This window comes from Sciurus carolinensis, chromosome Y (assembly GCF_902686445.1).
Source record: "Sciurus carolinensis chromosome Y, mSciCar1.2, whole genome shotgun sequence".
Lineage (NCBI taxonomy): Eukaryota > Metazoa > Chordata > Mammalia > Rodentia > Sciuridae > Sciurus > Sciurus carolinensis.
The window spans coordinates 3,776,417-3,920,595 of NC_062233.1; the positions used below are offsets into that span (position 1 = coordinate 3,776,417).

General features: G+C 35.9%; 1 pseudogene; it reads left to right on the forward strand.

Annotated features, from left to right (window-relative positions):
* Positions 1-22,113: 22,113 nt before the first annotated feature.
* On the forward strand, positions 22,114-114,372 carry LOC124973016 (BCL-6 corepressor-like; annotated as a pseudogene).
* The last annotated feature ends 29,807 nt before the right edge of the window (positions 114,373-144,179 follow it).

The following is a 144,179-nucleotide window of genomic DNA, read 5'->3' on the forward strand; positions in this document are numbered from 1 at the left end:
GGTTTTCCTTTTCCTTCTCAAAACTCCTTTAAACAGACAGATTCTCAGTCGAGTTCTACAAGACCTTCAATGAAGAACTCATTCCAATATTTCTCAAAGTGTTCCAGGAAATAGAAAAGGAGGGTACCCTACCAAACTCATTCTCTGAAGCTAATATCACCCTCATACCCAAACCAGGAAAAGACACATCAAGGAAAGAAAATTTTAGACCAATATCCTTGCTGAATGTAGATGCAAAGATCCTTAACAAAATATTGGCAAACCTTATCCAAAAACATATTAAGAAAATTGTGCACCATGATCAAGTGGGGCTCATCCCTGGAATGCAAGAATGGTTTAACATCTGTAAATCAATAAACGTGATCCACCTTGTCAATAGACTTAAGGATAAGAATCATATCGTTATTTCAATTGACACAGAAAAAGCGTTGGACAAAATACAACACCCCTTCATGCTCAAAACACTAGAAAAAATAGGGATAGTAGGAACATACCTGAACATTGTAATGGTTATTTATGCTAAGCCCATGGCCACCATCATTCCTACTGGAGAAAAACTGAAAGCATTCCCTTTAAAAATGGGAACAAGACAGGGATGTCCTCTTTCACCACTTCTATTCCACATTGTCCATGAAACTCTAGCCAGAGCAATTAGACAGACTAACGAAATTACATGGATACAAACAGGAAAAGAGGAACTTAAACTGTCACTATTTGCTGATGACATGATTCTATATTTAGAGGATCCAAAAAACTCCTCCAGAAAACTTCTAGACTTCATCAATGAATTCAGCAAAATAGTAGGCTATAAAATCAACACGCATAAATCTAAAGCATTTTTATATGCAAGCAATGAAACATCTGAAAGGGAAATGAGGAAAACAACTCCATTTGCAATAGCCTCAAAAAAAAAAAAAAAAAAAAAAAAGAATACTTGGAAATCGATCTAACCAAAGAGGTAAAAGATCTCTACAGTGAAAACTACAAAACATTGAAGAAAGAAATGGAGGAAGAACTTAGAAGATGGAAAGATCTCCCATGTTCTTGGATAGGCAGATATAATATTGTCAAAATGGTCATACTACCAAAAGGGCTATACACATCGATATCAAAGATATCAACAAGTTTCTAGAGACATATGAATTACCTAAACTGAACGAGGAGGACATACACAACTTAAATAAACCAATTTCAAGCAATGAAATAGAAGAAGTCATCAAAAGCATACCAACAAAGAAAAGTCCAGGACCAGATGTGTTCTCAACCAAGTTCTACAAAACCTTTAAGGAAGAGCTCATTCCAATACTCCTCAAAGTATTCCAAGAAATAGAAGAGGAGGGAACCCTCCCAAACACGTTCTATGAAGCCAATATCACTCTGATACCTAAACCAGACAGAGACACAATGAGGAAAGAAAATTTCAGACCAATATCATTAATGAACATCGACACAAAAATTCTGAACAAAATTTTAGCAAATTCCATACAAATATATATTAAAAAGATAGTGCACCACGATCAATTGGGTTTTATCCCAGGGACGCAAGGTTGGTTCAACATTCGGAAATCAATAAATGTCATTCACCATATCAACAGACTTAAAGTTAAGAATAACATGATTATTTCAATAGATGCAGAAAAAGCATTTGATAAAATACAGCACCCCTTCATGCTCAAAACACTAGAAAAAATAGGGATAGTGGGAACATTCCTTAACATTATAAAGGCCATCTACCCTAAGCCCATGGCCAATATCATTCTAAATGGTGAAAAACTGAAAGCGTTCCCCCTAAAAACTGGAACTAGGCAGGGATGCCCTCTTTCACCACTTCTATTCAATATCGTCCTTGAGAATCTAGCCAGAGCAATTAGACAAAGCAAAGAAATTAAAGGGATACGAATAGGAAAAGAAGAACTCAAACTATCCCTGTTCGCTGATGACATGATTATATATTTAGAGGAACCTGGAAATTCCACCAGAAAACTTTTAGAACTCATAAGTGAATTCAGTAAAGTAGCAGGTTACAAGATCAATGCTCATAAATCCAATGCATTTTTATACATAAGTGATGAATCTTCAGAAAGAGAAATTAGGAAAACTACCCCATTCACAATAGCATCGAAAAAAATAAAATACTTGGGAATCAATCTCACAAAAGAGGTGAAGGACCTCTACAATGATAACTACAGAACACTAAAGAAAGAAATTCAAGAAAACCTTAGAAGATGGAAAGATCTCCCATGTTCCTGGATAGGCAGAATTAATATTGTCAAAATGGCCATACTACCTAAAGTGCTATACAGATTCAATGCAATTCCAATTAAAATCCCAATGATGTACCTTGCAGAAATAGAGCAAGCAATTATGAAATTCATCTGGGAGAATAAAAAACCTAGAATAGCTAAAGCAATCCTCAGTAGCAAGAGCGAAGCAGGGGTATTGCAATACCAGATCTTCAACTGTACTACAAAGCAATGGTAAGAAAAATGGCATGGTATTGGTACCAAAATAGACAGGTAGATCAGTGGTACAGAATAGAGGACACAGACACAAACCCAAATAAATACAATTTTCTCATACTAGACAAAGGGGCCAAAAATATGCAATGGAGAAAAGATAGCCTCTTCAACAAATGGTGCTGGGAAAACTGGAAAACCATATGCAACAGAATGAAACTAAACCCATATCTCTCAACGTGCACGAAACTCAACTCAAAATGGATTAAGGACCTTGGAATCAGACCAGAGACCCTGCATCTTATAGAAGAAAAAGTAGGTCCAGATCTTCAATTTGTTGGCTTAGGATCAGACTTCCTTAACAGGACTCCCATAGCACAAGAAATAAAAGCAAGAATCAACAACTGGGATAGATTCAAACTAAAAAGCTTTCTCTCAGCAAAGGAAACTATCAGCAATGTGAAGAGAGAGCCTACAGAGTGGGAGAATATCTTTGCCAACCATACTTCAGATAGAGCGCTAATTTTCAGAATCTATAAAGAACTCAAAAAACTCTACACCAAGAATACAAATAATCCAATCAACAAATGGGCTAAGGAAATGAACAGACACTTCACAGAAGAAGATGTACAAGCAATCAACAGATATATGAAAAAATGTTCAACATCCCTAGTAATAAGGGAAATGCAAATCAAAACTACCCTAAGATTTCATCTCACCCCAATTAGAATGGCGATTATCAAGAACACAAGCAACAATAGGTGTTGGTGAGGATGTGGTGAAAAGGGAACACTCATACATTGCTGGTGGAGTTGCAAATTAGTGCAGCCTCTCTGGAAAGCAGTGTGGAGATTCCTCAGAAAGCTTGGAATGGAAACACCATTTGACCCAGCTATTCCACTCCTCGGCTTATACCCAAAGGACTTAAAATCAGCATATTACAGAGATACAGCCTCATAAATGTTCATTGCTGCTCAATTCACCATAGCCAGATTGTGGAACCAACCTAGATGCCCTTCAGTTGATGAATGGATAAAGAAACTGTGGCATATATATACAATGGAATATTACTCCGCAATGAAGAATGATAAAACTATGGCATTTGCAGGCAAATGGATGAAATTGGAGAATATCATGCTAAGTGAGATAAGCCAATCTCAAAAAACTAAAGGACGAATGATCTCGCTGATAAGCAGATGAGGACATATATTGGGGGGTGGGAAGGGTTAGCATTAGGTTTAGGGTTAGGTTTAGGGTTAGGGATAAGGAGTGTGGTAAGAATGAAGGAAAGAAGGACTGTATAGAGGGAGAAGAGTGGTGGGAGGGGTGGGGGGAAGGGAAAAAAATAATGAATCAAACATCATTGCCCTATGTAAACGTATGACTACACAAATGGTATACCTTGACTCCATGTACAAATAGAGAAACAACATGTATCCCATTTGTATACAATAATAATAAAAAAATAATAAAAAAAAGGAAAAAAAATAAAATAAAAATTTGACATACAATATTTGAAAAAAAAAAAAAAAAGCTTGATGCTTATGGGAAAAAGGGAGAATCCCGTGTAAAGTACAGGGTGTTTAGATATAAGAAGAAATTCATAGAGAAAGGGGGAGGGCTTGAAACCAGCACCCTTTAAACAAGTATTTGAAGAATAGTGTGTGCTAGAACACTTACCTTTTCTTTTTTTCTTGTTTTTGTCTTTCTTATTACTCCCCCAAGAAGATTAAGGAAGAAGTAGGATTATTTCTATCCAAGGAAGTAAAATTAAGAAACAACTCATCCCAAAAATGGGTAATAAGTGATCAGGAGAGATGGTTTTCATTACTGCGGCCATATGACACTTCTGGCAGTAGAAATGGTGGCTGTGCAGGCTGAAATCAATGTTTATATCTTGTTGGATTCTGGTTGCAACACAATTGCATGTGTTGAGGGCATTCAAATATTTGGAAATAACTTGCTTTTGAATCTTTCATCCATTCAGAGCTTGAAATCTTTGCTTCTCGTGTATTTGGGGCACAGTTTCATAGGGAGGAGGGCAAGAGGTGGCATTCATATATTTTCCTGCTTTATTCTAAGGCTGTTCTTTGATCTTAAGATGCACTTCTGTGGTCTTCAGACACAGATTGCCTGAGCCATGTAGGAATAAGAATCAGTGTTTTCATACTCCGGGATAGGTTTATGGGCGTAATTCCATTGTTCTTTGTTCTTTAAGAATCTATTGCCAGTAGATGATAGTTTGGTTAACTAGGCAGTGTCCTTCAGTGTAGTGAGCAGCAAAGGTGTTTGGTATTCACTATATGCCCTTTTCAGGATCAGTCCAACTCAACACCTGAAATGTAAGTGTAATCACTGTAGTCCAGACTGGGAATAGTGTGTCTGGGAAGTGAGAAAGGGCTGTTTTTCAGCAGTGATGAGAGTAAACTCACACAGTTAAGGGTTGCCTACCATATACTGAGACTGGAAGAACCAGATTCTTCTTATATGCTGTTGCTAACATTGTGATCTTAACTTACTCCTGCTAATGTCATAGCTTGGCAACTCCTCTTGTTCTCTCTTATTTTAATTTTTCTGTGAAGACATCAGAGATAGCCTTACCAGTTTGGTATTCTATAAAAATAAAATTTAAAAGATAACAACATAAAAGGAATTGTGAGTACATGAGCAATGAAACTAAAGTAATCTTAAGGTACAAGGAAGAATAAGTCATAAAATATTTCATATTTTTACCTGAAAAGATGGATACACATTAATCAATTTCCCACCTTGTAAGCCTTTACACAATTCTGGGATTCTTTTCAATCTGAAGTATGCAACCAGGGAATGTAGGACAATCTCTCACTTCAAAGGTGGTGTTGGGGTATCTATTATAGATCTGTTTTGTCAGACATAAAACCTTTCTTGCTGAAGAAATTGGAGGAAGAGATCATGGAGAAGGTGATAAATGCCTATTAGTACTCAGCCTGTGGTGTCATATTGAACAAAGTACAGGAAAAGCTGTTGGGGCTTTGGAGGTTTCTTCTCTCTTAAGTCTTCAAAGGTAAAGGGAATTGTATAAAAGTAGGAAAATGAGCCTACTGGGAATTTCTGGAAGCCAGAATCATCCTTAAAATTGAGAACCAAAAATATAAGCCTACCTTTTCTTGTTTTGTGTGCACTCTCACAGCATTCAAGAGCTTGATAATTTGAGAAACTGAAAGTATATGGTTTATGGACTAGTTTCCCCTACCCCTCTTCTAGTGTTACTGGGGAAAATGTGAACACATAAAATAAGGTGGTGATGTAAACTTTACTGGTCCCTCAGAGGATTCATGGTATTATTCAAGTAAAGGAAGGTCTTCTCAGAACAGCGGGGTCAATGAAAATCCAGACCAAATCTGATGTAGATCAAGAACCTGAGGCTTGCCTCAGGCCAATGTGTGTAAGTAAGAATTGAATAGAGCAAAGGGTCCTCGATTTGGTGGTATAAGTAGACCCATTTTAAGTAAATTTGTAGGGAGAAAGAATCAAATGTGCAGGGAAACAGCATTCAGTCATGAGCTGTAGACTGATATGTGTATGATTTGGGGTGACAAACCTGGATTGATCTAAAGTTCATAGAGTGTAGACATTCATATCATTCTTTGCAGAACTTGACATGTGTGCATGGATTACAAATTAAACATTTTGTACCTTTGATATAAAGGTCACTCATTTTCAAATTATTTATTCTTTTTTTTTCTTCACAAAATGTGTCATGGTAATTGGAAGTAAACAGAGTATAAAATCTGAAAGGACCTATTTAATTATATATTTTAGGCATACTAAGAATAAGAGGTTTGACTGATTAATATTACTGAATCAGATTGCTGGGTTCAGGTATCCATGCAGAATTATAAATGTTAATATTAATATTCAACTACAGAGACATTAAGTATGGCTTTATTTTGAGTAAGCATAGAATTCTGTTTAGTTAGAAATGAGGCAGGATTTTGTAAGATGTTTCTAGAGACAAAAGACCATTTAAAGTTGTGTAGAGGGTCACTTGGAAGCACTAAAAGCATCTATATGCATATATCCACTGCTAGTTTATAAAGTGAATGATAAAAAAACACCATGCCAGAGAAAGATTTTCCTACTGTCAAGAAAGCATGGCTACATTCATACTCATTCACTGTAAAATAATACATCTTTTGTCAGAAAAAATCAGTATGGAAAACTAGCTAAAGATGACTGACCCTCAAGTATCGGGATTATTTCTGGGTATAAATTCTTACATTTTGATACCTATATATGATACCTATTAAAGACATTTCTGAGCAATTACAAGTTCTTCATAAGTGAAATATTTTCCCACTCTGATCTCGAGGTGTGAAGGTTGAATTGCTTGTGGTCTTATTGGCTCACATGAAAGAATGAGAAGTATAGTCTCTGGCAGAAATATTCGAAGATGTCTTTTCATTTTGGTTTGCTTTAGTTTTCTTTTTTTTTTTTTTCTCTTTTTCTTGTAGACTATAAGGAAACAGATAGGGGGGAGCAATATATGCCTTATTTTCCCCAAAGGAGGTTATTTCTGATTTGGATTATTAACCTTGGTGCATGTTTGCCTTTGTTGGGGCACAACTCCAGGATTCCACTTTTACTAGGAATACCTTCCTGGGGCAGACTGTGCTCCAAGCATAGTAGGCCAAAGCACCACCTGAACCTTGGGACCACCCAGTTATTCACCCAGCAGCTCCAACAGTACCATCCTGGTATTTTCACCAGGTGTAGCACAGGGTATTATTTCACCATTTCCCCTACAGTTTGAGCCCTGAAGCCCTTTTGTTAAAATCTAGGCTCACATGCTTGTTTTGAGGGCTGCATAATGACTAGCAAGCGGTGTTTTGGGTAAGAAAAGCCTTTCTTGCATTTGACGCCCTGCTTCCTGATGAAGTAGTTCCTGCCTTTGGTGGAGAGAACTAATGGCCTCCTGTGTTTCTTGGGTCACCTAAGCTCTCTTTTTCTGCTGGCTTCTATAACTTCTCAAAGGATTTTGGTGGTTGACTTCATGGTGCTTCTCAGAAAGGTATATCTGACTTTTTGTTGAGTTAAGTATTTGTTGAAGGTCCCAGTAACAAGAGTGTTTTTGTTAGTTAAATTTTGGGGTTGTGCCTCACCAGTCAGTGCCTCCACTGCAGTCATCTGCTGGAAGCTAAGTGAGATATAAAGCTTCTTGGAGGAACATTCTGACAGAGAAAAAAGGAAAGAAAAATAACTTGTGATCTAAAGTCAATAGGCAATGATTTTTAGTGATTCCTGCCAAGGTACAATCTACTGGTACCTTGAACAAAAATGGTTTCTTTGTTGCTGGGCTGGAAGGCCCATATAGAGCAGAGTTTGAAGAAGGGCTAGAAAACTGGTCAGTGACCAAAACTGGAAAACTAAAAAAAAAAAAATAAGATTGCTGTGGTAAAGACTGACCTGGAGCCACTGCTTGGTCTCTCTTGTGTGTTGGTTGATCAGCCAGCAGAATCCAGAAGCCACTACAACCATCTGTCCCTTGGTGTGATTGAGGATCTTTGTAGGACCATTTGTATGACAGAGTCTTTCTCACTTCTCAAATTTAGATTCCCAGAGGAATGACTGGTCTTAGGCCAGGGAGCTAGCAGAGGGAGCCAAGGTCATGTTTCCATACCAAGCCACAGTGAACAATACTGGAGAATGCAACAGTTACAGGAGTTTATGCCAGTCAGATGTAGTTAATTTACAGTACATAGGAAAAACTAGAAATTGCATATTGGTAGGGAGGAATGGTATGCACTAACTTTTACCACCCCAAGCTTCATATAGGAATTTTGGAAAAGAATGGATATTCCCAGCTTGCCCCATGAATTTTTTTTTTTTTTAATGGGGGCATGTGAGTAGAATGTAGCATTCTTCAAGTCACTCCTGGGTAGCCTGTGCTCCTTCTATACTCCAACATTTCTTTATTTTTTCCATTGTTTTGTAAGCCCTGTGATGGAAAAAGTCATATTTTCCAAGGGACTTTCCTTTTTGATGACATTTTTTATTATATGTAAAAGTTAGGGTGGCCAAGACTTGTTCCTGTACCAGAATTTGGGAGTTCTGAGAGTAGCTAACTCTCTGCCCCCAACTTGTTCTTTATAGGAGGAAGGGGGATTGGAACCATTTTGGTAGCTTGATCTCACCTGGGAGGCCACTTTCACAGTAGGGGAAAAATGGAATTGAGAGGAAATTTGTGAGACTTCAACATGGAGCAAGTCTACTCCATATTAGAGAAACTGGGTTCATAATTCTTTGTGAAGGTAGTCACTAAGACTTATTCAATTGTATATCTTTCTGAGAGTTTACCCAGTATTTAAGTAGGAGGACTGAGTCCTCCAAACTTTTTCAAGGATATAGTCTATGAAAATAGAGATTCAAAATGGAACATTTAGACCAGCAATTGGCTTTTCTTTGCATTACCAGGTCTGTTTGACAAAATAATAATAAAAAAAAGAAATAAAAAGGCTAAATGTTGAACATTTTTTCCTTGTAATTATTGGACATTTATAATTCTTTAAGAGTTGTCTGCCCATTTCATTTGCCAGTTTATTAAATGAAATATCTGTTGTTTTGCTATTGTATGCTTTTATTTTTTAAATTATGTCTTGACTTTGATATTTATTAGAAAAAGTTGTTGGCAGTGATTTTTTTCTTTTCTGTAAGTTATTTCTTCATTCTGTTTTTCCACTGCTGTGAAGAAGTTGCGTAATTTGCTGCTATCCTATTATTGATTCTTGCTCTTATTTTATGATCTCTAAGAGTCCTTTAGGAATTGTGCCTACACCCTGATGTTGATGTTTCTTCCTTGTCTCCAGCACTTTCAAAGTTTCACAATTTAGATTAATTTTTGATCCAGTTTGAATTAACTTCTTGATACCATGATAAATATTAATCTGGCTTCACTTTTGTATATTTAGATATCCAGGTTTCCCAGGACCATTTATTAAAACAGCTCTTTTCTCCAGTTTATATTTTTTGCACCTTTGTCAAGAGTTTGATGATGATATATGTATGGTTTTGTCTACATATTCTGTGTACTGTTTCTTTGGTCCATGTGTCTGTTTTTAGGCCAGTACCATGACATATTTTTTAACTATAGCTCTGTAGTACAATTTAAGATTGAGTATTCCGATGCCTGTAAATTTGCTCTTTCTTTGCTCAGAATTTTTTGACCATTCTGTGTCTTTCCTGGTGTCATTTGAATTCTAATTTTTTTTCTAGTTCTGTAAAGAATGTCATTGCTTTTTGTTGGTGAATTACATTGAATTGTAGATTCCTTTTGGTAATAGGGCCATTTTAACAATAGTAATTCTGTCTATTCTTGGTCTTTCCATCTGCCAGTATTTTCTTTAATGTGTTGTAAAATTTTTGTTGTAAATAACTTTCTCTTCCTTGGTTAAGTTTATTACTAGGTATTTTATTTTCTGAGCTATTGTGAGTGAAATCTTTTTTTCCTTTAATTTCTTTCTCAGAGGATTCATTATTAATGCATATCTTTCCTATGTACATTCCTATGTGAATCTTCATTTCATGTACATCAACAAGATTGGGTTCCTACTTAGATAACACATACTCAAAAAAAAAAAAGAATAACATATACTCCATATTTGTATAAATATGTCAAAATTAACTCTACTGTCATGTTACTAAAAAAGAACAAAAAATAGACACATGGGAAAATATAAAAATAGAACAACTAGGGATTTTTGTATATTTATCTTGTATCCTATTCCCTGAATTTGTTATGTCTTTTTTTTTTTATTGTAAACAAATGGGATACATGTTGTTTCTCTGTTTGTACATAGAGTAAAGGCATACCATTTGTGTAATCATAAATTTACATAGGGTGATGTTGGTTGATTCATTCTGTTATTTTTCACCTTCCCCCGACCCCTCCCATCCCTCTTTTCCCTCTATACAGTCCTTCCTTCCTCCATTCTTGCCCCCCTCCCTAACCCTCACTCTAACCCTAAAACTAACCCCTCCCACGCCCCATTATGTATTATCATCCACTTATCAGCGAGATCATTCTTCCTTTGGTTTTTTGAGATTGGCTTATCTCACTTAGCATGATATTCTCCAATTTCATCCATTTGCCTGCAAATGCCATAATTTTATCACTCTTTATGGCTGAGTAATATTCCATTGTATATATATGCCACAGTTTCTTTATCCATTCATCAACTGAAGGGCATCTAGGTTGGTTCCACAATCTGGCTATGGTGAATTGAGCAGCAATGAACATTGATGTGGCTGTATCTCTGTATATGCTGATTTTAAGTCCTTTGGGTATAGGCCAAGGAGTGGGATAGCTGGGTCAAATGGGAGTTCCATTCCAAGTTTTCTAATGAATCTCCATACTGCCTTCCAGAGTGGCTGTACAAATTTGCAACCCCACCAGCAATGTATGAGTGTACCTTTTTCCCCACATCCTCGCCAACACCAGTTGTTGCTTGTGTTCTTGATAATCGCCATTCTGATTGGGGTGAGATGGAATCTTAGGGAGGTTTTGATTTGCATTTCTCTTATTACTAGAGATGTTGAACATTTTTCCATATGTTTGTTGATTGTTTGTAGCTCTTCTTCTGTGAAGTGTCTGTTCATTTCCTTAGACCATTTGTCGATTGGGTTATTTGTAGTCTTGGTGTTGAATTTTTTGAGTTCTTTATAGATTCTGGAGATTAGTCTCTATCTGAAGTATGATTGGCAAAGATTTTCTCCCACTCTGTAGGCTCTTTCTTCGCATTGCTAATAGTTTCCTTTGCTGAGAGAAAGCTTTTTAGTTTGAATCTATCCCAGTTGTTGATTCTTGCTTTTATTTCTTGTGCTATGGGAGTCCTGTTGAGGAACTCTGGTCCTAAGCCAACATGTTGAAGATCTGGACCTACTTTTTCTTCTATAAGATGCAGGGTCTCTGGTCTGATTCCGAGGTCCTTAATCCATTTTGAGTTGAGTTTCGTGCACGGTGAGAGATATGGGTTTAGTTTCATTCTGTTGCATAAGGATTTCCAATTTTCCCAGCACCATTTGTTGAAGAGGCTATCTTTTCTCCATTGTATATTTTTGGCACCTTTGTCTAGTATGAGAAAATTGTATTTATTTGGGTTTGTGTCTGTGTCCTCTATTCTGTACCACTGATCTACCTGTCTATTTTGGTACCAATACCAGGCCGTTTTTGTTACTATTGCTTTGTAGTACAGTTGAAGTTCTGGTATTGCAATACCCCCTGCTTCATTTTTCCTGCGAAGGATTGCTTTAGCAATTCTGGGTTTCTTATTCTTTCAGATGAATTTCATGATTGCTTGTTCTATTTCTGTAAGGTACATCGTTGGGATTTTAATTGGAATTGCATTGAATCTGTATAGCACTTTTGGTAGTATGGCCATTTTGACAATATTAATTCTGCCTATCCAGGAACATGGGAGATCTTTCCATCTTCTAAGGTGTTCTTTAATTTCTTTCTTTAGTGTTCTGTAGTTCTCATTGTAGAGGTCTTTCACCTCTTTTGTGAGATTGATTCCCAAGTATTTTATTTTTTTTGATGCTATTGTGAATGGGGTAGTTTTCCTAATTTCTCTTTCTGAAGATTCATCACTTAATGTATAAAAATGCATTAGATTTATGAGCATTGATCTTATATCCCGCTACTTTACTAAATTCACTTATGAATTCTAAGAGTTTTCTGGTGGAATTTCCTGGTTCCTCTAAGTATATAATCATATCATCAGAAAATAGGGATAGTTTGAGTTCTTCTTTTCCTATTTGTATCCCTTTAATTTCTTTGGTCTGTCTAATTGCTCTGGCTAGAGTTTCAAGGACCATATTGAATAGGAGTGGTGAGAGAGGGCATTCCTGCCTTGTTCCAGTTTTTAGGGGGAACGCTTTTAGTTTTTCACCATTAAGAATGATATTGGCCATGGGCTTAGCATAGATGACCTTTAGAATGTTAAGGAACGTTCCCACTATCCCTATTTTTTCTAGTGTTTTGAGCATGAAGGAGTGCTGTATTTTATCAAATGCTTCTTCTGCATCTATTGAAATAATCATGTGATTCTTGACTTTAAGTCTGTTGATATGGTGATTTACATTTATTGATTTCCTGATGTTGAACCAACCTTGCATCCCTGGGATGAAACTCACTTGATCATGATGCACTATCTTTTTAATATGTTTTTGTATGCGATTTGCTAAAATTTTGTTTAGAATTTTTGTGTTGATGTTCATTAAGGATATTGGTCTGAAATTTTCTTTCCTCGATGTGTCTCTGTCTGGTTTAGGTATCAGGGTGATATTGGCTTCGTAGAATGAGTTTGGGAGAGTTCCCTCCTCTTATTTTCATAGAATACTTTGATAGGCTTTTGATGACTTCTTCTATTTCATTACTTGAAATTGGTCTATTTAATTTGTGTATGTCCTCCTCGTTTAGTTTAGGCAATTCATACGTCTCTAGAAACTTGTTGATATCTTCGAAATTTTCTATTTTGTTGGAGTATAGATTTTCAAAATAGCTTCTAATTATGTTTTGTATTTCAATCGTGTCTGTTGTGATATTTCCTTGTTCATTCCGAATTTTGGTGATTTGGGTTTTCTCTCATCTTCTCTTTGTTAGTGTGGCTAAAGGTTTATCAATTTTGTTTATTTGTTTGAAGAACCAACTATTTATTTTGTCAATTTTTTGTATTGTTTCTTTTGTTTCAATTTTGTTGATTTCAGCTCTGAGTTTAACTCTTTCCTGTCTTCTTCTACCTTTGGTATTGGTCTGCTCTTCTTTTTCTAGGACTTTGAGCTGTAGTGTTAGGTCATTTATTTGTTGAGTTTCACTTCTTTTATTGAATGCGCTCCATGAAATAAATTTCCTCTAAGTACTGCTTTCATAGTGTCCCAGAGATTTTGATATGATGTTTCTTTGTTCTCATTTACCTCTAAGGAATTTTTAATTTCCTTCCTAATATCTTCTGTTATCCATTCATCATATAATAGCATATTGTTTAATCTCCAGGTGTTGGGGTAATTTCTGTTTTTTACTCTTTCATTTATTTCTAGTTTCAATCCATTATGATCTGATAAAATACAAGGAAGTGTCTCTATCTTCCTGTATTTGCTAACATTAGCTTTGTGGCATAATATATGGTCTATTTTAGAGAAGGATCCATGTGCTGCTGAGAAGAAAGTGTATTCACTCTTGGTTGGATGGTATATTCTATAAATGTCTGTTAAGTCTAAATTATTGATTGTGTTATTGAGATCTATGGTTTCTTTGTTCAATTTTTGTTTGGAAGATCTGTCCAGTGGTGAGAGAGGCGTGTTAAAATCACCTAGTATTATTGTATTATGGTCTATTTGGTTTCTGAGATTGAGAAGGATTTGTTTGACAAACATGGTGAGCCACTGTTTGGGGCATAGATATTTATGATTGTTATGTCTTGCTCATTTATGCTTCCCTTAAGCAGTATGAAATGTCCTTCTTTATCCCTTCTGACTAATTTTGGCTTGAAGTCCACATTATCTGAAATGAGGATGGATACCCCAGCTTTTTTGCTGGGTCCGTGTGCATGGTAAGTTTTTTCCCATATTTTCACCTTTCGTCTTTGGGTATCTCTTTCTAAGAGATGAGTCTCTTGCAGGCAATATATTGTTGGATCTTTCTTTTTTATCCAATCTGCCAGTCTATGTCTTTTGATTGATGAATTCAGGCCATTCATATTCAGGGTCATTATTGAGATATGATTTTTATTCCCAGTCATTTGACTCATTTTATTAATTTATTTGTTTATTTTTGACACGACTTGGTTCCTCTTTATTTGAGAGTTCCTTTAGGATAGCTCCTCCCTTTGCTGATTTGCTTCTTTGTTTTTCATCTCTTCTTCATGGAATATTTTGCTGAGAATGTTCTCTAATGCTGGCTTTCTTTTTGTATATTCATTTAGCTTTTGTTTATCACGGAAGGATTTTATTTCGTCGTCAAATCTGAAGGTAAGTTTTGCTGGGTATAAGATTCTTGGTTGGCATCCATTTTCTTTTAGGGCTTGAAAAATGTTATTCCAGGCCCTTCTAGCTTTTAGGGTCTGGATTGAAAAATCTGCTGATATCCGTATTGGTTTTTCCCTGAATGTAATTTGATTCTTTTCTCTCACGGCCTTTAAGATTCTGTCTTTATTTTGTATGTTAGGAATTTTCATTATAATGTGCCTTGGTGTGGGTCTGTTGTAATTTTGTGTATTTGGAGTCCAATAAGCCTCTTGAACTTGATTTTCCATTTCGTTCTTCAGATTTGGGAAATTTTCTGAAATTATCTCATTGAATAGGTTGTTCATTCCTTTGGTTTGTTTCTCTACGCCTTCCTAATTCCCAATAATTCTCAAATTTGGCCTTTTCATGATATCCCATAGTTCTTGGAGATTCTGTACATGATTTCTTACCATCTTCTCTGTTTGTTCGACTTTGTTTTCGAGGTTAAATATTTTGTCTTCAATGTCTGAGGTTCTGTCTTCCAGGTGTTCTATCCTATTGGTTGTGCTTTCTATGGAGTTCTTAATTTGGTTTATTGTTTCCTTCATTTCAAGGATTTCTGTTTGGTTTTTTTTTCAGTACCTCTAACTCTTTATTGAAATGATCTCTTGCTTCCTGTATTTGCTCTTTTAACTGTCGATTGGTGCGTTCATTTGAAAGACCCTCCGTCCCCCTGTCCAAGGAAGATCACGCGAAGACACTGGCTGCAATAGCAAGAGGCTGTTTATTGATACACAGGCACCTGCGGGTGCTCAGCAAAACCTCAGCCGGAGCTTTGGTAAACTGGCACACCGGGCTTTGGGGTACAGGGTTTTTATAGGGTGAAGGGGCAGGTTTCGCGCGCGGTAAGCAACAGGTTTCTTATTGGCTATTTTGAATCCAGCACATAGGTCACCTAGGTTGTTTCCTGCTTATCAGTTCCTGTTTCAACTCGATATTCTGTACTTTCCCAACCGTCCTGTTCTTTCTCAGTTCCCGTTTATCAGTGTAACGGCCTCCAGGCAGGGCGTGCTGTTGAGAGCAGGGTGGTATCTGTGCTGCTAACTGTCTCAAGAACTAACAGGACTGCTGGGCCCCCATGCCCACCAAGGTTGCCAAGAGATATTTGTCCGAGGTATGTGCGGTTGCCTGGAGACCTTATCCGTCAAGGACGGGAGCGGGGCTTAGCCCCGACTCAGGGTTCAAGACATGGAGCTGGGGCCTTTCATTCCCCCCTTTTTCTTTATCATGGATAGAATCCTATATCCATTTGTCCATCCTGCCTCGGTTATCAGTTTGCTTAATCATTTGGTACTGTTGAGTAAGGACCATAGTCTGGATTGTTTAAAGGGAATAATACAGACTTCTCCCAGCAGGGAGAAGGGGGCCATGGCTAATATTCTAAAAGTTCCAAGAAGTGAGCGCACCCTACATCTTTTATAGGTTAAAGTTTCTTTTGTTCTTCAGTTTTTTTTTTCCCTTTAGCTTTTTTCTCCTTCCTGCCTACGTGACTAGGCCTGGTTTTGCATTAAGTGAGAAACCATGGGCAGGGGGGCGCCAAGGTGATTCAGGCAGGTAAGGACCCAGGGGGCATTAATTAGCATCTCCTTGCTTGCAGTCCTTGATAAAGGCAGGTAAATTTGGTAATCAATGGGCTCTGGAGATCCTTGACATTCCATTCTTTCAGAGGCAGTCTCCAACTTCCAAAGGCAGATGGCTTCATGGCTTCATTTCCTCAAATTGACCCAATTTTTTATTTCTACACTAAATATCTGTCCTTAATTCTGGCTTTATTCCCCCCTTTAGCTATAGGAACTCCCAACTGCTTTAAGGAAAAGGGGGCGCCGATCGTTCTGGCTGCTTCGAAGCTGAAAGGGGTCAGCGAGGGGCAAGCAGTTTGGAGTTTCTTTTTTAAAAATCGGGTCAATCGAGGGGTCCAAGGTAGAAGTCTGGTTGGGGAATAGCAGGTTGTAAAGTCATCTGGGGGTGGGTGCTTCTATGATAGGAGAACAAAAAGACATGAGTACTCAAATGAGATTAGTACAAAGTAAATGTTGCAGCATCTGGAACATGCCACTGAGTATCATGAAAATGACAGAAGTTAATCTCTTACCAGGAGGTGGAAGAATTGAGAAATTGTTCCCATTAACTAGGCCTAGCAAAGGCTGGAGAGGACAAGGCCTTTATTTGGGAACTTTGACATTGTCCAGGTTATCAGGAATGTAAACACAACATTTAACTCTTAATGTTATAGATGTTCCAAAAATATAGTTAAGCTACTTAATGTTATTTGATTTTTGTAAAATATCCCTTTATTGGTATAACCTGTGTTTAGTAGAGATCTCTATACTTCTGTTACTTAGGGATAGATAATCATACGAGCAAACATAGATTAAGTCTACCTGTGTAGCTTAGGAAGGTCTGCAGGCCTTAAACTGACTAAAAACTTCTGACTCTGGCAGTTTCTCTTGATAGTTTTCAGGCACATTTGCTGAAGAATCTTTCTTTCATTTGTAGCTTCCAGTTTTATTCTAGTGGGCTAATACAAGTGTACATCTTAAGTTACATTTAACTATTATTTCTTTTAAATGCCCAAGAATGGTTATATTTTGGTTTTAACTGTTTTGCTGGGTGTCCAAGATCAAGTTGGTCAAATTGACCTGGTTCCTGTCTTGTTAAAGAGTCAGCTGAGTTCCCACAGGGACCACTTGTAGAGAACTTAAGGGCAGCTTCTTAGCTCCATCAGTGCCATTGGTTAGGCAGGGTCTCCTTGATGAGGTGAATTCCTTTGGAAGCATTAAGGGATGTCTCCCTTTTTCCATGACTCTCCTCTGCAGCAGATGCACTGAGCGATTTTTTTCATCCTCTAGTCTCAACAATCTCCTTGATCAGGAGGTTGTGTGACCCAGAGTTGCAGCGCTCCTTAGAGAAGTCCTCTTGTTTGTGGGTTCAGGCTGACTGAGGGCAAAAGTTCCAAATACTGGTCTATCTTGCCTTCTGTATTTAATTCCAATTTTTAAGTTTGATCTTAATTATCCAGCAAGCCAGTTTCACCAGTTATAAAGTAAGAGTACTGGGCTTTAACTTTAATGTCCATAACTTTACAATTATTTACCCTTTTATTTAACTGGAGTCTGCATTAGTACTGGAAGTTACCACTATCTGTTCTGGTATCTGTTACCACTATCTGTTAGGTGATGGCTTATTATTACAAGTTACCTAGGTTGCCTGTTCTTGAAGCAGCTACTTCTGCAAAACATTAACAGGTAACAGTTTTACAAAATGAAATTAGCAAGAGTAAAAATACATTCTGCTTGTATAATAGCTATCTTGAATTTTGACTGAGAACCACATTATATTCCCTATTTGAGATTATAGTAATTTTACAACAAAAACCAATCTTTTGAATATAACTTTAAATAAGCTGAAGTTTGACTTATTTTGGAGTCACTCTAACATGCAGTAAGGTGGGAGACAGAGCCTTACCTCAGGTAAGGCGTGACTCTTTACAGATCTTAAGTGTTCTAATCCTACAACTAATTTTTGCCCCTTTTGCCATGACCAGCATGACCAAATTTTTAAGTTCAGTGAGGGTCAAAGGAGTATTAGAAAATAAAGGTTTATAAACACAGATTTCTAAAGAGTTATGTTAGCAACATTTATACATGTTTTATTATTAAGTTAAAGACTATGTAAGCATTATTCTTTGTTTTCAGGAGAGTTACAGAGACTAGACCATCTACATAACTTTTTCTCACAACTGCAAAGTGCAATGTTAGGAACTCTGTGTAGCTCTCAAAGAAGTCCACTGTCCAAAGTTACTGTAAGGTGGGCAGGAACTAGAGAAGGGAACTGATGAAACACTGGTTATCTAGCAAAATAATTTCTTTTTGCCCAAGAGCTGTGTGCTTGATATTAATGTAAGATCTGATAGGACTCCTGTACAGAGCCTCCCCAGGGAGGTTACTGCCACAGCAGTTAGGCATCTTGTGCTCCTACACAGGAACACTTCCAGGCACCAGGCATGCTACAGTCATGAAGTCAGGGACCCCAATCTCAGTCATTGTTGTCCCATTTTTGCTATAATGCATTATACTTTTTCTTAAATGTTATTTTAAGAAGTTTATATATATTGATTTCTGAGTCCATACAAACATTAGTTAACACAGTCTAACATTATATCCAAAACAGGAATCAATCAAAGAAAGGCTGAGAGAGCTTTTAACTTTTCTTTTGTGTAGCAAAATGCTTGTACCTTCTACAATATGAACCTTTAAACAAATCAGGTTGTTACTAACTTTTAGATATATATTTACATTTAAATTTTTATTTCAGTGAAATAAGTAACCAATTTTACATATACCTTACTGATAATATGTCCCATAATAGAACATGAAATGATAGAAATAAATCCTCAATAAAATTTACTCTTTATAAGTTTAAGATTACCATTACAGACAAGTTTAATCTGGAGAATAGCAGCTTGATAAATTCCCTGCTTTAAAAACTTGTATACCTGGAAAATATGAACACATTTAATATACAACTAGTGACATTTTACAATTACCTTGACACTTTTATCTTACCAAATTTAGTTTTTAAAGAAAAATGTAGAGTCTGTAACATAGTACAATACTCTAACAGTTGTTTAACCATAATTGTATAAACCTCAATTTTTAAGACTAATTGTTCTAAAGAATAAAACTTGATAGACATAAAGTTAAGAGTAAATTAGTGTTTCTAAGAAATCCTTGTCATTTTACCATGTTATTTTTACCATATAGATTAAACTTTGGTTTATATCAGAACATTAGTATTTCACCTTAGGAAAAACCTTAAATAACTTTAACTGTTTCACATACATACAACCAACTTAGTTACACGCAAACCTGTTGAAACTTGCCCTTTACATACACACACACTTTCTTAGCACTTACTTAGACCCTCATGTATTTCATCACACAAGCACTTTCTTACCCAGAAACATTTCCTTTTCCCTTTTACTAAATATATTTCCATACCCAGAACCTTTTATTTTCTCTTTTCTATCTATTGACCCCTTTTTGTTCACATTCTGAAACGAGTCTTATGAAATTTCTGAATTTAGATAAAGTGCTCTATTTTAACAAGATTAAATATTTTGTTGTTTATAGTACTCTAATTGAAACACAGTTGAAACTTTTGGGACCCTTTGTATATAGAATTGCACTTGTTAGGACATAACTCTTAGTAACTTTGTTTTTAGTTTAGTGATGACACAAAGCAAGTTTAAACCCTTTTATTTACTAACCTAACCTATGAAAACACCAATAATGTTTAAGTATGTTACCCCATGGAATTTAAGGAGTTAAGAGTACTTGATGTTATTTAACAATTAGCATTTTAACTTTGCAAATTAATCAGATGTCTCTACAAACATATTTGAGTAATCCCATACATGTTAACTCTAATTCACTTATTCTGTAAAAACCAAGAAAGCAGACAAGTGTCCTGAACAGTATTTGCTGTCTCTTTCCTGTTGAGGAAAAGTCCTAGGAACAATTGATATTAGACATTTTATTAACTTCAATATTTTATTTGCTTGACCACCTAGAGACTTGTGAGTTATTTTCAAAGACATTTTACTTTCATTAGTTTACCCAATTTGAATTGAACCTTTAAATCATGTGAATTAAAAGTATTTGGATCCATTTTTAAATTTTAATTTTAAGAGCGCTCAGTTTTGATACAGACAAAACATGACACCAGACAGCACGACATATAAATAACACAAAATTAAAAGGCCTTGTAACTTTATAGGTGAATCTCCATTGCAATGTAACAGATGTTCAAGAACTCTAGTTGAATAAAATAGAACTGATCAAAAAAATCATGAGCTCAAAAAAAAATAGAATTAAAAAAACAAGAGTCCTGGAAAAATGATACAGCCATTAATTACTTCAGTAAAGCACCATAAAATTCACTTTTGCTGGAGTTTAGGTAAGGCTTTTTTTTACCTTTTTTTCCTTGGGTTTGAGACCGGTCTGCTACTGAGCCTTTAGGCTTCTTTTATTTACATTTTAATGTAAGCCTTGACTGAGATCTGGAAGGATCTAACAGGTTTTAATAGTAACTTTGTGCCTAAGGCACTTTAACCATCTCATCAGGACAGGTTGGACGTCAAAGAAAATTATGAGACCTTATATTCTATTACTTTTGAGAATAAAACTACTATGCTAAGTTCCTCACTGAGATATGCCATTGGTTATTGAGTTGCCTATGGCTGCCTATCCAGGATTTATTTTCCCCTTTGTGACAAACAGGTTAAATCTTGCTTCATAGGTAAGCTGAGGACAGGAGCTTGAAGTAAGGCCCCTTCCTGGGGCAGAATACTGTTTTATGGCGGCTATTTCCTGTAGTTGAACCTGTTGATGACATAATTAAGCTTTATTTATTTATTTATTTATTTTGAGATCTTTTAATTCCTATTAGCTAAGAAGTTTAGGAGTTCTGCAATGGCCTTTTGATATTCCTCCTGGTTGGAGGCACATAAAGGATGTACTTTACTTACTGGAGAACAATCACAGAATGTTTTATCTCTGAATTTTGTTAATTCCTTAGCTAAGGTTTGTCCAGAACACGTGAGGACCATTTAAATCCTGAGGCAATACTGTCTAGGTTAGTTAAGATACAGTATCTGGTTCCTCAAAGGCAAACAAATTGCCATTCAGAGTCTAGCATAGACAGGAAAAGTTATCTTTTAAATCTAACTTAGCAAACCAAGCAGCAGTTGGAATCCAAGATAAAAGTGTATGAATTAAGAACTACAGGGTGGGGGAAATTACTGCTTCATTATTCTAAGGTCTTGGACTAGGCAATTTGCTTTTTAACTCCTAAAATGGGCAAATTGCATGGACTATTGCAAGGCATTACTGCTTTCCTCCTGCCACTATAAACTCCTACTTATGAAAAGCGATGACAAAAGTAAAAAGTGTGCCTTTTACCTATCTTCTTGCCCTGTAGACTAAAGGAATCTCCGGAGGGTGAGGGGACACCTATTGGTTGTTAGGCGTATAACGCCCTTTGCTTGGAGGGTCTCACGGGAGGGGTTTTTAAATGCCTCCCTCTTGCAGCTTAAAGAGAACACTGTGAGCACATTTAAGCACAGGAACAGTAATGGGGAGACTTTAGTGTCTAGACTAGTGAAGGCTAACTGTGCGAACAAAGGGAACCCGGGCATTTTCATATCATCCCAGGCCTTCATCCCACAGCTTGAATTCCTAATGTCTGACCGGCAAGGGAAGGGGAGCATCCAGGAGGGAGTGGATTTGCGGGAGTGTTGTGCACTGTATGGCCCATACTGAGGCAAAGGTGATTGGCGCTTTCCCTCAGTGCCATTGTCTACCGATCACCCTGGATACCCTTCAGGGCTGTTGGGAGGGGGGCGTGGGAGAGAGAAGCTTACTTACCTTGGCGTAAATCTCTCCCTGGCATCTCCACCAAGATGAAAGACCCTCCTTTGGGCCAGCCTACATTGAAGGTTGGCCATTCAGAGGTGCAGAGGGTTACCAACTTCTTCTTTCTGACCTCGACTGACAAGTTGCTGGCACGGTTTTGGACGTTTTGCCAATGGTCGAGGGTGAGACTCAGGGGGGTTACCATGGATTGCCCCATTTCAGTCTCGCTAGCGGAAAGGAAGTTAAGGAACAGGCACAAGAGAACAAAGACAAGACAACAGATCACAAATCACAAACGCTGCGCGTCTTCGGCACAAACCGAAAGTACCAAACCGAAAGTACCAAGTGGTGTCGGAGAGCGTAAGTCCCTCCGGCCAAAAAACAAATCCCGAAGAATCGGGTACTAGGTCCCCTGGGACGTCTCCCAGGGTGGCAGGGGAGAAGTCTGAGTTCGTCAACTCCTTCTTGGGCTGCCCAAAGTACAAAGTGACCACGCGTGATCATACTAATGCTGCGCTCAAGAGACATGGAAACAGACATGCAGAGATTCAAGAAATATGACAACACGACAAGGAGCTCGAGCTGGCAAACTTACCTCCCAGTAGTTCTTCCAGAAGTTCCTCGGGCAGGGATTCAGGGCAGCAAGAACACAAGTCTCGGTGGGACCTCCAGATGAAAGACCCTCTGTCCCCCTGTCCAAGGAAGATCACGCGAAGACACTGGCTGCAATAGCAAGAGGCTGTTTATTGATACACAGGCGCCTGCGGGTGCTCAGCAAAACCTCAGCCGGAGCTTTGGTAAACTGGCACACCGGGCTTTGGGGTACAGGATTTTTATAGGGTGAAGGGGCAGGTTTCGCGCGCGGTAAGCAACAGGTTTCTTATTGGCTATTTTGAATCCAGCACATAGGTCACCTAGGTTGTTTCCTGCTTATCAGTTCCTGTTTTGACTCGATATTCTGTACTTTCCCAACCGTCCTGTTCTTTCTCAGTTCCCGTTTATCAGTGTAACGGCCTCCAGGCAGGGCGTGCTGTTGAGAGCAGGGTGGTATCTGTGCTGCTAACTGTCTCAAGAACAAACAGGACTGCTGGGCCCCCGTGCCCACCAAGGTTGCCAAGAGATATTTGTCCGAGGTATGTGCGGTTGCCTGGAGACCTTATCCGTCAAGGACGGGAGCGGGGCTTAGCCCCGACTCAGGGTTCAAGGCATGGAGCTGGGGTCTTTCACATTCAATGCCTGTATTTGCTCTTTCATTTCATTGTTTGCTTCCCTTATCATGGTAATTATGTACATTCTGAACTCCCTTTCTGACTTTTCTTCTGCCATGCTGTCATTGGATTTTATTGATGTAACATCCAGACTAGTATGAGGCATTTTCTTCCCTTGTTTTCTCATTTCGTTCAGGTATCAGTGGACTGCTGAGATGTTCCAGATTTCCTCTATTGACTTATAATGTCCCTGAAGATTGCTAGCATATCCCCTCTTATCCTTCAGTAGCCTGAAGTCTTAGAGGAAGTTGATACTTCGGTGTTCCCCTAGGTAGCTGCCTCTCTAGGGGTGGTGACCCTCAGGTGGGGTATATTCCCTACTAGTGGGCAGAGGTGCCTCCACTTGTTGACCAATGGTCATCCAAAGGGGAACTTGGCTGTGGGCTGAGGCAAGGCCTGTTTGGGCCTGTGTCTCTGGTTTTACCGTCCTTGTGGGAAAACCTCACCCAATGGGGAAGACTCACCCGATGGGGAGGTCTCGCTATGCGACCCCTCCTCTGAGCAGCCACTTGGAGCCTCGTACATATGCTCCAAGCCCCAGTGACCCGCCACTTTCCTCTTCCCCCAGGCAGCCACCCGGTGTTCTGTGTGGGCGCTTGGAGACCAAGCAACTCACTGTGAACCTCCACCTCCTCAGGACAGCCCCCCACCCCCGTTGTTCAGGCAGTTGCTGAGTCCAAATAGCTCATCACCCATCTCTTCCTCTGGCAGCCGCCGAAGCCCCAGCAGACTGCTCTGAAACCAAGCGTTGTGCTGCCCGGCCTCCTCTGCAACGTTCCCCGCTGTCCGTGTTTACCGCTCCAGCGAGTTGAGGCGGTCTTGCCGATCTACTCTACTTCACAAAGTTCCCTGCGTTCCGGGGCTACCGCCCCATCCAGGACGCCTCCCCAATGGGAGAAACTCACCCGGCGGCTTTGAGTTGGTCCCAAGTCCCTCACTATCCTCTTTTGAATCTTGAGTCCTGGAGCAACATGAAATGCAGCCGCCCTCTAGTCCGCCATCTTGAAAAAAAGCTGTTATAAGTCTTTTGATGAAGACTTTTTTTGTCTTCTAAGGATAGAAGTCTATCATCTGAAACGAGGAATAATTTTAATTTTCCCTTTGCTATTTGTATTCATATTACTTCAGTCCCTTGGCTAAAATTTTAAGTACTATATTGAATAATGGTGAGAGTTACTAACCTTTGCTTGTTTCATATTTTACAGAAAATGCTTTCAGTTAGTCTCCTTCAGTATGATGTTGATGTTGTGTTCATCAGTTATAGCATTTATGATGTAGAATAGATTCCTTCTATTCCTAGAAGGGGTAAATACAAAATCAGAAAGAAGATAAATGATAAAAGATAGAAGAAAAAAGTAAATTGAATCCACAAACTTAAAAATATATGAAATTATATAAAAGTTATAATAGAAAACAATGGAAAAATCAAAATAAACAAACACACACACACACACACACACACACACACAAATACAAATAAAATGAAAACCTAAATCAAAATGTATAGAAAAAAATTCTTCCTGTTGAAGTAGTTAAAGTGGAGAGATTTCTTTCAGGGACTTGCAGTTTGGAATCAGGAAAGGGGACACATCAACATTCAATCCTATGTGGGTATGTCCTTTGAATGTCTCTGTGGACAGAGGCTGTGACCTGATTGTTTGGGGTCCTTCATATTTAACTTTTCTACCTGTATATCAGTTTGCTATTTCAAAAATGTGTAAATCACAATGTCAACACAGTCCTCATCCTTTCCAGTTCTGGGATTACTAGGTAATCTGGAAACCCACAGTGAGTCTCAATCCACCAAAAGAAGTGTGTTCTGTGATTGATCTATGCCACAGTCTCTTTTCCTGGATCCAAATTGAGTCTTTAGTACTGGGCTCATAAAGAAAAAATATGTGAAGGGAAACTGTGGACTCTGGGCATGAGGGTCATTGCTGTGCCCATGGGAATCTGTTTTGGAGAGGAATTCTGCTGTAGGCACCAAACTGCTCTGGACTAAGTCATAGCACTTCCTATCCAGTTCTCTAACCTCCCACATCTTGTGTTCAGCTGGACTTGCTGAAAAAATTGACAAATTGACAAATTGTCAATTTTATGTTTCAGTACATATTGATTATCTCCCCTGGGGACATTAAAAAGACCTGTAGATCAGCAGACTGCCAATCCCATTGGCCAGTTTTCAGCTAGTTGTCTTCATAGACTAGATATATATCCAGAATTGGAGAAATCTATTTTTAACTTTTTCAGCAACATTGAGGACTTTTAAATAGCATCTGTACCATCATATACTCTTTTTCTGTGTGTGTACTGGAAATTATGATTTGTTTCATTAAAAATTTTTGTACCTTTTTGACAATAGGGTCCCATGAACCCTTCCCTTTTTGAAAGTGCCTTCTTTAACATTTTCAGTAGCAAGAAATACACATATCTTAAATAATAACAAACGTGAATGACTAGCTGAGTAAAAGGAATTGGTTTACATCTGAATAATACCTATTATATGAGATAAGGCTTGCTTTATGGCATAGTATAGGATTGATTTCCAAAATATGGAGAAAAAAATGTGTATTTCTATTTTTTTGCATGAATCTAGGATGCAGAATTTATTGGATGTTAATTAAAATTGAAACATTAATTTTGTTATTCATATTTTCTACTTTTGCTAATACTTTTTCTTAGCATGTCTTAATTGAGGTATTTTGAATTTGTCTAATTTCAGGATAATATAACAAATTTTTTTATAGTTCAGTGAACTTTTGGTTTACATATTTGAAACAGTTATCAATTACATACATGTTCAAAAATTTTTTTACAGTAGAATGCATTTATACATTTTGATAAATCATACATAAATGAAGTATAATCTCTCATTTTTCTGATTGTACATATTGCAGAATCACACTGGTCAAGCAGTCATATATGTATATGAGGTATTATTGTCTGTTTCACTCTACTATCCTTTCTACCTCAAATCCCTTTCTACTCCCTCACTCCCCTCTACACACTTAGCAATACATAATATGTAACACTTTTTAAAATTTCCTTGCCAATACCTGTTATTTTCTGTGTTCTTTCTTTTGGAAAGTGATCATCTTACCTATGTGAATTGATATTTGATTGTGTGTATATGCATGTGTGTGTGTGTATAACTGAGTTTTATTCTCTTAACTTTGTTAGTGTACATTACACAATTTTGAATGAACTGAGGTTGGGTTTTCCTTATTATTTGGGTTTTGTTTGCCCCCAGATGTCAAGAAGCTTATTAGCCTATTTGAGGTCCAAAGCTTAGATTTGGTGGGTATACAGTGTATGTGTAAAACGGGTCTACAACATGTAACTGATTTAAAGAATAGAAACATTTATGACCAGAAATTACACAGTTTCTATGTGGATTTAAAACTAGTCTTCTAAGAATTTTCCCTTGTTTCCAAAAGGTCTTATAGTCCCTGCCACTTCTTAAGTAGAAACATTTACTTTTCCTCTGGACATTGATGCACAGATTCAGTGGGAGGTGGTAGCAAATTGTGGCAGCCAACCAGCCCTCATGGAGTATTTGGTGTCCAGAAAGGACCCTGAGCTTGAAGACAGTTCTCTAATGAAGGATGGGACTAGAGAATCCTACTTGACTGGATCAGTTTAATATCCCTCTAATCTACCTAGAGGCAGGATTTGGCATATTCTTGGAAGGAAAATGCTTCAACAGTCTCATTGTGGTTTTGGTTTGCATCTTCTTCATGCTTGTGATTTTTTAACAACTTTTCATTTCCTTGACAGTTATTTACATATCTCTAAAGAATACATTTTTATTTCCTTTGGCCATTTTTGAATTGGGTTGTTTGGTTGTTGAGTTTTTAGAACTTCTTTGTATATTATGAGAATTTACTCATTATAAATATTAGTAAGTATGGTTTTAATTATCTCCCATTCTGTAGGTTGTTATTTATTTGTGTTTTAGTGTATAAAAGTTTCATATCATTGTAATGTTTATTGATTTTAAATGAACAAAAGTATAAAATTTTTTATTGTACAGTGTGATGTTTTGATATATATGTATTGTGAAATTCTTGAGCTATTTGATATATTTCACCATCTCCTCTGGTAAACATTTTTTTGGTGAAATTCTTTAATATTTATTGGTGGCAGTTTTTAAATGACAGTTTCTGACTGGTATGGTTTCATACCAGGATTTTTTTTTTTTTTAGTGTAAGAATGTGATATACACTGAATTGAGACTATACTCTGATTTTTTACTTTTCTGTTGCTAGAGTGAGAAGTACAGTACTCTCTAGTATTATAAGCTCTAGGATTCAGTTCCTATTCAGTTTGAATACATGTACTTTGTGCAGTACTGTGTTTCTTCTGACTTATAGGATATGAATAGTAAGTGATTTTGAATTATATTTTCAATTACCAATGGATTCTTTGGGATATACACCTATCATTAGTCAAAGAGCATCTGTATTTACTAAGTTGTAACATATTTCCAGAAATGATTAATCTTCTATGACTGAAACTTTGTAACATTTGGCCAATATCTCCTACTTACTTTCCCCTTCTTGAAGTTCTCCAGTTTTTAGTAAACAGCATTCCACTCTTAGCTTCTATAAGTTCAACTTGTTTAGATTCCACAAAAAAGTGTAACCATTCATTGCCTTTCTGTACCTCACTTATTTCTCTAATATTATATTCTCCATGTTTACCTACGTCACCTCAAAAGACAGTGTTTCTTCATTTTTTAGGACTGAGCAATATTTATTTATATTTATCTCATTTACTCTATGCAGTCATTCATTAATGGTTACTTAGGCTTAGGTGAATTTCATGCCCTGCATATTGTTAATACTTATGTTTGATATAACACAGTAAAATATATGTATCTTTCCTTCCTGATTATATTTTTGGGATATATTCTAAGAAATGACTGTGCTTTATCATATGGTAGTTGCATTTTTAATTCTTTTGAGGGGTATCCTACTTTTTTCCCATAATGTCTGTACTTATTAACTCTCATATCAGTAGTGTGTAGTGTTCCCTTTCTTCACGTCTTTACCAGATTTTTTACATTTTTGTTTTGTTTTCTTAATAGGATTCTTACCAAGGTGAAGTGACATGTGTTCTTTTGATTTGCATTTCTCTGATTAGTGATTTTGAGCATTTTCACATACCTGTTTGCCATTGTGCATCTGTCTTCCATTGAGAAATGTCTGTTTAGGATTTACACATTTAAGTAAAGTTTTTAATCTGTTGTCTTTACATTGATTTAATTATATATATTTTAACTCAAAAATCAGATGCATGACTTCTGAATATATTCTCACACTTCAAGCCCTTTAAATTTGTTTGTTTCCTTCACTGTGCAGAGACCTGTAGTTCATGTAATAAAATTTGACTGTTTTTTAAAGTTTTATATATATATATATATATATATATATATATATATATTTTTTTTTTTTTTTCAGTGCTGGGGATTGAACCCAGGGCCTATGCTTACAAGGCAAGCACTCTACCAACTGAGCTATCTCCCCAGCCCTTATATTATTTTTAATTGACACATAATACTTATACATCTTAATACTTAGCATCATAATACTTATACTTGGGGTACATTTGGATATTTCAACAGTTGTATATATTGTACAATGGTCAAGTATATTCATTGCTTCAGTCATTTATCAATTCCTGGTAGTGAAAACATTAGAAATATCTCTTCAAATTATTTGGAAATTTGCAGGATTTTTGAATACAGTTATACTTCGCTGTAGTCTTAATAGCTGTTGGGGTTCGCGGACCCCAACCTAGCCTGGCACTGAGCTGGGGCGGCCTGGTTTGCAACATTTCAGGGACTTCAATATGGCGCCTGGCACTGAGCCGGGGCGGCCTGGTTTGCAACAAACAGCTGACACTGCTTAAGGAAGTTGACCTGATTGGACGAGGTGACTCGTACTCGCTGCGTGCTCTCTTCATGCCCCTAGTGTATTCTATATAGTAATCATGCTCTCCCCACATGCTCTGTAACCTGACTGGCTCTCCCCACATGCTCTGTAACCTGATTGGCTCATGATTCATATATAATGACCGTGACTTCCTTGTTAGAGGAAGAACAGAAAAACAAAGAATGAAGAAGAAAAGAAGAACAATAAAGAGCTCTGACAAAGAACCAGTGTGTCGTGTCTCTCTCTGCGGGCAGAGGGAACGCGATAAGTGGTGCCGAAACCTGGGAATCAACAAACCAGCAGCAACTACCTAGGTAAGTTTTAGAGATTAATGTTAACCAGTTTGTCTATTGTAAATAATAAAATAGGAGTAATAAAGGTAGCCTTAAAGTTCGCGGTAAAGCGACTATCAGGACACACGGAAGGTGGTCCCGGGACACGCGGAATGTGGTCCGGTTAAAGATCGCGGTAAAGCGACTATCAGGACTCACGGAAGTTGGTCCGGGGACACGCGGAAAGCGGTCCGGTTAAAGTGAAAGTGGCACATTAAAAGTATTAAAGTGAAAGTAGCACGCAAAAGGCGGCTACACCCTGGACTAAGTGAAAAGCGGTCCACATTAAAAGTATTAAAGTGAAAGTGGCACTCGAAAGGGGGCAAATTAATCATGGGTTCTGAGGTGTCTAGAGTTCGCATGGAAGGACTATTAAAGGCTTTATTAAAGGCTAATGGAGCACCTTTAAAGGTTTCCTCAGCTAGGAAGTTTTTAAAAACTGTAGAAGATAAAGCCCCTCGGTTTTTAAATGAGGGCTTGTTGAATCAAGAGAAACTATCACAAGAGACAGAAAAAGGCCCCCCTCCTGATCCCTTCCACGCAGCTCCATGGCCACCTAGGGAAGGAATACCCGTGTCCTTGAAGCAGTCCTCCCCCTAGGCAGAGAGCTCAGCAGCTCCATTCCTCAAAAGTAGTAAGAAATAATGTTTTGTGATTTTCTGCATTCAAACCTAACCTGATTTCTCAACCAGGAAGAAAAAGGGTTAAAAGGTCCTGGGTGATCCTCCCTCCACCTTGCCTGGCCTTGCTGAAGCCTGCATTGGAATGTAAACTGCAACAGTCTCAGCGGGAAAGGGGGGTAACCTGAAGATAAGAGAAAGAAAACAAAAGGGTGTCTGTTTTAAACTTCTGGGTTGCTACACAGAACTAACTCATTTTCCAGGATTCTTGTTTTGTTTTGTTTTTCTTTAATGCTGTATTTTTGAGCTCATAATTTTCATCCTGCATACCTAGGTTAATGATTTTTTTTTTGATCAGTTTTATTTTTTATTCAACTAAAGTTTTTGAACATCTGTTACATTGCAATGGAGATTCACCTATAAAGTTACAAGGCCTTTGATTTTGTGTTATTTCTATGTCGTGCTGTCTGGTGTCATGTTTTGTCTGTGTCAAAACTGAGCGCTCCTAAAATTAAAATTTAAAAATGGATCCAAATACTTTTATTCACGTGATTTAAAAGGGTTCAATTTAAATTGAGTAAACTAATAAAAGTGAAATGTCTTTAAAAATAACTTACAAGTCTCTAGGTGGTCAAACTAATGGAATGTTGATGTTAAACAATGTCTAATATCAATTGTTTCTAGGACTTTTCTTCAACAGGAAAGAGACAGCAAATACTGTTCAGGACACCTGCCTGCTTTCTTGGTTTTTACAGAATAAGTGAATTAGAGTTAACATATATGGGATTACTCAAATGTGTTTGTAGAGACATCTGATTAATTTGCAAAGTTAAAATGCTAATTGTTAAATAACATCAAGTACTCTTAACTCCTTAAATTCCATGGAGTATCATACTTAAACATTATTGGTGTTTTCATAGGTTGGTAAATAAAAAGGGTTTAAACTTGCTTTGTGTCATCACTAAACTAAACACAAGGTTACTAAGAGTTATGTCTTAACAAGTACAATTCTATATACAAAGGGTCCCAAAAGTTTCAACTGTGTTTCAATTAGAGTACTATAAACAACAAAATATTTAATCTTATTAAAATAGAGCACTTTATCTAAATTCAGAAATTTCATAAGAGTTGTTTCAGAATGTGAACAAAAAGGGGTCAACAGAAAGGAAAGAGAAAATAAAAGGGTCTGGGTATGGAAATATATTTAGTAAAAGGGAAAAGAAAATGTTTCTGGGTAAGAAAGTGCTTGTGTGATGAAATACATGAGGGTCTAAGTAAGTGCTAAGAAAGTCTATGTAAGTAAAGGGCAAGTTTCAACATGTTTGTGTGAAACTAAGTTGGTTGTATGTATGTGAAACAGCCAAAGCTATTTAAGGTTTTTCCTAAGGTGAAATACTAATGTTCTGATATAAACCAAAGTTTAATCTACATGGTAAAATGACATGGTAAAATGACAAGGATTTCTTAGAAACACTAATTTACTCTTAACTTTGTGTCTATTAAGTTTTATTCTTTAGAACAATTAGTCTTAAAAATTGGGGTTTATACAATTATGGTTAAACAACTGTTAAGAGTATTGTACTATGTTACAGAGTCTAAATTTTTCTTTAAAAACTAAATTTGGTAAGATTAAAGTGTCAAGGTAATTGTGAAATGGTCACTCCTTGTATATTAAATGTATTCATATTTTCCAAGTATACAAGTTTTAAAGCAGGGTATTTATCAAGCTGCTATTCTCCAAACTTCTCTCTCAATGTTGGAATGCTTCTAGGTTCTCACGAGCAGTCTTAATGCCTATTCCTACCTTCCTACCAGTCCCAGTCTCTGTTATAGATACAGAACTACCAGTACTATTATTAAGAAACAAAAGAGATTTTGGCATCACCACAGCAATAATCACTGCAGTGGCACTCTCTGCAACAGCCATGACTGCAGCAGCGGTTTCATTAGCTACATCAATACCCACAGCAAAAGAACTCAATAACCTAGCTGAAAATACAGCCACTGCCCTGCAAACTCAAGAGACTCTAAATGGTCATTTAAAGCTGGAATTCTGCTGGTTAACCAACGGGTGGACCTACTGCAAGAACAAGTGGACATTTTACAAGAACTTTTGGGACTTGGGTGTATTTACTCTCTAAGAGCAGTTTGTGTTACCCCTATCACTTTTTATAATGATAGCCATGCAGCTATGTTGTCTAGAAATCTTTCTCACTATCTTACTTGTACTTGGTCATATGGGTTTGACAATTTAACCTCTCAACTAAGAGCTGAAATTATGAGAATCAATACCACCAGGGTAAATGTGGCACCTATATCTGAAATGGTCAAATGGTTCTCTACTGCTCTAGGTTTTGTAAAACAATGGGCAGTCCTTAGCTCCCTAGGACTAATATTTTAGGTGTTTTATATCTCATTTGCTTAATTTATCAATTACGAGCCACCCAACAGAGAGATCAAATCATCCTTCAACAAGTCATGACAGCCTTAGAGGCTGACAGTTCCCCTCAAGTATGGCTGAGTATGCTGGACTGGTAGTCAAAGACGGGTAATGTAGGAGGTGGCCATGTACCAATCTAAGACAGAAGCTGTAGCATGCTCTACAGTCTTTGATGACGGGTAAGGACATGTGCTGGACCCCTCAACCTAAGACAGGCACGGTCTCAAGCCTTTTCTTTTAATAAAAGAAAGGGGGAGCTGTCGGGGTTCGCGGACCCCAACCTAGCCTGGCACTGAGCTGGGGCGGCCTGGTTTGCAACATTTCAGGGACTTCAATATGGCGCCTGGCACTGAGCCGGGGCGGCCTGGTTTGCAACAAACAGCTGACACTGCTTAAGGAAGTTGACCTGATTGGACGAGGTGACTCGTACTCGCTGCGTGCTCTCTTCATGCCCCTAGTGTATTCTATATAGTAATCATGCTCTCCCCACATGCTCTGTAACCTGATTGGCTCTCCCCACATGCTCTGTAACCTGATTGGCTCATGATTCATATATAATGACCGTGACTTCCTTGTTAGAAGAAGAACAGAAAAACAAAGAATGAAGAAGAAAAGAAGAACAATAAAGAGCTCTAACGAAGAACCAGTGTGTCGTGTCTCTCTCTGCAGGCAGAGGGAACGCGATAAATAGCAGAAAGTATTTCTTTTGTTATTTTGTGCATGTTGATTACTCAATCTCTATCTTCTTCTCTTTGCCTTCACTAACCTCTGATAACCACTGTTCTACTGAGCACTTTTAAAAGAACATCTTTTGGGCTTCCATAAATTAGAGACATGTATGTTTATTTTTCTGTGACTAGATTATTTAATTTCACTTAATACTCTGTATGTTTCTGCACATGACATAATATCATTCCTTTGGTGAATGAAATGATATTTCATTATGTAGTTTCTTGGAATGGCCTGATTTAGTGTATGAGGACTGGTCCCAAGATGCTGAGAGACCACAGAAGAGAAAGACAAATTAAGAAATGCCCAGAATACAATTTAAGTGACAGAAACATTGTTCTGGACAGCAGCAAAACCATTTAGATTACTATGATCTGGGTCAGAAGTAGGGGCATTTAAGTTTTTCAGGAAAAAAAATGATTCCTCCAATCTAGAGGATACGTAGTGTATCTGAAGCTTATAAGGAAAAGTCAATTACATTCTGATGCCAAGGCCCAGATTCTGATTTCATCTCTCAATGTTTTTGTCTCTTTGTGGTTTACTGGGAAACTCTGTAGGAGGGACCAACTGGTGTTACTCAGGGGCAATAACAGCAGATAAACTCAAGAAGGATACAGTCAGATGAAACTGAATCTATACAATATGTATATATCACACTTTTTAAATCTGTTTGTCATTTGAGGAAAACTAAGGTTGATTCCATTCTTAGCAATTGTGAACAGAGTTGCAGTAAAAATGGTTTGCCTTTTCTACTTGAACTATCATTTAGATACAGTTTTAATATGGGTCACAGAGGTGTTTTATTATGGCAGCTATAATATGTACTTTTTAAAGTCTGTTGTATTCTGGAAAGATTTGTAATATATGGATTAAGTGAGGATTGATTTCATGATATGGCTATGTCCTTTTAAACAGAAAAAAAAAATCCTGTAAATGGGTTTGTGTTTCAAAAACCATACTGAAACTAAGTGGAAGGAACCCCTGACCATAAAGTTGTGGGTGACTGATGGCTTCTGTTGATGTGATATCTTAAGTGTTAATAATCAGTAATCAATTATGCTTTTATTTGTATCATGTTAAAGAGCTTATAAACAGGATAATAAGTAGGCTTAAGGGTAAAGTCTTTGGTACAGGATGTGGTCCCCATCTTTTGGAAGTACACTCATTTAGATTGCTTCTCCAAATGTCACTGTCCCCTAGTTATTACCAAGATATGGGTGCCAAATGCATAATATACCTTCTGTCTCAGTGCTCCCAGCTAGCTAACTTTTTGGCTTCCAGAGCTTATATGTCCAGGGAAACATTAAACATGCTGCTGCCTCTTGAGACACTTAGAAGACAAATTCAAAGATTACCCATAATTTTACTCCCCCTATATTGATTTAGAAATGGGGCAGACTAAATTTTCTTTCGTTTCTCTCCCTCCCCAAATTGTTTCCTGTTCAGTTAAATAACGTATTTTTTTCTCCCAGGAAAAACAAACCAAACATCCCAACTCAATGCCAAAAGACTTGGAGCATACCCTGTATGCTTTTGAGGCTGGTACTGAGAATATTAGACTTGTGTCTCCATTTCCAGCAAAGAATTTTTGCAAAGAAGGTGACATTTCCAGAGTTAATAAATGACTTAATAACCATTCGGTCTCAAAGTATAAATGTCTGTCTGTGAGCTTGTAGAATTCAAATACCAGAAATGTGAAGAAAAACATATGACACTGCCTTTAGAAAGAGTTTGGATTAGGGGGAAAAAGAGACCCTGTGGATACTTTCTTTTTAATTCATCTTCAGCTATTTCTTTCAGATGTTAGGGTTATATCATGTTGAAGTAGTTGCTGGTTCTTTTCTGTTTGTTTTCTACAAAAGCGGATGCAAGTAAAGTTCATCAGATCCTTGATCTGGAACTGCTGACCATGCTGGCCTGAACTAGGATGGGCCCTGGGTTTCATAAAACATCATGTATTCTGTACTGGATTCAGAAGAGGATCAGGAAATTTCTACAAGTACTCCCAATGTTTTTATGTCTTCTTGAGAAGTAATCCAGCCACACAGTTCAAACCAAATATCCCTGAAACAATGGAGTCTCATCTTCCACCAACTCTGGAGAACTCCAAGATGACTCCAGTGCTATATATAGCCTACTACTTGGAATACAAAAAGATTCAGTGGTTGCAGAGGAAACCCTAAGCTTAGACAGGCCTTATACTGGCAAATGTACTCCTCTTATCATCACTATTACTAGTTACCCACAGCTGCATTGAGTAAATCCTTACATAGAGGAGGTTACTTCAATCACCCACACTTTCTCCAGCCTACCAAGTAAGTGTTCACAGAACATGTGCAATGCCTTCTTACATCAGCAGTCCTTCGGTTTGGCTCAGCCACTTTATTCTTCAATTTGTTTTGATGGAGAGAACTCCATTTACCTTTTGCTACCTCACTGGGTCAGTCCCTGCATCCCATCATCCTTAAATTTGTCCAAGAAGCCCTCAACATTTTAAGCACCTTAAGCATCTGCTCACTCAAAAGTCTCCCAGGGAAAATGGACATCAATCCTGAGAACTCCAGCACTTCCCATGCCTATCTCAAAATGCATTAACAGTTAACAGCATAAGGTGCCCTCTGTCAAGACAGGCTCTTGTGGCCCAATAGGGGAGACAATTCTTATGTTGTCACTTCTCCCCTCAGCCTTTACCTTCTGTCTGCTTTTCCACCTAACCCACTTTAGCCACCCACTGTGAATTTCACAAGCAAGACGCAAAACTCTCCACCTCTCCCTTGGTCATCTGTTGAATTCATTAAAGAGTCAGCAGCAAGTTCCCCATGCCCAGCCTCTCCCATAGCAAGAATTCTTAAATATGTGGAAGAGCAGGGACAAGACCATCCTGTACCTGGGAATTCCTAGAAAACAATGGTCCAAGAGATTAAAAAAAAAAAAAAAAAAAGATGGTTGCCTCCTCCCTCCTTTATTGAAGCAAATAAGCAAATATTTCCCAAAGATATCACAGATAAGCCACTAGTATTGTCTTCTAAACAAGATATAGATATAGATTCTTCCCCTGCTGTCAACATAGGAAAGAACTCATGTGGTCTAGATTCACAAAATGACAAAAAGTTACTTAGTGCCATTTTGTGAAATTCTGCAGGAAGTGTTATTTCCTCCAGAAATATCTGAGCTACCTATAGATCTTAAATTGATTATACTTGTCCCTCAAACTTGATGGTGCCTGGGCCAAGACTGAATGAAGGAAACCATATTAAAAACATGTCACTGAAAAACAAGGTGATGGAGTGGGTGATTCCCAAGCAGCCGAGTTCATCATGTCCCTGCATGGGTAACACAGATACTGATATTACCAATATTTCATGGTCATTGTTTAGTATAGGATGCTCACCTTCTATGTTAGTTCCTGCTAATGCTATGGTTTCCACACTATCTGTTATTCAGCAGGTGAACCAGACTTTTAATCATGCATACAAACACACAGGCAGGACAAGCAGTACCAGTGTCAAAGCCAGGAACCCAGAACCACGTTTCAAAGCAAATAAGTTTCAAAGCTCAAAATTTCCATCTCCAGAGGAAATATTCAGGTCCTTACCAGTTCTCCATTGCAGGAGTTTCCTCCATTACTCACAGAACATGTGATAATTGATATAAATCCATTCAGTTCACCACTCTCCCATCTACCAATTTTTTTCATCCCATGACAGTTTGTTTCCTGGGAAACTTGCTCCAAAGTCTGGACTGGGTATAGTTTAACCAGAGAATGTGACTTACCACATTGTCCTAGGTTTGGGTATGGTACCTACTATGTTGATATTACATTCACCCACAGAGATCGCTAAAGAGGAGAAACCAAACAGGGGGTCCCAGTCACAGTTGTTTGAGAGATCCATCTGTGAAGACACAATGTTAAATCAGTTTTCTGAGATGTTAGAAGCTAACATTATTAAGTTACAATGAGCAGTGTCTACCAAGAACCAGAGCCTGAATCTCAACTGCAATCAAGAAAAAAATGTTGTCAAAAGCTATGAGTCTATTCATGTACAACTTCTAAAAAAATCAAATGCTAAAACCATGGTAAATGTGTTCAAACCTGACTTCAAAGCTGATAATGCTGACCAAAGCTTTGTGCGTGACTAACAACCAAATAATCTGGTCTTACAGCAACACCACAGTTTTATCATTCTGAGAGAGGAGATGGGACTCATTGATGACTTCCTTGATACTGATTCTTTCAGTTTCCAGGGCAACCAGTCTAACAGGGAGAGTATTTCAGCATGAACAGAGAGAACAAAGTGGGCCCACACTCAACTATATTCCTGGAGCCAACTCTGGGATGTTATGACCCTGTTATAACTTTAGTTAAAACCCAAGATGATACCAAATGATGTTGTTTGGGCAGTGCCTTTCAGAGTTGAAACACCACCCCAACCTATACCAAAGGTGGAGCTGATGTGGCAGAATCAAACAGTAAAGTTCTGAAACCAAAACTATCTAAGCTGGAAAAGAGAGTTAAAAATTCAGCGGGTTATGCGGAGGACAGATACAGGTATATCACTACTGAACTGTATGCAGATTCTAGTCAACTCAGGAACAGTGATCATTTCAAGAGAGTTCCCCATCTTTAATATACAAAGAGAATTAGGGAGTATGATAGGGCAGGGCACAATACATTTTTTATTTTTAAATTTTATTTGTTCTAATTAGTTGTACATGACAGCAGAATGCATGTATGCCTTTTGATAGATCATACGTAAATGGAGGGTCATCTCTCATTTTTCTGATTGTACATGTTGCAGGATCACATGGTCATGCAGTCATACTTGTACAAGAGGTCATCATGTCTGTTTCCTACTCCCATACTCCTTCCCCTCCCTTCACTCCCCTCTTCCTAACCTAAAGTAGCCCTATTCTTCCCTATCCTCCACCTCACTTATTGTGAAATAGCACCTGCATATCAGAGAAAACATTTGATCTTTGGTTTTTTGTGTTTGGCTTATTTCACTTATGATATTCTCCATTTCCATCCATTTACCAGCAAATGCCAGAATTTCATTCTTCTTTAAAACTGAATAACATTCTATCATATGTGTGTGTGTCTGTGTGTTTGTGTGTTTCATATTTTTTTTATCCATTCATCTGTTGAAGGGCATCTAGGTTGGTTCCATAATATAGCTATTGCAAATTGAACTGCTATGAATTATGATGTGGATGTGTCACGGTAGTGTGTTGATTTTAAGTCCTTTGGGTATAAACTGAGGAGTAGAATAGCTGAGTCAAGTGGTTCCATTGCAGGTTTTCTAAGGAATCTCCATACTGCTTTCCAGAGTGGTTGCAATAATCTGTAGTCCCACAAGCAATGTGTGAGTGTACCTTTTCCTCACATCCTCAGCAATATTTATTATTGCTTTTATTCTTGATAATTTCCATTCTGATTGGAGTGAGATGAAAATCTTAGTTTTAATTTACATTTTTTTAATTGCTAGAGATGTTAACATTTTTTCATTTATTTGTTGATTGATTATATATATTCTTCTGTCAAATATCTGTTCAGTTCCTTAGCCCATTTATCGATTGAGTTATTTGTTAGTAATAAAAACAGCATAGTATTGGTACCAAAACAAACATGTAGACCACAGTGGTACAGAATAGAAGAGACAGAGACAAACTCACATAAATACAGGTATTTCTTAGCGCTTTAAAGGGTCAAAAACATTCACTGGAGAAAAGATAGCTTATTCAGCAAATGGTGCTGGGAAAAATGGAAAAATTACATGTATCAAAATGAAATTAAACCCTTATCTCTCACCCTGCACAAAGCTCAACTCACTGTGAATCAAAGACCTAGGCACTAGAACAAAGACCCTGCAACTACTGGTCCAAATCATTACCATGTTGGATTAGGACCTGACTTCCTTAACAAGACCCCTAAAGCTCAAGAAGTTATATCAATAATCAATAAATGGGATGGATTCAAACTAAAAAGCTTCTTCTCAGCAAAAGAAAAAATAATTAAAGTGAAGAGAGATCCTACAAATTTGGAGAAAATCCTTACCCCATGCACCTCAAATAAAGCATTAATCTCTAGGATATCTAATGAATTCAGAAAGCACCAAAAAAAAAAGTCCACATATTACCAATCAATAAATGGGCTAAGGTACTGAACAGATACTTCACAGAAAATATATAGTTGATCAACAAATATATGATAACAGAAATTACATAATAGTCACAGTTTTTCCAGTTTCTCTGCCAGTAAGATAACAAAATGCTTAGAAGTGCTGTTTAAAAATTACCTTATTTTATTACTTAGTGGGATGTTTTAACTTGCGTGTCTGTGGAATTCATGCAATTTCTTACATGCATACACAAACACATCCCCTATCAGTTGCAAAATGAAATCTAGTATGTATTAGCTAGTTAATCCTGACAGATTTTTGAATAGGAATGTCCTACTATGTTTTACGTAAATTTAAAAGATGAGTAAGGTTGATTTATTTTTGGGATGTTAGGAAAAATACATTGGTTCATACTTATAAAAACAAGATGAAGTTATTAAAACATTTGCTGAGGGTTTTCTTTAATTACACAATGAAATGATTATGAGAGAACAAACTTTATTTCTGCCTACTGCTTACTATGATCTCAGTTCTTTAAATTGTCTTTTTCAATGATTATTACTAGAACATTACATAAACTTTTGAATTTCATTCTCAGATTTCAAAAGGAAATTTTATAACCTATGTTTATTCTGTCCAATCTGTGAAATGATTGATCACAATTCTTTCAGATGTTCTTTTGTTTTTTCTATCAAAAGATATCTTCAGTATTGGAAAAAAATCATAGGGGTGAGATATAGGTTCATTACAATTTTAGGAAGGAACTAGAAATTTTGTAGTAGGGCAAGAGTTAAGTAGAAAATCTTTTTGAACAAGAGGCATTGGATGGGGTCATATACAGATATAAAAATATAACCAATAGCCATGCTCCCAATGAACTACTCCTTCTAGCCACACCCCACCTGACTCCAGTTACCACTCAGTTAATCCCAACAGATTGATTCACTGACTGGATTAAGGCTCTCACAACCCAATCATTTCCTCCTCTGAACTTTCTTGAATGTCTCACATGTGAGCTTTTGAGGGACACCTTATAGCTAAACCATACCACAAAGCAAGGTGGTTCTATTTGGATGGCACCCATTCAGGCTAGACTGCACTCTGATAGTGACCTGAAAGACTCTCAGCATCACTCAAGTCACCTGTTTTCAAATATACATTTTTCATGCTAGATAGGATACAGGAGTTTGAAAGCACAATGTTGTGAAGTTTCATTTTGAAAAGTTCTTCCATTTTCACCCTATATCTAATTACATACTATTCCAGGGTCTTCAGGAAATACCCAAGAGGTCAAGTCACATGTTTATATTTAATAAATATTGATGACAAGATCTAAGTTGGTCTAAGAATCTTAACAGTCTTTGGTAAGTAATTTGTCCGCCTTCTTCCTTTGATGATGTCCACGTACACTACAGTTAACAGGTACATAGTCACAAAGTGGTGGTGTTTCTTCTTCTGTTAATAGGGTCACTGAATAATCTGAGTAAAATTCTGGAGCCTCCTCATCATTTGCCAACACAACTGTATCAGTTGTTATTTTGTCTGAGTTTACCTACGTACAGAACAAAGATTTGGGCAGCCTACATCTTTTTTCCTGCCTAAGACCAAACTTTATAATGGATTGTACTATGATAGAAGGCTTACCTGGGCTATGTGTTTGGGTCATGTATGTCTGCATATACTTGAAGGGGATATGATTGCTGATTCCCAGACTCAACTCCCTTGTTTCATCTATTGCATCATTGTTGTGAGAAAGTGAAGTATTTGGGGAGATACTAATATTTCTCTGAAGGAATAGATGCCACACTATCTGACATGCCTTGGACACTCTGGAAAGACAAAAGTGTCCCTTATCTGTATTTGAGTGTATATCTGAAGGCAGAAGATTACTTCTAGCCATTAACAGGACTGACTGCAACTAAATGCTGGGAATGACCTTACAAGAAAGTTGAAGAGAGGATGAGTAGACTGATACAAATTGGGAGTAATATTTGAAGGAAGTTGTGGAGATGGGAGAAGGAATTATCCTATGAGTCATATACTTATCATTTTATCTAATTGACTTCTGTAACTCAGGTTGGAGACCTTTACTTTAGAATTATTCTGTATACCTGAGTCGTGGAAACTGGTCTCTATGAAGATCACAAAGGTCCCCCTTTAAGGCAACTTATTTTTTTCAGCAGGTGGGAACATCTGGGACTGCATTTCTTCTGTAGATAATAGGTTGTTTGCTGAAAAATGTGGCATATATTATTGACATAAGCCAGTCAGGGCCAGAGTGGCCTCAGGCTAATTGACCTTCAAAAAGAAATATGTGTAGGTCATTATATTAGGCCTTGTTTTTTAGAACCCTCCTTTTATTATAGGTTCCTGCGGTTCAGGTGTCTGACAGCTGTTATTACCCACTCAAGTACTGGAGTTGCTAAATTGTTGCAGAACACTTAGGTTTTTTTTGTTTGTTTGTTTTTTGTTTTTTTTTCTTCCTGCTGAGAGAGGATGGTGTGTGGGAAAAAGAGACCCAAAGGCCTTGTTCCCTGTCAGGATGGGTGATGGGCAATTAGTGTACTTTATCATCAGAGTGATTCAGAGTTCCATGGTGGCATTGATGGGCTACTGGATTAATAGAACAGGGATCATGTTAACCCAGTATTTAGCAAGTAGAAACCACTTTTTGAAATAGCACAGAAATTATCAGTAGGTACTTTATTCATCCTTTTAAAACCATGAAAACACTAACTCTTTACAGTTTAAGATAGAGTCAAACGTGGCATTGATTAATGAGAGAAGATGATATAACATTTAAGAAACATGAGCCAAATTGTTTCATAATGATACTAGTATCACCCATGAACTGTTATGACATCTAATGCAATCTTATTTGAGTAAAACAACATTTTCATTAGGGTTCTTATTGAATGAGAGAGATCTCATTAAATGAAGAGGTCTAAATCTATATCATTAGGGCTCTCATGATAAAGTTAGTTAGGACTACTATATGCCACGTTGTGTTTGAGACCTGTGAGGGTTAAATTTGGGAACTAGATAATTAACAGATTAAGTTATTCTATGTAGGAGTTTAAGAAGACATTTAGGTATGTAAGATAAGGCTCAAAGTTACTCAGGATTTTTAAATTTCTAACTTTGGAAGATTCTTTTGTGATAGTCATTGGCAGATGCTTCTGCAAAATAACCTCTTGGTTTTACTTGCTTTTGATAGGATTGACCGACATATTCATCTCAAATTACACTGAAGAGAACCAGTGACTTTTAAATATACTGTATTCCTCTGAATTTGTTATTCTTTCCTTCCAATTGTTTAGGACCAAGTAAATAACTTTTGAGAATGTGTGAGAAACCTCTTGTCTCTTTTATCCTTCTTTTACCAGTCATGCCATCTGCCAGGATGCATCAGGACCTTGGTGACTACAAGTAGCTTACCTTGAAAAAATTAGGGACATTTCCCTTGTCATTGACCCTTTGCTTTGCAGATAGTACACTGATTGTTTTCCTCTTCTTTAGGGTTCTTCTGATCCCCTAAGAGGGAGGTTGGTTGATTCATCAGTTAAAGACCCTTAGAGGGGGTTGCATCATCCCCTGCATTCCAATTGACCTTACTGGCAAGGTATAAAATATTAGCTGCCTATCATATTGACCTTCTTGGCTTTGGTATCCATATCTTGGTTTTAAATATGTACTTGACAAGCTTCTCTAATCTTTAAGTGTTTTGACAGTTTTTAGCTTTAATGTCTATCATTTTGTAGTTTCCCTTTTTATATAATTGGGATCAGTGTTAGTACTGAGAGTCAACATCATGTCCTATCTGTCCTGGAGGTGATGGCTTTTTATATTAAATTAACACAGGTTGCCCTGGTAAAGTAGTACTCCTGCAAAACAATAACAGGCAACAGTTATAAAGTTTTATGAGAAAAATGTAAAATGAAACAATATATAAGAGCAAAACAGAGTTTGTATAAAAAGTTTTGAAATAAGAAAAATAACTTCTATAATAATTCTAACATTATTTAAATTTTTATATGCTCTTTTTAGGTGTGCATGCTGTAGAGTGTATTTTCACATATATGTGTGTTTGTGTATATATTTTTTTATGTGAAGTTTCACTACTCATATATGAACATAGAAATGCTATGTTTGATTGACTCCAGTATTTCCTATATTTTTGACATTTATTTAGCCTCTACAAAATTCCATAAAATTGTCACCTCAGTTACATATAAAAGCTCTCACATGTTTTTCTTTATTTAAAAAATTATTTTAGTGCCAGGCCTATAATGCCAGGCCTCAAGAGACTGAGTCAGGAAGATCTGAAATTAAAGGCCAACCTCAGCAACTTAGCAAGACCCTAAGCAACTTGGCATGATCTCATCTAAAAAGAAAGAATTGAAAAAAACTAGGGATGTAGCTCATTGGTAGAGCACCCCTATTCAATCAGTAGTACCAAAGAAGATTTTTATATTATTTAAATGTGTTTTATGATTTTATGAGTGACATACCTTCATATACACAATAATATATACATATATATGACTGTGTATAAATATATATACACACACACACTTTACATTTTAAATAGCTCTTACAACTGGAGACTCTGATTATACTTAATTTGTGAAGATGTCACTGACAATTAGCATCACATTTAAGCACATAATTCTTACCCTAAATCTAACAACTGTAGCTTATCATTTTTCTTTCATTAAATTGATAGAGAATTTTTTTTCTCAATTAAAGTGTGCATTTACAGGTTTTCTTTGTTTTATGCAAAGTGCCAGTGTTACTATCTTTTCACTGTGTGTAAAGTAAGGCTTTAAGAAAAGTAAACATGTGAAATAAAGTAAAGTAAAGCTTGTGTGAAAAAAACAGTTTGATAACTGAGACGGCAGCTGAGTAACCAACTTGCAGATAGTGGATACAGTTTGTAATCACTGGGCAAAGGGATAATTCACATCTACTCCTGCTAGTCAGAATGGTATGATGTGAAATTTTATCTTACTACTAATAATTGCTTGCATAATTAAAATTTATGAATTGCTTTCATCTGAAATGTTCCAGGTTATATTTTTGGACTTTAAATTGACTTATAGTAATAGACTTGAAAGAAAACTTCAGTTAAAGGAGATGGTTATTTGCACTCCTCACTTTCTGCTTTATTTGCTAAATGATTTTTAGTTGTGCTGTTTTCTTTGGAAGGGTCTGTTTCTGAGTTTTTATTCCCTGTATGTGAAATATTTTATTCCCTGTATGTGAGGACACTAGTCTTCAAACAAGAATAATCTGCCAGTGACATATTACATTGGCCATGCAAGTCTTACCTGCTTCTCAAATTCTGCTTTTTTATGGGAACCTTTTCACCTTTCTATGTATTTATCCCTATAGGTAAGCATAGTGGTTGAAACAAGCAAGGTTTCTTGGACACCCCAGTGGACAAAGATATTTCTATGGAGAACTGCTTCCTGGAGAGGCCACAGTGGGTGAGATAACAGACCAGGTGGATGCAGATCTACTGCAGAATCCCACCCTCCTGCTGAATAGGAAGTATACAATTTCAGATGACAGCACCCATACTGAGACAACTGTGAAAGAGCTGCCAGAAGTCCTTTTGCTGAAATTCAAGCAAAGAAGGGTCTCTAAAGGTGAGTTTGGCTACTTTCACAGAATGCTCAGGTGTCTCTGCATAGGCCAGGATGCACAGACAGGAGAAGGGGTTGTGGAGCAGTGTAAATGAAAATATGTAGGGAAACCCAGAGAATAGTAGTGGGCATTGCCATGCCAAACTGCCTCAGTGATTTTCCAACCCTGGGTCTCTTCCCTCCACTCAAAGGCAGAGATTTGCATGCCTGGCACAGAGATGACCAAGACAGGTAGATGACCTGCTCCTGTAGACAGTGACAACAACCTCTAACTCCCTGCATCTATTAGTTTGCTCCCAAAGTGATTTTGTTGTTACTTCCCATTAGAAAACTAACTTTCTAGCTTCTGAGGGAAATGACAATCCTCAAAGCACTTGGAAGTCCCCTATTCTAGTGATATGGCCAATCTGAATGTGTGCATCAAATCAACAGAGCTCATCTTAGAAAACACCACCACTTGCTGCACCTTCCTACAATGGGAGCAACTGGTATTAACAGCAGAGAGCAGTTGTGGCCACCAAAGCAGGAAGGAAGTAACCCAGGAGATTCAGCCTGAAATCACAACCCAGGTGAATGGCACCAGAGAAAAGAAAACTTGCAGGAAAATGGTAGAGGTTAAAGACATCAGAGGCTGGTCAGAAGAGTTCCTGAAATCTGGTGACAATAAATAAGGTATAATGGACCACCTATTTTCTGCCAGCCACATTTCTGAAATGTTCAGAAAGAGTCGTCTATTTGTCCTGGCTCTTTAAGAAACTGGCCACTAGATTTGGGAAAGTTACCCAATTGTCTGTTAGAATGTTGAATAACTCAAATATCAATGTTTGGAAATATTTTTATTAACATACTATTAATTATTATAGCAAGTTATATTGATCAATGTTAAAGTGTTTTTCTTTTCTTGCTAGCTTCCATTGTGTAATGTTTACTTCTTCTTTACCTCCCTCCAGTATACCTGTCTCCTTCACTGTTTAGGTTTACCTGTGTTATCTGACTCTTTACCTACTCAATGCCTTTTATCCAAGAAGGCAAATGAGAAGAGGCAGGAAAAGTCAATCTGCAGATGGCCACATGTCAAACAATAGAAATATAAAGAAAGTTCTTATGACCTGTGCATGCATAAAGAAGAGAACTGCCAATCTGCCTCTCTGTTGCTGAAATACTCTGAAAACAGTGAGAAGTCATGTGGAAAGAGACTGCACAAAACCAAGCACTTGATACCTCATGGTTCTAGGCAAGGGTTTTCCCTCCCAGAGGACTACTGCATAGAGAATAGTAACAACAAGGTATCTTAACCATTATTAAGCATATGTAGACATTGCCCCCTCCTGCTTATTCTCAAGGATCAAACTTTTTTCTTTTTTTAGACCATCTCCAAAATGTAACTCTACTATTTTTCCTGGATTATGGTAAAGTTTCAAACCATTAGGGTTTAAACCACCCCAATCTATGAAACTTCTTTGATGTTCCACTTAGGAAAGAATACAAATATGTTATTTTCACACAGTCTTGTCATGTGGGAAAGAGGAGGGGAAAGAGTGGTAGGAGTTGGAAGGTCACAGATGTAACTGAGTATACACTGCCTGGCTTTAGATAGGTGATTGTCCAAAGATTCAGAAAACTGGCCCAACCCTATTTGTACTGTGCTCTTGCACCTGACAAGCAGAAGCAGAAATATTTTGACTACTTGCAACAATTGCAGCCAATTTTCCAGTCCACAGAGTTGCCGTGTACAAGTTCCCTAAGGAGAACACCCAGCCTTGCCTGCCATCAGAAACACAGAGACTTGTTGTCAATAAGAATGCTGGTGAGACCCTCCTGCAGAAGGTAGCCTGGTTTGGTTTTGAGATGAGTGTATTTTCCGTTAACTCAGATTCAGAAGCTTCCAGCAACTAATGGCTGCAACTCCAGATAGGTTGGAAGGGCATTGACTGGAGGAAAGAGGAAGGAGGAGGGACTTAAAACTAAGCCCAATCCCCTCCACATCTGGGGGTCCAGCAGGGTATTATGTCAGGCCTACTCTGACTGATGTCTAGTGGTTTATTGAGTCCTTATGTGAAAAGAAAATATTCTTCGATGTTCCATTAATTTTCAGGAAGATAGATTTTTGAGCACTTAATTTTGGTAGAAAGTCTTAATATTATCCACATCATAACTACCAGGGTTTTTTTTTTTTTTTTTGAGCCTGTTTGTATTATATTTTCTTTTCTTTTTTCCTTTCCATATGCTGCTGAGAAGAAAGTATATTCACCATTAATGGATGAAATGTTCTGTAGATGTCTATTAAGGCTGAATTATTATTTTTAAAGTTCTGTGGTTTCTTTATTTTACTTTTCTTTGAAAAGTCTTTCACATGAAGGAGGTAACATGTTAAAGTCACATGGTATTGTTATATTGTGGTTTATTAGACTCTTGATAGTGAGAAGGTTTTGTCTGATGTATGTAGATGCTCCATTATTTGCTTAAATGTTTATGATTAGTAGAGATGACCTTTTCTAAAATCTCTTCTGATTAACTTTATCTGATTATCTGATAGGAGGTTGTAAACTCTTTCTTGTTTACAAGATCCTTGTGAGTGATGTTTATTCACATCCTTTCCACTTCAGTCTATGGATGTCTTTGCCTGTTACGTATGACTCTTGCACACAGCATATTTTTGGATTCTGTTTGTAACCCAATTAATCAATTTGCCTATCTTAATTAAAAAGTTTAGAATTTTATATTCAATGTATTAAACAAATTATTTTTATCCTCTGTCATTTTGGTTTATTTCTTGTTTTTAAACTGAATTTGATTCCCCTTTATTTGGCTGTTCTTCTGATGTAGTCTCTGTCCCTTCAGGATTTCATTTTTACTTTGTACTTTTTTGTCTTCTGAAGTAATTTATTGCAAAATCAGACAAAAGATGCATCAGAGAAAGAAAACATCATACCAATACCCTTGATGAATACAAATGCAAAAATTCTTTCGTAAAATTTTTGTATGTTCTCTTTAGTTATACATGGCAGTAGAATATTGGAATATTTATAAACAAGGACTATACCCTATTGTAATTAGAATCCCAGTGTGGATGAACATTATAGTGACATTCACTATGATGTATTCATATATGTTCAAAGAAAAGTATATCAGATTCATCCATTACTAGAATAGTGGAAAATTTCATACATATGCAGCAGACCAAATATATCACCTAAAGAGAGGTTGATGTGGGCCTTACATCTTCATAGTTTTTTAAAGACTACACCTGAAGGTCCTTCCCCTCTGAAATGAGAAGTTGCAGATTATTGCAGATTCTTTCTTTGGCGTGGTCAAGAAAGCCCCAGAACTCAGAAGGCAATCCTATGAAAATCCTGGAAGTGAAATTTTTGTTCTTTCTAGTGATAAAGGATTACTAATAGTAGAATTTATTTTGATATACAAACATGGAATATGTCTTATTCAAATTAGAATCTCAGTCTTGTGGAGGTACATGATGGTGAGATTCATTGTGATGTATTCATATATGAACATGGATAGGAAATCTGTGTCAAATTCATTCTACTGCTTTTCTATTCCCATCCCCTGCCCTGCATTTCATTCCCCTTTGTCTAACCACTGAACATCTGTTCTTCTTCCCCCCATGTTATTCTGTATTAGCTTCCACATATCAGAGAGAATATTTGAACTTTGGTGTCTTGAGTTTGGTTTATTTTTATTTTCATTTTTAGAAACGGATTACGAATGTTTTTAGGAAAGACCAAAGTGTGTCATAGAAAAGAATTAACATAGCCATGGTGAACATTTTGATGAGTTACTTTTATTGGATTACAAGTGTTGCCGCCTGCAGCAATGAGACTGCGGGAAAGAATTGGAGGTGTACTGGGAGTGAGCAATTTCTTTATTTTTCTTTGGTGATGCTTCCTTGCTTGCCTCTCTTTGCCTTGTAGACGCCTTGATGCCAGCACAGCTCTGCCTTCCAGGATGGTTAAGGCCTCTCTTTGCCTTGTGGGACAAGATACTGGTGGCGTCTTCCCGGTCCAAGTGCAGGTTTTGCGGGCTGAAGTGTGGGCTGAAGTGCAGGGTGACATGCGGGTCTGGCGTAGAGCCGTGCCCCCAAAAGCCCAGTGTATCTGCATGCTCCCTCATCCAACGCCTTATATGCGAGGTTGCTGGGGCTGCGGCGCAAGAGCAGCCAGGGTCGCCCGCATGTAAGGACATGGGAGGAGGCGTCGCGCGCCAATAGGTGAGTGTGTCCTCCTCCCTAAACCTGCAAGGATGTCTCTACATCTCCCCCTTTTATTTTTTTAAAGGTGAAGAAAACTTTAATGGATGCGTGATAGCTATCACTACATCTGGATGGACTGTGCCTGTCTTAGGCGTTCACATATCTTACTGACATTCTTACCGTCATTGGATTACCAAGAAGCTTGATATAATCCTCTTGGCTCCTTTAGGTTGATATGTCAGTCGCACAAGACTTTCCTATCTTTGACTACCAGCCGTCCATTTGAGACAACCAAGCCTGAGGAGAAGTTCCACTTTCTAATGCGGCAACAGTGCATCATCTTGGTGTTTATCAATGACTGAGTGATCATTGACTTGTCTGATGAGTCTTGTCAGTACCCACACCGGAGAGGTTGCATCCTGTGGAAAGATACAAACAGATCCTCGCCCCCATATTAACACTGGGTCTGGACCCTTCCACATCCCTGTAAGGCCATCTTTCCAACAAGTCAGTGGTTTGTGCTGTTGTGTAGGATTCCAGTGTCTGTCTCCAGCAGAATAACCCTCTGAATCCATAGTTAAAAATTTAAAGTAAAAAGAGATAGCCAGTCTATCTCTGGGAGTAACCCAATCTCCCCCTTTTTGTTTTAAAAGCATGAGCTTGAGCATTTGATTAGCATGCTCCACTATGCCTTGACCTTGAGGATTATAAGGAATTCTGGTTTTATGAGTAATTTGAAACTTAAGACAAAACTGAGTAAAAGATGATGAAGTATAAGCAGGGCCATTATCTGTCTTAAGCATTTTAGGAATGCCCATAGCTGCAAAAACTTGTAGGCAATGAGAGTTAACATCTCTAACCTTTTTCCCAGAATGGAAAGAAGCAAAAATCAATCCTGAACATGTGTCAATAGACACGTGAATAAATTTTAGTTTACCAAAGCTGGGATCATGAGTAACATCCATTTGCCACAAATGATTGGGTGAAAGCCCTCTGGGATTGATGCCTACATGTGGAACTGGAGAATGAATAACACGAGATTGGCATCCCTTAACAATAGTTCTAGCTTGTTCTTTAGTTATTTTAAATTTACGTTGTAATGTCGTACTGTTAACATGAAATTGAGCATGAAATTGAGTGGCCTATTCTACTGAAGAAAATATGAAAATAGTTTGAGTTGTAAGATCAGCTTTATTATTACCCTCATGTAGAGGACCAGGCAAATTGGTATGAGCTCTTATATGTCCAACAAACATGGGTTCTTTACGTTCCCATAAGAGCTTTTGTGTTTGAAGAAATAACTTAAAAGCTGGAGTATGAGGAGCTATAGGTCCAGCCAATTCTAATTTAGGAATTGCTTGAGCAATATAATTACTGTCTGTAAAATGATTTATGGGTTGTTCCTTGAATTCTATAAGGGTTATGACCACAGCTTCCATTTCTACCAGTTGAGCAGACTTATGAGAAGTAATATGAGTGATAATAGTTTGGCAAGTGACCACTGCAGCAGTACCATTAGAGAATCCATCAGTAAAAACATTTAATGGTCTAGGAATAGGCTGTTTTTTAACTACCTGAGGAAATATAACAGGATGGTTTAAACAAAAGGATAATAAGGGAGATTTAGGAGTATGATTATCAAAATTTGCAGAAGTAGAGCATTTAGCTACAGCCCAATCATTATCATTGGTGCATAAATACTCAACTTGTTGGGCTGAGTAAGGAGTGATAATAGTAGTAGGATGAATTCCAAATACTCTAATTGCAGATTTAAGTCCTTGAAGAAGGAGTTGTGCCTCCATTGAAGTATAGGGTTCAATTACATTTTTTGGAGAGACAGACAAATGTATCCACATCAAAGGTCCCTCTTGCCAGAAAATACCTGTGGGTGTATATTGAGAAGGAATTACTGCAAACAGAAGTGGTTTTAAGAAATTAATTCTATCACAGTGGACAGTGGGCACACTCAATAGCCCTTTCTACTCTACTTAAAGCTTCTCTAGCTTCATTAGTTAAAGATCTTGGAGAAGATGGATCAGGATCCCCAAGGAGTATGTCAAATAAAGGCTTTAACTCTCCTGTGGAGAGGCCCAAAGTTGGTCGAGTCCAGTTAATATCCCCCAGTAGTTTTTGGAAATCATTTAAAGTGGTTAGCCAATCTTTACAGAGCTGGATTTTTTGAGATTTGATGAATGTGTCCATAATTTGAATCCTAGATACAAGAGAGGGGATCTAGTTTGTACCTTGTCTTCTGCTATGATCAACCCATGTATCTTAGACTGATAGCCATATCCCCAAATATCTCAAGGAGGTTCTGATGATCAGGATGAGCTAATAGAATGTCATCCATATAATGGAGACAGATGAGTTTTGGATACTTTTTTCTTATGGGTTGTAAAACTTGGTCTACAAAAATCTGACACATAGTTGGACTGTTTGCCATGCCTTGAGGCAAAACTTTCCAATGATATCTTTGATCTGGTACTTCATGATTAATAGAAGGAACTGTAAAAGCAAATCTGGGAGCATCTTCAGAATGTAGAGGAATAGAGAAAAAGCAATCCCTATGTCAATAGCTATAAGATGAAAAATCTTGGGAATGGCTATAGGGTTAGGAAGTCCTGGCTGAGTAGGTCCCATAAATTGCATAGTTTTATTAATCTATCTAAGGTCATGTAAAAGTCTCCATTCCCTGATTTCTTTTTCATGATAAATATTGGTGAATTCCATGGGGAAGTGGAAAGCTCTACATGTCCCACTTCCAATTGTTCCTGTACTAATTGTTGGGCCATCTGTAGTTTTTCTTTAGACAGGGGCCACTGAGGGACCCAAACTGGTCTATTAGAAAGCCATGGTATTTTAAAAATATTAATCTCAGTGGCCCTAAGGAAAATATCCCAACCCTGCCCAAGCCTGATTTTCCCTAGCCTTAATGAGTTCAAGGTTTCCCTGTAAATTTTTGCCTAATCCTTTGCCTGGAACATACCCTTGTTTTTTCATTAACATCCAGCCTTTGTCACTAGAGCCTATAGGCTCAGTGGTAAGACGTACTCCCAATTGCTGTAATACATCCCTTCCCCATAAGGAACTGGCAAACAGGACAAAACATAAGGCTGAAACGTTCTCTGATGTCCTTCATCATCTCCCCATTTTAAAATCTTTGTGCTCTGTTCTGGGCTATTAGAATATCCAAGACATTTTAGAGTACACGATACCCTTTGTAAAGGCCACTGTTTTGGCCAGTGTTGAGCATTAATAATGGAAGTATCAGCCCCTGTATCAAGTAACCCTTCTAATTCAATTCCCTGTGCTTTGAGTTTACACATAGGTCCCTTTGAACAATCTTGAACCCAGCTAAACCATAGGTCCTGCGCCAGTGGAGCCCAAGTCTTGTTTCAGTCTTGTGGTAAACATCTAAATGATTCCTGAAGACTAGGAAAGAGGAGCAATTGAGTGATTCTGTCACCAGGATTAACAGCAATAATACCAAAAGGGGAACTAAGCATTATTTTAATTTCCCCCTGAAAATCAGAATCTATAACTCCAGGGAGTACTTGAAGCCCTGCTCTGGTAGTTGAACTCCACCCTAAGAGAAGCCCCACCATGCCATGTGGGAGGGGTCCTAGGATTCCAGTAGGAATCAATTGAACCCCCATCTCAGGTGTTAATACTATTCAGGTGGTGGAACAGAGGTCCAATCCTGCACTTTCTTGTGTTCCTCTGATAAGGGAGTCAATGGGTAGAAATGATTGTGTTGAGGAACCACCTAAATTCGTGATCTGACATTGTTCCCCTCTAAAGCCCCGTACATTTGTGGGCCCCAAGGCAAAGGGCCCTGTGCCCCATTTTTGAATGATTTTGTAACATCTTGCCCTCAATATCAGTAACTGATCTGCACTCGTTAGACAATGTTTTCCCTTCCTGCACCTAGGGCACAGACTTGGGGGTTAAGGGACCTTAGGTTTGTCGATAGCTGCTCCCCGACCCTTGTTAAGGCACTGTCTCTTCATGTGGCCTGGTTGTCCACACAGGAAACAACCTCTAGAGCGAACTCCTCCAGAGTTATTTAGAGGAGAGATACCTCTCATGGCTGCCGCAATTAAGTTTCCTGTAATCACTGCCTCATTGATATCTTTACAAAGTTTTATATAGATAGAAAGGTCCCTTTTAATATTCCAGGGCCTGATAGCATCTTGGCAAAATTTGTTATCATTTTCATAAGCTAGCTGGACAAACAAAGGCATAGCTGTCTCTACCTCTCCAAAAACTCTACTTGCCATCTGTAGGATACTATCTACAAATTCTGTGTATGGCTTATTAGGTCCCTGTATATTTGACAGACTGTCTTGGAGATCACTGGTTCCCTGTAAAGTTTTCCAGGCCTTGGTTGCTGCTGCATGTATCTGCACATACACTCCAGGATCATATTGATTTTGTGTATCTATTGGAGCGTATTGGCCTTCTCCTGTTAGCATATCAACATTTCTACCAGGAAATCCTGCTGCTGTGTTTCTGTGAGCAGTTTCAATGAATATTTCTTGACACTGAGCTCTCCAAATCAGAGATTGTCCTCCAGATAACACTGCTCTGCACAACTGTTTCCGATCAGTAGGAGTCAAATTTAAATTACTCAGACTCAAGCATACTTATGGTAAATGGTGCCTGAGGTCCATCTGTCATAACTGCTTCTTTGAAGTTTTTAATGGTTTTAAAATCTAATGGTTGATGGTATCTCTGTCTATTTCGGTCCTTAAATACAGGCAGGTCCCACGAGCTTTGGGGTTCCTTGTATTCAAGGGCATGTAAGTGCTTAGAAAAGTCCTGAATGGCCTTGGTTAGAGGATCTTCCCATAGTGGTGCAGAAGGCTAAATAAGATTTAGCTCTCCCCTACCTTTTTCCCTTGTTTTTCTTAAATTATCTGAATAATTGTTTTCTAAGTCACTACCACTCATTCTTCCTCACCTTGTTCTCGATGTTTAATAGATTCTCACTCTTGTACTTATCCTAAGACTTCTGCACTTTCAGCGACACTTTTCTGGATTCTAGGTTTAGATGAAGTTAAACGTTCCCAAATTAATTGCCACATAGGAAATGTTCCTTTAGGAAGAGGAACCCCCTGTTTTTCTGTTGCTATTAGATCCTGTTTATGAAGATCCCATTGTGGTACATTAAGTAAGTCTTCCTCTATAAACCACGGGTTCACTGTTGCTAAGGTTTGAACATATGACTTTACAGTAGATTCTTCTACTGCTGTACCATTACTTATTAATAAATCTTTTATGACTTTGGTCATCTCATTCTTTGAGATTTCCGACCCCATTATGAATTCTTTTCCTTCCCTCGCCCTATACTGCTCTGGCCAGAGACTCCCACAAACTTCCTCAGTACTTACCCACCATATGGGCCACCACTTGTTGCCACCTGCAGCATCGAGACCACAGGAAAGAATTGGAGGTGGATTGGGAATGACCAAACAAGGTAATAGTCAAGAACATCAGACCTCTCTTTTTGGTTTTTAGTTATACATGACAGTAGAATCTATTTTGACATATTTAAACAAGCATAGAAAATATTTAATTCAGATCCCAGTATCACTCCTTCCCCTTACCCCCTCCCTCCTCCCTTTTCTCTAGATCCTTTTACCATTCACTCCTCATGTGATAGATTATTCAAACAAAAATGAAACAAACTACATAACTTTAAAAAATAATTTAGCCTTAATACACATCTATAGAATATTTCATCCATTAATGGTGAATATACTTTCTTCTCAGCAGTATATGAAAATCTTCCAAAATACACCCTAGAAAGCAAATCTTAGCACATGATAAAAATAGAGATAATACCTTATACTCTATCTGATTAATGGAAGGATATTAGGAATCAACAATGAGAAAAAGAATACACACTATTCTAACACCTTGAGACTAATAATACACTTCTGAGTAACTAATAGATAGCAAAAGAAACCAGAGGAGAAATTATACAACTACTTAAGAGGTAAGTGAGAATAGTGATACATTATTCCAATATCTCTGGGAGGCTATTAAACCATTTCTAAGGGGTAAGTTCATAGCATTGAGCTCATACATAGAAAGACTAAGTATATAACAAATAAATTATCTTAACATTACTTCCCAAGGCTTTAAAAAAAGAACAAGCCAACACCAGCATTAGTAGAAGATAGCAAATAAGAAAACCAGAGCTAAATTCAATGAAATTGACACTTAAATCTTTTTTTAAGACAACAAAATAAAAGTTTTTTTTTTTTTATTCTTTTGGAAAGAATAAAACTGATATACCCTTAATCAATCCAACCAAAAGAAAAAGGCAAAAACTGAAGTTAGTAAAATCTGTGATGAAAAAGAAATATCATATTACTGTAATAGAGTATAATGAGAAACTATTTTGAAAATTTATACTCCAATTAATTAGAAAATTTTGAAGATATTGACAAATTCCTAGAGAAGCAGTGCCTACCCAAATTGAACCATAACTTTATGGAAAATGTAAGCAGATGAATTTCAAGTAATAGGATTGGAGACAGCATCCAAAGTCTCCCAACCCAAAAATGTCCAGAGGGATTCACAGTCAAGTTCTATAAGACTTTTAAAGAATAACTACTACTAATCCTACTTCAATTGTTCCATGAATTGAAAAACAATAAACTCTACTGCCGCTTGCCGCCGACCAGTGGGACAAAAGACACGTACTCTTCAGAAGTTCATGAAGCAGCTTTATTCGGATAACACCCTCAATATATAAGCAGTCTCATGCATAAGCAATTGTAATCAGGTATGTCCATCCAATCCTATTAAAGGTCAAGCAAGCACAAGCTCAAGCATAAATGTAAGATATATCTGTCCACGCGCAGAGTGGCTGAACTAATTATCATACAGTCAATGGTAAATGCCTCCTGTTTTTCTCAAGGCACATTCAGCACGCCCTTTGGCTTTCTGCAAGTTGCCATCTTGGATGCATGTGGCATAACCCTGGGCCCCGGGTCTCGCCCGCCACACTCTACCAAACTCATTCTATGAACCCAGAATCATCAGATTTCTACCAAATGTGTTTAGATACTTTAAAAATGTATACTCTTTTAAGATTCTATTTTCCTAAGTGATAAAGTATTTCTAATAAATATAGAAGAAGCACAAGAAATATATGTAGAGAAGTTTTCTTTTGTAGACCCACTCTGCTTAAATTTTAGTAAATTCAGATCATCATTTTAAATATTTGTTTTAATATTGAATTATAATCTGGTTTTATATCAACATATTAATAATATTCAAGTTTTAGGAAAACATCTATATACAAATAGGTTGTTTTAGTTCTACATATTAGGGTTATTTTTGATAAAGTTAGAAGAGCATGAAGTATAATTTTTTGAATATATAGTTATATATAACATTGGGATTTTTTGATAAAATTATAAGAGCATAGAATATATTTTTTTCTATTTCAGTCCTCAATACTTCCCCTTTTCATCCCCTCCTCACTTCCTCGTTCCCTTTTCTCTACGTTTTGGTTACTTAATTATTTTTTAATTAAAATAATTTAAATTTATTGATTATATCTTGTGGATGAATAAAATGATAAGATTTGCTGATGTATTCATATATGTACATAGGAAAGGTCAAATTTTTTCTAGTGTCTCTCTCTATCCTGTCTTCTTCCCTTCCTTTCATTCCCCTCTTTGTACTCCACTGATCTTTTCTTCTTTTTTAATAGAATCTCTTTTTGGGATTAACTTGTCATATCCGAAAAATATTTGACCTTTGACTTTTTGGGTGTGGCTTATTTCTCTTAGCATGGTAGTCTGAAGTTTCATTCATTTACCACCAAAATCCATAAGGTCATTCTTTATCATTAAGTAATTCTCCATATTTTTTAAATTGGTCTACTTTGAGTACACTGAAATTTTTGTTCATAACATCACTCCTTCATGAGTGTATCAGTAGCTCAGACCCTTTGTGTGAACTGCTTCGATTTTTTTTTTTTTTTTGCCTTTATTTCTTTTTCCAACCCTGGAACAGTCATTCATTCTACTTGGGGACAAGTATTTTTTTTTTTTCAAACAGTATTGTCCTACAAAATTTTTTTTTCTCTATTTTTAGTATTATTTACCAGAATGCATCTTTGTACTCAAAACTTTATTTGTATATCTCTTTCCTCTTATTTTCCTTTCTACTTATTTTATTCTTACACTTTGAAACAATCAAAATCTTAATAATTTTATTTTATGTGTAACAGTTTTTCTCATGAAAGCACAATTTTTGGTGTTTATTACATGAAAAATTATGTTAATGATTTTTAGTTCATCATAACATTAATTTTAGTGTAAACACAGGAAGAAAGCAATCTTGAATTGTCATTCACCAATAGTTTAGGAAAACATATGTATTGAATGACCCAAATATATATTTTCCATAAAATTTAAAAAGTCATAAGAGTTTGAATTTAGACTTACCAGTACACTTTCATTTTTCATTATTTTAACATTCCTAGAAATGATCAGATGTTTCATATCTATTTAACATTTCATAATTTTAAGATTTTACTTATTTGAAAATTTTATCAATAAACATAAATCTCTACTTTTATATAGTATATTTTTAACATCTATTCCTAACTTGTGAAAGCTGAGATGCTGTGGATGCATACTCATTATTTAATTTACTTGTCAAAGGAGAAATCTAAAAATTAAGGGAAGCACTGCACACTACATTGCACTTTTATCTGAATATTAGTTCTTGAGTCAAAGTTACTCTTTTAATGATCTGACAAAGATAAGTACATGCAAACAATTCTGCAGCAATTTTTTTAACCAATAAATTTAAAACACTTATTTTAAAAATTGTAATGTGAATAAGAGGCATTTGGGTTTACAGGTTTATTTATAGGATCTCTCACTTATCTGATGGCCAGCATGGAGAAAGATCCTGGGGGAAATTTTCCATGTAAACACAATATATACATGTATAAATAGGTAACAAATTTAAACACACATAAAGAGACCAGTATCTTTAGCTGTAATTTTAGAATTTTGGTTCTGTGATAGTAATATAGTAACACAAATGTACCAGTTGAAGTCATTTGTTCTTATTTGTAACTATCCCAAAAAAACCAAAGACCAAATGATCTCTCTGATAAGCAGATGACAATACATAATGGTGTGAGGGAGGGAGGCAAGAATGGAAGAAGGATGGATTGTATAAAGGAAAGAGGGGTGGGAGGGGTGGGAGGGGTGGGAGGGGTGGGGGGAAGGAAAAATACAGAATGAGACAAACATCATTACTCTATGTACATATATGATTACACAAATGCTATGACTCTACTTCATGTACAACCAGAGAAATAAGTTTTAATCCATTTGTTTACAATGAATCAAAATGAATAATTAAAAAAATTCAGACAAAAAAAGAAATAAGATTATTTGGGAGTAAATCCTTGCTAATGGCTGATTTTTAAAAAACATCTTTTATACTTTTTTCTTTGGTTTTTGTTTCAGAATTTTAGAAGTGAACACTTAGACATTTTACATTTAATCTAGAACTGACTGATAAATCAAGTTCCCAAGTGATCTTGAAAAACAAAATTAACATATCATAACTTTAAGTTTTAAAATTATATGAATTTTTTATTTGTTCTTTTTAGTTGTACAAGACTGTAGAGTGTATTTTGACATATTATACATACTTGGAATACAACATAATCTAATTAGGACCTCAGTCTTGTGGATGTACATGATGGTGAGATTTACTGTATTCATATATGTACATTGGAAAGTTATGTCCTATTCATTCCACTGTCTTTCCTATTCCTACTCACTTCCCTTCCTTTCATTCCCCTTTGTCTAATCCACTGAACTTCTTGTATTATGCCCCATTGTGGATTAGCATCCACTTATCTAGAGAACATTTCACCTATGGTTTCTGGAGATGAGCTTATTACACTTATCATCATAGTTTCTTTATATTTATCATATTGACATTACCTACTTTATTTACTTTACTCCCAGAAAACAATGCTTTAACTAAAAACAACTGTAATGGAAGTACTCACCCAAATGACTGCTTTAAGGAAACCAATCTTTGCTATTCCTAAACATGTTAAAAATATTCTCAAAATCTGTAAGAGTTTCAATCAGAAAAGGTAAGACTGATTTAAAATACTATGAAACTAGGGCACTGGATAATAGAAAGATAGAATCTCTGTATCACATTTAAGGGTCTTAGCCTAACTAGGTCGCAGCTTGCAGCTAAAGTCTTTCTAGTCAGGCCTGCTGAAACAGAGTTGCATCATATGTGTATCCTGGAACCCAGTGCTCAGTGGCCTGGAGTTCAGAGTAATTTTTCTTCTTGAAGATCAGGACCAGAGGAAGAAAAACTTCCATGTGCATGCCCGTTTGTTGTTTTTACTGTTTCAGAAATTGAACCCAGGGGTGCTTAAGCAATGAGCCACATCCCCAGTCCTATTTTATATTCTGTTTAGAAACAGGGTCTTGGCAAATTGTTTAGGGCCTCACTAAGTTAGTTAGACTGGTTTCAAACTCACAATGCTCCTGCCTCAGCCTCCCAAGCAACTGGGATTTTAGGTGTGTACCACCACCCCTGGTTGGGCATGCATTCTTTATTCCACCCTTTACTATGGAAGGTAACTGCCATGGTAACCATAAACAATGTTTCTCAGAGGCTAGGTTTGCCAGTGTACAGTCTTATGTTTATGGGCATCAGCTGGAACACCCAAGTTAAAATTCTCCTTTGACTGCCCTATCTTAGAAGGGGCATGAAAATTCCTGAACCCACATCTATGAATGGCAGAATGAACCCTTTATATGAGTATAAAATAGAGTTTTCATAAAGGGAAACCCACTGTGAGTCATGTAGTACCTTCTTCTTTATTATACTATGTGTTGGGCACCCACACAGTGTTCATAAAACCTGATAACTTTCATGGGGGTATGACTTGTAGGAAAATAGTGTAACTTTTTTTCTTGTGACATAATCTGTTATGTGTTTTAAAAAGTCTTAACCCAGATAATAAAATGATAAACAAGTTATTCTCTATTTGCTAGGAAAAGTTCATATTTAATTTTATCAATATTTTTTCTTGATCATCACTGGCTTACAAAACAACTGAGTGCAGGTAAAAATATTAGACTGAGTTTAGGTTTTTCCTATTTCTAACTGCTTCCATCAGCATGACATATTTCTGATAATTTGTGTTCAATAACAATACAGTTAGTGGTAGTTTCATTCTTTGTGTTTTGTTGACTATTACTGTTTTGTGTGTGTTAGAATAGGTGTCTCTGTTTCCCAGACTGGTCTAGAAATCCTGGGATCCAGGAATCCTCTGTACTTGCGCTCTCAATTGCTGGAACTAAACGGTCATGCAGCATCACACCAGTGGAGACCACATTTAAGATACTGAAGTAGTAAATTATACAAAGAATGTATTCTGAAAAGGAATAAGGGTAAATTTGCTTCACTTAGTTCTATAAATTTGCAAATTGCAGAGGATTGTCCATCATATTCCTGTCATTAACATAAACACAGGTGAAATTATCATGTTCATTTAGCCCAGATGAGGCAGAGAGTGAGGCAGTAAAAGATGGGATTACCTGAAGTCTCATCTGTGGTACATAGAGAAAACTTTCTCTTTAACTCTACTATAAAAACATACTTTTTCCTGCCTTACACCCCAAGGCACAAGAGGACCTAGTGAAGCTGCCAGGTGCCACTCACTCTATGTTGAAGAATGTTTTCCAACTTATTTAATTTTTCATTGAGAAGCAGTCATTCATAGTTTTATCTAACCTTGTGCTGTCATCTACTGCCTCTTACTAAATGAGAATTATTGAGTTGCTCTTGTTCTTTATAATGTACCACATAGGTACTATCAGCCAGAACTTCCTTATACTCACTCCCATGTAAGACTTCAGCTGTCTTTTGGAGGTTTTCTTATTGTGTATTCTGAACAGTTCTATGTAGTTTCTGTTATTGTCCTCATCTTTTTAGAGGACTAAAAGGAGAGTTGGATAGATGAAGTGCTGATCACCCAGGACCAGGCAGCTGGGGCAATGGAGCCAGCCAACAGAGTCCTAGACTTAACTTTCTGTCACCAGTGGAGACCACATTGTTTCCCATCATGCAAGTATTCATGACTTTTCCAAGCCACAATGAGGGTGTGAACCTCAGGGAATGTATATTTGAAAGAAGAGACTACTTAATAATAGAGTGGTAGCAGGGTTTCTTGGTAGTGATTTGAAAGTGTTCTCCTGTTCCTTTTGTACAGTAAGTGGTCTTGTACAGGCTGAAGGACAAAATTTGTGATGTGAATCTTGAAGACAATGCAGGGTATGGTGCGATACATGAAGCTTGCATAGGTGGCTGGCTCCACATTGTGCAACACCTTCCTATGCATGGTGCTGATATTAACCGCAGTGCCCAGGATGGAACCAGGTTAGTGGTATGTCTTGTCTTCTCACCCTTCTGGAACATAAGCATCAGCTTTCAAGTTATGCAGAGCTTCTAGACAATAGATGAATTAACTCCTTGGTAGAAAAATCCTCCAGGATTAAATCAAACAATCTGGAAAATTAGTATTAAAAGTTTCTGACTGAGGACCCCGCCTGACCCCTGCACTGAGGACGAGCGCCATCACTGGTCCAGGGCAGTCACGGAGTCAGTGAGTCAGGCTGCCTGCATTGTGGAGATAGCCAGCAGGCACTCAACCCACTAGCCTTGCAGAGCTAGGTAACAGGCAGTCAACCCGCCCAACCACCAGGCCAAAGACAGACACCATCACTGAGCAACCCTGCCCAACCACCACACCAAGGTTCGTTGCCATCCCAGAGCAAGCCGGCAGACGAGCCAGCATGCCTGCATCACTGACCTAGCCAGAGGTTTCTTCATAGGCTGGTGCAGACATTTCGTATTATTCCTGAAGGAGTGGCCATGATCATTGGAAGGACAGCCCCCTTCCTGAGACACCTACTGGAGGCTAGAGGATCTTTGACAAGACCCAGCAGTCAAGAAAAGGAGGCATTAAGAGACTTGGGACCAACTCAGAGCCACCGGGTGAATCTCTCCCACTGGTTGGGCACCGCAGATGGGGCAGTTGTTCTGAAACACAGGGACCTTCATGGAGTAGAGTGGGCCAGTGAGACTCCCCTGCTGGTGCCGAGAACCCAGTCAACCGGGAGCATTGCAGAGGAGGATCACACAGCGAGAGGCATCAACGCAGAGTGAGGGTCTGAGGCCCAGGCAGTAGCTGTGGTCCCCAGGGAACTTAGCAGAGGAGGGCTGCTCAGAGGGCGTCCTTCACAGGGACAGGCTCCCCAGACCAGGTAGTAGGTCAGGACCCCTGGGAACATCGTAGAGGACAACTTCCCAGTCCACGTTGTAGTTCTGGAAAGAAGGGAACTTTTCAGAGGAGAGCTGCCCAATAAAACTTCCCCGCTGGGTGAATCTTCCCCACTGGGTGAGAATTTCTCAACAGGGCAGTAGAACCAGAGACGCAGGCCCAGAGCAGAGGTGCCCCAGTCTGCAGTCTAGTTCTACTTTGACTGACCATCAGTCAACAAGTGGAGGTGCTTCTGCATACTAAAAGGGGATATACCCCAATTAAGGCTACCACCCTTAGAGGGGCAGCTTCCTAGTGGAGCAACACATTATCAAGTTCCTTCAACTTCAGGTTACTGAAGTCTAAGAGGTGAGTTATTGGAAGTCTACAAGAAAATATTAGTCAAAAGAGGAAATCTGCAATATCCCAGAGTTTCACTATTCAAGGGGTAGATACCTGAGCAATATGAGAAAACAAGGGAAGAAAATGTCCCAAACAAACATAGATGGTATAGCAATAAAATCAAATGACAGCATGGCAGAAGAAATATCAGAAAGGGAGTTCAGAATGTACATAATCAAAATGATAAGGGAAGCAATGCAGGCATTGAAGGATGAGATGAAAGAGCAAATGCAGGCATTGAATGATGAGATGAAAGAGCAAATGCAGGCATTGAATGATGAGATGAAAGAGCAAATGCAGGCATTGAATGATCGCACCAATCGACAGTTAAAAGAGCAAATACAGGAAGCAAAAGATCATTTCAATAAAGAGTTAGAGGTACTGAAAAAAAAACCAAACAGAAATCCTTGAAATGAAGGAAACAATAAACCAAATTAAGAACTCCATATAAAGCCTAAACAATAGGATAGAACACCTGGAAGACAGAACCTCAGATGTTGAAGAAAAAATATTTAATCTTGAAAACAAAGTTGACCAAACAGAGAAGATGGTAAGAAATCATGAACAGATTCTACAAGAATTATGGGATATCATGAAAAGACCAAATTTAAAGAATTATTGGGATTGAGGAAGGCTTAGAGAAACAAACCAAAGGAATGAACAATCTATTTAATGAAATAATATCAGAAAATTTCCCAAATCTGAAGAATGAAATGGAAAATCAAGTACAAGAGGCTTATAGGACTCCAAATACACAAAATTACAACAGACCCACACCAAGTCACATTATAATGAAAATACCTAACACACAAAATAAAGACAGAATTTTAAAGGCTGCGAGAGAAAAAGAATCAAATTATATTCAGGGGAAACCAATTCGGATATCAGTACATTTTTCAATCCAGACCTTAAAAGCTAGAAGAGCCTGGAACAACATTTTTCAAATCCTGAAAGAAAATGGATGCCAACAAAGAATCTTATACCCAGCAAAACTTACCTTCAGATTAGACAACGAAATAAAATCCTTTCATGATAAACAAAAACTAAAAGAATTTACAAAAAGAAAGCCAGCATTACAGAAATTCTCAGCAAAATATTCCATGAGGAAGAGATGAAAAACAATGATGTAAATCAGCAAAGGGAGGAATTACCCTAAAGGAACAGCCAAAAAAAGAAAAATCAAGTCATGTCAAAAAAAAAAAAAATGAGTCAAATGACTAGGAATATAAATCATATCTCAATAATAACCCTGAATGTTAATGGCCTGAACTCATCAATCAAAAGACATAGACTGGCAGATTGGATTAAAAAGAAAGATCCAACAATATGTTGCCTGCAAGAGACTCATCTCATAGAAAGAGATACCCATAGATTAAAGGTGAAAGGATGGGGAAAAACATACCATGCACACGAACACAGCAAGAAAAGCTGGAGTACCCATCCTCATTTCAGATAATGTGGACTTCAAGCCAAAACTAGTCAGAAGGGATAAAGAAGGACATTTCATACTGCTTAAGGGAACCATAAATCAGCAAGACATAACAATCATAAATATCTATGCCCCCAAAAGTGGCTCACCCATGTATGTCAAACAAGTTCTTCTCAATTCCAGAAATCAAATAGACCATAATACAATAATACTAGGTGATTTTGACACACCCCTCTCCCCAATGGATAGATCTTCCAAACAAAAATTGAATAAAGAAACCATAGATCTCAATAACACAATCAACAATTTAGACTTAACAGACATATATAGAATATACCATCCAACAAAGAGCGAATACACTTTCTTCTCAGCAGCACATGGATCCTTCTTTAAAAGAGATCATATTTTATGCCACAAAGCTACTGTTAGCAAATACAAGAGGATAGAGATAGTACCTTATATTCTATCAGATCATAAAGGATTGAAATTAGAAATAAATTACAGAATAAAAAACAGAAACTTCTCCAATACCTGGAGAAAAAAATAATGCACTATTATATGATGAATGGATAACAGAAGACATCAGGAGGGAAATTTAAAAATTCGTAGAAGTAAACAAGAACAAAGATACATCAAATCAAAATCTCTGGGACACTATGAAAGCAGTACTTAGAGGAGGATTTATTTCATGGAGCGCATTCAACAAAAGAAGTAGAAATCAACAAATAAACGACTTAACACTACAGCTCAAAGCCCTAGAAAAAGAAGAAGAGATCAACACCAAAAGTAGTAGAAGACAGGAAATAGTTAAGATCAGAACTAAAATCAACAAAATTGAGACAAAAGAAACAATCGAAAAAATTAACAAAATAAATAGTTGGTTCTTTGAAAAAATAAATAAAATTGATAAACCCTTAGCCACACTAACAAAGAGAAAGGGAGAGAAAACTCAAATTACCAAAATTCAGAATGAACAAGGAAATATCACTAGAGACACGAGAGTGAAATACAAAACATAATTAGAAGCTATTCTGTGAAAATCTATACTCCAAAAAAATAGAAAGACATCAACAGCTTTCTACAGACATATGAATTACCTAAACTGAACCAGGAGGGCATACACAATTTAAATAGATCAATTTCAAGTAATGAAATAGAGGAAGTGATCAAATGCCTACCGACAAAGAAAAGTGCAGGACCAGATAGGTTCAGCCAAGTTCTACAAAACCTTTAAAGAAGAGTTCTTTCCAATACTTCTCAAAGTATTCCATGAAATAGAAAAAGAGTTACCCTCACAAACTCATTCTCTGAAGCCATATCACCCTGATACCTAAACCAGACAGAGACACATCGAGGAAAGAACATTTCAGACCAATATCCTTAATGAGCATTGAAGCAAAAATTCTCAACAAAATGCTAGAAAATCACATATAAAATATATTAAAAAGATAGTGCACCATGATCAAGTGAGTTTTATCCCAGGGATGCAAGGTTGGTTCAACATCCGGAAATCAATAAATGTAATTCACCATATCAATGGAATTAAAGTCATGAATCACATGATTATTTCAATAGATGCAATAAAAAGCATTTAATAAAATACAGCATCCCTTCATGCTCAAAATACTAGAAAAAATAGGAATAGTGGGAACATTCCTTAACATTATAAAGGCCATCTATGCTAAGCCCATGGCCAATATCATTCTAAATGGTGAAAAACTGAAAGCATTCCCCCTAAAAACTGGAACAAGGAAGGAATGCCCTCTTTCCCACTTCTATTCAACATTGTCCTCAAAACTCTAGCCAGAGCAATTAGACAGATCAAGGAAATTAAAGAGATAAGAATAGGAAAAGAAGAACTCAAACTATCCCTATTTGCTGATGACATGATTATATATTTATAGGAACCAGAAAATTGCACCAGAAAACATTTAGAACTCATAAGTGAATTCACTAAAATAGCAGGATATAAGATCAATGCTCATAAATTCAATGCATATTTATACAGAAGTGATGAATCTTCAGAAAGAGAAGTTAGGAAAACTACCCCATTCACAATAGCTTTGAAAAAAATGAAATACTTGGGAATCAATCTAACAAAAAAGGTGAAAGACCTCTATCATGAGAACTACAGAACACTAAAGAAAGAAATTCAAGAAAACCTTATAAGATGGAAAGATCTCCCATGTTCTTAGACAGGCAGAACTAATATTGTCAAAATGGCCATACTACCTAAAGTGCTATACAGATTCAATGCAATTCCAATTAAAGTCCCAATGACATACCTTACAGAAATAGAGCAAGAAATCATGAAATTCATCTGGAAGAATAAGAAACCCAGAATAGCTAAAGCAATCCTTAGCAGGAAGAGTTAAGCAGGGAGTATCACAATACAGAACTTCAACTATACTACAAAGCAATAGTAACAAAAACAGCATGGTATTGGCCCCAAAATTGACAGGTAGATCAATGGTACAGAATAGAGGACATGGACACAAACCCAAATAAATACAATTTTCTTGTACTAGAAAGGTGCCAAAAATATGCAATTGAGAAAAGATAGCCACTTCAACAAATGGTGCTGGGAAAACTGGAAATCCATATGCAACTCTCACCCTGCACAAAAATCAACTCAAAATGGATCAAGGACCTTGGAATCAGACCAGAGACCCTTCATCTTATAGAAGAAAAAGTAGATTCAAATCTTCAACATGTTGGTTTAGTATCATACTTAACAGGATTCCCATAGCACAAGAAATAAAAGCAAAAATCAATAACTGGGATAGATTCAAACTAAATAGCTTTCTCTCAGCAAAGGAAACTATCAGCAATGGGAAGAGAGAACCTAAAAAGTGGAAGAAAATCTTTGCCAATCATACTTCAGATAGAGCACTAATTTCCAGAATACATAAAGAACTCAACAAACTCTACATGAAGAATACAAATAATCCAATAAACAAATGGGCTAAGGAAATGAATACACACTTTACAAAAGAAGATCTACAAGCAATCAACAGATATATTAAAAAATGTTCAACATCTTTAGTAATAAGAGAAATGCAAATCAAAACTACCATAAGATCCCATCTCACCCCAATTAGAATAGCAATTATAAAGAATACTAGCAACAATATGTGTTGGCGAGGATGTGGGGAAAGAGGTACACTCATACATTGCTGGTTGGGCTGCAATTTAGTGCAGTCACTCTGGAAAGCAGTGTGGAAATTCCTTAGAAAACTTGGAATGGAAATCACCATTTGACCCAGCTTTCCCATTCCTTGGCCTATACCCAAAGACCTTAAAATCAGCATATTACAGAGATACAGTCACATCAATGTTCATAGCTGCTCAATTCACAATAGCCAGATTTTGGAACCAACGTAGATGTCCTTCGATTGATGAATGGATAAAGAAACCATGGTACATATATACAATGGAATATTACTGAGCCATAAAGAATAATTATATTATGGCGTTTGCAGGCAAATGTATGAAACTGGAGAATATCATGCCTCAGTGAGATATGCCAATCTCAAAAGACCAAAGGAGGAATGATCTCGCTGATAAGCAGATGATGACACATAATGAGGGGTTGGGAGGGACAAGGTGGAAGGAGGGACTGTATAGAGGGAATAGAGGGGTGGGAGTGGTGGGGGGGGGAGAAAAAAATAACAGAATGAATAAAACACCATTACCCTAGGTAAATGTATGATTACAGAAATGGTATGCCTCTACTGCATGTACGGAGAAACAAGATGTATCCCATTTGTTTACAATAAAAATAAATAAATAAATAAAATAAAAGTTCTGACTCAGAGGGGAGTTGGCAGTGTCATGCCAGGAATTTGTCTCTGTACTTGAGTATGAGATTGTCAGTATATCTGTTTTAACTATTTTGAAATTCTGAAGTCAACTATAAAGTTTGGCAACCAGGTGTTGGTTTCAACGAAAGTTTCATTTAATTTCGGTCAATTCCAGTTCTTAGCATCTTTAGTAAGTTCCTATCCCCAGGTCAGGAAGTCACATATACATTTCTGCAGCAGCTTTTATGCAGCTGATTGTAGCAACAGTGTGCAGAAAAGATTTTCCATCCATTCAGGATTTAAGCATCTATTACTAATAATTTATTTCTTCCTGAAGTGACTTCTAGTGAATTTCAAAGACCTGTACCTTCCTCTTCTCTTCTTTTCAAAATTATTTTTCTCCTTTGGGAATCATTCATAAAATCTGGATCACCCAAAATCAGCCACACAACAAAGATACATTGATCAAAGAAATTAAGTTTTTGTTACATAAAATAGCTAGTGTTTTGGAGAGTTGAGTGTCATCATAGTAACTGTTAATACTTTGGGACTTAAATGTCCCCTAAAACATCATGAGTTGAAGGCTCGATCTACCAAGCAAAATTTTTCTCAGGTAATACTTTTGGAAAGAGGACCCTGAAAATTCATCAGTAGATTAATCCATTGATGGGTTAATAATTATGTGACATTATTGGAAAGTGTTGTTAACTGTAGGAGGTGAGGCATTGCTGGATGAAGTAATTCACTGTGTTCATGATCAGTAAGGGAGTACCATGACCCCAGCCCTCATCTCTATGTCTTGCTCTGTTTTCTGTCTATCAAGAACTTAGCAACTATTTTTCACCCCATCCTTCTCCTAAAATCTTCTGCTTCAACTCAGGCCTACAGCAATAGAACTGTTTATGATGGAAACAATTCTCTGGTACTATGAGGAAAAATAAAACTTTTCACTTTCACTTTTTCATGTTAGACATTTTGGTCATAGTGATGTTAGCTAACTAGGGTAGTGAATATGTTGTTAATACAAATGTATACTAAAAATTTGCGAAATTATTAGTCTTAAGTGTTTTCCCCACTCACTCAATGTGAGGCAATGGGTATGTTAACTTCCTTGAAAGATATTATCATCTTATGACATTTACACATATGAAGTCATCATATCACATTGAATACCTTATATATACTATTTATAGGTCAATTTTATACCAATAAACCTAGAGAAAATCAAATACAAATAACACTAAACAAATGCAGTCACTTATAGAAAGTCATGTGCTCAGAAAAGACCTGAGAAAATATTGGACATATAACCCATGTATAGAGAAAATCTACATTCATTTTCAAACCTCCAAAACCCACTCCTCTATTTGTCACATCAGAAGATTCAGATGTCCAATTTTTAACATAAGAAATCACCAGAATTGCAAATAAAAATAGCCCCCCCAAAACAAACAAAAAAAGAAACAAATGTTTATCTCATTCAAAGAAAAATATAAGTCAATGGCAGTTGACTAGAAAATTCTGATTATGTAATTACTAGACTAACACTTTCAAACAAATGTGTTAAGGATATTCAAAGACTCAGGAAGAAATGGATGAAGGTCAGAGATATAATACAAAATGGTCCCTGAAGAATACTGGAGTTGAATTCCTAGAAGGATATTCTAAAAACATTTTTAATAGGAAAAGTACCTAATCAAAAAAGGACTTGAGAGCAACAATAGAGAAGTTATCACCTGCATACAAAGAATTCTCTTCAGAAATTTTGGAGACTAGAATGTGATTATATATGTGTGTATATATGTGTGTATATTTATATGTGTGTGTATATATGTGTTCACATATATATATGTGTGTTTGTGTGTGTATATGTATACACACTTATACACACATAAGAATATATAAATATGTATGTGTGTATATATTAATACATTTTTATATGTACACACATTCTATTTTCTCAGTGCTAAATGAAAATATAAAACTGTTGCCAGATTTATATTGAAACTGGCCTTCAAAATGTGAGGAAAAATTAAGATATTTCTAGATAAACAAAAGCTGATTTGGTTACCAATATAAACCTCTCACAAGAATTTCCAAAGGAACCTTCACATTGAAATGAATGGACACCAAGACACCAAACAATGTATTGACATCTCTGCATTTAATGTATTTAGGCATATAAAACTAGAATATACTATTTTGAAGAAGCTTATAATAAAGATGTAATACTGTTACCTCAATAACTGAGACTGGGCCTGGGGGTGTAGATAAGTGGTAGAATGTGCAAATAGTACGTGCAAAGTCCTGATTTCCGTGCCCAACATTGTAAATAAATAAGAATGTTAGGGATGATCCTATATATAAACACAATTTTTTTAATAAACTGATATGAATTCAAGTGTTTTGAAAGTAGAATAGCTAATACAGTGCAAATGGCAACCACGCAAATTTATTTAGAATGTATGCAACAGAAGATGAGAAAATATTTCAACAGCAAATGACAGCAATGCCAGAAACAAAGAAAAAAATATTATAAGACCTAGAACAAAAGGTTGCAAAGTAACAGAAATTATTTCTTAAAAATAATCAACACATAAATAGTTTAGACTCTCCAAATATATATTAAATAATTAACTTTAATTTTATTATAGTTTTAACACATTAATATTGCACAATGCACTGGGTTTCACTGTGCCATTTCCATAAATGAATATATAGAGTTTGGTTCATATCACCCATCTCTTCTCATTTCCTTCCTGATACCAGTATTTCCCCCTACCCTGACATATTTCCAGAATCTAATGTTTTCTTCTATATTAAGGTGATTAGATTTAATTTCAGTTTCCGCATCAGAAAGGAGATACACACTATAGAAATGTTTCTGTGTCTGGCTCGTTTTGCCTATTATGATGTTTTGTACTCTATTCATTTTACTGCAGATGACAGGTTTTTATTCTTTATGGCTGAATAGTATACCATTAATACTTTATTGAATTAGCCCTTTAAATTGACAGTACAGAAAATGAGACTTGGTAAATTCCAGAGAGTGGAGAGAAAATAAAGCAAGAGAATCAGAATATACTGGTACCTTGTGCCAGATGAAGGAGATTCTTTGAGGTACAAGTCTGTACAAATTAGCTTTAGAGAAGTAATTTACTGCATCTCAGCAAACTCAGTGTGCCATAGCCAGAAGCTATTTTGAAAAATACTCCTGTTTTCTGAGACTAACTTCTCTGGAAGTCAGAAAACTTGCCATATTAACATCTTAGGGTACCATACACTTCCCACTGCATTGACTGGGCATGTGGTAGCCCCATGAGATGTGTAGCTGGAGTGTCTGTGATAAACCCACTGAGAGGTTACTGCTCCTGGAATCTTGACTGCAATGTGGAAGAGAGTAGAGAGAAAAGATATAGAGCAGTACTACCCTCTGTGACATGGTGCAACATAAATTTTGTGTATTCTTATGGGGCCAGGTCTGAAAGTGGCAGGGTTGGGCCCACTTACCACTTTGTAATTATATTTTCTCTTTAGCACATTGAATTGTTACTTTCAGCCTTGGAGGCACTGACTTTGATATTTCCTGTGTCACCAGGCACATACTGAAATACTCCAGAGCCAGTACACAGCCTAGAGGTGTCAACTTTCCATTACAACTCAATTCCTGAAAAGAGTACTCTGCAGCTCTGACATTTGCCATGCCCCTAGATGCACACAGACTTAAAACCCTTGGAGCAAATATATCTCCAGAATGGTTTGCCTTAATGAGTTAATTTAGAAACACAGGCTCAGCCCTCTCACTAACCCAGTGGGTTTGGCAAGATCTGAGAGGAAGTAAAACCAGTAGCAGTCATGACCCATTACTTCCCCTTTCCCTATAGAATTCAGCCTTAGAAACTGAGAAGAGAATATCTCTGAGCACTCAGGAGTAATTTGTTTACTCTTTTCACCCTCAATTTTTTATTTTATTGTTTTAAAAATATTTTTTAAATTTTGATGTTTATTTTTGACTTGATATTTATCTGTTTTCTTTTTGTCATTTTCCCTTTTTTATTTTTTCCAACCCCAATCACTTACATTGAATCTGTGGGTGCCTTTATGTAGTGTATACATAATAACAGTACTAATTATTTGACCCATAAATATGGGAGTTCTTTTCATTTTTATATATCTTCTTCATTGCCTTTCATCAGAATTTTGTAGTTTTCATTGAAGTGATCTTTCAATTCCCTTGTTTATTGATGGATTTTAACACTATAACAATGTTTTATATTTTTACATAATATTCAAATATATATATGTGTATATATATACATAAATACCTATATATAGTATTTATATGTATATATATCAAATATATATATTTGAATATATATAATGAATGTTATAATATTTATATTTTATATACATAACAATATATTATATTTGAATAGAATTGCTTGGTGATTTCTTTCTTAGAGAAATCATTATTATATAAAGATGTACAACATGCCAACACTTATTATTGCTTGTGTTCTTGACAATAGTGATTCTAATTGGAGTAAGATGAAATCTCAGGGTGGTTTTAATTGTATTTCTCTAATTACTAGAGATGTTGAACACCTTTATATATTTATTAATTGCCTGTATATCTTCTTTTGTAAAGTGTCTGTCCAGTTCCTTGGCCCATTTATTGATTGAGTTCTTTGTATTTTTGGTGTAGTTTTGTAACTTCTTTATAAATTTTGGAGATTAGTGCTCTATCTGAAATGTGTATGAAAAGGATTTTGTCCCACTCTGTAGGCTCTCTTTTCACATTGTTGATTATATTCTTTGTTGAGAAAAGACTTTTTAGTTTTAATTCATCCCATTTATTGATTCTTACTTTGATTTCTTATGCTTTAGCAGTCTTGTTAGAGAAATCTGTTCTTAAGCCAACATGATGAAGATTTGGACCTACTTTGTCTTCTATTTGGTGCAGGATCTCTGGTCTAATTCCTAGATCCTTGATGCATTTTGAGTTTAGTTTTGTGCAGGTGAGAGATAGAGGTTTAATTTCATTTTACTGCATATGGATTTCCAGTTTTCCCAGCACCATTTATTGTCCAGGCTTTCTTTTCTCTATTGTAAGTTTTTGACTCCTTTGTCTAGAATGAGATAACTATTTGTGTGGTTTTTTCTCTGTGTCCTCTGTCCTGCAACATTATTCTACCTATTTTGGTGCCAGTACCTTCATAGCTGTTGGAGAAAAGGCACACTTGTACATTGCTGGTGGAGTTGCAAATTGGTGCAGCCACTCTGGAAAGCAGTGTGGAGATTACTCAGAAAACTTGGAATGGACCCACCTTTTGACCCAGTTATCTCACTTCTTGGTTTATACCCAAAGAAGTTAATATCAGACCACTACAGTATCAAAGCCACATCAATGTTTATAGCAACCCACTTCACAAAGGCTAGATTGTGGAACCAACCAAGATGTCCTTCAATAGATGAATGAATAAATACACTGTGATATATATACACAATGGATTATTATTCACTCATAAAGAAGAATAAAATTATGGCATTTGCAGGTAATTGGATGGAATTGAAGCATATCAAGCTAAGTGAAATAAGTCAATCCCAAAAAAACCAAAGGTCAAATGTTTTCCCTGATAAATGGATGATGATACATAATGTGGTTGGAGTGGGGGGATAAGAGAAGAATGGAAGAAATTTAGATCATGTAGAGGGAAATGAGAGGGAGGAGGAGGCAGTGGGTATGAAAGATGGTGGAATGAGACAGATATCATTACACTCCCTATGTACATGTATGATTACAGAAATGGTGTGAATCTACATTGTGTACACCATAGAAATGAAAAGTTGTACCCCATTTGTGTACAATGAATCAAAATGCAGTCTGTAAAAATTTATTTTTAAATTTTTAAAAATAGTTTAGAGGCCATGAGGCAGGACTTAGGCATGTCTCATGCTGCTGCCTGAAATGTAAACTTTGATCACCTTGGCCCTTGACTGCAAGTTCTCTCAAAATAAAACACACACACACACACACATACACACACATAATATATATACACAAAGGAATGTGGATGAAGCTCAGTGATAAAATGTGCCTGGTGCAGACATCAGGTCATTACAGAGTGATTGTTTATCAAGAGGTCATCAAACATTTCTATTCTGTTTATGCATTCTTTTCTTTACCTTTTGTCACTAGCTATTGCTCTCTCTCAACATTTCAACAGAAGTTTCCTACAAAGGAATGTTTACTACTTGGTAATTTATAGCAGTGTTGCCTGCATAAGTTCCCACTCAGATTCATTGGAACACTGATTCAGAGTTATCTGAAACTGTCTCCTGAATGGCCATTGCTGAGACCCCCAAATAAAGTTCTTTTATTTTTGAAAAAAAAAAAAAATATATATATATATATACATAAATAAAAATGTAGTAAATTTTGTATTTTTTTTTATTCTGTAACTCTAATGACTGTTTATTTAGTTCCAAAGTCTTTGTTGAAGTGTAATAATCCTTAGTGGACAGGGCATTTCATTAGAATATGTATGCTTTTCAAACAAGGACTGCATCAGATAAAAGGAGAGAAAATACACTGGTTATTCTACCAAACCCTCCAATAGTTTGTATGTTCCCAGGAAGCCATAGAAATAGTGGAGTTTTCTTATAACAGTGCAGGTTGCCCAAGATAGGTTCAAGAACCTGAGTTTTGGACAGTGTTTGAAGAAGGCAAAAGTGGACATCACTGTAAAACAGATAAAGTTCATGCTTACAAACACTCAGAAGCTGTGTAATTGGTTACACCGATATCTGGTATAATCTAAAGCCTCAAGGTCTTCTTCCCTCCATCACAGACACATCAGAAATGTTTCATTATTTGATGTAAATCACTGTTATAAACTTATGTACTGATTCTCTAGATTATCCCAAACAATTTTATATTACATTCTATAATCAAATTTTATTCATTTTACTTTAAGTATTATAAGACATTAATTGGAGGTATATGAACTACCTCCTCTTTCAGTTATACTGTCACCCTCATTTTTTTCTGTGATTGTTACTTCTTTATTTATTTATTTTTTATTTTTACAGACTGCATTTTGATTCATTGTACACAAATGGGGTACATTATTTCATTTCTATGGTTGTACACAATGTGGGTTCCTACCCTTTGTGTAATCATACATGAACATAGGGTAATGATGTCCATCATACCCCCATCCCTCTCATTTCCTTCTTTACATATTCTCTCCCTCTCTCTTTCATTTTTGATAGTTTTTCCTTGTCTTTTTGTTTTTTCTTTGTTTTGTTCTTTTCTGTGGAGCTATATTGAACCCAGAGTTTGTTGTGTTACTGAGATAGTTCCCCAGCCTCTTCTGTATGTTTTGAGACAGACCCTGGGTTGCCAAGGAATCCCTTAGTCCGCACAATCTCCTACTTCAGTCATCCATGTGACTGGAGTTGCAGGTAGGAGCTACCACAACTGGCTTATGTTTTTATGTAAAATGTTCAAATGTAGTAATTGGAGTTATTAATTCTATGTTTTTCCTCTTACTCTTTTTGTGCTCTCTTCTTCTATTTCTCTCTTAATACTTTCTTCTGTCTCTCCCAAACCTACCCATTTTTTCTCCTGTGTTTTGTTTTGTTTAGTTTTTCAGTGATTATTGTTTATTATGTTGCCCTTTACTTTAACTTTACTTATTTTCTTATTTTGTTCCTTTTTGTTTTTGCTTTATTTTCTTTGTTTTTATTGTTGTTCCTATTGTTTTGGTTTTCTGGGGTGGTTTTGTAGATTTCTTTGTGGTAATATTTGTTGTTGCTGTTAAAGAGTGTTTTTATTTGTTCTTTTTAGGTATACATGACAATAAAGTGTGTTTTGCCATTATACATATATGGATTATAACTTTGATAATATGTCAATTGTTTTGATTTATTATGTATTTTCTTTTTCCTCTCTCTACACTTCTGTGAATTTTCTTTTCTCTACTCACTTTTTTCTTCAAACTCTCTTTATTTCCCCTCCCTATTTTTTCTTTTTATTTTCTTTTTACTTTTATGTCTACTTTCCTACTGGTGTATTTTCTTATGTGATAATATGAAATATAGGAGAATAGAACTAACTGAACTTTCTTTAAAACAAATTTCTCAGTCTATTTTAGGATATCTCTACCATTTTATTCTTTGTAGTTACTGAAGTTGCAGAAAATATTTTAATGGTAATTTATGATTTATTAATAAATGGTTTTCTCTTAAGTATTTGTAGTTACAAATGATCTTGTTTTCCTTTTAAAGCAGTATAAATTATTGATCACTGTGATCCTAATGAGAGTTTCTGTTGACACAGAGATGTCTCAGGACACATAGTAAAATGGAAACAACCTACCAGAGACAGACAACTGTGGGAGAGCAAACCATTCTAGCCGATGGGTATATCCCAATATAGAAATACAGAAAACAGGAGAAAGGACAGGGGATAATATCAGAAAATTTTTCACATGCAGGTAGACATACAGATAGAGGATAATATAGAAATCTAAATAGATGTAATCCAGAAGAAAAAACTTCTTCCCAGAACATTGTAATTAAAATGCTGAACATACAGAGCAAGACATAGTTTTAAAACCTCAAGAAACACCACAGGTCACTTTAGAGGTAAACCAATAAAAATAACCTTTGGTTTCAGAGAAGAGATTCTGGAAGTCAGGAGTGTTTGGAATGACAGATTCTGAGCACTCCAAGAATTAATAGCTAACCATTATTGTATCTAGCAAGCCCATCCTTCAGAACCAAAAGAGATGAAAATATTTCATAAGCATAAACTAAGTGAATTCCTGATTACTAAGACAGCATTACAGAAAATACTCAAAAACTACACATAGAATAAATTAAAAACTCAAAAACTTCTTAATAGATAAAACTTTTTAGAACAGTAGCTAAGCAAATATGCAGTAGAACTGTATTAAACATTAGAGCTAAATCTAAGTGGTAGGATAACGTGAACATCGCTTTATCAGAAATTGAATGCAAATTGATTCTACAACTGAAAGACATAGACTGGTAGTGTGGATTAAAAGTTAAGACCCTCTTAGAAGTAAACGAGAACAAAGACACATCATATCAAAATCTCTGGGACACTATGAAAGCAGTACTTAGAGGAAGATTTATTTCATGGGGTGCATTCAAAAAAAGAAGTAGAAATCAACAAATAAATGACTTAACACTACAGCTCAAAGCACTAGAAAAAGAAGAGCAGACCAATACAAAAGTAGTAGAAGACAGGAAATAGTTAAAATCAGAGCCGAAATCAACGAAATCGAAACAAAAGAAACAATTGGAAAAATTAACAAAATAAATAGTTGGTTCTTTGAAAAAATAAATAAAATTGATAAACCCTTAGCCACACTAACAAAGAGAAAGAGGGAGAAAACTCAAATTACTAAAATTCGGAATGAACAAGGAAACATCACAACAGACACGAGTGAAATACAAAACATAATTAGAAGCTATTTCGAAAATCTATACTCCAACAAAACAGAAAACCTCAAAGACATCAACAAATTTCTAGAGACATATGAACTACCTAAACTGCACGAGGAGGACATACACAACTTAAATAAACCAATTTCAAGCAATGAAATAGAAGAGGTCATCAAAAGCCTACCAACAAAGAAAAGTCCAGGACCAGATGGGTTCTCAGCCGAGTTCTACAAAACCTTTAAAGAAGAGCTCATTCCAATACTTCTCAAACTATACCATGAAATAGAAGAGGAGGGAACCCTACCAAACTCGTTCTATGAAGCCAATATCACTCTGATACCTAAACCAGACAGAGACACATCGAGGAAAGAAAATTTCAGACCAATATCCTTAATGAATATCGATGCAAAAATTCTCAACAAAATTTTAGCAAATCGCATACAAATATATATTAAAAAGATAGTGCACCACGATCAAGTGGGTTTTATCTCAGGGATGCAAGGTTGGTTCAACATTTGGAAATCAATAAATGTCATTCACCATATCAACAGACTTAAAGTTAAGAATCACATGATTATTTCAATAGATGCAGAAAAAGCATTTGATAAAATACAGCATCCCTTCATGCTCAAAACACTAGAAAAAATTGGGGTAGTGGGAACATTCCTAAACATTATAAAGGCAATCTACGCTAAGCCCATGGCTAATATCATTCTAAATGGTGAAAAACTAAAAGCGTTCCCCCTAAAAACTGGAACAAGGCAGGGATGCCCTCTTTCACCGCTTCTATTCAACATCGTCCTTGAGAGTCTAGCCAGAGCAATCAGACAAACCAAAGAAATTAAAGGGATACGAATAGGAAAAGAAGAACTCAAACTATCCCTGTTCGCTGATGCCATGATTATATATTTAGAGGAACCTGGAAATTCCACCAGAAAACTTTTAGAACTCATAAGTGAATTCAGTAAAGTAGCAGGTTACAAGATCAATGCTCATAAATCCAATGCATTTTTATACATAAGTGATGAATCTTCAGAAAGAGAAATTAGGAAAACTACCACATTCACAATAGCATCGAAAAAAATAAAATACTTGGGAATCAATCTCACAAAAGAGGTGAAAGACCTCTACAATGAGAACTACAGAACACTAAAGAAAGAAATTCAAGAAAACCTTAGAAGATGGAAAGATCTCCCATGTTCCTGGATAGGCAGAATTAATATTGTCAAAATGGCTATACTACCTAAAGTGCTATACAGATTCAATGCAATTCCAATTAAAATCCCAATGATGTACCTTGCAGAAATAGAGCAAGCAATTATGAAATTCATCTGGGAGAATAAAAAACCTAGAATAGCTAAAGCAATCCTCAGTAGCAAGAGTGAAGCAGGGGGTATTGCAATACCAGATCTTCAACTCTACTACAAAGCAATAGTAACAAAAACGGCATGGTATTGGTACCAAAATAGACAGGTAGATCAATGGTACAGAATAGAGGACATGGACACAAACCCAAATAAATACAATTTTCTCATACTAGACAAAGGTTCCAACAATATGCAATGGAGAAAAGATAGCCTCTTCAACAAATGGTGCTGGGAAAACTGGAAAACCATATGCAATAGAATGAAATTAAACCCCTATCTCTCACCCTACACAAAACTCAACTCAAAATGGATCAAGGACCTTGGAATCAGACCAGAGACCCTGCATCTTATAGAAGAAAAAGTAGGTCCAAATCTTCAACTTGTTGGCTCAGGATCAGATTTCCTTAACAGGACACCCATAGCACAAGAAATAAAAGCAAGAATCAACAACTGGGATAGATTAAAACTTAAAAGCTTTCTCTCAGCAAAGGAAACTATCAGAAATGTGAAGAGAGAGCCTACAGAGTGGGAGAATATCTTTGCCAACCATACCTCAGATAGAGCGCTAATTTCCAGAATCTATAAAGAACTCAAAAAACTCTACACGAAGAATACAAATAATCCAATCAACAAATGGGCTAAGGAAATGAACAGACACTTCACAGAAGAAGACGTACAAGTAATCAACAGATACATGAAAAAATGTTCAACATCCCTAGTAATAAGGGAAATGCAAATCAAAACTACCCTAAGATTTCATCTCACCCCAATTAGAATGGCGATTATCAAGAATACAAGCAACAATAGGTGTTGGCGAGGATGTGGTGAAAAAGGAACACTCATACATTGCTGGTGGGGTTGCAAATTAGTGCAGCCATTCTGGAAAGCAGTGTGGAGATTCCTCAGAAAGCTTGGAATGGAAACAGCATTTGACCCAGCTATCCCACTCCTTGGCCTATACCCAAAGGACTTAAAATCAGCATACTACAGAGATACAGCCACATCAATGTTCATTGCTGCTCAATTCACCATAGCCAGATTGTGGAACCAACCTAGATGCCCTTCAGTTGATAAATGGATAAAGAAACTGTGGCATATTTATACAATGGAATATTACTCCGCAATGAAGAATGATAAAATTATGGCATTTGTAGGCAAATGGTCGAAATTGGAGAATATCATGCTAAGTGAGATAAGCCAATCTCAAAAAACTAAAGGTCGAATGATCTCGCTGATAAGCGGATGAGGACATATAATGGGGAGTGGGAGGGGCTAGCATTAGGTTTAGGGTTAGGTTTAGAGTTAGGCTAAGGACAGCGGCAAGAATGAAGGAAAGAAGGACTGTGTAGAGGGAATAGAGGGGTGGGAGGGGTCGGGGGAGGGGAAAAATAAAATAAACATCATTACCCTATGTAAATGTAAAAAAATAAAAAAAAAATAAAAAAAATAAAAAAAAGAAACTAAAATAAAAAAAAAAAGTTAAGACCCAACTATATTCTCTTTCAAGATTCTCATTTTATAGGTAAGATATTCACAGACTGAAAGTAAAATGGCAAAAAAAAAGATACTTCATGAAAATAAATAGAAAAGCAAAGCAAGAAGGAGCAACTCTCTCATATTTTTCAAAGAGGACTTCAAGGCATACTACATCACAGAAGGCAACTACATACAATAAAGAGAGCAAGTCAACAAGAAATTAAAGAGAGTAAGAAAAAAAATGATAGCAAACATTCATGCCCTCAAATTTTGGTGCAAATAATTTTGTCAAACAAATAGCACTGGACATAAAGAGACAGGTGGACCCCACTATGATAATGCTGTGCAATTTCTGCACATTTCTCTTACCATGAGATGCATCATCCCAACATAAAATGAATAAGGAGTGTTCAGACTTAAAAACAACTGATGGACTTAACAAACTTCCTTAAATATTTTGTCAAACAAGAGCTGAGTTCATCTACTTCTTTAACTCTTCTTCAGTCCTCTCCAAAGTAGAACATATATCTTAGAGCACAAAGCAAATAAAAACAAATATATCTTAAAATAGAGATATCAATGTAAATATACTTAAATTGTGTTTTGGACCATCATGGAATGAAGTTAGAAAATAGCAGTCAGAGAAATTGTAGGAATTACATAAATCAAGCTTGAACAGTGTATTTTAAACACTGATAGATAATAGAAGAAGTTAAGAAGCATTTCTAAGAAACAAAATTTGAGTAAGAATGAGATAGTACATAATAATCTCCAGGAGAATGAAAATTTAAAAGGTAATTTATTATTATGTAAAAATCAGTAAAACATCAAATATACAAACTAATCATGCATCAGAAGGTTCTAGAAAAAGAATAAAATATTTACAAAACCAATAATGGAAAAAATAGTTAAGATCTGAAATTAGTGAAATAGAATTTTTTGTGTGAAGGATCAGTATAAAACAGTTAATTCTTTGAAAAGATAAGAAAACAAACTCCATAAACTAACAAAAGAGTCAATAAAATTATAGAAAAAAGAGCAGATGTCACCATAGACAAATCTGAAATGCAAAGGATCATTTTGCTAAAAATGTTGAACTTATATAAAGAGAGATAAGACTAGATATTACCAAAGCCAGGGGAAAATGTGGAGAGATTAGCTAATGGATTAAAAAAATCACAGACAGATTATATATTTGAAGTCCCATTACATAGACAATGATTATAATTAACATTAATACATGATTCAAAATAGAAGAGAGCATTTTTGGTTTTTTTCCATAAAGAATTGATAAACAAAGGAGAATTTGGGCAACTTAGGTATCTTCAGTTGACTAATGCATAATGTACCAAAGTATACGTGTCCTATGGATATGTACAGTTAAATACAGTAATATTTTAATTAGGCAAAGTGATTTATTGGATATTTCTTCAGAAAAGCACATGTAGGAGTGCTCAACATTATTGTCAGGAAAATACAAATCAAAACCTCAGCTCTCATCACTTAAAATGTCTTAAGATGTCTACTGATTTTCTTAAAAACCAAAAAAGCAAGTATTGGTTAAAAAAGGGGGGAAGGGACACATGTGCACTGTTTGTTGGAATGTAGAATTATATAACCACAATGGAAAGTATAGAGATTTTTTTCCAAATATGGAAGTAAAACTGCATGATTCTTCAATTTCCTTCCTGAGGATATACTCAACATAAAAGAAAATAAAGAGTTAAAAACACCCAAGTAAACAAACAAAAAGTTAGGTATTTTTTTTTAATTTATATGTGAAATATAAAGAAATATTGATATATTTTGATGAATTAAATAAACCAGTCAAAAATCTTTGTGATTATATTACATTAAATGTGAGAGGAGTTACAATAGACAATTTAAACTAGTGATTACCAGGGTAAATAGAAGTTAAAAGGGTTATTGATGCAAATGTTCAATTTAATATTCTGTAAATGGAGCATGGTAATCATTTGAAAACAATGTGATTGACATATTGCAGTGGTCTGAATACTTAAAAGAGAATGGTAAAATCCTGTTTTGTACTTTTGTAAACTTTAAAAGTAATCAAAATTCAACTACTTATGATATGCTTATAAATTTCCACCTCTTCTGCTATTCCTCTCAAATCATGCTGCTTCTATAAAATATTGTTATAGATTCAAACATTTCCTATTAATAAAAAAATGTGCAGTTTTGTAAATACAGGATGAATTATGAGTTTTAAGTTGATGTTGTGTGTATATACATGTTTGCCCAGGGATAAGATGGTGTTTTGAGTGCTTAAAGACATTAACTTGTTCTCTCTACTTCTTGCCTCTAATTTGTTTTTAAAAAGTCAGCGACCAAGGTATCCATGTATTCCAAACAAGAAAAGGAGTAATGTATAGTTGAAACATGGTAATGTGATATGTTTTGGATCACTTACTTGTTTGAATTTCAATTTTCCACTGTGGTTCAACAATAGTGTCCTGCTTTGGTGAAGGTTGTGGTACTCTATAGTCCTCCATGCCTTATGCTTAATGCAAGCTCTTACATTTCATTGTCTTCGACCTTCACTTTGGGGTACTCTCTTGGATACTAAGGCAACCTGGAGATTTTCTTCTTGCTGCATTTGTGTGCTTTGTCTTTTATTAGCTGTTGAACAGTGATAAGGCATGTAATCTTGACCGTAATGTATCCATGGTCAGCAGCCCTTCAAATACCTGAGCCTCCATCACTAATTAGGAGTATTGCCTTATAAGTATCTGGATTCTTCTTTATCTGCCAACTAATCTGTGAACTCACTGTTACTAAAATATAGATAAGCTGCAAGTCCCAAGAGTACAGAGGGTCAATGCTCCTTATTGTCACTATGTGTGCTCATCATCTGTACCCTCAGCTGTGTTCCTCAGTTTGTCCTTGAACTTGTATTATTGGTAAGAGATCCAGGTCTGAATTGACTCAAGAGTAGTTCTGATTTTGTTTGTGATGATTGTTACAGATCTATCTATTGAAGTTTTCCTGACAGGAAAAAAAATAGCAACATTAAAATGTTTTGGTCTTCCACAGAATCCAAATAGCATGTCATAATTTCTTCTTACCAAGGATATGAGTAAGAGGTATTTATTTTCCAAAAAACTTACCTTGGTGACTGGTTAAGTGCTAGAAGTTTGATCATTGATTGCTCAAAAACCTGGTATTTTGTGGGCTGGCAGGGAGTCAAAGGGCGTGCTTGGTATGCCTGGAGAAAAACAGGAAGCTGTTACATTTACCTACATGTATGCTTGAGCTCCTGATTGCTTGACCTTTAACAGGAATGGGTGGATATATCTGATCGAAATTGCTTATGCATGAGACTGCTTATATATTGAGGGTGAGACTGTTTTTGGGGGGTTGTTGTTGTTGTTGGGATCTGAATAAAGAAGAAGCTGCTTCATGACAATCTGAGGTGTATGTGTCTTTATGTCCCGCTGGACAGCGACATTTGAGGGCCCGTATGGGGAATGATGAGTGCTCAGGTAAGTAATAAAGGAGAAAATTTTTCACTAGTACACAACTAGCAGTCAACTAGGAGGTTTCCCTATTCGAGGAAACAGTGGCCTTAAGGTACTAACGAAAGGCTCCCCTAGTGAGGGAACTTAATAGAAGGCTGTCCCAAGAGACAGGAAAGGACGTACTGTAGTAAATGAATGTGTGTAAGGTGTCAGTTGTGTTAATATTTTTGTCACTTTTCTTGTTTGGTTTCTGTTTAAATTTCACGGATTCTCATGGAAGCCTCTCTTAACACCTCTCCCTCTTGGTACTTTGTCTATATGGACATTAATTCCTTTCTGTCTGACTTCCAGGGAACCAAAATTTCAAGAACAGCTAAGAGAAGGGGAAGAGATACTAGAAACTGTAAAAGAAGAACAATCAAGTCGAGCTTCTGAAAGAGAAAGTAGATGTTCAGACCCAGAACAGGGCTGTGACTCTGAAAAACAGGAACTATCGGAGGCAGAGCTAGAAAAGAAGTTCTCTCAGTGGCATTTAGCCCCTACCACTCCACGCCCTCTGCTGTATAATCCAGGTCACCACTCTTTTCCAAGTTGTAGGGGTGCATGTACTTGATACACAGGGGTGGCTCCCAGACAGTGGGCTGATGTAGAATCTCAATTGGTGTTCCCAATATTCCTGGTATTTGAAGATCAAAACAATCAGAGATATCATCAAATATTAGACATAAAATTAGTGAAACAGTTAAAAGAGGCAGTTAGGTCCTATGGAGTACAAGCTGCATTTACCATTTCTTTATTAGAGAATGTTGCAAGTCAAAATCTTACTCAAACGGATTGGGGTAATTTACCAAAGGCATGTTTATCTGGGGACAATATCTTATGTGGAAGGTGGCCAACCAGGAGTTATGTTCTGATGCTGCCTGACATAATGCAGTTGTGGGCAATCCTCAATGGAACCTAGACATGCTGACAGGCCAAGGACCATATGAAGGGCAAGGTAATCAGATTAATTTTCACCCCGATGTGTATCAACAAATTAGTGCTGCTGCCACTAAAGCTTGGAAAATGTTTTCAGGTGCTGGCATTCTTCAAGGACAGTTATCTAAGGTTATACAAGGCAAATGAACCCTATGCTGATTTTGTAGACAGATTGATTCAAACAGCAGGATGTATATTTGGAGATGTAGATCAGGCTAGGCCTTTAGTCAAACAGCTTGCATATGAGCAAGCAAATAAATGGTGTAAAGAAGCAATAAGACCTTGGAAAAACAAAGACCTTGGAGCCTATTTAAAGGCTTGTAGGGATATTAATGAGGCTTTTATTCAAGGTCAGGTGATGACTGCAGTGCTTGCACAGGGTGTTAGAGGCAATGCCAACTCCCGCCCAGGCCAACAGTGTTATCGGTGTAAACAATATGGACACATAAAAAAGGTCTGCCCCCAGGGTCCTGTGCCAAAATTATGTCCCCGATGAAAAAAAGGGAAACACTGGGGCAAGTGAATGTAAATCAACCAGAGACAAAGATGGTAACCCTTTACCTCCAAAAAAATGGGAATCAGGGTCCCCGGCCTCGGGGCCCACAAATATACGGGACTATCCAGTCCATACCTCTGACCCATTACCCCTTGACTCCCCAATTAGATAAACAAGAGGAAGCACAGGATTGGACCTCTGTGCCTCTGCCAGAGCAGTATTAGGTGACATTAACTGGAGTAGACCTTACCTTCACTTACCCACCTCAAGTTTGGGTCCCCTGTTTGACACTCTTAAAGTTGATTCTGATCCCCTTTCTAAGCAGGTGCTTACCCCTAAGGCTGGAACAGCTCTCAAGCTTGGTGAAACAGTTATGGAAAAGTTTCATCTTGAACCTGTTATAGGAGCTACCCTTATATTTACTGATGGATCAAAAAATGGTACAGGTGCTATTACTGTAAATAATGTTACAGAAACATTGCTGTTTAATACTCTATCTGCACAACAAACAGAACTATTAGTAGCTATAGAAGTATTCAGAACCCACCATGAGCCCTTTAACCTATTCTCTGATAGCAAATACATTGTTAATGCTATTTAAAATTCAGAATTAATGGTCTGCTTTCCCTCACTTCCACCATCACTAAGTATTTACAATCTTTACAAAAACTTATTTGGGATAGAAAAAGCCCTTTTTTTATTGGCCATGTTCGGTCTCATACTGACCTTCCAGGTCCTCTAAGTTTACACAATGATTTAACAGACATGGCCACCAGAGACACACATATCTTGGATACACTTGAAAATGCAAAAAATTTTCATTCCAAATTTCACATAAATGCTTCCACTCTATGTTTATGCTATCAGATTACTAAAGCAACAGCTTGAGACATAGTCAAGTCTTGTGCTAAATGTGCTACACTTATTCCTAACCCCTCATTAGGAGTAAATCCAAAAGGGCTTCAGCCCAATCATATTTGGCAAAAGGATGTAACTCATTATTTAGAATTTGGAAAACTACAATTCATCCATGTGTCAATAGATACCTTTTCAGGATTTATTATGGCCTCTGCTCATGCTGGAGAAAAAAACAAAGATGTAATAACACACTGTTTACATTCTTTCTCCATCCTAGGGGTCACCAAACAAATTAAAACAGATAATGGTCCTGGATATACGTCCCAGGCCTTTAAACAATTTTGTTCCACCTTTGGTATTCAACATGTCACAGGAATTCCCTATAATCCTACTGGACAAAGCATTGTTGAGCGTGCCCATTTAACACTTAAAAACATGATTTATAAACAAAAAGGGGAATAGGGGCATCATACAGATCCACAAAAGACAAATTATCTGTTGCCTTGTTCATCTTAAATTTTTAAAATCTCGATTCTCAGGGGAGATCGGCTGCTGATCATCATTCAGAGTCTAAAAAAAACACTGTACCTTGTCATGTCCCTCGCCCGCAAGAAAGCACGACACAGGAATCTTCCTTCAGCAGTTTAATCAGGACCTTAATATTATAAAACCATGGTTTTTCTTCTTCTTCCTCTTGAGCCGAATTCATACACTTTTATACTCTTGCAATAGCCAATCTACTCCTGCCACTTGGCCTATGTTCATAGGTGCTCCCATTTGCAACAGTTAGCTCAACCAAATATGGGCTTGTTTACCTAGAAAGCACTTCAGGAAGCCAGCGCCATCTTATCATGGTGGTGAGGCGGCTCGCCACAGCTCCCCCTTCTTTATTTTATGAACACAGGTGAAGGTAGAGGCCCTATCCTACTGTGCAAAAGTGGCAAATAGTGAACGTCAGTCCCAGAGTGGTGCCTTCTCCGGGCCTGACATCACCTAAGCCGATGCCTTTTTTCGTAGGGTGGGACGTGGACATCAAACCCACATGCAATAGGGCATGCCTTCCTTCAGGTTCAAAAATAAAACTCTCAAGTGCAGTGCTTTGCCTTGCATCCTGTGTCCATGAAGACATAGCGGTATGGAAAACCATACTTGGGGGAGCTTATCCAGCTTACGCAACTGCAAAGGCCTGAGGTAGGGAAACACAATATCCTTCTTGCCAATGCTGCACAATACAGGGGCACCATAATGAACACAAGGCATACAGTAACAGTTCTCTCCTCCAACATTATTGTTATAGCTCAAGATCAAAGGTGGAAGTTACAAGACAATTGAAGCCTTAATTAGTACAAGAAATCCCCAGGATGAAAATTCACAGTCCTCAAAGAAAAGTACATAATAATTACAGTAGTACTCTGCAGACACCTAGCGTAAATGATGATTCTAACTCTAACAGAGATATACTAAAAATGCCACTTATTTCCGTGCCAGATTAGCCAACCACACAGAAGGTGACACCCCTTGTTCAATGGCTAACACAGCTTGAATTAACACCGCCTTTTCACGTGCTTGACACACTCTTAGCTTGCAAATAAACTAAAGGCAAAGGCAAATGCCTGCAAAACAAATACATCCAAAGATCCCCACAACAACCCATTCTTTAAAATAACTAAAGGCAGAGGTGAGCCAGTTAGAGAACTGACTCAGAGTAACAGGCTCAACACGAGTGTCATTTAAAATCACAATCTGCAATAATTGTTGATTCATCATCTTCTCAGCTTCTAGGGACCAGTTGCCTGCAAGAAAGGCGGAAATCAAGTGGCTTTGATTTTTTGCTTCTTCATATCTTACTGGAGTTATACACATGTGTTTATGATTCCCAATGCATCCAACTTGTGCAATGTTGAAAAGTTCATCCAACTGTACTTGTAGTAAATCGATTCTTTGATTCGCCGCCAAGATCCCTGATAGGATATGTCTGTTGACACGGTCCTGGGATTCTAACACCTGTGCAGTTTACTGTATGACTTGATTAATGGTTTGTGCTGTTTGAACTTGATTGGTCATGGCTAGAGCAGCGGTAGTGGCTGCAGCAGCAGAGACAGCAATAGCAGTTATTATGGCTGTGGTAATGCCAAAGTCTCTCTTTTCTCTGAAGAGGTGCACCAACGGAAAATTATCTGGATTGACCTCCACTGGGACAGGTACAAAGGTGGGTACCTTCTACAATATGAACCTTTAAACAAATCAGGCTGTCACTAACTCTTAGATATATATTTACATTTAAATTTTTATCTCAGTGAAATAAGTAACCAATGTTACATATACCTTACTGATAATATGTCCCATAAGAGAACATTAAACGATAGAAATAAATCCCCAATTAAAATTTACTCTTTATAAGTTTAAGATTACCATTACAGACAAGTTTAATCTGGAGAATAGCAGAGCTTAATAAATTTCCTGCTTTAAAAACTTGTATACCTGAAAAATATGAACACATTTAATATACAACTAGTGACCATTTTACAATTACCTTGACACTTTTATCTTACCAAATTTAGTTTGTTTTTTAAGAAAAATGTAGACTCTGTAACACAGTACGATACTCTAACAGTTGTTTAACCATAATTGTATACACCCTAATTTTTAAGAAATCCTTGCCATTTTACCATATAGATTAAGCTTTGGTTTATATCAACACATTAGTATTTTACCTTAGGAAAAACTTTAAATAGCTTTGGCTGTTTACATGTTGAAACTTGCCCTTTATTTACATAGACGTTCTTAGCACTTACTTAGACCCTCATGTATTTCATCGTACAAGCACTTTCTTACCCAGAAACATTTCCTTTTCCCTTTTACTAAATATATTTCCATATCCAGACCCTTTTATTTTCTCTTTCCTATCTGTTGACCCCTTTTTGTTCACATTCTGAAACAACTCTTATGAAATTTCTGAATTTAGATAAATTGCTCTATTTTAATAAGATTAAATATTTTGTTGTTTATAGTACTCTAATTGAAACACAGTTGAAACCTTTAGAACCCTTTGTATATAGAATTGTACTTGTTAAGACATAACTCTTAGTAACCTTGTTTCTAGTTTAGTGATGACACAAAGCAAGTTTAAACCCTTTTTACCAACTTATGAAAACACCAATAATGTTTAAGTATGATACTCCATGGAATTTAAGGAGTTAAGAGTACTTGATGTTATTTAACAATGAGCATTTTAATTTTGTAAATTAATCAGATGTCTCTACAAACACATTTGAGTAATCCCATATATGTTAACTCTAATTCACTTATTCTGTAAAAACCAAGAAAGCAGGCAGGTGTCCTGAACAGTATTTGTTGTCTCTTTCCTGTTGAAGAAAAGTCCTAGAAACAATTGATATTAGACATTGTTTAACATCAACATTCCATTACTTTGACCATCTAGAGACTTGCAAGTTATTTTTAAAGACATTTCACTTTTATTAGTTTACTCAATTTAAATTGAACCCTTTTAAATCACGTGAATAAAAGTATTTGGATCCATTTTTAAATTTTAATTTTAGGAGCGCTCAGTTTTGACACAGACAAAACATGACACCAGACAGCACGACATAGAAATAACACAAAATCAAAGGCCTTGTAACTTTATAGGTGAATCTCCATTGCAATGTAACAGATGTTCAAAAACTTTAGTTGAATAAAAAATAGAACTGATCAAAAAGTATAAAAATCATTAACCTACGTATGCAAGATCAAAATTATGAGCTCAAAAATACAGCATTAAAGAAAAACAAAGCAAAACAAGAATCCTGGAAAATGAGTTAATTCTGTGTAGCAGTCCAGAAGTTTAAAATAGACACCCTTTTGTTTTCTTTTTTTTTATCTTCAGGTTACTCCCCTTTCCCGCTGAGACTGTTGCAGTTTACATTCCAATGCAGGCTTCAGCAAGGCCAGGCAGGGGGGAGGGAGGATCACCCAGGACTTTTTAACCTTTTTCTTCTTGGTTGAGAAATCAGGTTAATAGCATTTTTGCATTCTCTTGTACATTGTTCATATACTAATTGTTTAATTAAAGGCATAGCTGCATCAGCATTCCCGAAGATCTTCCCTGCTGCATTTACCATTCTAGCCACGAAATCTGAAAAAGCTTCTGTGGGGCTTTGGACAATTTTTGTTAAGTTAACTCGCACCTCTCCTTTATTAGGAAGTGCTTTCCAGGCAGCAATGCAGATCTTATTAATTTGTTCATAAACCTCTAATGGAAAGCCTGTTTGCTGATTGGCAAATCTACCCTGCCCCAGAAGCATATCCACATCCGAGGCAGGTTTGCCCATAGCTTGGTTACGTGCAGCCTGTTCATTGGCCCCCTCTAACACGAAGGCTCTCCAGTTTAAATATTTACCTGGGGAAACACAAGCTTTCACTAAACTGGCCCAGTCCGAGGGGGTCATGCAGAATCTATTGAGCCCCTCTATTTGGGTGATAGTAAAAGCAGCATCCACATCATAAGTGCGGACAGATTCTGCTATATTCTTTATCATTTTAAATTCTATGGGTTCCTGATGTCTTCCCCCATCATTGTCCTGGAATACAGGACAGGCAAACCCCAACTCTACATGGGCAGCCCTCCAAGCTGCAGAGTTAAAAGTTCTACCCGTGCTCGGAACCCCTCCCACATACGGGGGAGGATCATAGGCCAGAGCTGGCTTCTGTTCTTCCTCATAGTCCTTTGTCTAAAATCTTTTTGCCTCTTAGTTCCCCCTTCTTTTATCTTCACCTTCCGTAAGTGCTGCGTTAGCTCTTTCACTTCCTCATCACCGTCTGATTCTGACTCCCCTGTTTCTTCTGGTGTTCTAAGGGCTTTTAAATCTGGGTATAGTCTCCTCTTTGGAATAGCTCCATAAACCTACTCTCCTGCACTATGTTTACTGGAAGTACTCATAGAATCCTCGGACTTCTCCTCATGTAGTTGTTCAAGAACTTCCTGTCCTTTATAAATAGCTTCCTGACATCTACCATCAAGAATACATCCTTTTATTAATTTCCATAGCGGTATCACCCCTTTCTCCAATTGTCCCTGCTCCTGAAGGAAATCCAAATCTTTTCCCAACTTATCCCAGCTGGCAGGAGTCAAGCTTCTGGAGACAGCAAACCATGGGGCCACTTTATCAATTCTTACAATGAATGTTTGTAAAGTACTGCGTTTGACCTTGAGATCTTTGGAGTGCAACAAAAAATCTAAAGACTGTACTAATGAACTAGATGGAGAATTGCCCATAATGAAAGCAGCGTTCAGAGCAAGCAGATTGAAAGCCAAAACAAAATATCTTTCTTTCTTTGTTAATCGACTATGCAGGTCGATTAAATATTTTTCTTTGTTAATCGACTATGCAAGGTCGATTCTGCTCTCTCTCTTTATACAGATGAGCGCCCCACTATGTGTGGACCCCACTTACCTGTGGTACTTACCGGTGCACCCCCTGACCACTGAAAGTTCTGATTCCCGGGTTTCGGCACCACTTGTCGTGTCCCTCGCCCGCAAGAAAGCACGACACAGGAATCTTCCTTCAGCAGTTTAATCAGAACCTTAATATTATAAAACCATGGTTTTTCTTCTTCTTCCTCTTGAGCTGAATTCATACACTTTTATACTCTTGCAATAGCCAATCTACTCCTGCCACTTGGCCTATGTTCATAGGTGCTCCCATTTGCAACAGTTAGCTCAACCAAATATGGGCTTGTTTACCTAGAAAGCACTTCAGGAAACCAGCGCCATCTAATCATGGTGGTGAGGCGGCTCACCACAGTACCTCAAGTGCTCTGGAAGGACATTCTATTGGGACAATGGAAAGGTCCGGATCTGGTATTAATCTGGACCCGAGGATCTGTTTGTGTTTTCCCGCAGGATGCACAATCGCCAGTTTGGGTGCCTGAAAGATTGGTTAAGGCTTCCTCAATAGAAAACCAAGAACAACAAGAAGATGTGGAAGTTCCTCCAACTGCTGTTGTTGATGATCCCTCACCATGTTAATGGAGGAACCCTGCGTTACCTATGGGGGACAGTAAAGGTGTGGCCTTACCCTTTGCCTCTTACTAACTCTTCCAATCTATATCCTCCTATTCTTGCCACTAATTCCACATTAGGGTTACCTACTGTACCCTTTTCTCCTGACTTAGCACCCTTCCCAAATGGCTCCTGCGACTTAGCAGGTTATGTGGGAACCTCCCCCCAAGTTTGGCTATGCTAGACCAGTAGTCAGAGATGGGTAAGATTCGTGAAGAGCTCATACCAACCTAAGACAGGGAATGAGATATAAGCTTCATTTTCAGATGACGGGTAAGGATGTTGCTCTGTCATGGACAACATAAGACAGGCATGGTCTTTTTATAAACAAACGGGGAGATGTGGACTGGCAGGGAGCCAAAGGGCGTGCTTGGTATGCCCAGAGAAAAACAGGAAGCTGTTACAATTGGCTACATATATGCTTGAGTTGGTGATTGCTTGACCTTTAACAGGATTGGGTGGACATATCTGATCGAAATTGCTTATGCATGAGACTGCTTATATATTGAGGGTGAGACTGCTTTTGGGGGGTTGTTGTTGTTGTTGGGATCTGAATAAAGAAGAAGCTGCTTCATGACAATCTGAGGTGTACATGTCTTTATGTCCCACTGGATGGCGACAGGATTTGCTTTCAGAAAATCATAATCATTGTATTAATGATTTATGTTTACACTCAGGTTTCTTCAAAATACTTTGTAGGCATGTGTTTACATTGGATAACAATTCTTTGTTATATTGGCTTCCATAATTTTGAGGTTTTTCACTTGAGGATTAATACTATTAGTTTGTCAGTACTTTGAGAACTGTTTTGGTTTTATCATCTTCAGTTCCCATGTATATGTTAGATTAAGATAAATTTACATTTGAGATTTAGTCCTGAATTAGTCCCTGAATCTCTTATGCTAAAGAGAGAGGTATAGAAATAACAGTAATTAATTTCTTGCTGCTGAGTCAATCAATGTATTATGTCACAATGTTCTTATTGTTGAATGTCATTGACAACACATACTGTGGGGCTTAGCACCTATGATATATTCATTCAACTTTAGTGTGAAAGGGATAAGCTCCAGAAACTAGAAAGTGTTCAGTGTCCATGAGTTTAATCCCACTGCATGTGTTTTATAGACCAATTCATAATGCAGTTGAGAATGATCACTTGGAAATTGTCCACCTACTTCTATCCTATGGTACTGACCCAACTTTGGCCACCTATTCAGGGAGAACCATCATGAAAATGACCAAGAGCAAGTGCATGGAAATGTTTTTGGCAGGTAGGTCAGGTTAAAGACTAGAAATGACAAAGTTCAAGAAATATTTTTCTTAAAAAATTAGAAGGCAGCTAGAATACTGAGATTTTGATTTTACTAGGCAAATATTTTTAAAATTTTTGGTTTTAGGACAACAAAGAGATGGAACTCTTTATACAATGAAGCTATATATTTAGTGAAGCTAAAGAAATATGTCATACTGTATGCTTTAAAAGATTTTCTAAAAGATTTTCTAAAATCATTTACTTTTCTTCAAGTCAAACATTTTACTTTTGAGTTTGGTGATAGAAGCGGAAAACTTAACATGCATTAATTTATCTGAGTATGTCTGTGGTGTTCAGTTAACTCTTAACACATCATTTAAGTCAGTCATTGTATGGATACCTAAAATAAATAACAACAACATTATTGTGTAGTTTCTGCCAAAAAGGAACAGTAACTCACATTGACCACAACTTGTTTAACTTGGTAAAACTTAACCAATTCCATGAAGGAAGAGGTTTATTTTGTTTTTATTTGTTTTTGTTTTTAAAACACCAGGAGATGATCTGTTTCTAGAGAAGATCGCCAATTAGGTATTTATTTTTTAGAATAAAGCAGAGAATCAGCTGTTGAATTATTATATAGATATATACAAGGGGAGTTTTCTGTGCCAAACAGAAAAAGATATACATGCCTATTCTGGATTTATAAAAAAATCCTGTGACTAGGCTAAGAAAAATATGGATATGAAAAGACCTTATTTTCAGTGTAATTTTACATTCAATATTACTGCAGAGTTTCAGTGCCTCACATCATTGCCTGCCTGCAGTTCTCCTTTCCACTCTCCTTTCCTTTCCTTCCTTTCTTCTTATCCCCTTTCATTTCCACCTCTTTCTATTTTTTGTAATAATATCCATCCCAAGTTATAAGGTGATATAGCACAGTGTACATTAGATTAATATTTCCTTAATAATTAGTGATGTTGAGCATCTTCTGTTATCATATTTAGTCACATATGTATTTTCTATGATAATTCTATTCATATTCTTTGCTTTTGCTGTTTTGTTTTTCCTTCTTGAGACAGTGGCACTGTGATGGCTAGAATGTGGGTGTAAACTCTTGGAATCAAGCAATCCTGATAGAGTCCTTTGGGTTGCTGGGTCTACATGCATATGAAACACTATGTCTGTCCTTATATAGATTTATAAAACATGTATCACAGGTTCTTGTCGCGTTCCTTCTGCCCGCAGAGAGAGACACGACACATCAGTTGTTCATCAGAGCTCTTTATCCTCAGACGATCATTTTACAAGGCAGTTACAGTCATATTTATATGAATCATGAGCCAATCAGGTTACAGAGCATGTGGGGAGAGCATGATGATAATGTAATACAATTAGCATGATAACAATGTAATACAATAAGGGCGTAGCGGGCATGAGTCACCTTGTCCAATCAGAGCAGTCCATTCTGGCACTGGCTTAGTGCCGGGGCAACTTCTTTAAGCAGTGTCAGCTGTTTGTTGCAAACCAGGCTGCCCCGGCTTAGCGCCAGGTTGCCCCGGCTCAATGCCAGGTGCTATATTGAAGTCCTTGATGTTGCAAATCAGGAGCCCAGGCTCTATGCCAGACGCCACACTGAAGTCCTTGAAGTTGCAACCCAGGCTGCCCCGGCTCAGTGCCAGGTGCCGTTTGTTCCTCGGTGTTGTAAACCAGGTTGCCCCGGCTTAGTGCCAGGTTCCGCACGTTCCGCACTGAAGTCCTTGATATTGCAATCCACTGTCTCGGCATTAGGGCCACACTGAAATCCTGAAAGCCAGGCTAGGATGGGGTCTGCAGCCCCCAACAGGTTCTCACTAAGTTGTCCAGTTTAACCTCAAACTCATGATCTTCCTGAAGTCAGTCTGCTGAGTAGCTGAGATTATAGGATTATACCATCTCTCTCTCTCTCTCTCCCCCCCCCTGCTCCTCCCTCTCTGTACCTCTACCTCACCTTCCTCTCCTCTCTCTTTCTCTTCTTCTTGATTTCTCTCTTTCTCTCCTCTCTCCCTATTTTATTTTTCTCCTTCTCTCTCCTATTTCCTCTTTCTCCATCTGTTTATCTCCTTTCTCTTCCATTCTTCTCCTTCTCCAGCTCTCTTTCTCCTCTGTATTTCTTTCTCCTTCTCCATCTTTCCCTCTCTCTCTCCTCCTCTCCCCTTTCTACACACACACACACACACACACACACACACCACACACACACAGAGTTTTGTGATTATATATGGAAGATAGAACACAGAGTCTAGGAAGACACTCTATTATGGACTATATCCCCAATCCCTTCTGACACTTTTTGAAAAAGTTTTGTAGTTGAAAGCTTTTTTTAATCACTCATATTAATCCTTGTCAGGTGTATGCTTTGCAAATGTTTTATCCCATTCTTTGGTTGTGTTGTTACTCTTTTTTGATGCAGTGTATTATAGTTTTCATGAAATTCAAATTGTTTTTTTGCTTTTTTTTTTTTTTTTCTGTACCCTTAGTGTCAGATTCAAGGAATCACTGCCAATTCCAGCATTGTGAGGATTTTACCCTCAATTTTATTTTAAGAATTTTAAAGATTTTAGGTTTCATATTAAGGTTTTTTAATCAATTTTTAAAATTTAAAATTATAGTGTTGGTTAAATGGCCCACTTAATTTTCTTGCGTTTGGATATTCAATTTCCCAGGAACACAGTTGAAAAGACAATCATTTCTCTATTGAATGGTTTTTAAACCCTTGTCAAATTTTACCTATATTTTTAAGGTTTTATTTTAAGACATTCTGTTCAATTGCATGCATCTTTATGATTGTGTAACACTGTATTGTATTTTTTCTTTATTATTCTTTGTATGGTTTACTTTTATTTTATACTTATAAAGCTTCAGTTGATTAGATGTCTTTATTTGATTTCCATAGATTTTGTTACTGTGTTATACCTAATAATAAAATCATTTTGACAAGATCATGTATGCATGGTATATAATTGCTCCATTTCAATTCCTCATTGTCTCCTCTCTCCCTCACCTCCTTCCTCCTATCCTGTTCTTTATCTTTTCTAATGTCTTCTTTTTATGCTTTATTTTTTTAAACTGATGCTTTTTTCAAACTCACATTGCATTGCTGTGTGTGTGTGTGTGTGTACATGTATGTATTATTTTATAATTTTATATTTTATAATTTTAATCTATGGTCCCTTTGTTTTCCCATCACTCTTTTCTCCTCTTTTGTTTCCTTCCACTGCTAAACAGATCTAACTTCATTGCATACTTCCCTTTTTTCACTTATTTGCTCTAGTTTCCCCACATAAAAACATTTAAGTTGTAAAATCAGAATATGAGAGTCCCAAATGTTGTCTTATTTCCTCCTCCTCCTCCTCTTCCTTGCCCTCCTTCTTCTCCTCCTCCTCCTCCCTCTTCTTTTTCATGAATATTTAGAGTTCATTGCAATTACAACTGAATTTTAGGTTCTTTTTTTTTTCAAATATCTGATGCTAAATGACATTTAGGATTTTAGCAGGACTCTCAATTTTTGAATCTGATATTTTTGTCTAAACAATTTTGTACTAAGTAAGATAATATCATGCTAAGTGAGATAAGTCAATCTCAAAAATCCAAAGGATGAATGATTTCACTGCTAAGCGGATGATGAGACATAATGGGGGAGGGAGGGCAAGAATGGAGGAAGGAGGAACTGTATAGAGGGAAAAGAGTGGTGGGAGGGGTGGGGGAAAGGAAAAAGTAACAGAATGAATCAAACATCATTACCCTATGTAAATGTATGATTACACAAATGGTATGCTGTTACTCCATGTACAAACAGAAACAACATGTATCCCATTTGTTTACAATAAAAATAAATTTAAAAAAATAAAGAAAAGGCAGATGGGAAACCGAAGGGGGAAAAAAAAAGTGCAAGCATGCACACAAACACACACAGCAACCAGATGCAGAACTGGGTCTCCTTTTCCAGGGCCATCTATCCAGGCGGCGGTATATTGTGATCTCTTAGAGCTCCAGCTCTGTTGTTTACTATGGATTTTTGCCAAGATAACCCTTGGCATCCTTCAAAGTTTTCTCTTCACAAAAGCATCTCTATAATGCAGTATGCTTTCAAGGACTGAAATATAACCCTGATAGAATATAAAGATAATTCCTTATAATAAATAAATGCAACACTATTTCCTGTACTTTTGGAAAACAAAAATTAAAACAGTTTTCAAGTCTATTCAGAAAGACATAGACCTCTGGGACTGGCCAGTAACTTCTCCCACCCCATTGCAAATTTTTTAGAAATTGCAAGAGGAACACACATTGTTATGCACCATGGAATGGCATTTTGATTAATGCAGACTGCAAACATGAGGATGGTCCCATAAGATTATAATAAAGCTGAAGATTTCCTGTCACCTAATGCTGTAGCTGTGTAATAGCTAAGTGCAACTCATTAGTCACATGTTTGTGGTGATGCTGGTGTAAATGAACTAAAAAAAAAAAAAATTGAAGTATTATGGTCCATGGATAACTGGATTGTAATTCCTTTCACCCATAACATGATTTCTTTAGACAGGTTTTATAATTTTTAGTGTACAATTCTTTTGCCTTGATTAATTTCATGCATTTATTACTTCAGATGATACTGTAAATGTGCTTATTTCCCTACTACATTTTTGATGGGTAGAAAAACAACTGATTTTGTGAGTTAATTTTTTAAAAATTAAAAATGAATGCATTATAGTTATAATGGGAGTCAATATTGTAACTTGAAACTTTGCTAAAATAATTTATTGATTTCAGCAGTTTTCAAACACCTTGAGTTGTTTTCCTTTCAGATTACTTAAATGACCTGCAGGGTTGCAGTGACAGTGAGTGCAATGTCTCCTGGGAATTCTATGGGACCTCAATCTGTGGTGAGGATGTTGTTATTTACACTTCTATGGGAAGTAAAGTATTTGCAGAGCATTTCTCCATGATATCAGTGTGGGGGAGTGGGTGTGGGTGGTAAAAAATTAATTTGGGAGAAAGGATTTTGTTGTTCTTCAGAGTACTTGTTAAATTGGTTTAAACCTTTCTCTAGCTCACTAATTCCTTTCTCTTCCTCACTTCATTAGAACTACATTGTAAGACTGGAAATAATGTTTTGGCAAACCCTCCTGGACCAGAGGACCAGGAAGACGAAGATGGGGCTAATAGTGATATGTTTGAATTTGCATTTTCAGATAGCTTCCTCTTACCTTGTTACATGGATTCAAGTTTCTGTTTCTCAGGGGTAAACATCAATCATAAGTTGGAATGCAAACTAAGGTCTCTTTGTAGTAAAAGCAGGACTTAAAGAACCCCTTTTTAAAATGATTGTGTTAGCCCATCTGACCCCTGAACCTAGGTTGGTGCCATTTCTGGTTGGTCACAGTCTTGGAGCGAGCTGATGGGTGAGTCAGGCCTCTTGCATTGTGAGGGAGCAGGAGGGCATCCAACCTGCCTGCCTTATGGAGCAGGGCAGTGGGTAGCCACCCGCCGAAACACCAGGCCAAATACAGACACCATCACTGAACAACCTCACACAAACACAACACTGAGGTTTGTCGCCATCACAGAGTTAATCAGAGACTTCTTTATAGGATGGTGCAGGCATTCTAAATTACTCCTGAGGGCATGGCCAACATCATTGGAAGGATAACTCCCTTCCTGAGACACCTACAGGAGGCTAGGAGACTTTTGACAAGCCTGAGGAGCCAAGAAGAGGAGGTATTGAGAGATGTGGACCAACTCAGAGCCACCTGGGAATATAACCCACCTGAAGGCCACCACCTCTAGAAGGTCAGTTTCCTAGTGGAGCAACACATTATCAAGTTGCTCCAAGACATCAGACTGCTGAAGGCTAAGAGGTGAGTTATTGGAAATCTACAGACACAATACTAGTCAATAGAGGAAATCTGCAATATCCCAGAGTTTCACTATGAGAGGGGTAGATACTTGAACAATATGAGAAAACAAGGGAAGAAAATGTCCCAAACAAACCTAGATGGTATAGCAATAAAATCCAATGATAGCATGGCAGAAGAAATGTCAGAAAGGGAGTTCAGAATGTACATAATTAAAATGATCAGGGAAGCAAACAAAGAGATGAAAGAGCAAATGTTGACATTGAAGGATGAGATGGAAAGGCAAATGCAGGCATTGAATGATCGCACCAATCGACAGTTAAAAAGCAAATACAGGAAGCAAAAGATCATTTCAATAAAGAGTTAGAGATATTGAAAAAACAAACAAACAAACAGAAATCCTTGAAATGAAAGAAACAATAAACCAAATTAAAAACACCATTTAAAACCTAAACAATAGGATAGAACACCTGGAAGACAGAACCTCGGATGTTGAAGAAAAAATATTCTTGAAAACAAAGTTGACCAAACAGAGAAGATTGTAAGAAATCATGAACAGATACTACAAGAATTATGGGATATTATGAAATGGCCAAATTTAAGAATTATCGGGATTGAGGAAAGCTTAGAGAAACAAACCAAGGAATGAACAATCTAGTCAATGAAATAATATAAGAAAATTTTGGAAAACTGAAGAATGAAATGGAAAATCACATACAAGAGGCTTATAGGACTCCAAATTACACAAAATTACAATAGACCCACACCAAGGCACATTATAATGAAAATACCTAACACACAAAATAAAGACAGAATTTTAAAGGCTGTGATAGAAAAGAATCAAATTACATTCAGGGGAAACCAATTCGGATATCTGCAGATTTTTCAATCCAGACTTCTAAAAGCTAGAAGGGCCTGGAACAACATTTTTCAACTCTGAAAGAAAACGGATTCCAACCAAGAATCTTATACCCAGCAAAACTTACCTTCAGATTAGACAACGAAATAAAATCCTTCCATGATAAACAAAAGCTAAAAGAATTTACAAAAAGAAAGCCGGCATTACAGACATTCTCAGTAAAATATTCCATGAGGAAGAGATGAAAAACAACAATGTAAATCAGTAAAGGGAGGAACTACCCTAAAGGAACAGCCAAAAAAAGAAAAATCAAGTCATGTCAAAAAAAAAAAAAATGAGTCAAATGATTAGGAATACAAATCATATCTCAATAATAACCCTGAATGTTAATGGCCTGAACTCATCAATCAAAAGACAGAGACTGGCAGATTGGATTAAAAAGAAAGAATCAACAATATGTTGCCTGCAAGAGATTCATAGAAAGAGAAACCCACAGACTAAAGATGAAAGGATGGGAAAAAAACATACCATGCACATGGACACAGCAAAAAAGCAGGGTATCCATCCTCTTATCAGATAATTTGGATTTCAAGCCAAAGATAGTCAGAATGGAAAAAGAAGGACATTTCATACTGCTTAAGGGAAGCATAAATCAGCAAGATATAACAATCATAAATATCTATGCCCCAAAAAGTGACTCATCCATATATGTCAAACAAGTCCTTCTCAATTCCAGAAATCAAATAGACCACAACACAATAATACTAGGTGATTTTAACACACCTCTATCACCACTGGACACAGCCTCCAAACAAAAACTGAACAAAGAAAACTTAGATCTCAATAACACAATCAATAATTTAGACTTAACTGACATTTATACAATATACCATCCAACAAAGAGTGAATACACTTTCTTCTCAGCAGCACATAGATCCTTCTTTACTTTAAAAGAGATCATATTTTATGCCACAAAGCTACTGTTAGCAAATACAAGAGGATAGAAATAGTACCTTGTATTCTATCAGATCATAAATAATTGAAATTAGAAATAAATGACAGAGTAAGAAACAAACTACTCAAACACCTAGAGATTAAATAATATGCTATTGTATGATGAATGGATAACAGAAGACCTTAGGGAGGACATTTAAAAATTCTTAGAGGTAAATGAGAACAAAGAAACAACATATCAAAATCCCCTGGGAAACTATGAAAGTAGTACTTAGAGGAAAATTTATTTCATGGAGCGCATTCAACAAAAGAAGAAAAAATAAAAAAAAAAAATGACCTAAGACTATGGTTCAAAGCCCTAGAAAAAGAAAAATAGACCAATACCAAAAGTAGTAGAAGACAGGAATAGTTAAAAATCAGAGCTGAAATAATGAAATTGAAACCAAAGAAACAATCGAAAAAATTGACAAAATAAATAGTTGGTTCTCTGAAAAAATAAACAAGATTGATAAACCCTTAGCCAATGAACAAAAGAAGAAGAGAGAAAACCCAAATTACTAATATTCAGAATGAATAAGGAAATATCACAACAGAAACAAGTGAAATACAAAACATAATTAGAAGCTATTTTAAAAATCTATACTCCAACAAAATAGAAAATCTCAAAGACATCAACAGCTTTCTAGAGACATGAATTGCCTAAACTGAACCAGGAAGGCATACACAATTTAAATAGATCAATTTCAAGTAATGAAATAGAAGTCATCAAAAGCCTACCAACAATGAAAAGTGTGGGACCAGATGGTTTCTCAGCCGAGTTCTACAAAACCTTTAAAGAAGAGCTCTTTCCAATACTTCTCAAAGTATTCCATGAAATAGAAGAGGAGGGAACCCTCCCAAACTCATTCTATGAAGCCATATCACCCTGATACCTAAACCAGACAGAGACACATCAAGGAAAGAACATTTCAGACCAATATCCTTAATGAGCATTGATGAAAAAATTCTCAACAAAATGTTAGAAAATCGCATATAAAATATATTAAAAAGATAGTGCATCATGATCAAGTGAGTTTCATCCCAGGGATGCAAGTTGGTTCAACATCCAGAAATCAATAAATGTAATTCACCATATCAATAGACTTAAAGTCATGAATCACATGATTACTGCGATAGATGCATAAAAAGTATTTAATAAAATACAGCATCCCTTCATGCTCAAAACACTAGAAAAAATAGGGATAGTGGGAACATTCCATATCATTGTAAAGGCCATCTATGCTAAGTCCATGGCAAATATCATTCTAAATGGTGAAAAACTGAAAGCATTCCCCCTAAACCTAGAACAAGGCAGGAATGCCCTCATTCACCTCTTCTATTCAACATCGTCCTCAAAACTCTAGCCAGAGTAATTAGAGGATCAAGGAAATTAAAGACATATTAATAGGAAAAGAAGAACTCAAAATATCCCTATTTACTGATGACATGATTATATATTTAAGGAACCAGAAAATTCCACTTTTAGAACTCAGTGAATTCAGTAAAGTAGCAGGATATAAGATTAATACTCATAAATCCAATGCATTTTTATACATAAGTAATTAATCTTCAGAATGAGAAGTTGGGAAAGCTACCCATTCACAAAAGCCTCCAAAAACATAAAATACTTGGGAATCAATCTAACAAATAGGTACAAGACATCTATAATGAGAACTACAGAACACTAAAGGAAGAAATTAAAGAAAACCCTGTAAGATGGAAAGATCTCCCATGTTCTTGGATAGGCAGAACTAATATTGTCAAAATGGCCATACTACCAAAGTGTTATACAGATTCAATGCAATTCCAATTAAAATGACATACCTTACAGAAATAGAGCAAGCAATCATGAAATTCATCTGGAAGAATAAGAAACCTAGAATAGTTAAAGAAATAATAATAGGAAGAGTTAAGCAGGGAGAATCACAATACCAGACCTTCAACTCTACTACAAAGCAATAGTAACAAAAATGGCATGGTATTGACCCCAAAATAGACAGGTAGATCAATGGTACAGAATAGAGGACATGGACACAAACTCAAATAAATATAAGTTTCTCATACTAGACAAAGGTGCCAAAAATATAGTAATGGAGAAAAGATAGCCTCTTCAACAAATGGTGCTGGGAAAACTGGATAGCCATATGCAAGAGTGAAACTAAACTCCTATCTTTCACCCTGCACAAAAATCAACTCAAAATGGATCAAGGACCTTGAAATCAGACCAGAGAACCTACATCTTATAGAGGAAAAAGTAGGTCCAAATCTTCAACATGTCAGCTTAGGATCAGACTTCCTTAACAGGACTCCCATAGCTCAAGAAATAAAAGCAAGAATCAATAGATTCAAATTAATGGCTTTCTCTCAGCAAAGGAAACTATCAGCAATGCAAAGAAAGAGCCTACAGAGTGGGAGAAAATCTTTGTCACTCATACTTCAGATAGAGCACTAATTTCCAGAATATATAAAGAACTCAAAAAACTCTACATGAAGAATACAAATAACCCAATCAACAAATGGGCTAAGGATATGAACAGACACTTCATAGAATAAGATCTACACACAATCAACAAACATATGAAAAAAAGTTCAACATCTCTAGTAATAAGAGAAATGCAAATCAAAACTACACTAAGATTCAATCTCACCCCAATTAGAAAGGTGATTATAAAGAATACAAGCAACAACAGTTGTTGTCGAGGATGTGGGGAGAAAGGTACACTCATACATTGCTGGTTGGGCTTCATATTAGTGCAGCCACTCTGGAAAGCAGTATGGAGATTCCTTAGAAAACTTGGAATGGACCCACCATTTGACCCAGCTATCCCACTCCTTGGTCTATACCCAAAGGACTTAAAATCAGCATACTACAGAGATACAGTCACATCAATGTTCATAGCTGCTCAATTCACAATAGCCAGATAGTGGAACCAACCTAGATGCCCCTCAATTGAAGAATGGATAAAGAAACTGTGGTATATATATACCATGGAATATTAGTCAACCATAAATAATAATAAAATTATGACACTTGCAGGCAAATGGATGAAACTGGAGAATATCATGACTCAGTGAGATAAGCCAATCTCAGAAAACCAAAGGACAAATGATCTCACTGATAAGCGAATGATGACGCAAATAGGGGGAAGGAATGGAGGAAGGAGGGACTCTATAGAGGGTTAATAGTGGTGGGAGGGGTGGGGGGAGAAAAAAATAACAGAATGAATCAAAAACAATTACCCAAGGTGAATGTATTATTATTACAAATGGTATGCCTCTATTTCATGTACAAGTAGAGAAACAAGATGTATCCCATTTGTTTACAATAAAAATGAATTAAAAAATAAATAAAATAAACAAATAAAAAAATTCTTGTGCTATATATGTGTATATATATAATTAAAGTATATTTTGACATATTATGCATACATGGAGATAACTTCCCATTTTTGTGATTGTACATGATATGGAATTTTACTGGTCATGTATTCATATGTGAAGATATATTAATCTATCTTTTGTCTTTCCTATTCCCATTTCTACTCCATTCCCTTCATTCCTCTTTGTCTAACACAGTGAACCTTCTATTCTCCTCCCAACTCCTTATTTTATGTTAGTTTCCATATATCAGACAGAACATTCAAACTTTTTCCAGTGCCTATGTCACTGTAATATGCTAACTGTAAGTCCTTTGGGTATAAACCAAGGAGTGAGATAACTGGGTTAAATGGTGGTTCCATTACAAGTTTGAAGGAATATCCATAACCTACTTATGACTGGGGGAGTAAGGTCTAAATGTCAATGCATTTTGTAAAATGCATTAGGCATTTTTTGGAAATAATAATTATACTCAGTTCAGTAATTATTACTGGATATCATAGTACATTATGAATTATCCTTTATTTTACTTATGTTTATGTGGTGCAGAGGATTGAACCAAGTTCCTCCCACGAGCGAGGCAAGCACTCTTATCACTGAACCACAACTTTACGGCCCAAAATTATCCTTATCAGAACACCAGCAAGGCTAGTATAAGACTTAAGATCCCAAAGCTATTAATGTTGTCATTAGGGAATTTTATAGAAGTGTTGACTTTTTGGAACTAGAGTCACTACACCAGTTGAGAATCCTAGATTCCCAGGAGCTGAAAGAAAACATCATAGAAATTTGGGGGCACATGGGTATGCCCTGACAAGTGTGACCAAATTCTCAGGTCTAGTGAGGGGTGAAGGGAAATAAATTGTCAAAAGTTGATATTATTAAACTGAAAAGAGCATCATAACTAAAGAAAGCTCAGTCTCTTTCTTTAACAAAATTATGAAATGGAGTTAAAGATTTTGGAGGAGACTAAACAAGGTGGAACCATTTAATAACTTTTGAAGACTGTCATATGACCCCTTTAGGGATATGAGAAATAGAAAACATCAACACATGTATAGATGCCTGTAAATTAATTTTAGTGAGTTGTGTAGTCCTGATAGTAGTTAACTTTCATTAAGGCAGCCCTTGCTTCCACAGTAAGCTGTTGAGGAGAAGCCAGAGAGGGATCTCCGCATAAATTCAAATTGTAAGCCAAATCATAATCAGTTAAAAACTCCCAATAAATTATGGAAATATGTAAAACATCATCTATAATTTGTAAGTTTCATGGATGAATCAAGTATCCTATAATTATACTGCCCATATATAAAAAAGAAAGATTTTTCATACTTCTATAAGGTACTAACAGACAACAGTTACAAGGTTTACAAATGAATCCAAAATGAATGTAACAGGAGTAAAACCATATTTAATTTGTACAATTGCTATGAGCCAACAAACATGATTTTTTGTACTTCCAAACCTTTATTTTTCTATATATTATATTTTCTGTATATTTTAAGATTATATTGTTTTATAACAAAAATCTTTTTCTGACCCTAACTTTAAATAAACTTTAATGGTCAACTTAATGTGGAATAAGGTAAGAGGCAGAGTCTTAAATCAGATGAGGTGTGATCACTTGACAAATCTTAGATAAGGTCTTTTATTTTTGAAACTAATCTTTAATCTTTCTTAAATATTTAATAAAGTTTTTACATATCATTTTTCGAGTCCAAAAGAATCAGTTAACATAATTTAACATTACATCTGAAATATGAATTGCATAAGTCAAGAGAACTTTTAATCCTCTTTTGTGAAAATATGGCAAAATGTGTTTATATCTCATATTGTCAACATTTAAATAAACCAGGCTCTCCTTTTTGTCCATTAAAAATATATTTAAGTTTACCTCTCAGTGTAGAGAACACATAATTTTATTACCTATGACCTATGACAGATTATTTTTATCTGATTACTAAATATTAAATACATAATTAACTAAATTTATTTTATGAGACCACTATAACAAATAACATCATTTTTGTAAAATGTTCTCCTAAATCATATATTTAAAAGAATTTATATGAATACATGTAGTATACAAAGAAACCAGTTAACAAAACCACAATTACATTTATGATTTTATATTAACCAAGTGTAACTTTTGAAGAAAAAATTAGAATCTGGAATACAGCATAATATTTTAAAATAATTGTCATTGTTTAACTACAGTTGGATAAAAAATATTTTTAAGACTGGTTTATCTATTTATTTTTAATAAAACTTTACAGGCATAGAAAATTACTTGATAAGAAAACAAATTAATGTTTTTAAGAAATATTTATTACTGTAACATATAAAGGATTAAACTTTGGTTCATATCAGAACATTAATATTTTTTCTGTGTCTGGAGAAGGGATCACCTTTACAAACGCTGTACAACTGATACAAATCTTTTTACACGAATCTTCCTATCATGTACTCAGATGTTCTATCTCTTTTTCTTGATAAACCTTCTATTTTCCTTCACAAGTCTTATATTTGTTTCCCTTTATAAACCTTATATCTCATTCCCTTTATAAACTTGATATCTCTTCCCTAGCTGTTGATCCTTCTTTAAATTTACCATTTAAAACAATTCTTATGAAATTTCCAAATTTTTTTTTCCCAGTTACTTCTCCCTCTTAATAAGATGAAATATTTTATGTTATTTATAGTACTTTAATTAAAACACAGCTGAAACTTTTTTGGATCTTTTGTATAAGGATTTATACCTGTTAGAGCTTTAACTCAGCAATGTTGCTTTAGTGAAGATTCAGAAACAAAGCAATTTTAAAGTCCTTTTTAAATTTTTCCATTAAAAAACACATCATGAAGATTAATCCCATTCATGTTACATCTAATTTACTCATTGTGATTGTAAAATAAAAATATCAGATAAATGTAGTTGACAGTATTAACCATATCTTTCCTGTTGAAGAAAAATCCTAGAAGCAATGGCTATTACATACATTTTAGACATTCTGTAGAAATCAACGCTTTGTTAATCTGATCACTAGAAAAAAATTTTTGTGTTAAAATTGCAAAGACATCTTTATTTCTATCTGATTATTTGATTTAAATTAATAGTTTTGATTCATTTCTTTATTTAAATGTTAATTAACTGTTGAGCACTCATTTGTCTAAAATGCCAATTTTGATATCATGTACATAGTATATAGACTAGACACAACAACACAATGAACAGTTGTGCACACATACACAAATGACAACAAAGATTTTGTAACATTTTGTAAGTGGAGTGTCACAGGTAGAAGGTAATGTTATTGATGTATATTAAAGCCTCTATTAGATTTAACCTATTAGAAATTAAAATAGAGCCCATCAGACTTTTTTATTATGACTTAAATATAGGACAAACCTGCCCATTGGAAATGCCAAGTATAAAATCCAATAGCCATGGTGGACACTGAAATCAAAGGTTTCAGATAGTTGGTTATTTGTCCTTGATGTTATCAGACTTATTCCCAATATCACCATATCTGTGCCCTCCTTAGTATTTATTGAAAAGAATTTTTGAATGTAGAGAATTAAACCTGGAGAAATTGGCTTCTGAATAAAGAGTTTAAATACCTTAATTGTTAAGTATAACTAATCAGAAAAAGGTACGTTAATTTATGTAGAATTAAGAAAAAAACAGCTGGAGTTTTCTTTTAAAAATACATGGATGAAATACTAACATCTCCATCAGTTCAGAGTGTAATTTTAGCTCAGATAAGAGTCAGTTCACATATCTAAACAATGTGGAAGTCTATGAAGTCCTCAGGGAAAAAAAAAATTTTTTTTAATTAGCAAAAGAAAGCTTGTACATGAAGAATCTTCCACTTTTCTCTTTCTATGCTGTAGCATTAGTGAGGAACTGGTTCAGAAAGCCAGCTGAAAACAGACAAGATGGCCAGCCAAGCAGTTTGAATTTAAAAAGAAACACTTTTTTCCTTTTGTCTTAACTGGTTTTTCATATGCCTTGTAAATCTGTCAGACTCTGTAATACATTTTTTAAATATAAACCTTGGAGATAAAGAGATCCAGCAGAGACTAAGAGATAAGGAAAACTGTTGTAATCATTTTTCCTTTTGTAAGACTGTACTCTTAAAGCATAGTGTTACAGTTTATATTCTCTCTGGAGAGTCCCCCTTTTTTTTTTTTCCTTTTTTGTTCCTTGAGCTGCAAGTGTAACTTTAAGCAGGATGCCAGTTGCCCATGTCTTTACAGTTACTGCTCCTTCTGTAGGAAACCAGGGGAAAGTTTTAATAATAAAGTTTATAAATTGTAACAATTGTGCTCTCCTAACAGAACTCTCTCTCTTCCTAAGTATATCTCTAAAGACAGGCACATAATGATCCCTTTCTTTGGACCCTGTTTATTCCATATTTTACACCTGACTCTGACTAACCCCCACAACCTCCTTACCTTTGAGGATTTTTTTTTTTTTTTTTTTTTTTTTTTTTTTTTTGGCTTATATGGTGCACCTCTAGCAGTATCTCCTCTTCTAATGGCTGAAGAAATTTCCCATGCCCAGATTCACATGGGCCACCAACTGCCGTGACTAGCTTGACCAAACTCCCAGGTCCCACAAGGAGTGAAGGGGGATTGAAAAATAAAGATTTACAGACACAGAACTGACCAAAATATAAAAGGTCCAAATTATAAAGTTCCAAAGTATAAAGTTAAACATTTCAGAAATAAACAGTTTGTAAGTTTTAAAGCACATGCACTCTGAGTAGCTTTATGAAATCTTGTAATGTCATACTCTGTACCACAGGGACAGAAATCATTCTTTTTAACCATTACATCCTCACTAACTCTGCTACTCATTAGAGTGGTTAACCCCATTATCAGATTGATTTTGTGTTATTGCTGAGCCTATGTAATGTATATAGGCTGAGCACATATAAGGTAACATTTATTTTACCTAATAATGGTTCCAAAGCTCAAGGATAATAATGCTGGAAGTTGAGATGTTCAAAAGATAAGATGCTGCCTGGAGATGGTACAATTAAATACTTTTATGATCACCATACCCCATAAGTTTTACTATAGTGTATTGTTAAAATTGTTTTATTTTATTGATTGTTGTGAATCCTTCATTGTACATGTTATAAATCAATTTATCTTAGGGAAAAATATGTATATGTGTATCATATGTGCATAGGTATGTACTATGTATAGATAGATTGATACAGATGTGTCTTTTAATAAAAATATGGAGGATTGCTGTACAGACTAGGGAGTCTACTGTACTCTGATATCTATCCTTTCTTATGGAGGATTAGTAAAATCACTTTAATGATACCAGCAATCTTTGTTATTGCCATTTATCTTAATATGCAGGTCTTTCCCCATTCTGATGAGTCACTGTGCCCTCGTGACTAATCCTTTGTCAAGAGACTGAACTTTTGTGTAGTCAAGGGATTATGCACTGCTGCGTCTTGTCTCTTTTTAATGAATAGACAATCTCCCTGGCTCTGAAGTTATATGAACATTATATGTAGTAAATTTTGATAATAATAGAAAAACAGTATTGTATGAGTTTGTGAGAAAGATATCTTCCTTCTCAAAAATATCATGCAAAAATAGGTAGAAGATGTGAGCAAATCTGAGAAAAAGAAAGGAGATAAATTTTGTTTTCAAAATGCTCTGAGTATAAGAACGGAAGATCAAGAAGGTGTTTTTTTTTTTTTTTTTTCAAAGAAGTGTTTTCAATCATTCCTTTTGTGTTAACTTGTAGCCTTAGGTCTCAACTTTGTAAGCTTGGTGGGAGGTGTCTTCATTCATAATCCAAATTGTGGATAGAACTGAGGGAGTAGGATATTAGCTCTTTCCATCAATCATGAGGGAAATGAAATTGTAGTTATGATGAATCTCATCAAGGTGCAGCTAATGATTTGTATAATCAGTTGGTCTCTGGATATTCTTTTAAAGCTAGGCTAGACTAGAGCCACTGCAAAAGTAGAGTGTTATCCTCATTTAAAAGGAGAATGTCTGTGAATGATTGGCTATGCTGGGAAAGAGCAGAAGGCTCCACCTAAGTTCCTATTACAATCATAGACTGTTGTTTTCAGTCTTTGTATTTTTTTCAGGATGACAATTGTTGAGAGCACTTTTAATCTTATGAGGCATTTGAACCATAATACTTTTGTCTTATAGGCCGTGAAATTGATTATTGCTTTCTGATGTTCTTAAGAAATTGAAATTGCATCCTGTGTCTTCAATTGCAATTTTCCAAATATGGAAATTGTAACATTTAAAGAAGCAGAGTTTCATAGGCAGGTTTCTACTAGTCTCTTGTTTGCTTGCTCCAAAGACTTGGAAACATTCAATCCAGAAGGCCAGGAATTATTATATTTGGTTGAATTCACAAATGAACTTCAGATTTTTCTGGGTTCTTCTGTGGAATTATTAAGTCCCTTTCATGAGAACTTGGACAAGGGTCACTGCTGAGCAAAACCAGACTCATTGGTACAGTGTATTGCTGTGTTAATACTTGTGTTTACTGGTCAAAATATAATTATTTCTGTATTGAAGGGATGTTATTGTATATAAAATAAACCTGTTTTTTATACAACTGGAGTTGAAAACTTAAATATTTTACTGTGAAATTAGTTGCCATGACATTAAAAAGTTTATGAAATCTGCTTTGAAATACATTGTTCTTATCTGCATGATATATTCCCTTTCTTTTTCTTTTTCAAAAGCAAAAAGTAAAAGATTTAATTCATTGATAATTTTATATGAAAATATCCTGATGAAAAAATTCTAATTTTCAATTTTATGAGTAATTTCAAAATTGAGAATTATTTGATAAAACAAATTTGTTAAAGCCCTTGGAGTATTAAATCTGTGTCTTGTATGCAAAGAATCTTCTTTAGCCCAGTATATGCTAGTGAAAGTAAGATATATTATAGCTATATCTAAACACAATTAATGGTTTGAACTGTATCTTATTTAAAACTTAGAAAACTAGATTTCATTCATCAAACTGGAATATTTTAAAAATACAACTAAGCTACTTTTTCAGTCTACTATAAAATATTGAATTGTATCATACTATTTTGATCCTCTTTAAAATTTTTGAGTAGTGTTTACATATTTTTTTTAAATTTCTGTAATCGAATTCTCTGCCTTTTTCAGTGTTATAAAACTTTTTTTAACAGTGTTATAAAACTTTTTCTAAAAATATAATAAAACTGGGAAGACAATGGTTGAACTATTTTTTGTACTGTTTTTCTGAAATCTTGTTACTTATTTTAAGTGTTTAACAAATTCTTATAGATAAACTTTATTTCAGTGTGTGTAGTACGTATAAGTAAAAAGGACATTTCTGCGGAATTTTACTGAGAATATGAGTTGAAATTCTATCCTAAATCATAGTTTTTTCTGTGTGTGTATACATATATGCCGAATACATGCATATACATTCCCTTGCTGTTTACATAAGTATATATTTTTACTGAGGTATAATCCACCTATGAAATTCACAAGTGGTTTTTAATACATCAGTCTTGTGCAAATATTCCTATTATCAAATTCCAGATAATCTTATTATCCCAAGTAGAAAACTCTTTTTATTAGTTGTCTTTCCATCATTCCTGGGGACACTTCTGTGTTTTTGTATATGAGTTTGCATACTCAAAACATTTCATGTAAATAAAATGTGAAAATATTTAACATTTCATGACTGACTGATTTCACTTAGCAAAATATTTTCAGTTTCATGCATTTTGTAACCTTTCTCTCAGGAGACACTTTTGCTTTTTTCCCCTTTTGTCTCTTACAAATAGTGCTGCTATGATCAGTTGCTTAGAGTCTTTATGATGACATAACTTGAAACTACCTTAAATTATGTGCGTACAAGTGAAATTCCTGGGTCTTATACAGTGTCTTCTTTTTAGATTTCCATGGAAATGCCAGATATTTTCAAAGTGGATGTATAGCCAAAGTTTGATCCTTGTCCCCAGTGCCAATTAATGCCAATTTAATAATGAGGACACAATTTTGAGAAAAAGGAAAACATTATTTTATTGCTTTGCTAGCAAAGGAGCAGCACAAGGGACTCCTGTCCCGGAGGCTGTGTTTCTTCCCCTCAGGAGGAACGGGAATTTTAAAGGAACTATTCAAAGGCTACATTTCAAGTTTGCCCTCACAGGGGGTCCCAGGGTGCCCAAAAGTGTATTAACATTCACTTGAATGTCAGTTTGGGAGATACTTGATGGATCCTCTGGCAGACATCTCTTTCCTGCGAAGCAGATAAAATGCTAATCTTGTTCTTTCCCACCTGTTTAGGGAATGGGAGAGGAAGAAGAGGAAAAGGAAAACATGTCTCTTTTAAAAATAAGCATCAGAGCTGTATTTAAAAGGTGAAGTGAACCACTATTACAGGTACATCATTTTACATTCACAGCAGTAGTATAAGAGAGTTTCAAATGTATCTTTACTTGTAGCTAACTTTTGGTTATGTACTAGTATTTTTGTTTTGTTTTGATTTGCATATCTATGATGAATAAGTGATGACAATTTTTATTTTATTTATTTATCTATTTATTTATTTGCTTGTGATTTTTGATAAACTTTTGGGTACAGTCTATTTTGTTTGATTTTTATAGACATTCTAATTTTCCTTCTTTTAAAAGCATTTAATCCCCTTGTACTTTACAATCCAAACCATGTCTCTTATAGACAGTATACTGAGTGAATTTCATTCCACTAAAATGTTTCCATTTCTTTGGACAATTTAATTCATTTACATTTAATGTAAATACTGTTAAAGTATGATTTGTGTCTGCATTTTGTTTTCTGGTTACACCTCTTTTTTCTTTTTCTGCATTTTATCGTCTTTTATATGAGATTGCTTTTTGAGTGTACTACTATGCTTTGATTGTGATTTTAATGATTTTCTTTAGGGTTCATGTGTGGGAAGTTTGATTACATTGTATTAGTGTTAATGGATGGTATAGCCATTAAATGTTGAGACATAAATATGAGATCATCATGTTATGCGGTTAAAGCCAGAATTGAGGACAGGCAGTTAGGGTAGAATAGAGAATCAGGTTGAATCGAAAAAATGGAGGCCATGTGAATCTGGGATGTTGGAGACCACCCCTGGGAGAATGGAATGTCAGTGTCTCTAGAGCCCTTTGATTACCAAAAGTCTCTGCCTATACTACCATTCCCAAAAGGTTTCAGGCAGGGAATTGCTAATTAATGCCCCCTGGGCTTTTACCTGTCTGAATCACTCAGTTTGGTCCTTCCCCATTGCCCATCTGCTTCTCACCTTTTTGCCATCTTACTAGCATCTCCTTAGCCTAGTCATGTAGGCAGGAAGGAGAGAGAAAAGAAGAAAGAGAAAAGGAGAACAAAGGAAATGTTAATCTATAAAAAGTACAGGGTCCTCTCCCTCCTTGGGATACCAGAAAACTAGCTATGCACCACTTCTCTCTGCTGGGAGAAGTCTGTTACTACTGTTAAATAAAACCTGCTTTATATATTTGCCAAGGTGTGCTTCTCTAATGTTCAAACTTCAGTATTTGAGGAAGCAGAACTCATCACCAATAACTGGTGGTATTAAGGTGATATACCTGTGAAAATTATCATTATAGTTTTTCTCATAGAAATTACGTCATGATCTGAGTTCTTGTCTTGCCAGGTGATCTCTTTGGGTATCTTCATCATAGTTGAACTAATATGGGGTTCATTCCATTGAAACTCCAGTACTAAACAATAAACTTATTCTCTTCATAAAGTATTTAACCTCATTATAGTAAAAGAAATGGTACTTCTTTAAATGTTTTGTCTCCCTATAATATATATAAATATATATGTAAATATTTATAGTTTTCTTAATATTGGATATAATAACTTGATTACAAGTAATATTTTATGACAATGAAATATAGCTATATCAAATTAATTTCAATAATATTCACAATTTTTGATCCATTGACTTCCTGATCCTGTGTTATTAGTAACACGCTTTTTTTCTTTTTAAATACTTCAAACAACATATTAGGTTCATTTTGACAAAATCAAACATGCATGTAATTTGACTTCCTTGATTTCAGTCCTTAAGAACCCTTCTTTTCAATCTCTCCTCTCTTCCTTTATTTTTCTTTCTGTACTCTGTCTTAATTTTACTGATTTTTTTTTTGTTTTTGATTGGTGATTTACAAATGAACATGAAGGTGGAATTCACCTGTATGTTTATACATGCATATTGGGAAATTTATTTTATAATTTTCTCCAATTTATTTTCCCTCCTCCTTCCCTCTCAATCTACTACTCCTCTGATCTCTACATGTTTTTTTCCCCCTTATTTTGTTCAAGCTACTACATATAACGGAGACATGTGATCCTTGATATTCTGAATCCAGATTATTTCACTTAGTATGATGTTATTCATTTCTATCTATTTAACAGGAAATGTCATTTATTATTCTTTGTGATGACTCCATTGTATATACATATACTACAATTTCTTGATCTGTTCATTTATTTTTGCATACCTGGACTTGTTTCCGTTACTTGTCTATTGTAAATTGTGCTACTAAAACATTGATGTGTGTATTCTAGTATAATATTCTCATATTGATTCTTTGGGATATAGTGGAAAGTGGAATTGCTAGGTTACATGATTGTTCCATTTCCAGTTTTTTGAGGAATCTCTCTACAATGCTATCAAGAGTGATTATACTAGTTTGTAGTCTCACCTACAATCTATGAGTATACTTTTTCTCCTCGCCATTTATTATTGTTTGTATACTTCATAATTTTCATTCTAACTGGAGTGAGAGTAAATCTAAACGTAATTTTGATTTGCACTTCCCCGACTGCTTAACACGTTTAACTTTTTTGAAGTTATTTGTTGGCCATTTGTGTTGCTTCATTTGAAAAAGTCCATTCAGTTCCTTTGCCCAATTATTATTTTTTGCTTTCTTTGTTAATCTTTTGAATTCTTAATATATCTGTCTTGGTCAGCATTCTTTGCAAGAACAGAATCAACAGGAAATATGATTATAAAAGGGGATTTATTAGATTGGCTTACATGACCAGAAACTGGATAGTTCAATATGGGTCATCTGCTGCTAAAGAGATGGAAGAACCAGCAGCTGTCAGTCCGAGATGCAGATGCTCCAGCAAAGAAAGATCAACAATGCTACCCTAATCTGAGACCAAGACCTCTGGAAGCTATCTGGAGTCCTCTTTGGAAGAGTGAAGAAATGAGAGTCAGATATCCTCAGACAATCAAAACAGTGATCAAGAACCCATTGAAGAAAAGGCAAGTTTGCATCTGCATCTGCATCTACTTCCTTGTTTTCCAGCTTTTATTCCATCCAATTGGGCAGTGCTGTTCACACTTAAGGAGGGTTTCCACTTTAGTTCCTATCCCACATGCCAATCATTCCAACACATGTCCTCATCAACACACCAGAAGCCTCTTAATCATTGGTATATCTTAATCCCATCAAGTTGACAAATCAAATTAACCATTAAAATATCATATTTGAAGTTTATGGAAAATAGTTCCCAAGAAATTTTCTCTGTTTGCAGCTCTTCCCCCACCCATTTTGTCTGGGATAGAAATGAAACTTTTGTCATTAAAAGCCTAGGCTTCAGTCAAAAGGAAGGCAGGAAGGGAAACATGGAGAACACCAAAGAAATCTCATCTGACTGGCACCTGACCCACCTACACAGTGAGTCAGTTGACCCAATCGTATAAGTCCCTGGAAATTTCCTATTCATCCTCCTGTCCATCAATGGATCAGCTGACCCAATACAACGAACTCCAGGAATTATCCTGGGGTCCTACCCTAAATGAATCCTGTAAAGCTGAGACCCTTGCTTTAGCTCATCTGTATTTTCCACCCCCAAATGAGTCACATCAGGTGTTTGACTGATTGACTCTGCCCCTGACTGCCACTGAATAAAAAAGAGCTTGATGATCACAGGTCTGCTTCCTGCCTCCTGCTTCTGTCAATTGTGCTTATGATATTAATATGTTATATATATTAATTTCATATAAGTAATATAATTTAAACAAAAGTGTTATATGTTCATAAATAATATATATTACATATTATATTTGTAACATTTAATATGTTGATATTTAACATGCTAATATACATCTATATATGTTAATATATATATATGCTAAATATATATTCATCCTATATTAAAAGAGTAGCTAGCAAATGGTTTACCTTTCTGTAACTTCTTTTCTTACACTTCTGGTAATTTCCTTTGCTGAACAGAAGCTTACATTTAATGCCATCTTAATTCTTTTTTTTCCTAACAAATGAGTTTTATTCAGCCATAAAGAAAAAAAATGTGTCATTTTCAGAAAACAAATAGAAAATCCTGCAAAGTGAAATAGTCAAACCCCAGAGAACAAAGTATTCAATGTTTTTGTTTTGTTTTGTTTCCTTATATGTGACTGTTAAAGGGAAAAATGAAAATTAAAAAAAAAGTGTGCCATGAAAACAGCATAAATGGTATGAATCTACATTGTGCAAAATCACAGAAATGAAAGGATGTACCCCATTTGTGAACAGTGAATGAAAATACAATATGTAAAAATTAAAAAAATAAATAAATAAAAATAAAATAGCAAAAAAAAATAGTTTAAGTTTTAAACAAAAAAATTATTGGTGTATAATAATAGTACAGAGTGGTAGGTTTCATCCCAGTTCTTGACTCTTGGTTTTATTTCTTGAACTTCAGGGATCTTGTTGAGGATTTTGGTACCTGAGTCAACATGATGAAGAGTTGCCCCTGTGTTGTTTTTTTTTTTTTTTTTTTTTTTTTTTTGTAGCACTTAGAAAGTGTCTTGTTTAATTCCTAAATATTTGAGTCACTCTGATTTCATATTTGTGCAGGATGGGAGATAGGAATCTAGTTTAATTCTTTTACATGGGAATACCCAATTTTTCTAACAATTCATTTAAAAGACTGTCTTTTTTCAATCTATAATTTTGGCACCTTTGTCAAATATCAGATTCTGAATTTGTATGGGTTTCTTTCTATGTTTTCTACTCTATTTGTTCCATTGGTTTTCATATCTGTTTGATGCCATTACAGTGATGTTTGTGTTTCTACACTTCTGAAGTATAATTTGAGATCAGGTACTACGCATGATGCCTTCTGTATCACTCTTATTGCTCAGGGTTTCTTTGTGTATTATGGTTCTCTTAATTTTCCAAGTGACTTCCAATTAAATTATAAAATTTTATTTTCTAGTTATGTGAACCATGTCATTGGTATTTTGATGGGAACTGCATTGAATCTTTGTAAATCTCTTGGTAAGGTTGTCATTTTCACAAAATAAATTCTCGCTGACCACAGGGGAGATCTTTCTGTCTTCTTCAATATCTTTGGTGTTTAGAATTCTCATTGTAGGGAATTTTACTTCCTTGGGTACATTAATTCCCAAGTATTTTAATTTTGAGGTTATTGTGAGTGGGATAAATTTACTGATTTATTTCTTAGCAGAATAACAATTTTTTCTATACTAGGAAATATAATTTGTTGCTATTTTGATGCATTCATTTATAATTTATAAAATTTTTCTTGTAAAGTGTTTTTTTTGGTCTTTGATTTTTCCGTGTGTGTGTGTGTTTTCTAGATAAAAGAGGAACCTGTCATCAGCAAACAGACATAATTTGATTTCTTTCTTTCCTATTCATATCCCTTGAATTTTCCTTTCCAAATGATGTTTCTAGGGTTCCAAGAAGTATACTGAATATGAGTGGTGAGAGTTGATATCCTTATCTTGCTCCTGATTTTAAAGAATTGCTTCAATTTTGACTCATTATCATGTTGGCTTTGGGTTTGTCATACAGCTTTTAAATGTTGGGACAAATTTCTTCTATGCTTAATTCTTCAGCATTTTTATCATGATTATGTACTGGATTATATCATTTTTTTAAAAATCCATTGAGTTGACAATATGATTCTTTTCCTTACCTGTACTTATGGGCTCAATTACATTTATAAATTGTGTATGTTGAACCAACCTTGCATCCATGGAATGAAACCGTTGGGAAGAAGGTACTTTCATAAAGTTGTTTCCCAAAACTGTGCTTCCCAAAACAGCTTTAAAGGGTGAAGTGCTGTATAGATATGTATTAGATCCACTTCCTTCTAATTCCAGTGTTATTGGTACCACTTGTGTTTTTAATATGTTATTCTATATTGTATTATTTTATGTAACTTTCTTCTAAATAAATACAATAATATTAAAAACTAAAATGCATTTTAATTTTTCTTTAGTTTTTGATATTTTTATTTTAATTTATTATTTTAAAGCATCTGTTTAGAGCACTTTACATACACTATTTGTTATTTTATGTAGAGATGGGTATAATACTGTATGCAAGGAGTCCAAATATATCAGCTGTGTTTTTTTGTAAATAAAGTAAATCATTAAGTACTTCATTTTACAAAATGAATAATTTGTATAAATTATTAATGATTGTTTCAGAATGTAAATTTAAGAAAGAGTCAACAACTGCAAAAAAGATCTACATGTCTGGATTTCCATGAGGTTCAGTATTTGCTGTTAGCTAGGTTAAAGTGTTAACCCTGAATAAGTTTTGTAATAAAAGATTGTTGAAGTTAAAAAAAGAGATATATAAGAACTTTAGAGAAGGGTTTCAATATGGAATAGAGAAGGTCATTTCCTGGATGCTCTATGGCATAAATCCAAGAAAGCATATAGGCAGCTTCTCAGCAAGGTGAGTTAAAAAAGTGGGGGACATTATTGGAATTTAATATTGGGCAATCAAAGAAGATTGGGGACTCAGGAAGTTTGATATAATAAAAAAAGGATATTCCTGGTACCCAGTCACTGCAACAGTCCACAGCACCAGGGGCCCACAGCTTCTAGGGGCCCCTATAGAAGCAAATAAAGGGTTAGAAAATTAAAGGAACCCACAGTTTTAGGAGCCCTGAGGCAAGTCTGGGTACAGATTGTTAAGAGATCAAAGACGTTGCCTAACAAAACTAAAAGGTGTGCTGCACAATATCTTTATGTGAGAAAGAAGTCATCTCTCTCTCATATCTCATATATGAGTAAATAAAAGAGGAAGGAAGCATTTTGCTGCCACAGAATGTTGAATCTGATTCCTGGCAAACCTGTGTTTTCCTAAAATATAGGTCTGGCAAACCCAAACTGCACAGCATCAAGTGTGCTTAAATGACGAGAAGAAAATCAAATGAGGAGAGGGTTTACACAGAGCAATACTGATCACAGAAACCCAACCAACTCTTGCTAGAAATACAGCAGCTTGAAAGACTGACTGGGATAGAGGAATAAAGGTTAGGAGATAGATTGATTGAGTTTAAAGACTGAAGTGAGATCAGGAAAGGAGGGATCTGCATATAAGAGAGTAGATGAAGATATGCAGATTTAAAATTTCTGAGTCAGTATGCATTCAGTGAAGAACTGGAATCTACCTAAGCTAAAACCCTGCCTCCAGGAGTTATATATAAGGAATTACCACTTTTATTCCAGCAACTCCATCCTGAGGGGAGATCAACCATCATATTGCAGATTACCATAACTAATACTGCTGACAAAGGAGACTGAGAATCTTTTGAACTCTTTTTTTCTTTTCCCTGTTTCATTGTGAGCTTAATGGGTTGTAGACATTTTTGCATAGTCACATTTGTTTTGTTTTTGTTTTCTCTTACTCATGGCATTTTGAAGCCGGTTATTTTTTATGGATCAGTCTTTTGATAGGGTGTTTGATTAGGATATTTGTTTTATTTTGTATTCATTTATTTATTTTTAATTTGTTAAATTTTTCTTCATCTATATTTTTTTTTGCTTTTCTGACTCCCTTGATTCTGTTTCCATTTTCTTCTGCTAACAATCTCTATTGTTCTCTTGTTCACTCTAAGTCTTTATGTCCATATTCTCTTCTCCTTCATAATCATAACATCCTAATCATTTCTGTTTTCTTTATGTCCACCATTCAAAATTGTAAACACTTTTGCAAACTTAATAATTTTACTGTGAGAAGTAACTCATCATATCATTTGTGTTTATTGTGACAATTATCATTTTAGATGCATATCAGCAATTATTTGGTTAATGCTGTCCATTGTTTGCATTGATTGTCTCTCCATAAATGGTGAGGCACAGGAAACCTTCAGGGATGCCATAAATTCTCAGGGTAGATACTTTCCTGTCTCATATCTGTAGAGTTATATGGAAAGACACACATACAATATGAAAAAGGAAGGGAAAAAATTTCCTTCCTCAAATCCAAGATACTTCCTTAACAGAATCCATCAATACCACAGTGGAAGAAATGTCAGAGAAGGAGTTTAGAATGTACATGTTTAAACTGATCCATGAGATAAAGGACAATATAAGAAGTAAAATCAGAGAGAAAATGCAGAAAATGAAGGATTACTTCAGTAAAAATATAAGTATATTGTCAAGGGGAGGGGGTGGAGGGAAGGGAAAATGACAGAATAAGACAAACATCATTACCCTAAGTACATGTATGATTACACAAATGGTGGGACTCTACTTCATGTCCAGAAGAAACCAGAGAAACAACAGTTGTACCCCATTTGTGTACAATGAATCAAAATGAATAAATTTTTTAAAAGGTCAAAGAGAAATCCAGGAAATGAAGAACTAAATAAAATAAATGAAAAAATTTGTGAGGAGAGACCAGTAGCATACCCTTCTACACAAGGAGGCATAGAAAGATAAAGACCAAGAATTTAGACCACAAACTCTACACCTTCTATAATAAAAGGTAGACTCAGAACTTCAACATATTGGTATAGGAACTGACTTCCTGAACAAGACTCCTAAAGCATAAGAAATAAAATTTAAAAATTAATTAATGGAATGGCATCAAATTATAAGGGATCTTACAGGAAAAGAAACAATCAAGTGCATGAAGAGAGAACCCATCAAGTGAGAGAAAATCTTTTCCACCTGCACCTCAAATAGAGCATCAATTCCCAGAATATCCAAAGGACTCAAATATCTTGAAAGCAAAAGAAAAAATCAAGAAATGGGCAAAGGAACTCTATATACCCTTTCAAAAGAAGAAATATGAATGAGCAATAAACATATATGAAAGTGTTCAACATCACTTGCAATTAAAGAAATGCAAATTAAAAGTACACTGAGATTCTATCTCACTCCAGTCTGAATGGCATTGATCAAGAATACAAGTAACAAGAAATGCTGAGGATATGGGGAAAAGGGAATGCTCATTATTTTTATTATTGGGACTGCAAAGTAGTGCAAACCCTCTGGAAAGCAGTATGAAGATTTCTTGAAGAACTAGGAGGGCAACCACCATTTGATTCATTAATCCCACCTCTCAGTATATATCTAGAGAATTCAAAATCAGCATTCTACAGTGATGCAGCCATATCAATGTTTAGCAGCTCTCTGGTGACCAGCAACTCTGTAGTCTCTATTTGTAGGCCCTCTCTGGGGTATCTGGGTGCTGCTGGGACAGACAGCCTCTGCCCTGGCTGTTGCTACTCATTGGTGGTCTGTCAAACACTAGGGAAGATTGTTAGCTACACAGTTTCCACCCTCATTCAGTTATAGGACAAATTGTTGTGCTGGAACAAATTTGGCTGACTCCATACTGCAAGATTTTTTGTTTAATGCTGAGCTTCCTGTCAGAGGATACAAGTCTGCCTATGCTAAAGAGCTGCCATTGTCTGTGGTGCTCTCATTTTCATATGAGAGCTTTAAAAAAAGTTTCAATAGTTATAACTGAATATATTCATTAACTCCAAATTTATTGTGTTTTACTAATACAGGATAACCAAATTTGTGCATGAAAATGCATTATCATGTAGCATTTATGTATAAACATATATAAATTTATATAGACATACAATATAAGTAAAAGTCAGGTAAAACATCCATTTCTTCAAATATTTTCTTTTCTTGTAGTGAATCTTTTAAGTACTCTCTTGGATCTTTCTGAAATGTATGTCACTTTACCATTCACTACATTTATCCTGCTATACAAAAGAGCACCAGAAATTTGTTCCAATTAAAGCGTGAATTTTTGCTCATTTATCAACCTTTCCCTATGCCTGTCATCATTTGTCTTCTCAACCTTTGCTAACCATGATTCTACTCTTAACATGTATCAGATCAACTTTGCTTGTATTCCGTATACAAGGGAGATGATCTGTTCCTGGATTATATCAGTTGATAAAAGAATTTCAAATTCCATCCACATTTTTGCCAATGACTTTGCTTTATTTTTTCACATAGACAAATAGTATTCCATTGTTTTAACATTCTGCATCATTATCCATTCAGCTCAAATGTCTCTTTCCTCTTTGGGGCTAAAAGACTCTTTCCTTTTGGGGGCTAGTATGTATAGAGCTGAAACCATTATGGCAGTTTCATGTGTCTCTGATATACCAATCTGTTTTTCATTTGATATGTAAACAATAGTGAGATTACTGTATCAAACAGTAGTATAGTTTTCATGTATTAAGGGAGCTTAGACTGTTTTCCACAATATGACATATATATATATGTATATTTCCATACATATATATATGTATATATATATGTATATATATATTCCACATGTATATATATATGTATATATATATGTATATATATATTCCATATGTATATATATATGTATATATATTTCCAACAACAGTGTGGAAGAATTTGTTTTCTCCATTTCCTCACCAGGGTCTGTTATCTTCTCTTTTGTGGTAACAGCCCTCTTTTTCATTTGTGTTTCAAATAACTATGATGTTCAGCATTTTTTCACAAATACATTGTGTACCTATGTCTTCTGAAAAAAATATCTTTGGATGTACTTTTTTCACTTTTGACTGGGATTTTACTATTAATACTATTATTGAAGTTTTTGAGTTCTTTATTATCACAGAATCAACAATGTGTCAGATGTAAGATGCAATTTTTGTGTCCCACCCACAAGACATGTACACAAAGTTCATTGTTTCCATTGTTGTGCAAATTATTTTTATTTCTATTTAATCCCATTTGTCTCTCAGATTTTTATTTCCTGATTTTGGGAAACTTCTTGTGCAAAGAAATCCTTCCTTATCCCAATGCCTTCAAGCAATTTCTCTGTTTTCATAAAGAAGTTGTATACTTCCTGATCCTTCTTTCAAACCTTTAATTCATGTTGTGCTTGTTATCTTAACAAGCGAGGAAAAGGGGGTCTAGTTTCATTATTCTGCGTGTGGCTCTCCTATTTCCTCAGAGTCATGTATTGAAAAGATTTAATTTCCTCTAGTGCACAGTTTTAACAGATTTGTTTACTATTAGTTGCCAATAAGTGCATTATGTGTGCTTCTAGCTAGTACTGGCAAGAAACAAGGCTCTCTATTATGTTTCATTAACCCTTGTGTCTGTTTATTAGATGAGTACTTCACTGTTGAAGACTGCTATTGCTTTGCAGTTCATTTTATTAAGTCATCACAATTATAATGCATTCTGCTCTCTGATGTATTTGTTTTGCTCAAAGTAAAAATTGCTTTCCCTTTCTTTTCTTCTTTATTAACTCACTGAACTAAGGATTAAATTCAGAGCCTTATACATATTAGGCAAGCACTATGAAGCTGAGCTACACACACAGTTTTTTAAAATTAATTAATCAATTAATATTTTATCAACTTATTTTAATTTTGAGGCAAGGAGTCTGTTTTTTATGATGGTCTCAAATGAAAATTTTCCTGACTCAAACACCCAAAAGATGACTTTTGCAAATGTCTTTTTCTCTTTCATGTGTGTGTGTGTGTGTTGTGTGTGTGTGTGTGTATGATATACATAATATTTATTATACATATATAATACATACTATAGGTAGTGTATATTGATATATAATATACAATATATATTATGGGTATATATTATATAGTATATTTATAACATATATGGATAATTTTTCTATATTGCTGATGGATTACAATGAATCTGTAATTTGCAAAGGATATTAGCATGTTCTATCATAGGAAATATTCCACCATGAACATCACTGTCTTTTCAATTTTCATATCCACTTCACAGACTTTAAAGTTCTTTAATTTTATTGGAGAAATATATTTATCCTCTTTGGATAAATATATTCCAAAATATATAATTTTTACATAGGTAATGTAAATGACACTATTATCTTAATTTCTTCTATACATAATTATGTCTTGGCTATGATGTTATACTGCTTTCTTGTTTTCTACTTCACACAATTCTGATGTGATTATAGAAATGCTACAGCTCTTTTGTAGGTTGAATTCATATCTTTCAATTTTGCTGAATTTACTTCTTATTTTTGGTAATTTTGAGTAGAGTCTGGAGTTTCCTACCCATAATTTTGAGCCTTCTGCAAAAGTGACATTTTGAATTCTCAAAGCAAAAAATGAATTTCTGATTTGGATTGTATGTATTTCTTTCTCTTGCATGGTTCCTCTGACAAGACATTTTGGCTCCATTTTGAATAAAAGTGATGAATGTATGCATGTACTCTTTTGAGTTAATATTTCTTCACTCAGTGTCAGGCACTATGTTGGATTTTGTGAATGGTCAATATCATGTGGATAAATCTTCCACCATACTTAATTTGTTCACATTTTTTTCCTTTCCTGAAGGGAACTTGAACTTTGTCAAATAATCTCTCTACATCAATTTAAGTATTTTTTGTTGTTTTGTTTTGTCCTCCATTTTCTCATTGTGCTTTCTCGTTACTGATTGGAGCATCCTTAAACATCCTTGCATACTTGTGATGAAGCCATCTCAATCATGCTAAAGTTTTCTGAGAATATTTCATCATCTGTTTTCATGAAAGATAATGGTGTGTAGCATGTGATTTATGTATCAACGTAATGCTGGTTTCATAGAATGGGTTTAGAATACTTTATTGTATGTGTGTGTGCGCGTATGCGTGCGCACACGCCCATGCGTGTGTGATTAGACTTATTGAAGGAAATTGGTATTGGCTATTTTAAGTGTTTGGTAGAATTCAGCCATCAAGGTAAAACATTCTTGAATTTTCTTTAATGGAACACTTTTCATTAACTGAAGTTTGTTGCTATGTCCCAATTCTCTTTTCTGGTTGTTTGTTTCTGCATGATTCCACCTTGTAAAATGTGGTCACATTGGAATTTGACCTTTCTTGTCCGTTTTAACCTCCTTGTAGGATAGCAGATACTTGATTTTTACAGTTCTTAAAAATAGCTAACAATTTTTCTGTTGCATCAGTTGTAAAATATCCACTTTCATCTTTGGCATTATTGAAATTTAATTAATTTTAAAAGTAATTAAATATATAAATATCACTTGAGTTTTGGTATTTGGAGTAAAGTTCAAAGACTGTCACAAGAAAGGCAAATGTTCTGCCATTCATCTACATAGCCAATCTGCTTTCAAATTTTACTATTGTGGTTTTTATCTCCCTTTTCATTAGAGTGCATACAAGTGCTTGTCTATTTAGCTTACCTTTTTGAAAGAACCACATCCAGATTTTGTGTTTAATTTTGTTAACTGATTTTTATTCTTTTTTCATCTATGTCAATTCTAAATTTTAATGATTTCTTTTTACTTATTTGGGTTGGGTTTCAATCTTCTTTTTAAGTGCCTTTAGATTAGGTTCTTCAATACATTTTGTTTTGGAGAACTGTTCACCTTTTTGATGAAGGCATTGATTGTCATCTTTCACTCTATATGTTTTATTACACTTTTGATAAGATGTATTTTCATTCACATGTATGTTAAAATTTTAATATTTTCTTCTCAATATCAATAGTGAACTTTCAAATTTTCATTTATCATATTTTATTATTTTTTTACTAATTTCTAGGCTTATTGCATGGTTTTCATAAAAATACATAATGATATTTTTATTTTTTAGTTATTGAAATGTTCTTTTTGGTCTATGGGTGACCCATTCTGGGATTGTTGTATCAGTTTATAAAGAACACATTGTTCAGAAATTGGACAAAGTATTTTGCAGGTATCTGTTAAGTCTAATTTCCCTGGGGCAAAGTTTAATAATGTATTTATTATACTTTCAATTTGGTTTATGTGTCCCTTGCTGCAAGTACAATTTTTAAGTTGTCAACTATTTGATTGTGTTGGTTTCTATCTTTATCTTCAGGTAGAAATCTTTATTTATTTATTTATTTTTTGTTTTTATTTTTTGGTACTGGGGGATTGAATTCTCAGGGGCACTGGATCACTGAGTCACGTCCCCAGTCCTACATTGTACTCTCTTTGGAGACAGGTTCTCACTGAGTTGCTTAGGGCCTCCCTAAGTTGTTGAGACTGGTTTTGAAATTATGATCCCCTGATTCAGTCTCCCAAGCCACTGGGGTTACAAGTGTGCACCTGACTAGAATCTTCATTTCTTTATGCAGGTGTTCTTTTATTGGTTGCACATACATTTCTGATTATTATTCCATATGCTGTTACCCCATTAAGTCAGTATGCAAGAATCTTCCTTGTTCCTTTTTACTATTTTGTTTTAAATTTTATTTTTTAGATATGACTAAATAATTCCTTCTTGATTTTTCTTGCAACTTCCCTGGACCAATTTACTTCATCCCTTCCATTTCACTCTGTGTGTCCTTTGTGGGGAATCTGTTTCAGAAAAGAAATATGAATAAGACTGCTTTTTTTCCTTTTCTGTCACTTCAGTCACTCTATGACTTTTAATTGGAGAAAGAAATTTGCTTTCATGGGAGTTTTTGATTGGTGTATCTTATGTTTTAAGTGTTCTCTGTTTTTCTTTTCTTTTTCCTCCACATTTTTATAGTCTTCATTCATGTTTAGTGATTTATAATAGTAGTATTAATTGACTCCTTTCTTTTATTTTGATTACATTCTAGGTTTTTGCCTCATGGTTACCATGAGGTTTTGAGAAAACTTTTGGTCAAAACAATATATCTGGAAATGACAGCAAGTTAACATGACTGAAAAGTTAGGAATAGAGATTAGGAAAAAAATGTGCAAATCACCATACTCTGTTCTACCACTCTTCTCCTTGCCATATTTTGATTTTTGGTGGTGTGGTTTGCATTTGTTTTGCTTTATGTATTACATTTTATGATTGAGTTCATTCATGGATGGAATTTGATTTACTCCATTTGAGTCCATGATGACTCATTGCTTTCCTTCTCCTCAACCCCTCTCTATTCTCCCTTCTCTTCCCTACTGGATTTCCTCTTTCTCATTTATATATGATTTTTATTGGTCCTTTGTACATATACATAAAGGTGGAATTCACTGCAACATATTTATATATGCATATAGAATCATTTTACTAAATTCATCCTGCATTTTCTCTCATTTCCCCTCTTATTCCTCCCTCTTAATGTGCTTCCTTTCCTTCTCTGATCTTTCTTGTATCTTTAAGATTTTCAGTAGACTACACCCCCTCACCATTTACTCTTATTTTGCTCTAGCCTACATATATGAGAGAAAATACTCAATCCTTGGTTTTCTGAGTCTGGCTTATTCCATGTAGGTTGGTGATCTCCAGGTTCCTCTACTTACCAGCAAATGACATATTGTCATTCTCCTTAATGGATGAAGTAAAGTTCTATTGTGTATGTATGTCACTTTTGTGATCCATTCATCTTATGATGGACAGCTGAACTGATTTTTATGACTCAACTTATTGTGAATTATGCTGCTATAAACATTGGTGTGGGTATATTAATAAAATGCTAATTTTAATGTTCTTGCATAAATACCATAGAGTGGAATGACTGACTAATAGGGTCATTCCATTTAAAGATTCTTGAGAAATTTCCATATTGCTTTCCAGCATAGTTGCATTAATTTGTAGTCCTGTCAATTTATTAGTGTACTGCCTCACAAGCATTTTTAGCAATATTTATTATTCTTTGCATTCTTGATGATTTCCATTCTGACTAGAGGAGTAAGAAGATATATTAGAGTAGTTTTATAAAGCATTTCCCTGACAGTTACAGATATGGAAACCTTAAAAAATGTATTTGTTGACCTTGTTTGTTTCTTTGGGAATGGTCTGCTTAGTTCCTTTTCCAACTTATTGATTCTTGGTTTTATTTTCTTGAGCTTTAGTGGTCTTGTTAAAAATTCTGTGCCTGCACCAGAATGATGAATTTTGACTGCTTTCTTTTAGCAGTTGCAAAATTTCTGGTATAATTCCTAATATTTGGTGCAATTTTATTAGAATTTTCTGTAAGCTAAGAGAGGACTCTTGTTTCATTCTTCTATATATGTTCATACAGTTTTCCTAGCACCATAATAAACAATCCTGTCTTTCACCAACAAATATTGTTGGCGCCTTTGTCAAGTATCAGATGACTCTCAGCAAATGGGTTTTTCTCTGTGTCTTCTCTTCTAATCCATTGTTTTTCTGTTGATGTGGATGCTAATACCATAAAATTTTTGCAGTTACAACTCTATAATATAATTTAAGATCAGAATTTGTGATGCCTCCTGCTTTGCTCTTCTTGCTCAAGATTGCTTTCATTCTTCTATGTCCCATATCCTACCAAATGGAATTTAGGAAATATTTTTTCTAGTTCCATAAAGAATGCCATTTGAATTGCAATGGAGATTGCACTCATTCTCTATATGGCTTTTAAAAAGATGACCATTTTGATAGTATTAATGCTGATTTTTCCAACAACATGGGAGAATTTTTATTTTCATTCACTAAGTTCTTCAATTACTTTCTGCAATTATATAATTTTGATTGTGGACATCTTTCACCTCCTTAATTAAATTAATTCCAACTTTTTTACTTTATCATGAATGGGATAACATTCCGTAAGTCTCTCTCAGCAGTATTGATTTTGGAGTATAGGAAAGCTATTGATTTACAAAAGTTCATCTAATTTCCTGCTTCTCTGATTAAGGTATTTAATCTCCAAGATATGTGGTAAAGTTTTTATGTTTGATTTTATTCTTTTTTTGGAAGGGGGTCTTCTTGATATTTGATCATGTCATAGCCAACAGAGATAATCTCATTTCTACTTCTTCTATGTGTATCCATTTCATTTCAATTTCTTGCCTGGTTGTTCTGTCTAGAGTTTCAAGAGCTATCTTGAATAGGAGTGGTGAGTGTGGACATCCTTAGTTTGTTTCTGACTTTAGAGGACATGCTTTCAATATTTCACCATTCAGAATGATCTTATTAGTGGCCTTGACACACATAGAGTTTACCATGCTGAATAGTTACTTTTATTTTAAGCTTCTCCAGCATTTTTTACATGAATGATGCTACATATTTCTGCATCTGTTGAGATGAGCCCATGATTCTTACCTTTAATTCTATTTATGTGTTGTATAAATCTATCTTGATAGATTTATATATGTTGAACCAAACTTGTATCTGTGGGAAGAAACCAAGTAGGTAATGAAGCAAGATCTTCTTACTGTGTTTTTAAAAGTGACTTACTAAAACTTTTAATTAGGCTTGCTGGCTCAATGTTCATCAGGGATATTGGACTGAACTTTTTACATTGACATGCTTTTCTCCAATGATGCAACCTGGATTAACCTGGATTCATAGAATATATTTGGGAGTGTTCCCTAACCAAGCATAAAACACTACTGAGAATTCATCCAGTCCTGGAATTTCTTCACTGAAAGGATTTTAGTTGCTTCTACAATTACATTACTTCATGGTTCAATTTGGTCAGGTCATAAGTGTCTAGAAATTTTTCAATGTGTTCTAGATTGCACAGTTTATTGGAGTATAAATGTTCAAATTGGTTTCTGATGATACTCTGAATTCCAGAAGGGTCTGTGATGCTCTCTATAAATTCTCTATTTATTTTTATCTGGGTATTCTCTTCTTTTCTTTTGGTTAATTTGGATAAAGGTTCATCACTTCAGGTTTGCAAGTTTGGTTCAACATACATAGACCAATAAATGCAATTCACCATGTGAATGAAATTAAGGAAAAAAACCCACCAACTCAATAGACATAAGTTGGCATATGGGAAAGATAATGTAATGCTCTTTGATGGATTTATTTATCATGTCTAAAGGTCTGGTGGAGTTTTTTGTGTCCCCTATAGAATCATCCATCACATGTATGAACAGAACCAATAGAATATATGCTCTTTTTTGAGAATCATGAGTACTACGAATGCCTAATTGATTATGGACTAGCTACATATGAACTTTTAATAATAGTCTACCCCTTTGAGTAAACTCATTAAGAACAAAGCTGATCAGAGAGGGTTGGTATGGATTGCAAAATAAGTTACAAAAATAATGAAGCCTCATCTGAAACTTAATTGACCTTCGATTAAACGATTAACTAAAAGAGTTATCTGTGTGCCGAAATTATACAGAACAGTGGGTAACAAGGTGCATATTCTTGCAAACATATAGTATTTCTTAATAAGTAAGTTCCACCCAACTTTTCTTTGTACCCTCCTTTCCTCTATACTTACCTATGTACTTATATATTTACTTATATTTCCTTTCTATGTTTAGATCAATTTTTTTTAGATTCCTCACAAAGGAAAGCAAACTTAAAAATTGTCCGAGTCTGGATATTTTTTCTGGGTATGATGATCTTCAGTTCCAAACATTTCATGCTCTTCATTTTCATGGCAGAATAGTGTTCCATTGAAAAATACATACTTTTTGTTCATTCATCCACTGGCATCTGAAGTGATTCCATAAGCTGTATATTGTGAATATTGTTGCAGTAAACATGATTTTGCAGGTATCACCATACTATACTGATGTTAATTTAGATATATTCCAAGGAAAGTTATATCTGGATTTATACAGTTGTTCTATTTTTAGTTTTCTGAGAAAAATTCATGTAGAGTCCCATAGTGGCTGAACTAAATTATATCCCCCTTAACTCTGTATAATGATTTCTTTAACCCTACATTCTTGCCAATATTTGAAATTCATGTTTTTCTTATATTAGCCATTCTGAGGGGATAACATAAAATTTTGAGTAAGCTTAGACATTCATTTCCCTGAGGGCTAAACATGTTGATCTTTGTTCATATAAGTATTGGTAACCTGTACTTCTTTTGAAAAGAATCTACTTAGTTCATCAGATAGTGTGACTAAATTGTTTTGGTGTCACTTATACATTTGTCCACATGTCTGATTTTTGTCTGATTGTATTTCTGGTTTTGCCACAAGCAAGTGTTGTTGTTTTTCATTCTGGCCTTGTATTATTTTTGAAATCAGTTATGTAATACGTAATACCTGTAGCAGTGTTTTGTTTTGTTTGTTTTGTTTCGTTTTTTTTCCTTTATTGCTCAAGATGGTTTCAGCACTTCTGGGTAATTTGTTCTTGCATATAAACTTAGTATTTCTTTCCAATTTTGAGAGGAATGCGTGTGGTATTTTGGTGCTGATTATGTTGAATGTATATGCCATTTTTGTTAATATGATGATTTTGATAATGTTGATTCTTTTATCAGTGAATGTTGAGACCTTTCCATTGTTTTTAGTGTCTTCTTCAACTTTTTCAGAGTTCTGTACTTTCCATTTTAGATGTGTTTTACCTTTTTGCTTAGGTTCATTCCTTATGTATATTTCTGAAGCTATTGTGAATGGAATTGTTTCCCTTATTTTCCTCAGTGGTTTAATTACTCACGTATAGAAAGGATAGTAATTTTGTAAATTATTTGTAAATTATTATCCCCAGCACTATCTTTTGTATTTTATTAGAGATATGGTCTCATTGAGTTGATTAGTGCCTCCTTTTGCTGAGGTTGGTTTTGAACTCTCGATCCTCCTGCTTCAACCTCCCAAGCCATTGGGGATCAGTGATGTGCGCCCACCACTGTGCCTGGCATAACCTATGACTTAGCTAAATTAGTTTACCTGATCTAAAAGTCATCTGGCAAAATAGGGTTCTCTAATTAGAGGTTATCATCTGCTACTAGGATAATCTGAATTCTTTACACTCTTGTTTGTAAAAATTTGTAATTTTTTCTTCTGCTTAATTCTGTGGAGAAAATGTTGACTGCAATATAGATTATATTATATAGGAATGGTGAGAGTGAATATACTGGTCTTGTGTCATCTTTTAGAGAAAGCTTTTCCCTAATCAGAATGAGTTTTTCACATACAACCTTTGCTATTTGAGGTGTGATTCTTCTATTTTATCTTTATTCATGATTTATTCAGTGTTATTCACAAAAGGGTACTGAATTTTGTTGAAGAATTTTTCTCCATCTATTGAGATGACTGAATCTTTTTGCCTTTGTTTTTATTTATGTTGGAACTTAATGTTTAATTCAGTTGAAAGCATTTTGCTAAGGATTTCTGCATCATTATACACCAAGAATGTAGGTCAAGGTTTTCCATTGCTGTGTCACTCTATGTTGTTGGTAGTGGGATGAAAATGTTTCTGTACAATTAGTTTGAAAGAGTTTCTTTGCTTCCTGTTTTATGTTATATTTTGAGGAAAATATATATTTTATTACAAGGTTTTATCAAAACCACTGTGGATCTGCCAGTTTCTGAATTCTTACTAAATAATAAACCAACTACTTTATTATTTCCTGTAACTCATTGTACGTTCGTCTGCTTGGGTTTTTTACATTCTTTTGGTTCAAATTTGGAGAATTGTGTATGTCTGGGAATATATTTCTTCCATACTTTCAAAATTTGGAAATACAATTTTCAACCTGTTTCCTAATGATTCCTTGGAATTCAATAGTCTTCTATTATCCCCTTTTTGTCTCTAACTTTAGCAAAGTGGGTTTTCTCTTTGTTTAGGCTAGTGTGGATAAAGGGTGTTTCGATTTGTTTACCTTTTCAAAGAAGCAGTTCTTCATTTCATTAGTTGTTGTTATTATTCTTTTTGACTAATTTCAGCCAATCATTATATTTGTCTATTGACTTTGAATCATGTTTTTCTAAGACTTGTTATGGGTTGGAGATTGTCCCCTAAAAGCTCACGTGTGAAGTGATACAAAATGTTTGGATGTGAAATGATTAGGACATGAGAGCCTTAATCCAACCAATAGGGATTAACTTGGTGATAGAAGTAGGCAGATTGTGTGTGGCTGTAGGAGGTAGGTTAGGTATTAGAGGCATGACTTTGGAGAATCTATTTTGTCCCTGGCAAATTTATTCTTTCTGCCTCTGTTTCCTGGTGCCATGTACCTGGCTGCTTTCCTCTGCACACCTTTTTACCATGTTCTGCCTTCCTCCCACCCAGAGCAATGGACTTTGTTATTTATGAATAGAGACCTCTGAAGAATTGCTACCCCAAATTAATCTTTGTCCCCTCTCAAGTAGTTGTCATCAGGTCTGTTAGTCAAAATGGTGAAAAGAGCCGAATAAAACAAACAAACAAACAAACAAACAAAACTCAATTGTGGTCATTGCTGTGGCTAACCTGATCATATGGTTCAGAATCATTTGGAGCTTTGGAAATTTGTGGGAGGAATTTTGAAACGTTTAGTTACCCAACCTGGAAAAGCTTTAGAATGTTGTAAGTCGACCTTAATGAGCAAATCTTGTGGGAGCCCAGAACACCAGAATGCCCACGGGACTATGGCCAGTCCAGATGGGGCTCGTTAGACTTTGGAGGAAAAGGAATATCCTAAAGAGGATTGGACTTGAGGTCATTCATGCTACAGTCTAGCTATGAGAACAACTACTCTGTCTATATTTTAAGTTCCACTTGCATGGCACATTTTTTTTTTTTCCTTTTTCTCTTTTTTGCCTTCAAACTGTGAGTGACTCCTTATGAGCCAAACCTCTTACACAAAATGTAGAGTTGATTTTTGCTTTCTGATCCATTCTTCTAACCTATGCCTTTAATCAGAAATTTGAGATCATTTATATTCAGTGTTCTTATGATTATGTGTTTGTGGTTTATTGCTAGTTTGAGTTTTTGTTACATTTGTCTTGACGATCATTTGAATGATCATCTCTTAATCTTCATCTCTATGGGAGTGTTGGGATTTGTTTTGGGTTCCTCTGTGAGCATTTTATCTTTGAGTATTCTTTGTTAAGGTGGCTTCTGTCAAGTTTCCTTGTCATTGAAAGCTTTTTATCTTTTCTTTACTCATTGAATACAGAAGAAAACTTTGCTGGAATGTATTGAATTCACTTTTATTCCTTTCTTTGTTATCTTTCTTTGTTTAAGAGCTGGCAATATCTCATTCCAGGCCTTCCTTCACTTCCTTGTCTTTAGGGTCTGACTTGAGAAGTCAGAGGTGAGATACTATTTGATTGTCTCTGAATATGAACTGGGCTTTCTCTCTTAGGGCTCTTAATAGTCCTTCCTTATTTTCTATGGTAGGCATATCGATTTGTCTGAGAGAGAGGTTCTGATTTGATCTTTTCTACTTGGGGTGCTATGAGTTTCCTGACATGGATGTCTACCACATTTCTGATGTGAGAAATTTTTTTCTGTTATTATCCTATTGAAAATGTACATCTATTTTTCCTTATCTTAATGATTCTCCAGTTTGGCCTATTGATGTTCTCCCAGAGTTCTTATATACTCTGATTCTGCTCTATCTCTTTTTCCTTTATTACATACAGTGCACTCAACTTCATGTACCCTTTCTTCCAGGCCTAAACCAGTCTTCTAAGGTTGAATTTCTATTTCAATCTGTTGGTAAAGCTTTCAAGTGAAATTTTAATTTGATTGTGTCTTTCATTTCCAGGAGTTCTGATTGCTCTCTTCTCATGATTTCTATTTAATTGTTGAAATAATTTTTCATCTTCTGTATTTTTTCTCAATTCACTTGTTAGATTTTATTTTAGTTTATGAGTCATTTAAATAATCTGTCTTTATTTTTATAATCTTTCTATGGAATTTCATGAACATTATAGACAGTGGGATCCTTGGATATGTCATTGCGAATTATGGGGTGAGATTTGCATCATGCCTGTTTCCTTATGTTTTCAAAAGTCTTGGAATTGCACATCAATCGCCATGGTTTCCCTGTCCTCCTTTACATGTATGTCCCTTTGTGCGCAGTTGTCATTTTGTTCTTGGACTTCTCTGTTTTTCATGTGGATAAATATGGTATTGGGACCACAAAGCTTCAAATATTTTTAAAAGGTGTCAGAGGCTAGGTGGAAGATAGGTAGGAAATGTCAGCTGTAAAGAAGAAGCAATCGGAAAGCAAGTAAAAGTAAAATTTCAAAACCAAAGGAAGAGGGAAGAGGAAAGTTTGGCTGTTACTATGGGAAGAAAACAAAGAAGGGGAGAGAAGCAGGGTAAGAACAAAGGTATACAAAAATATCCTGGCAAAATCAGCAAATTTGGGCTGGGCAGATAGCTCAGTCAGTAGAGTGCTTGTGTTGCAAGCACAAGTCCCTGGGTTCAATCCCCAGCACCGAAAAAACAAAAACAAAAACAAAAACAAAAACAAAAACAAAAAAACAAAATAAAACAAACAAACAAAAAAACCAGCAAATTTAACATCAAAACAACTTGACTCTTCATATAATTATACTGGTCTAAGTCAAATCAAGGCTAAAAAGTAAAGCTCATAAGAAAACAACTAATGTGAAATAAAATCATAGTAATATACATGTGTCTGCACTGTTGAGAATACACACACACACACACACACACACACACACACACAGCCAAACACAAACACACAAGTCATGCATAATGGAATAGATAAAAAGTAACATAACATAATGGAATGGTTTGAAAAATTGTTTTTAAAAGTTTAAAGAAAAAAGTATAGAATCAATTAAAATGGGATTATGAAGGAAAACAAAGGAATAAAAAGTAAGAGAAAAAAGAGAAATTAGAGGAAAACCCTTACTGAAAAGTAAAGAATTTATGTCTACTGAGGTGGTCAAAATTGTGGCAGGCATGGCTTTTCATTCTTCAAATTTACTTCCGGATTTTAACACTTAGGTTCAGGGAATGGGGTTTGTTAAGTCCAACACCTTGTATTCCTCACTTAGCTTCTAGCCATTACGAATAGGAGACAAATCTGGTTGTAGTAGATGTTGGTTGTCAGGAAGAAGCAGCATAGCACAATTTATGAACTTCTGTGTCTCTGTATTTTTTTTTTTTTTTTTTACAACTCTGAGAGGAAAGTGAAATGCAGGTAGGCAACTCAGAAACCAGGCAGAGAGATCCACACGCAGAAAGGTTATTTGCCAGTCAGATTCTGACAAAGGCCATCACTCAGAAAGATGAGAGAGGGCAAGGAAAATCTAACTCTAGAGCATCTTATAGGTTTATCTGCGTAGGCTTGCATGAGCTGTCCATGTGAAGAGCCTACATGGGTTTTTCCTAGTAATTTCCTGTGTGGGCAATTCCTAGGAATTGCCTGTGTAAAGTCTTGTGGTTAGCTCTTCCTGGTATGAAATCCATGTGTGAAGCTTTGAGGTAAGCTCCTAGGAGAACAAAGGGATATTTCAGCTAAGTTGTTTAACAGGTGAAGAGGGGGACCAGGTGCTATCTGCTAACTTTCATTTTCTCTGCAAACGCTTCTCTAGGACAGGAAAGCAAAATTTGGATGGGGAGTGTACCTGCTAACTTTTGTTTTCTTTGCAAGTACCTCTCCAAGGCAGGAAGAGGAAACTTATTTTGTAAAATGGCAATAAGGACTTAAAATGTTTGCATAGATGTTAAGCTACGGATCTTATAAACTCAGTAGTAAGTTTCCATGGTTTCTTGTAGTTATATACCTCACTAAGAAATAGTCTCCCCATTTTGTAATTCTGTGGTTGAGGCATGCTGGGAAGTGTATCCTTCTCTAATCTGCCATCTTCTCCATTTAAGTGTTAGTTTGATTTGATTTCATTTTAATGCTTTACTTCTAGGGTGTCTGTTTGGTTCCCCTCAGAATATCTACCTCTTTGTTGAAATGATTCTTCACTAACAGAATTTTCTCCCTTGGTTCACTCATTTAATCTTCTCTTTGTTCCTTTTTCATTTCATCTCACATCTTGCCCAGCTTGGCATCTGAGGATCCAAATTTTGGGGAGCTATAGACTTTGCAGGCCTTTTGTTTCCTTACTTCCTCACATTTACTGACTTCCATTGTCGAGACTTCCAATCTGTTTTCCACTCTTAACTGGAAGACTCTTCAGTAGGGTGCATTAACTTCACTGTGTGTGTCCCAAGCCTGAGGAACACCAACATGTCAGTGGGTCCAGTTAACAGTTTCTTGATCAATTCCTTACAAGAATTGTTGGAGGGGAGTAGACAATCTCTTGTAAATGCAAAGACATAAAAGCAAACCATATGCCAATAGATATTTATCTTATTTTAATTTTTAACTTGTTCCTGTTAGTTATACATGGCAGTAGAAAGCATTCTGAACAAATGGAGTACTTCTTCTTCCTCTGGTTGAACAGGGTGCAGTCACACTGGTAATGTAATTATACATGTAGAAATGGTAATAATGTCCATCTCATACCACCATCCACCAATAGACTTTTAAACATTTAAAAGTGTTTTCTAAAACTCCACTATATCTAAAGTGAAAGAGGGGGTTAGTACACTGAAAAAGGGTGAAAAGGAGGGAGAAATGGATAGGAAAGGCAGTAGAATAAATCTAACGTAATTTTCCTACATACACATATGAAAATGCCTACGTGAATCCCACCATCATGCCCACCCACAAGAATGGGGTCCTAATTAGAATAAGATACATTCCATGCTTGCATAATTTTATCAGGATGAATTCTTTTGTCATGAATATCTAAGAAGAACAATAATTCTCTAATTAAGCAAAAATCAAGCAAATGAACAAAACCTAAACAACTGAACAAAGCAGGAGAAGGAAAAATAGAACCAAAGAGTAGAACCCACAACATCAAAAATTAAAATCTAGGTACACTCATGCACACAAGTGAAAACACAGGCAAAAAGTGAAAATAAGCCAGATGGGGTGGGGGTGGCAGATATAGAAATCAGTGTAAAGGGATGAGTCAAGGAGAGAGAAGCTGAGGATATTTGATAGTGTTGAAGAGAGTCATAAAAGAAACAGAATGTATAGATCCAATTAGTTTAAAAGTTACATGAATTTTAAAAAGAAAGAAAAAAATGAAGAGGACCAGGGTACAGGTCTTCCTGGTACAGGAATATTTGGTATTACGGCTGTCCAGGGAGCTGAGGCATTATGATCACATGCCACGAACCATCTGGATCCACAGGAAGACTCTTCCAACACTAAAAGGAAAGGGCCTGGGAATGTGAATTAGTGGCTGAACTCCTACGGGTTCAGCCACAACAAGCAAAATGACACAAAGCACAATCAAATATCACAAAGCAACTATTGAGGAACAATTGTGAAGGGACTGGGGCAAACAGGTAGACCAGAGAGATAACATTAAAGAGATAGAAAAAAAAGGGGGGGGGGCAAGTATAATCAAAATAGAGAGGAATAGTGTGGGTATTCCCAATAAATGTGCATAAGAAAGATTAAGGATATAATTTCCAGTGGAGTAGGGATATCTGGCTAATCAGTTCATAAAGTTATGCCAGTGACTAACATTAAAGAGGAAATAATTATTCTTTGCCAGTATTTCTGAGATGGAAGGAGTTTTTAATGAGACTTCCTGTTGGGAATTAGATCTCAGGAGGAAGGTGTATCAAATGTTCCAGCCTCCACAGTGTAACCTCAGAGTAACTCTCCATGTTTGCTGGCAAAATTTCACAGGTTCCACCCCATAGTATGTTTATCAGAACTTTCTAGATCAGAATTTTGATTCAAAGACTCCCCTACACTCATGTCCTTGCACATCTTACCAACAACCTCCCACTATCTGCCTCTGGTGTGAGCTTACGCGACTACACTTCTATGGCACTGCCAGCAACCTGAAAGCTTTCTGAATGGTTTGATGGAAGAGCCAGAGCGCCTTCAGCCTTGTTGTCTGCTCTTTTCCAAACTGTAAGAGCAGCTGTGTGTCCTAAGTGCAGTATCTTTACTCCAGGACAAATTGAAAATAATTCAACCTCCCATTGGGGCATGCTTCTGCTGGGTCTGAGACACCCACTGTGTTGAATCTTCTCATATGAGGAGGGTGACCTGCCCATCTTCTAGAGGGTCTCTTGGGGAATGTGTGTCTCTAAAAGACTTGGTGAATCTCATCAGGGTCAGTGCTTATTTTGCCACACCAAGCAGCCAGCTGAAATGACCCTGTTAGTCCCATGTTCTAATTCTTCACAGTTGTGGTTTATTGCTACACTGTGCTGAGGTGTCAGAATGGGTCTGAGTATCTACAGTGCTTCATCTCCTTCAGATGGTGGTGCATGTCTTGCAATGAATGAGACTAATAAACACCACTGCTGTGGTAAATGTCCCACCTTAGACAGTTCTACAAATCCCACACTATAAATCACTGGGAGTACAGTGGGTGCACATCTGCACCCCAGGTTGATAGAAGCACTCCGTTCTCTTGGCTCGTGTCCACAGTAGCAAACATGGCTCTGACACTTGTGAGAATTTCTCCCACTCAACTCTGAACTTCCAAATTGCCAGAACTTGGGTGCTGCAAGTGTGAAATGTCTGGCACTAAACCACCTGATTCTGTTGTCCTGCTTTTAGCCTTTCAGTGGGTTACATTCTGGTGCTCCCTCTGGGGGATTTTTTCACAGAAGGCCCCATTACCAGACTGAATTAGGTGCTATGCTCTCACTGTTTCAGTGAGAGAGAAATGACAAGAAAAGAAAAGAATTAAGGCTATTATGCAGATTGGATAGTGAAAATACAATATATATGAAAATTATGAGAGAACAAAGAGTGAGAAGATGCCTGCCCCACTGTGAACAAAAAGGTTCTGTTTAAGATTGATCTCCATCCCAGACCCCACTATCTACAGCAAGAAATGTAGTTCTGGCCCCACATTTCTATCGTCCTAGCTCTCTGGATGTGGGTTTCCCATCCTCCACCAAGGAACCAGGCATGCAGAAAACAAGTGGTTTTTTTTTTTTTTTTTTTTTTCCTGATTCTTAATTTTCTAAAAATAAAATAAAATAAGAGCTATTTCTGTTATTCCTCTTTTGTTGATCAATAGTTCTGAGTTGAGATCTTCTTTTCTTCCAGTGACTCAACAACTTGATTAAATTCAAGCATGGAACAGTAATTATGCAGTGACTGCTATTATGATGAAATTTTTTGTCCTACTGTTCCAACTTTCCTCTCATTGTGATCCTTTTGTAGATGTCATAGTGGGTACTAGACAGGTATCTTATGCTCTGTATTATTTGCCACATCATTTTTCCCTTTTCTGAGAGGTGCCTGGGAAGCAAGTGAAACACTCTGAGTTTATAGGGTGGCAACTCTGATCCTGTCCTATACCTACAACTCAGACAAGAGACAGTACACCTTGCTATGCACCCAAAGTAACTCTGCTAGAGCTTCAACACTACATTAGGACATAAATTTGGTAGATGAAATCTCAACACCCACGACCATGCCCAAAGTAAGAATGACTAGGTGTTACCCTCAGGTCCCACTGATGGGAAACAGGAAAAGCAGAGAGTCCAAGACAATGACTCATGGAAATCCAGAGTTTTGTAGAAGTACACTGGGAACAGCATACACCCCTGAGCTTATCTGATGGAGCTTATATATGCCCACCACATGTGACTTACAACAAAACAGACAGCCCCTTCATTAGGTGAATAAGAGGAATTTATTGCAACAGGTAGGCAAGTCCAAAACCTCTAAAAACATGAGTATTTGGCAAATATGTCTCCTCATAAATCTGCAATCCTCTAACTAAGGTACTCTCAGGTAGTGAAGGGCATGAGATTTCAGAGACACACTACACATATCGAGTATTAAAATGATGAATTAGCTAAAAGGAGATCTAAGAAGTGGGTTAATAAAGCAAATACAAGATTTTTAGTAAATACACCTTTTTAGTAAATAGAGATTCTGAAAAGAAGTTAATCAGAGTGCCCACAATAGAAGACACAATCAAGATGATAAAAATTTCAGTTGCAAATAGCGAGAAGTTAGCTTATATGGAAAACAGAAATGCTGGCCTCAAAGACAGCATATATGAATTTGAAAGCTCAGCAATCAGTGAATAAAAACAAAAATAATAATGATGACATTAAGAGGGACCAAGGTCAGAATACATAGAAACTCAGCAGCAACATTAAGAGGCCAAATGTAAAATTCACTGGTACTGCAGAGGCAATGAAGATAAATGCCAAAAGCATGAAGAACCTTTTCAGAGTAATAATAGAAAATATTCCAGGTTTAGGAATGGAATGGACATCCACATAAAGAATGCATATACTACTAGAAACAGAAAAGTGAAACTTTGTAAGACACATCATAACCAAAGAATTATTAAATTCTTAATTATCATAATTAAAAATACTAATAGAATATGAGATGACATGATAGAAAACATGATAGTCATTCTTCTTTATGACTGCATAACACTCCATTGTGTATACATACCACATTTTCTATATCCGTTCAACTGTTGAAGGGCCCCATAAGTTGGCTCCCATAGCTTAGCTATTGTGAATTATGCTATTATAAATCATTGGCATGGCCTTCTGTCACTCCTGTATTCTGACCTTAAGTCATTTGTATATATACAAATGGATAACTTGGCCAAATGGTGGTCTCAGCCTACTTTTTGAAGAATTTCCATCCTGCTTTTTTAGAGTGTTATACCAATTTGCAATCCCAACAGCAATGTGTGAGTATATTCTTTTCCCCACAATCTCATCAATAGTTACTCTTACTCATATTTTTGATAATTGCCATTGTGAATGGAGTGAGATGGAATTTGAGTGCAGTGTTAATTTGCATCTGTCTAAACGGTGCAGATATTGGGCATTATTTTTACATTTGTTGAGCATTCATCATTCTTCTTTTGAGGAGTGTCGGTTCAGTTCCTTTGCCCGTTTATTGATGGGGTTGTCTCTTGGATGTTAATTTTTTTTAGTTCATTGTGTATACTGGAAATAACACTCTCTCTGAGGAGCAGGGGACAACCAATGTCTCCCATTCTGTGTGCTCGCTCCTCATGCTCTTGTTTCTTTCTCATGCAGAAGCTTTTGAATTGGATTTCATCCCATTTGTTGATTTTTTTTTTTTCTTTAGTTTGCTTCTTGAGCTTAGGAGTATTGTTATGGGAGTAAGTTCCTGAATCAACAGGTTGGTTTGCAGGACCTAAATTTTTTCTTTTTTTTTTTCTAGGAGGTACAGGATTTATGTTCTCATTGGTAGGTCTTTGATCTACTTTGAGTTGAGTTTTGTGCAGGGCAAGAAAGAGGGGTTAAAATTCATTCTACTGCATGTGAAATTCCGGTTTGCCCAGCATCACTTGTTAAAAAACCTATCATTTCTCCAATGTATGATTTTGGCACCTTTGTCTAACATGAGGTGACTCTATATACCGGGGTTTCTCTGTGTGCCTTCTATTCTGCTCCATTGACCTTCTTGCCTGTTTTAGTGCAAGTACTATGCTGATTTTGTTACTGTAGCTCTGAAGTGTAATTTGTGATGTTCCCAGATTTCCTTTCCTTGCCAAGGAATGCTTTAACTATTCTGGGCCTCTTATTTTTCCAAATGAATCCCATGACTGCTTTTTATATTTCTGTGAAGAATGTCACTGGAATTTTTATGGGAAATACATTGAATCTTCATAGCCTTTATGGCCATTTGGCAATATTTTACTGCCTATCCGAGAATGTGGGAGGTCTTTACATCTCCTAAGGTCTTTTTAATTTCTTTCTTTAATGCTCTGTAGTTTTCACCTCTTTTGTTAGATTGATTCCAGATTTTTTTTTTCTTGAGTTGAGGGTGAATGGGGTAGCTTTCCTAATTGCTCTTTTGTCAGATTAATCACTGGAGCATGGGAACCTGGTTGATTTATTGGTATTAGATTTGTATCCTACTACTTTGCTGAAATCTTGTATATTTTTCAAAGTTTAGGGGTGGAGTAATTTGTGTTTTCTAAGTATAGAACCAATCACTGATAACTTGAGCTTTCTTTTTACTAGTAAGGTACCTTTGATTTCCTTCTCTTGCCTAATTATTCTGTCTAGAGTGACAAGGCCTAGTTTGAATAGGATTGAGAGAGTGGACATCCTTGTCTTGTTCCTGTTTTCAGAGGAAATGTTTGTTCGTTTTGTTTTTCCTTTCAGAATATGGTTGGCTTTTGTCTGTCATAGGTGGCCTTTACAAAGTTGAGGTATGTTCCTTTTCTCCCTAGTGTTTTAAACATGAATGACTGGTGTGTTTGCCAAGGACCGTTCCTGCATCTATTGGGATGATCATGCAATTCTTGTCTTTAAGTCTATTTATCTGGGGAATTACATTGTTTGATTTCTATATGTTGAACCATACTTGCATCCCTAGGATAAAACCCACATGATCACATTGCACTATCTTTTTAATGTGATTTTATATGTGGTTTTCCAATATTATATTAGA